The sequence below is a fragment of the Tachyglossus aculeatus genome, chromosome 17 (genome assembly GCF_015852505.1).
Source record: "Tachyglossus aculeatus isolate mTacAcu1 chromosome 17, mTacAcu1.pri, whole genome shotgun sequence".
NCBI lineage: Eukaryota > Metazoa > Chordata > Mammalia > Monotremata > Tachyglossidae > Tachyglossus > Tachyglossus aculeatus.
The window spans coordinates 50,061,143-50,203,814 of record NC_052082.1 but is presented as its reverse complement, the minus strand read 5'-3'; the positions used below and the strand labels follow the sequence as shown (position 1 = coordinate 50,203,814).

Below are 142,672 nucleotides of genomic sequence, written 5' to 3'. Positions count from 1 at the left end.
TCGGGGCCAAGTTTTCTGAGTGGACAGGCAGCACGGGATGACAAACTGAGGGTGATCTGCCCAGGAACCTGGAGAGGGTGGGATTCCTGCCCCAGGCCCCGGGGCCAGCAGAAGTGGGGTCTGAGGCTGTCAATGATGGTTACTGTTATTCAGTGGGAATGCTGTGCTGTGTTATGCTCTCAGTGAAAGCCCAAAGGGCAAGAGATCTGACTTCATTAACCTAAAAATGATGCCACAAATCACTCGATCAATAGCATTTATTGACTACATACCCTATGCGAGCACTGTACTAAGCACTTGTGAGAATACAATAGAGTTGGTACACTTGATCCCTACTCTCAATGATCTTAGAGTCTAAGTAAGAGGGATGTGAGGAAAGTCTTAATCAGAGGCATTTGCTAAAATGGGACCTCCAGACCCTCCAATCTCAGACCCTCCAAATCTCCATCCCCCATTCTTATACCACAAATGTGACCTGAGCGTTTGCAATAAACAAATGTATGGTGGTCTCAACTGCTGTAGGTGTATAATGGCTAAAGCAACTGGATTTTCTGCCCTTTCTGTTTCCTAGAAACAGGCCCTGCCAGTGGCCCAGAAGCCATAAAGCCAGGAGAAGAGTCCCGGGGGACCCGGACTTACCAAGAACAGCTGGAGAGCTGGGTCTCCGCACCCCAACCGGTTGCAGATGGACATCAGCGTCATCTCCTAACCGGCAGCATGGAGAAGAAGTCCGGTTCCGAGACCACGCCTCTGAACTCCAAGAAAGAGCCGGCGGCCTGTAAGGACAGGGAAGACTGTCGGGAAAACGGGCTCCTAGCGCAGGACCCCAGAGGGCAAGTGGGCCAGGGGGGCAAGACGGAGTCAGGCCGGATCTCCAATGGATACTCGGCCATTCAGAGCCCTGGCACCGGGGTGGGAGCCAGCGAGGACTCCCAGTGCCCGCTCCCCCCGGCTTCCACCACCACCACCACCACCACCGTCACTGCCGTCGCTTCAGGGGCCGAGGCTTACCAGGAGGAACGAGAGACCTGGGGGAAGAAAATGGACTTCCTCCTCTCGGTCATCGGCTACGCTGTGGACCTGGGCAACGTGTGGCGCTTCCCCTATATATGTTACCAGAATGGAGGAGGTCAGTACCTGGGGCTTGAACTGGCCTCTTTCCCACAGATCCTCACCTTGGAACAGTGCTTTGCACATAGTAAGCTCTTAATAAATACCATTATTATTATTATTACAGGCTGCCAGTGGGGTGGGGGCTTTTGGTTGCCCTGTGTAAGCTCCGTATGGGCAGGGAACTTGTCTGCTAATTCTGTTGTAGTGTACTCTCCCAAGCGTTTAGGTATAGTGCTCTGCATGCAGTAAAGCTCTTAATAAATACCATTAAATGACTGATTGATGTACTGATGAACTGGGAGATGTAGTGCCCTGCAGAATCGAACATTGTCGCTCCTGATTGGCCTAATTGGCCCAGAAGCCCAGGGTTGGGGAGTGTTTTCTGTGAAGACGAGGGTCAGTTCTCTCCCCCTGGTCAGAGCTGGGTGATTCCATTTGGAAATTTTCCTAGCCCTGACAGTGGCCTTCCCACCCACCGCAAGCCATTGGTGTGGCCCTCCAGCCCTACCGACCTCCACCACCACTGTGACCCCTCTACTTAGCAGAGGCTTGTTGCGGGGGTGGTCAAGAGCAGAAAAGAGCAAGGTGAGTGTTCACCCCTCACTTTTCTCCCCTGCCCTGCTTCTCATCCTCTTCCTACTTCACTTCCAATGGGGGCTTAGCTCCAGGTCTCCCTGTAAGGTGGACTTGGGAGGGGAGGCCCTCGGGGGACCCAGGGGTGTTTTCAGGGCTGGAATCCATGATGCCGCTCAAGTCCCCTAGGGCCAGACAGAATGTTGTCTGTTTTTCTTTGGGTTCAGTGACTGCTGGTAGTGGGAGAGAGGCAAGAGGCAGCTGAATTGTGGAAGGGCTCTTAGATGGCAACTCTGACAAAGATTTGGTGTGGGGCAAGAGGCAAGCCCGAGTGAAAAAGTGGTTTGGAAGGCAGAGAAGCGGCGTGGCCTAATGGATAGAGCCCAGGCCTAGGAGTCAAAAGGACCTGGGTACTAATCCTGGCTCCTCCACTTGTCTGCTGTGTGGCCTTGGGCAAGTCACTTAACTCTTCTGTGCCTGTTACCTCATCTGCAAAAACGGGGATTAAGACCGTGAAGCCCCATGTGGGACATGGACTCTGTCCAACTTGATCATTGTACATCTAAGCGCTTAGTACCATACCTGGCACATAGTAAGCGCTTAAATACTATGAAAAGAAAATTGGTGGACAGCATGCTCAGGCTGCAGGGGTGGAGTTTACTGGAACCCCCAGCTCCACCTCTAGGAGTGGAGAGTGGAGCCAGAACATGTAGAGGAACCTGGGCGTGGGATGGGAAAAAATGGCAGACTCTTCATCTCGCTCAGAAGGTAATTCACCTTTGCTCTGAATGTTCTACCGTTGGTCGGAGCAGCTGGGATTGTCCTGATGACAATCCACGTCCCTGCCATAAAGCCCTCCCAGCCCAGGATGATGGAGCCATTGAGGTCCAGACTCACCACCAGGGAGTCGCTCGGATCCGCACGATCCAGCCAGCCCCACCCGCCAGATTGGAACAGGCCGACAAAGGGACCGACCCTTAGACACCTCAGGGCACTTTATGGAAGGAATACTTTGTCAGGACAATCAAAGCTGCCCCAGCCCCGTATATAAAATGCCGAGGAAACGTGAATTTACACTGGTAGGTGCAAAAGAAGTCAGCCGGTCCCATCCAGACCGACCATGCAGCCCCTCTGTCCCCTCCTCTGCCTGGCATAGTGGCTGTTGGGGTATTTCCAACAGCAGCCCCAAATGTATCCGCTCTTTGCCTCCTGCAGTCTTTGAGGACAGGGGCAGGGGGACACACAGAGTAGCCAGAAAGGTCACTCTAACCAGATTCTGGGGCTCTGGGAGAAGGGGTTCTCAGCTCCTCCTGCTCCTGGCTTGGGTGGTCCCACCGCAGCCGGCCGCCCACCAGCCCGGAGGAGTCTCTGCGTGAACTGAGCCATCCTCTCCTTGGTTGCAGGTGCGTTCCTCATCCCGTACACCATCATGGCCATCTTTGGCGGGATCCCTCTCTTCTATATGGAGCTAGCCCTGGGCCAGTACCACCGGAATGGCTGCATTTCCATATGGAAGAAAATTTGCCCAATTTTCAAAGGTAAATGGGAAGAGCTGGGGACTGTCTGGGGTCCCGAGCCCCTCTCAGGGGGAGGAATAAATGCCAAGGATGGTCCAGGCACCAGCCCTGGCCTGAGCCTTGGGTGTGAGACCAGCCCATATAAGGGAGTGAGGAGTGAAAAGGAAACTGGTTTCCATGTTTGGCTTTAAAAAAAACCCTCCTAGAGTTTTCCGTACTGGAAAGGGGCCTTGCTGACTGCCAGACTTCCCTGTCCAAGGGTTTTCTCCCCAAGCCCGCCCAGCCCTGAGTCTCCAGAACATGAGGCCATTAACTGTTACATTTTCCTTCCTTGCCTGGTTCTGGCTAGTGCTCGCCAAAGGCGTTGGCAGAGCTCCACGTGGGCCGTGCCGGTCTGCGGGTTCCATGGGTCCTGAGCCTCCAGGTTTAATCGGACTTGAACGCCTCCAGTCGCTGGCCATCCTCTCCCCCCCTCATTCCAAGAATTTGAGCTTGGGGTTGGCGGGCACAGGAGGGTGGCGGCTCCTTGCACATGCAGTGCCCCGGGCTACTGGGACAGCAGGCCCTTAGCGGGGTGGTCCCAGGGAACGGGCCCTCAAGTGAATCCAGATCCATTTCTGGTTTTCCCCTGGTTCTCTTCAATACTGGGGCCCTTAAGCCAGACCCCGGCCTACTTTCAAGTCTCTGTTCCTATTAGGGCTCTACCGCCTTAGTTCCCATGGACCCCATTAGGCTCGATAGTGTATCTGCCCTTCCTTTCCTGGGCCAGAGGGCGGGGGGGTGGTCCACAGATTAGCGCTCACGTGCTCCTTCCCTCTTGCCCACCCAGGCATCGGCTATGCCATCTGCATCATCGCCTTCTACATCGCCTCGTACTACAACACCATCATGGCCTGGGCCCTCTACTACCTCATCTCTTCCTTCACTGATCAACTGCCGTGGACCAGCTGCAAAAATCCCTGGAACACGGGCAACTGCACCAACTACTTTGCCGATGGCAACGTGACCTGGACACCCCATTCGAAATCTCCCGCTGAAGAATTTTATACGTAAGTGCATGTAAGTGGAGACAGCCAGCCAGCCAGCGCAGGCCGGGCCCCGGCACTTCATTTCTTAAGAGGGATCCAGGGCCTGATGGGCTTCTGCCAGGGTCGCGGGATGTGTTACTGCCAGGGAGGCTCTGGGCAGTGGGGGTCTGGGGAGGAACAGGAAGATTGGGGCCAGATTCCCAACAGCCCTTCTTCCACTGGGGGTGAGAGCAGGAAGCAGGCCTGGCTTAGTGAATACAGCATGGCTCAGGGGAAAGAGCCCGGGCTTTGGAGTCAGAGGGCACGGGTTCAAATCCCGGCTCCGCCAATTGTCAGCTGTGTGACTTTGGGCAAGTCACTTCACTTCTTGGGCCCCAGTTCCCTCATCTGTAAAATGGGGATTAAGACTGTTAGCCCCCTGTGGGACAACCTCATCACCTTGTAACCTCCCCAACACTTAGAACAGTGCTTTGCACATAGTAAGCGCTTAATAAATGCCATTATTATTATTATTAGAGTATGGGACTGGGAGTCAGAAGGACCTGGGTTCTAATCCCAACTGTGCCACACGTCTGCTGTGTGACCTTCGGCAAGTCACTTTACTTCTCTGGGCCTCAGTTTCCTCATCTGTATAATGGGAATTAAGACTGAGAGTCCCATCTTGGACAGGGACTGTGTCCAACCTGATTAATTTATATCTACCCCAGGGCTTAGAACAGTGCGTGGCACATAGTAAGCGCTTAATAAGTACCATTATTATTATTATTAGCTGGTTGCCCTTCCCTCCGGATGAGTGTCAGCAAGTCCAAGTCCTCCTGTCTCCACTCCTCCCCGGGAGCTGACAATGGTCGGCTCTTCCCTTCCTGTTCCTTCCCCTGCGACCGGTCTGGGAGGCATCAGGAGTGAATCAGGAGCTCCGGGTGATTCCACCATAACAGCATCCGCCTCGATGTCCCCCTGCTTCCCCTGATGGGCTGCTCTCTTTCTTTCCAGCCGCCACGTGCTGCAGGTGCATCGGTCCGAAGGACTGCACGACCTGGGGGGCGTGAGCTGGCAGCTGACCCTCTGCTTGATGCTCATCTTCACGATTGTCTACTTCAGCATCTGGAAAGGGGTCAAAACATCTGGCAAGGTGAGAAGAGCAGCGGGGGGGAAGGTAGCAAGGCAGTCCTCCTCCTCCTTGTCAATCCGTGTTGATGGAGTGTTCGCCGGAACTCCATGCGGACGTCCAGAGGTGTTTGGGGGTGGACTTATCCCTTGCCTTCCAGAAGCTCACAGTTTGACAGGAGGCCAAACAACTGACCATAAAGTAATCATAAATGAGAAGACGCTGTGTGGGTTAATACAAACAGTTGGTGACAACAGTGAGTTGAGGGGGGTGGAATGGGCTATGGACTGTGATGAGGGTAGAGGAGCATGAAAATCCAATTGGGAAAGCTTCCTGGAGGTGGAGGCTTTAAACGTGATTTACAGAATGGGAGAGAAGGCTGGCCAGAGCAGAGAGGCCGTCCCACACGTGGGCTCAGGTTTCAAGGCTGGAAGAGAGCTAGCAGCAGGGTTGGCAAGGAGACAGAATAGGCAGATAGATGGGGCCAACTGGGGGAAGGCTTTTGATTCAAATGGGGCACTGCAGGCAGCTGTTGACAGCCCATCTTGGGTGGCTGGGCCACCTATAAGTTCAATATGGGCAGGGAAGGTGTCTGCCCACTCTTTTGTTTTCCCAAGCCCTTAGTAAGGTGCTCTGCACATAGTAAGCGTTAAATAAATTCCATTGAATGATTTCCCCCCTGCTCAAGTTGCCTTCATCAATCAGAGTTTAGTTGAGATGAGCCAACTTATCCTGTTTCCTGCACTCCCCTGACATGGTCATGGTCTCCTTCTCTGCAAGTCTCGAAAACTGGAAGAGACCCCCCCGCGGCCATCTAGTCAGGCTGGGTGGGGATTCATTCATTCGTTCAATCGTATTTATTGAGTGCTTACTGTGTGCAGGGCACTGTACTAAGCGCTTGGGAAGTACAAGTCGGCAACATATAGAGACGGTCCCTACCCAACAACAGGCTCACAGTCTATATATAGGTCGAGCTCCTGGGGACTTGATCTGGGATTTGGGATTTAAGAGAAGCAGCGTGGCTCAGTGGAAAGAGCACGGGCTTTGGAGTCAGAGGTCATGGGTTCAAACCCTGGCTCCGCCACTTGTCCGCTGTGTGACTTTGGGCAAGTCACTTAACTTCTCTGTGCCTCAGTTACCTCATCTGGAAAATGGGGATTAAGACTGTGAGCCCCCCGAGGGACAACCTGATCACCTTGTAACCTCCCCAGCACTTAGAACAGTGATTTGCACATAGTAAGAGCTTAATAAATGCCATTATTATTATTATTTGGGTCATGGACAGGTGGACTGAGCTCAGGTTCGCATCCCCTCCCAGCAGCTCAGGCCTCCGGGGGCCAAGGGGACCAGAGCAGCTGTGGCCCTGCCGCGCTGTTGCACATTCATGGGGAACTGCACGGTGCCAGCACGCAGAGGGACCGGGCAAGTGGCACGTAGAAAGAGCTCTTCCCTCCTTCTGGGGTGGACCTCACCTCGACCCATTCCTAGGGCTCGGTTTGGTTGGCTGAGGCCGGGCCCTAGATAAGTGGAGCTGCTGCCCCGGACCCAGCCTTGGGGCAGGGAAATGGCCCCATCTAGCCTAGCCCAGCACTCCTGACCTGTTTCCAAGGCAACAGCCAGGGGAGACTCAGCCAGCCGGCAGCTGCTCCGCGGGTAGAAAACTATCGCGTCGTTCAAAACAGTTCTCGTAGAGGATGCCTGGTTGATTTGACTCCGCTCTTCACCTAGAGCACGTTTCTTCTGGCAGGGTCAGAGGGGACGTCCGGGGGGACCCAGGCCTCAGAGGGACGGAACTGAAGGTGCTGGGGGTGGTTTGGCAGGTTTCCAGCGACACTGACCCACTGCGGCCCCCGCCTTTCTCTCTTCCTCAACGGGCTTTTCCCAACAGGGAATCAATCAATCAATCAATCGTATTTATTGAGCGCTTACTGTGTGCAGAGCACTGTACTAAGCGCTTGGGAAGTCCAAGTTGGCAACATATAGAGACAGTCCCTACCCAACAGTGGGCTCACAGTCTAAAAGGGGGAGACAGAGAACAAAACCAAACATACTAACAAAATAAAATAGAATAGATATGTACAGGCAAAATAAATAAATAAATAGAGTAATAAATATGTACAAACATATATACATATATACAGGTGCTGTGGCGAAGGGAAGGAGGTAAGATGGGGGAATGGAGAGGGGGATGGAGAGGGAAGCAGCGTGGTCTAGTGGATAGAGCCTGGGCCTGGGAATCAGAGGGACCTGGGTTTTAATTCTGCCACTTGTCTGCTCTGTGACCTGGGGAGGGTCCCTTCACTATTTTGTATCTACCTCAGCACTTAGAACAGAGCCTGACGCATAGTCAGCGCTTAGCAAATGCCATAATTATTACTCTATTTATTTATTTATTTATTTATTTAACTTGGACATATCTATTCTATTTATTTTATTTTGTTAGTATGTTTGGTTTTGTTCTCTGTCTCCCGCTTTTAGACTGTGAGCCCACTGTTGGGTAGGGACTGTCTCTAGATGTTGCCAACTTGTACTTCCCAAGCGCTTAGTACAGTGCTGTGCACACAGTAAGCGCTCAATAAATACGATTGATGATGATGATGATAATTATTAACTGATTATTCATCTCTATGCCCAAATTCCTTCATCTGTAAAATGGGGATTAAGACTGTGAGCCCCATGTGGGCCAGGGACTGCGTCCGACCCAATTACCTTGTATCTACTCCAGCGCTTAGTACAGTGTCTGGCACCTAGTAAGCACTTAACTAATACCACAGTTGTTATTATTTTTATTATTAGGTGGTGTGGGTGACGGCTACATTTCCGTACATCATACTATTTATCCTGCTCGTCCGAGGAGCGACCCTGCCGGGGGCCTGGAGGGGTGTCCTCTTCTACCTGAAGCCCAACTGGCAGAAACTCCTGGAGACTGGGGTAAGCTGGCAGAAGCAGCTGTGGGAGGAGGAGGAGGAGGACCACTTGGAAAGCAGGCATTTCACGCAAGCCCATCATCTTCGCTACGGACTATCCTGTCTCCCTGGGACACTGCAGCCCCCTGAAGATGGGTTGCTAAATCAGGGCTTGAGGAGGGTAAAGGAGGAAGTGATGTTCAAATTTCCACCGTTACAAGACCAAAGTATTGAGCACCTAGCACTAGATAGGAAAGCAGCATGGCCTAGTGGATAGAGCATGGGGCTGGGAGTCAGAAGGACCTGGGTTCTAATCCCAGCTTTATCATTTGTCTGCTCTGGGAACCAGGGCAAGTCCCTTCACTTCTCTGTGCCTCAGCAACCTCGTCTGTAAAATGGGGATTAAGACTGTGAAACCCATGCAGACAGGGACTCTGTCCAATCTGATTTGCTCGTATCTACCCCGACACTTAGTACAGTGCTTGGCGCACAGTAAGTGCTTAACAAATACCATCATAAACGGGCCTTATTTCCTGGGTCACTTACCCAGGATGAGGAGGAGTCTTTAGCCAGGCAAGTAGAAAAGGCAGCTGATCTTGTTCGTTTCGTGACTCACAATGCACCCATTGGAGGATTTGGACAGGCAACCGCTTAAGTAGGTGGCTCCCTTTTTCTCCTTTCCAAGTTGGCCCTGGGGCATGGCCTCTTGGAGGAAGTGTGTTCCTACCCCTGCCATAGCTCTACTTCCCAGCACAGGGACTCCAGGCACTCAGTGATAGAGCAGGAGAATGGCAGGCTGGAAGGGAGCGGCTCCTCTGCGCCAGTCACCCGCAGGCCCGCTTGGGCTCAGTCCTCTTGGATGGGCAGACGTGGGTAGGTCACGGATGACTGTGGTGTCCCCCCCCAGGCAGAGGCTCCTCTCAGCTCGGTAGGCACCAGGGCTGGGCCTTCCGCCGGTTCTCCGGTAGGGTCTGGGATAGAAAGCCGCCCCGGGAAAGGCCTGGGAAGCAGACAGAGTCCATGCCGGAATTCTGACAGGGGAAGAGAGAAAAGATGGGGCAGCAAGAACTCAGTGTCAGTGATGGGGATCTGACCCAGCACGGGGCGGGTTGGGGGGGATCCTTTGTTGTCCCTGCACAAGAAGACAGAGGCGGTTGCTGGCCACGGGGTCAGGGTCTCCTCTCCTGACTCTGATGTCTCCCTCTGCTGTGTTTCAGGTCTGGGTGGACGCTGCAGCTCAGATCTTTTTCTCCTTGGGGCCCGGCTTTGGGGTCTTATTGGCTTTTGCCAGCTACAACAAGTTCAACAACAACTGCTACCAGTGAGTGTCTCATCCACAGGTGTTCGTTGCCCAACCTCGAGTCCCCGCCGTCAGGATGTCGGCAAAGGGGGTGGCTTGGTCCTCTAGCCGGGGATGGGGCCGGGCTGACTTCCCTGTGGAGGTGCGGGGGCCTCAGGCTTCTGGCTGGGCAGTAACCGAGTCTGCCCTGGACCCCTCTGGGTGCTTGACGTGGCTGACTCTGGAGCGGGCAGGGGGAAGAGAATTGAGGACCCCGTATACTCCAGACATTGACCGGTTACCGGAACTTCATAGAATTTGCCTGGGTCCTTGCAGGGCAAACTGTAGCCAAGTGGGCTGAAAATGATATGTTGGGGTGTCCAGTTGGGGTGTTGTAGCTGAGAGAGGGGGCATCCCCATTGGTCCAGGAGTCCGTCTGACAGACTGTTGCTCTCAAGGGTATGAGAGGCCCCACAGTCCTCCACCTACCCTTCTGCCCCCAGCATCGTCCTGCCGGGGCCCGGGGATGGCCCTGGGGGCTTCCTCACCCTGTCAGTGGTGGCTGAAGTGCAGCCAGTTGATCAGGCTGACACACTGACGTCAGGGGAGGCGGGGGGGGGGGTGGGGGATCCTGCTGGGGAGCTCCACAAACATTGATCTTGTCTGTGCACCTCAGACCGGCTAATGTGGGGTTGACATGCTCTGCTGGCTTTCCGGGTGTACATTTGATACAAAATTGGATTATTCTACCAAATTGGATTGGCTAACTGCAAGCGGGGCTGCCTTAAAGGCACCTTCTCATCTGCCCCTCCTCTGCCACTTCATCATCACCATCATCAACAATGGTATTTATTGAGGGCTTACTACGTGCAGAGCACTGTACCCAGCACTTGGGAGAGTACAATACAAGAGTTGGCAGACACGATCCCTGCCCACTCTCCTTCAGGGGCTTGTGAGATTTACTCCGCACAGGTGCCTTTTAGCTGCCAGTCAGTAGTATTTATTGAGCACCTACTGTGTGCAGAGCACTATACTAAGCACTTCTGAGATGACGATAATGGACAATCCTTGAATTCTTGTGCTCAAGGAAGTTACAGGTGGAGAAAGACAAAGTAAATTACAAATAGTAAGGAGAAAAAGGGAGACAGAGCTTAATTAATAGGATATGTTCAGGTATGTGCATAAGCACTGAAGTATTCACAACTCTCAGTAATTTTAGGGGATTAAGATTGGAGTTGGAGAAGAGGCAGTGAGTGTAGATGATCTATTCATCAATCGCATTTATTGAGCACTTACTGTGTGCAGAGCACTGTACTAAGCGCTTGGGAAGTACAAGTTGGCAACAATTCTATTCTATTCAAGAAGTTTGGTTAGGATTTGGAGGAGGGAGATGGGCTGAAAGCTAGAGGGTGCCGGGAGAGAATCCTGCCCAATCCTCTCCTTTTGGGACTCAAGCCCATTGCTGGCCAGGACAGCGTGGAGGGAGTTAGCTGTCAGGGGTGGGGAGGGCGGAGGAGCTGGTCTCCACAAGCCCAGGCTGCCCTGTCCGCGCCAAGGCCGACGGGGCAGGGAGGCCCGCTGCTGACGTCCCCCGGGCCTCTCGCTCGGGCAGGGTCTTGAGCTGCCTTGGGCCTTGTCCTCCAGAGATGCCCTGGTGACCAGCTCCGTGAACTGTATGACCAGCTTCATGTCAGGATTTGTCATCTTCACGGTGCTCGGCTACATGGCCGAGATGAGGAACGAGGAAGTGTCCGAGGTGGCTAAAGACACAGGTAGGCTCTTTCTCTCGCTCCTTGCCTGTGTTCGAGGGTGGGCTTGTCATCATCACCATCATCAATCGTATTTATTGAGCGCTTACTATGTGCAGAGCACTGTACTAAGCACTTGGGAAGGACAAATTGTTGAGGGAGGTGGCTGCTGTGGAGAAATTTGAGATCATTATTTTCCAACACTTTTACAGACTTTGTGTTCTGAAAGTGAGGCGAGAACATCCCTTAGGTGACGGGAATCAGCCGGGGGAGTTAAATAAGGGTCCCACTTGGGATAGTTGGGCCTTGTCCTGTATTTTCTCCCCATCCTCCTGGCCATTGAGAAGCAGCGTGGCCTAGGTGGAAGAGCACAAGCCTGGAAGTCAGAAGGACCTGGGTTCTGATTCTTGTCTGTTGTGACCTTGGGCAAGCCATTTCTCTCTGTCTCAGCTACCTCATCTATACAATTCATTCAGTTGTATTTATTGAGCGCTTACTGTGTGCAGAGCACTGTACTAAGCACTTGGGAAGTACAAGTTGGCAAAATATAGAGACGGATTAAGACTGTGAGCCCCATGTGGGACTTAGACTGTGTCCACCCTGATTAACTGTATCTACCCCAGCGCTTAGTGCAGTGCCTGGTGCATAGTAAGCGCTTAACAAATGCCATAGAAAAGTAAAATTTTTAAAAAGGAAGGAGAACAATTGCCGGTCGCAGAGCAGAGGAATGAACTCAAAATGCAGGCACCTAGCAAACTCAAACAGCGAACAACCCCTTTACATTCAGGCGGGTGGTCAGACCCCAGCCCTAGACTCAGGCCAATTTTACATCAGGCTTTTGGAAGCAACAAGGGGGTGAGAGCCTCTCCGCAAATCTCTGGCTTCTGGCTTCATGGTCCCTCAGCCCTGCGTGGCAAGATAAGCCTCCAGCCAGTACTAGCTGGGGGAGAGTGAAAGCCCCTCCTCATGCCCCTTCCCTGGTCTGCTTCCTGGCTTGATTGACCAGGGCCTTCAGCCGGCTATCGAGACAAACACCTTGGGAAGCACCGAGGTCTAGTGGAAAGAGCTTGGTTCTGGAAGTCAGGGGACCTGGGTTCCTATGCCAGCTCTGCCTCCTGGGTGACCTTGGATAAGTCACGTAACTTCTCCAAACCTCAGTTTCCTCTTCCAAGAAATGAAAATTAAATGCTTGTTCTCCCTCCCTCCTAGGGCGAGCCCCATGTGGGACTGGTATCTATTCCAGCATTTCAAATGCTCCTAGGACAAGCCCCATGTGGGACTGGTATCTATTCCAGCATTTCAAATGCTCCTAGGACAAGCCCCATGTGGGACTGGTATCTATTCCAGCATTTCAAATAGTGCTTGGCAAATACTGGGTGCTTAACAAAATACCACGATGATTATTTTCATTCTTAGTATTAGAATCCCAGGCCAGAGCCCCAAACCGTTATCAAAAGCAAACAAGGAAACCCATTACCCTTGTCCTCCTTCTGTAAAGCAAACCCTTCAGAGGTTCTACCGAAGGAGTCTGGGCAAAGTTCTCCCAGTGGCCAGGAAGCACTGGTTGTGGTGGTACGAGAAGCTCTGTACCAAACCACCGGTCAGGTGGATAGTAATAATGATGATGGCATTTGTTAAGCGCTTACTATGTGCGAAGCACTGTTCTAAGTGGATGTAGCCCAGACCTGGGAGAACAGAGACGCTTTTTTTAAAACAGGGAGAAAAGTCTCCTCTCCACCTGGCCGCCCCAGCAACCACCAATTACCAGGGTTTTCCTGGGGAAACAGACATCCCAGGGTCCATCCCGGCATGTCTCGGAGGGAAGATGGGAGGGTGGTGCGACCCTCAGCCCTTCTCCCCTCCTCCCTGAAGGGAGTCAGAGATCCCGCAGAGCACGAGACAGCCTCTGACTCCCCTTCCTCTGCCCCAGGACCCAGCCTCCTGTTCATCACCTACGCAGAAGCCATTGCCAACATGCCGGCTTCCACCTTCTTCGCCATCATCTTCTTCCTGATGCTGATCACCCTGGGCCTGGACAGCACGGTGAGTGGGCGGGTGGCCGGCGGGACGGTGGGCTAGGGCCAGCTCTCCCCTCCCTAATGGAAGGATCCTTTCCCCCCACCATGACCCTGGGCCGGCATCTCAGTTTGCAGGTCTGGAGGGCGTGATTACAGCTGTGCTTGATGAGTTTCCACACATCTGGGCCAAGCGCCGGGAATGGTTTGTGCTCGGCCTCATCGTCACCTGCTTCCTGGGCTCGTTATCCACCCTGACCTTTGTGAGTAGCCTCCACCTCGGCCGGGGGTGTCCTCCTCGGGGCCGGGCGAGGAGGGCAGGGAGAAGGAAAGGGGTTAGGAGCTTGAAAGGACTTTGAGCCCCATGGGAGAAAATCCTCCAAAATTACCAGCAGAGAGACAAACGAATGAATGGATTAGGTAGGGGAGAGGCCGGAGACCAGAGTAATCGGCCTCGGGCACCTTCTAGCCTCAAACCTGTAGCACTTAGTAGGATGAAGGATACCAGATTAACCTGGGAAAATCAGTCAGTCCTATCAATCAATCAATCGTATTTATTGAGCGCTTACTGTGTGCAGAGCACTGTACTAAGCACTTGGGAAGTACAAGTCGGCAACACATATTAAATATCTAGTGTGTGCAAAGCGCGGTACTAAACACTTCTGAGGGTACAGTAGAATTAATAGACATTGTCTCTTCCCTCAGGGAGCTTATACTATAGCTATGAAGAGAGACAGTAAAATAAATTACAAATAGGAAGTAATAGAGCAATGTACACATATGCTACAGAGGACTTTTTATTTACTTAAATGGGGCAGAAGTACTGCAGTGGCATAATGGGACTACACGAACAGGGAGAGGAAAAAATTAAAAAGGGAAGGCTTCCTGGGGTAGAAGTCAGGGCAAAGGGACTTTGGAGAGCAGGAGGGCAATGATCTGCTGGATATGTTGGGAGAGGGAATTCCAGGAAGGAGGGAGGGCACGAACAAGAGGTCAGCAGCAGGGGACTGCTAACCTCAATACCTGGTTTCCCTCCCATTTACACTGTGAGCGACATGTGGGCTGGCTATTTTCTATCTCCCTCAGTGCTTACTGCAGTGCTTGACACATAATAAGTGTTCGGTAAATTCTGCAATTATTATAAGAATGAGGAACAGTGCATAGGTTGGCTTGAGAGGAATGAAGAGTGTGAGCTGGGGTGTAGTGGAAGAAGAGAGTGGATAAGTAGAAGGGAAAATTGCAGACAGAGTGCATTGAAATGAGGAGGAATGGGCAACCACTGAGGGATTTTGAAAAATGGGGAGGTGGGCACAGAATGATGTTTTAGAAAAATGATCCAGGCAGTGAAATGGTGTAGACCAGAGAGGGGAGAGACCTGCATGCAGGGAGTTGCAAGGAGATCATCTCCCTGCAGCTGGTGATCTTCTAAAGGCTCACTAATCCTAAACTTAAATCGCAGTTCCACTGATTTGGGGTGGGTGTGGAAGTGAGACCTAGCAGTCTCTCATTCCCAGGTCCTAATCTGAAGTCCTTTTTGAAGATGGGAGTTACCCTGGTGGGACAGATTGTGGGCGACGCAGGACCTTCCCAACCCCTGACCCGAGGGCTGAGCTCTTACAGGGGCTGGCCACTTCCCTCTGCCACCCATTGGACCTCACTGCCTACAGAAGGGAGGGAAAGGGGTTGTCAGAGACAGTTGGGAGGCCTGGCTGAAGCCAGGAGAGAGAGGAATCCCAGTGGCAGAGGCCAAGGACCTGCCCTCAGGGAGGTTTGAATTTGGGAACCCTAAGTATTCCTGAAAGGACAAGACTGGGCTTTCCTAAACCCCAAGCGGAGAGGCGGTAGCATAGCTCATCAGAAATGCCCTCTCGTTCCCAGGGAGGGGCGTATGTGGTGAAGCTGTTTGAAGAATATGCCACGGGACCAGCCGTGCTCACCATCGTGCTCCTGGAAGCCATCGCGGTGGCATGGTTCTATGGTAAGGAGCCCTCAGTCCCCAATCTTCCCCACCAACCACGATGGCTTACTAAACCAGGCCCCATTCCAGGCTGCAGAAGGGGCTGGGGCTTGTGCTGTCCATGAGAGGCAAACCAAGGCTACTTGGGTTAGTGGGGGTGAGAAAACAACCTTGGACAATCAATCTATGGCCAGGCCCTTTACCAAATCGGTCACCGGTTACGGACCAGTCAAGGATGGATCACCCACGCCCCCAGGCTTGTCTCCTTCCCGCCAGAATTTGCAGGCAGGCTGTGGCTTCTACTTGGCAGCCGTCCACGTGTGTGGAGCATTGTTGCTGTTGAAAGCTTGAGGGACCACACTGAGTGAGGCCTCCACCAGAACATTCGGGCTCAGGTGGGGATGATTTGCTTTGATCACGCTCAAGAGAACACAGCCACCTTCACCATCTGAACAGATTTCAGCAACTACAGCCTCCTCAAGCAAACCCAACAGCAAACCTCCAGCCTCAGGGATGGTGTATTTTAATTGCACAGATGCCACGGGGTGGGTGTCTGTGCTGGTGAATTCTGACATTGTTTACTGCACAGGTCACCGCAAGTGACGAATAGTCAGAGCTCATCGTGCTGACTGTAAATCACGTGCTACTGGGAGAGGGGGAAAAGGAAGGAAAATGAACTTTCTTGGGAACATTGGTTCTCCGAATTGAGTTGAAAGGGATTTGGGGGAGCTCTTGGAGCTAATAAACTGCCAGAATCCTTCTCACTAGGTGTCCCTGGTGGAGTTTTGATATCAGGGCAGATGTGCTGTGAGTCGTTGATGAATTCATGAACACAGCCTGGGGTGTAGCAGTGGTCAACCAGTGTTGACCAGCTTCCCTGGCCTCTGGGGACAGCTTCCACTGCACTGATGAGAGAAAATACTGCCCATCGGTGTTCCCCTTCCTTGCCAGTACAGTTTCCAGGCTGGCACCGAGGGCATGCAGCTGTTTTCCCTGGGATTGAGAGCACCAGCCTCAGCCTGTGGGGCTGAGGATTCAGTCAAAAGATCTGGGGATAGAGCAGTTCCAGTCCCTGGACCCATTCAACCTCTCTGGGAAGCAATACATTAGCACAGCATGGCGTGTAGTGTGCGTGGCAACGATACTGTAATTCTAGTTACAATCCTGTATGCCCTCTTTCATGGCACCACAAACTGGAGCTTCCCACCGGTTTAAGCAGAGATCCCTAAGAAAGGTCTCAGCCCAAAGCCACCCTCCTATTGAGGTCCAGAGAAAGAATCCAAACCCCTCCTGCTGCTTTGCACCCCATTACCTGGCTGCTGGGGGGGTCCCAGGCCTCCCACAGGGCCTGGAAATGGCATTGACATGGCTCCTTCCCTCTCCATTGAATATTGTAGGCATCACCCAGTTCTGCAGGGACGTGAAAGAAATGCTTGGCTTCAGCCCGGGCTGGTTTTGGAGGATCTGCTGGGTAGCCATCAGCCCCATCTTTCTCCTGGTGAGTTCTCCTTCCTCGTTCTTTCCTGCTATTTCCACTTGGGCATCTCCTCCATCCACTTGCCTGGGGCGATTCAAACTGTTGAGCCAAGTGAAGGAAAGGGATTGCCCTTTTCAGACCTCTTACCTCTGGGGGCCTCACGGGTAGGAAAGACGGTAAGAAAGGAGAGCTGAAGGAAAGGGGAGGATGACTACCCTAGGAAGATACTTTAGCAGGCCCAAGTTTTCTGAATTTATCCAGAAAACTGACTTGACCTATTCAGACAGAGGCCGGCGACTTGTGATCTCCATCACGTCCTCCTTCCTTACCCCTTTCCAAGGGAAATCATTAACAAGAGTACACATCAGCTCCTGGGCTCAGTTAACTGAGCCCTAGACAGGACCTTTTTGTGGTTTCTGAGGTAAAGTGGCAATTCCTTTCTCTGTTTTGGGAAGGTTGGAGGGGCCCCATTTCTTGCTTCCTCTCTTTATTGAAACAGAATTCCCAAGAGAAAGTGCCTGAGACAGAGTCAGCTTGCCTGGGCCCTGGGGTCAACCCAGAGTCCTGGAGCGTGAGTGACCTTTTCCCCAAACCCATGTTTCCCTGATTTGGCCAGGAGCTGTCCTTGCAGCAGCCTGAGAGAGACAGAGAGCAGAGGTGGGGGTTGTGGGGGGAGGAGGTAGGGGAAAGGAAGTCGGAGTAAATGGCGATGGGGGGTTTTGAGGATAGGACACCCACCTGAAGTCATCTTCCCTGAACTCAGGACCATACTGTTGGGAGGGACAATGCATGTGTGTGCAACAAACCCTGGTTCGTTAACTGCAGAAAGAGAATCAAGCTATAAATAGACACTTAATCACACAAATCACTTACATTACTGTCGTCTTTATAGGCTGAAATAATGAAATGAAATTAAATTAAGAGCAATAAGTTTATAGCCCAGCAGTCTCTAGGCAAAACTGATATGTATGCTCGTTCGATAAACTAAAGTAAAATGTCAGTTCATAAATGGGTGCTGGGAGCCCACTGCGGAAATAGGGTTGACCAACTATTTCACTGAATTTTCAAGTGAAAATTGAGTTAGGCTGCTTTTTCTTTCCATAATTCCTTTGGTTAGGAGGACCTGTGGCAGGCAGCCATTTATTCTGGAAATGCCTCATGGCAGAAGTGTCCTGGGTAAAATTCCAGAGAAAAGATCTTGTAGCAAAAGGTAATGCAGGGACCCTGGACTCCAGGAGACCAGGTCCTCTCCTGCCTTGCAAAGTGAAGTAGCGGGGACCCTCTGGTGATGATACTCACTTTGGTTTTGAACCAGCTGCCTGGACCGTAGCAGGGGGGGCAGGCCCGGGAATTGTGGGGTTGTCTGCCCCTTCCAAGTGGAACCTCACCGAACTTCCTGTAGAGAGATCAGGATCAGGGTTGGGCTTATATTTCAGCTTCTATTACCACCTCCCTCCCCTGCAGTGCACTGAGCTGATGTGATTTGCATCTTGGGTTGCCCCACCCAACCCTCTGCCAGGTGAACCCTCTCTGGTTCATTCATTCACTCGACTTATTGAGCACTTACTGTATGTAGAGCACTGTACTAAGTGCTTGGGAGAGTACAATATGATAGACACATTCCCTGCCCAAGAGCTTACAGTCTAAAAAGGTGGGGGGAGACAGGCATCAATGCAAATAAATAAATTTACAGATATGTGCATAAGTGCAGTGGAGTTGGGAGGGGGAAAGAGCAAAGGGAGCAAGTCAGGGTGATGCTGAAGGGAGCGGGAGAAGAGGAAAGGAGGGCTTAGTCAGGAAAGGCCTCCTGGAGGAGATGTCCCTTCAGTAAGGCCTTGAAGGGCGAGGGGAGTAATTGTAAGATTTGAGGAGGGAGGGCATTTCAGGCCAGAGGCAGGATATGGGCAAGGGGTCGGCCGTAAGATAGGTGAGATAGAGGCACAGTGAGAAGCTTAGCATTAGAGTGAAGTGTGTGGGCTGGGTTGCAGTAGGAGAGTAGCAAGATGAGGTAGGAGGGGGCAAGGTGATGAAGTGCTTCGAAGCCAAGGGTGAGGAGTTGTTGTTTGATGCAGAGGTGGATGGACAACTACTGGAGTTTTTTGAGGAGTCAGGTGACATGTCCTGAACATTTCAGTAGAAAGTGATCTGGTTCACATATACCCAACCTCACCCACCACCCTTTTAGCCAGTAACAATGGGAGCAAGAGGGGATGCAGTTGCTGAGGGTGGCAGGGCTCAGCCCTCTGATCCCCAGGAACGTCCCCCCTCTGCCCCACAGCAGCAAGGGAGAGGTATTCCGAGAGCAGGGAATTGGGTGTAGACCTCAACAGCGGCCTTGGGCCATTTTAAAATTCTCTGGAAACATGCTCACGCCATCCTTCATTCCAGTGCCCAACAACTGCCCCTGCCAGAACATTCCTTCTTTCTAATTCCCATCCCGCCTGTTGCAGCTTCAACCTGTCTCCTCTTGTTCTGCCCTCAAGGGAAACAGCTCTGCCAGCTTGTCCTAGACTCCAAGTTTCCAAGTTCTTCCTCTGCACCGGGCAGAATCAGTCCAGTCCCCTTACCTTCTCCCATGATGTCTAGGTCTGAGTTGAATCGGGAATTCGCCATTTATCGGGTGGGAGCTGGCCGACTTCTAGAATGCCGTCGGCCCCTACGGGAGATTACTGTGATTGGCCGTGCACATTTGCACTTGTTAAATTCCTATGATGTTTCTGTTCCAGATCATCATCGGCAGTTTTCTGAGCAGCCCCCCGCAGCTCCGACTTTTTGAATACACTTATCCCCCTTGGACCATCATCCTGGGTTACTGCATTGGGACTTCGTCTTTCATCTGCATTCCCATCTATGTGATCTATCGGTTGGTCATCACTCCGGGAACATTCAAAGAGGTATGAGTTAATAATAACAATAATTATGGTACTTGTTAAGCACTTCCTGTATGCCAAGCACGGGGGTGATGCTGAAAAGATCTTGTAGCAAAAGACCCTGGACTCCAGGGTCTCTGATTAACTGATACAAGTTAATCAGATTGGAAACAATCCCTGTCCTACATGAGGTTCACAGTCTTAATCCCCATTTTACAGATGAGGGAACTGAGGCCCAGAAAAGTGACTTGCCCAAGGTCACACAGCAGCTATGTGGCAGAGCTGAGATTAGAACCCAGGTCCTTCTGACTCCTGGGCTTGTGTTCTCTCTACTAAGCCACACTGTTATTCCAAGTGTCTTGTTTGTCAGGGGGAGAGGGTGAGGAAGGGCATTTTGGCCACGTCGATTCAAGGAAGAACAGGTGAATTTCCTGATGTCCCAAATCTACACCTCCAGTCTCAGGAATGCTGGATTTACAGGACATGGTTACCCAGGCCTCTCTGTGACTCTTATTAGACTAGTGAATGTGGGTTGGGGGTGGGCAAATGAGGGAGCAGGCTGGGGCAATTCACCTTTGGCCTGGATCGATTAGACTAGGGGTTTGTATTGCTCAGTTCCTCAAATTCGGCTCTGGCCTGCTCCTCTGCCTCTCCACTCGGCTTCAAACTGACCATACCTGCTCCAAGAAGCCAGGCACACAGACTGTTAGGGTTTATAGAAAAGCAGAGCCTGAACCATTCCTAGTGACCAAATGAGTATCATTTTGGAAAACTCTCTGAACAAACACTGGTAAGCGGTATTTGTTCAGTTTCTTCTCTCACTTCCAACCCCCAGCACTCAGAAGTCAAGTGAATCAACTGTCTCTTAGCACCCCCTTGTGCTCCATGTGCAACAAGTGCTGTGCACAAAGTAAGCGCTCAAATACGATTGAATGAAGTGTCTAACGCAATTTCTATCATAGCAGATGGAGTGGAGAAATTTGCCCAAGCCCCCCTAAGATACCTCCTCCTCTTTACTGACCATGTCCCCGTTCAGCTTTCCTCTCACCGTTCAGCACCTTAATGGCCAGGAAGGAAGGATTCGAAGGGGAGACTGGATCGTCCATTCTTTGTGGCCGCAGTTGTCCCTGCCGCTCCCAGGCAGCAGAGATCTGCAGGCTCAGCCCTTTCAGCCCCTGGGAACTCTCCCATCTCTGACCTGGAGAAGCTCGGTTGCAACTAAGAGGTTTAGCCCTATTTCATCCCGAGGATCGCCTCCTCTCAGCACCTTTCCCATTGAGGAAACTCAATTGGAGGGCAGTTGACTTGCTTGCGGAGGGTATTGGTCTCAGTGCCGGGGCAGAAATTCAGGAGGGGCCGATTTCTCAATTCCAGAATTCATACGGCTGATGGATGCCTCCTGCAGGAGTTTAGACCCCAGGGGGATTTTTGTTGTTTGTTTTTGGCAATGGGCCAAGGACTCTCTCTGGAGGGCAACAAAAGGTGAAGCCCGCAAGCAGTTACTTTTCTGGAATGGCAACCTGTTAGTCATGGTGATTTAGGACAGGATCAAGTGCGGGAACCCTGAATCAGGAGGGTGAGAGGCCATGGTTAACATTCTCTTGGGTTAAAAAAACTCAATGAGAGATAGGCACACAGCTCTATTGAGTCTTATGTGGTTTGAGTTCCAACTACTGGATTACTCACTCTCATCCCCAGTCCTATTCCCAGTGACCTGGAGACAGCAGGGATTTTTCCCTGGAAGGTGTTGTGGAACTGATTCCCCCTTCCTGCCTCAGTCAAATCTATCAATCAATCAATCGTATTTATTGAGCGCTTACTGTGGGCAGAGCACTGTACGAAGCGCTTGGGAAGTACAAGTCGGCAACACATAGAGACAGTCCCTACCCAACAGCGGGCTCACAGTCTAGAAGCCTTGGATAAGAATGAGCCTAGGGCAGGCCTTTTAGCTTTTTTATTCATTCTTCTCCCCAGTTTAGGCCAACCCCTGCCTCTTCTGTTGTGGTTACTTTAATGGGGTGGTTTTGGACCTGCTCTTTAAGGTGATTTACTTTGAAAATTTACTAAATAAGTCATGATAACAAACATACATTTTCTAATCCCCCCTTCCCACCTCCAGGACAACCACTCAGAAGAACAGGTTTGTAAAAATTGGACAAGGAAAAGACTATTAAAGGCTCTTGCATACAGAGGCCCTGTTAAGGATTTCACCACAGTAAGGCCAATACATAGGTAGATAGTCACAGAGGAGAAAAGGCTGTACATCTTTTGCTAGAACCATAATCCTGGCATTTTCTATTTTTCCAATCTTAAACTGAAAATAAACCTTAGCTGAGCTCACCTAAGGCTCAGCTGAGAAGTGAAGCATCTTTGCTAATTCAGTTTCTCCTCCTGTGGTCTTGGCTACAAAAGAATCAATATTTTCCCAAAAGATCTGTTAAGGCTGCTTAGAGCCCCTCTTTTTCAAGCCCATTCCAGACAGCTGGATGCTGGAATTAATCAGGGTTTCCCATTCACGAATCCACGTTTGTTTTCAATTGACCTTGAAGCCCAGTCTCCTCCTAAGACTGGGCTAGTCCCTCTTTGTAGTTGATGGTGACCACACTGGCACTCCCAGTTTATTTGTAAAATAATTTGCAGAAATGCTGTATAAATTAAGAATCAACTTATTCTCTTATTCTTTGACACCTTCTTGATTTTATTTTCCCTTTCTCTGACTCTTCCTTTTGCCCCCTCACAGTTCCTTCCAAGCACCATTGTACCACACTTCCTCCCTCTTGTTTAGTGAGGATTTATCTGATGTTATCAGTTATATATACTGATGTTATCTGTATATATGTTTGTACATATTTATTACTCTATTTTACTTGTACATATCTATTCTATTTTATTTTGTTAGTATGCTTGGTTTTGTTCTCTGTCTCCCCCTTTTAGACTGTGAGCCCACTGTTGGGCAGGGACTGTATATGTTGCCAATTTGTACTTCCCAAGTGCTTAGTACAGTGCTCTGCACACAGTAAGCACTCAATAAATACGATTGATGATGATGATGATGATCAAGCTTTGCTGGTAGCCACCAGAACAAGAATCCTTGTGCTTAGCTCAGGGCAGGGCCCTCCGCTGCTAAGGAAATTTAGTGTGCTCTAAAAGAAAAACACCTCCCCTGGGCCTTCTATGTAGATTCTAGGGACCTTCCGTCTTCACTCTGAATACCAATGATGAATGTTACTACTGTTTGTAAATAAGAGTTTTCTGTCCTTTCCTTTCATAACAGCGAATTCTTAGAAGTATCACTCCAGAGACAGCTACAGAGATTCCCTTTGGGGATGTCCGCATGAATGCCATTTAACAAGCTGCCGAGGGAATGGAAAACAGCATTCCTAAGTATATCTCTCCCTGCCCTGCCTTCCTGCCCCTCTTCCCCTGTCAAATGAACTGAGTTTCCAGCTGAGCCAAGGAATGGGAGGGCAATGCCCGGCCAGACCCTATGAGCCACGGGCCCCTGGACACGAGGATCCACATTCAGATGCCTTCAGTCTCCCTCTCCCCCAACCCACTTCTTCCCATGTCATCCACTGGACATTGCCAAGAAGCTTCTCACAGTCCTCTGAACTGGTCCACGTGGGAAGTGCGAGGGTGTGTTTGAGTGCTTGGCTGCGGGCAGCTGCTACCGTCCGGATGCGTGAAGGAGTCGGCGTGAACCACTGTTGGGAATGTCTCGGCAGCTGGGATTAGAGTCTGTGAGAGTGCTCCGATACCTTCTCCATATGAGCATTTGCATCAGACCATATTGTTTGTACTTTCTGAGGGTTCCAGTGTCAAGTGAGTGTATAACCTGGGTCAGAGAACACAGGGACATTGTTCTGATAGCCATATATTATATGACTAATACACACAGCTCTACAGCTGGAAATTTTTAACAACCCTTGTGTGGCTGTGGAGTAGGCAGAAGAAGATGTAGTAAGCTATCCTGGAAAATATCGGGGGTGGTGTTTATACGGACTGTACTACTGTTAACCATATTACATATCCTATTGGCCTCCTTTATCCCTCTTTCCTCTTATGGCTTTTGGCACTCTACAAACCATATGTACTTTCCTCATTATTTTCCTGCAGCTACGTATCTTTACACTTACATATGCCAATCTATACACACATGCGCATCACCTGAAAGCTCTACATCCCCTAAGGAATTAAGCCTCTTCTTTTGTATTTGGCCAGTGGTCTTCAGCTTTCTCCGTGTTGCCTTTACCCCGGAACCACGATGCTATTCCACAGGCAAATCTGGCTCTGTTTTTTTTCCAAATTGCAGTTTGAGATCTGTCTTGATGAGCCTGAATCTCTCATTTCTCCAGTCAGTCAGATCAGTTTTTTTCCCCTTCTGTGCTTCAGGGAGGAGCTGAAGGCAAACTTTGGGGTAAATGATCCAGTTTGACAACACAACGTTCTGCAACCCATCCCCGCATTTAACTATGTAGCAGTTTACCAGGCCATTCTACGACGGCTTTGGCCGATTGACACGGAAAGGGACAAAACCTGACAAATCTGTCACTGGGCTTTCCTTCTCCCCACTTCGCCCCTGGGATGACTGAGTCTGGCATAGGCCAGGCCTGTCTTTTCTCAGCCAGCCCATGCTTCCCAGTCTACTAGAACAAGAAAGGGACTCTGGCAAGTTGGAACGCAAGTAAAAGGAGAGACGAAACATCCTCACTGACAACCAGAAGAGACCTTAACTCTAGACACACCACTCAATCGATCCAGAAAGCATCAAGGACTCTGTACAAATGGAACTGAGTTCCCAAAGCTTCAGCGCAGGGAGAGTCCCTCATTTAGCCAAGCCCTGATTTGATCTGGACCTTAGCTTTATAACCCATGGCAGCGAATCATGGTGGGGGAGGGAAGGTCGTCTCCTAGTTTCCTTGCTCTCCTCCTCCCTTCACCTGCTTCTAGCCCCCATTTCTGCTCATCACGAGTTGGCTCAGGTCTGCACCGCAACAGGAAAAGTGGGAGGGTAATGAGTCGCGGGGACCAGGAATGGTCTTTCAGCACTGTATCGTTCTTGTCTCACCTCTTTCCTTCCCAACCTTTTTCTTGCTTGTACAGTGCCGAGGTGGGTGGCCCTAAGTAGAAGGTGGCATTGGACGATCACAAAATTCCCCTCCCCACAAAATCCTCTGGGGTTCCTTGCAAGAAAATAGCACTTACTATCTTGGGGGTTACCTGCTGTCATCAAACCACGTACAGGACCCGGTAAGCCGATGCTCTCCTGGCAATCCCTACGCAGCATCTGGAGAAAGGAAGAAAACTTTGAGGCGGCTGAGGCGAATCACTTACACCGTCTCCAGTTTATCGAACAAATGGAACCCAAGACGAGACAGCCCATGTGGTGGTAGAGCAGTAACGACTAAGGAATGTGGAGATGAGCTGAGATGGGCTGTGAGAAACCTGCAGCAGGAGCAGCTAAACCTATGTGAGGCCAGGGCATGGGGAGAAGGGCCTGCAGCATATGGAAGGATACAGGGAAAGAGAACCCTCCATCCTTGGAATATCTTCCCCAACTCACCCAGTCTGGAACCTCGAAATGAGAAGCCATCCACTAATACTCTTGGCTGGGAGAAGGCTGCAGTCTAAGAGAAGATTAGCAGAGTCCAGTGGAGTGACAGGTTAATTCTGAACATACTTCTTGACCACAGGGCAAGCAGGGTGACCGCAGGTCTGCACACTTTGCAGGGACATTTTCACTGGGTTGCGGAAAATCAGAGACAGATTTTTGTGATCTGTTCCTCATTCTTTTGCCAAACCCTTTTAACTGATCCACCAGAAAATGGCCCGGACTTTCAGAAACTCATTGTGCTTGAGAACAAAAGTAGCTTCTGGAGACGATTTCTTAAAGGGAAATGTCATGAACGCTGCCGAAAAACACCTTTTAAAAAGTCTTTCAAAAATCCTCAAGTCAAATATAATGCTAAGGTAAAAGTGAAAATTGTCCATTTAAGAATTAAAATTCAACTTTTCTGACTTTTGAAGGTTTGCCACTTTGGGAAATAGCTGTAAGTTAGCAGAGCAGAGGGTGCAAGCTGAAATTTTCAATCATGCACAAGAAATGTTGGAAAGAAAATGACTTGTGTTTGTGTCCTGCAGTCATGAGGTCTTCCCTGCTCTTCCTGTCCCAACAGCCCCCACCCTCCCCAGCCATGTCATCACCGCCTTCAAAACTTCAAGAAATCCTGATTCCAAATTTCCCTGCTTCAGTCCCTTTTTGGTGGTCAGGAAGGTAGGTGGTCTTCCACAAACGGCATTCTAATGAGTTAGAATGAAACCAGTTGGAGAGATTCCTGCTTTCTTGCCTTTAAGGAGGAGATGATTGGACCATGTAAGCTTATTGGGTCTGTCATATGTTTCTGATTTAGAGCCCACCCACTCTTGCAAAACATAAACCTGGAAAAACAAAGTAATGGATTGTTTAATTTTCGTGCAGTTACGCAAAGATCCTACGCAATGCCCAGTAACTGGCAATTCTTGTTGAAACCAAAGCTTGGCTCCTTTTCTCAGCATTTCCCTGGCATATAAATCAGCACTCGGTATTTTGAGATAAGAGCAATTACTATGGTGAGCTGGATTCTGGGGGCTCCACATGTCTCTAACAAGCATTAAATTAGTACCCACCACTCGACTGTGGGAAAGAGTACTTAGCTCTCGCGTTGCCATCTCAGACTTCATATATGTGAAGTCAAAACAAAATAGCCCTATCCTACTTAGCTAACAAGTTGCATTTTTAAGTCACCATTGCACACCCACAATGGTTTCAGGTCAAGATTACGTGAGCTAATCTTAAAATACAACATTTCTGGGCACAGATGGGAGCTCCTTACCACTGTTAGGAAATGGAGTTTACAGATTTGCTCCCTGTGCTCATTCAGAAAGCTCTAACCCAAGCTCTAGTCTTTCTTTAATGCCAAAGAAGATTCTTCAAAATTGAGATTTTTCATGTGTTTCATTATGACGCCTTTAAGACTATATGATGGATTTTTTTTAAATGACTTCTCCAAATCCCTCCCTGTCATCTTCCATTTTAACTGTGGCCTCAGCCTTTTGATTCCCTGCTAATAGGTGACCCCAAATTTCCAAGATAATGAAACAATCTCGTGCCTCTTAGGGGTTCAGTCACACTCCATTAGAGGCCATGAGTGCCTCAAGGCCTTTCAAGGTCTACTTCTCCAGTCCACCTGGGTGTTTAAAGTTCTAAAGAAGAGGGACATTTCCAGTCCTTTGGGAAAAATAACCTCTTCCCACATGGTTCAACAGACACATCTATTTTTGTGGAGAAAGTAGACATTTTAATAGTGTGTCCTTCCTTTCCAAGTACTTCCAGTTCTTTCTTTTATAATGTTGGAATTTAGTCTGCCAGTCTCCTTCTGTGATTTTGCTGGATGTGCTGATGGGTTACGGGTCTCAAGAAACTTTAAGCTTCTGACAAGGGAGTCCTTCTCTTGTGAAATGGACCACGGTAAATTCCTGTCCCACGGAAAATAGCATAGTAATGGCAGCATCAGTTGCCTCTGGTTACTTAGTGTCAATTATCGACATCCCAAGACACCCCATTATCCCATGCAAAGAGGCTCCGAGGTCACTGCAAACCATTAAAATTGATTTTCCCTGTTGGCCAACCCTCCTTTAGTGGGAGAGTGAACGTTTGCCTTATGGGTTGTCGAGAAAGTGTTGGTGCTATATTTGTCCACCTAGAGCCTGCTGCCTTCCCTAAAGTCAGGAAAGCCGAGCAGATGGCATATGAAAAATCTGGGCTAGGGACTTAAAAGTTAAAAAAGGGGTTGGTTTGTCTCAAGACAGGAAGGCGCCTAATCGCCTCGTTGGCCACTCAGGGGCCTTTTTCAGCCTTGTAAGAAGCAGGGTTCATAATGTGCCTGATATTCTACAAACCCTGCCACTCTACCCCAAGAGTCTGAGCGACTCTCTTTCCTAAAGTTCACACCAGCCTTCTAGGATAGCCAATCAACGGGGACAACAGGATTTTGAAGTCGAGACTTTTCTGTATTCCTTAATACAGAGCCAATTAAAGCGGAATTGACCGGTGACTTGGGGGCTGGGTCTCCTTTCAATCTCAGGTTGGTTAATCCTACAAGTGTCGAGGCCCCAGGTTGGCTTCTGTTCTCTGTCTCCCCCTTTTAGACTGTGAGCCCACTGTTGGGTAGGGACTGTCTCTATGTGTTGCCAATTTGTACTTCCCAAGCGCTTAGTACAGTGCTCTGCACATAGTAAGCGCTCAATAAATACGATTGATTGATTGATTGATTGATTCCATGGGAATGTCAGGGCTGACATCACCCCAGTCTAGGAACATATTACATCGTGACACAAATAAGGCCAGACACACTGCCGTCTCAATCCACCGATCCTTAAAGACATTTACGCAAGGAATTGTTCACAAATTGCCAGTCTCCACTGAGGGAACGGCATACGATTAGAAAAGACATCGTGCCTTTGCTTCCTCTCTCGTCAGGCTGATTCTAAATAGCCTAACAATTTGAAAATCCTTTCAATTTGAGATGGCCTTATGTAGGCTAATACCTTTCACCCATTCAGATCACCTGCCCTACTTACACCAAGGAAAAAGTAGTTTTTCTGTGAATCACAATAACGTGAGAACTTCCAAAGCTTTTGTTCTTTAATGAACTGGAGGCATGTTTACTTTTAAGCTTTGGTAACAGAAATAAACTGGAGTTTTATTTGTACAGAACCAAAAATCCTCCCTTCAACATGTATATGATGCACCTGTATTAATTTATGCAATTGTTTAGTTATAAATGTTCCAAGCTAGATTGTAAGTCATCAGTATGTGCCTTGTGCTGTTACTGTAATAAATTTAATATCATTATAAATGAACAGGTGTCTGTCCTCTCTCATAAGAAAGCCTTGGCTGGAATTTTCTAAAATGTGTTTTATAAACTATTCAACAGAAAGCAAAACATCTCATTCTTACTGCTGTAATGCCATCTTTTAGAATTACTTATTTCCCCTAAAATACCACAATTCATTTTCATGCTGGTAATATAAGTGAGGTAGTAGATCTACTTACCTTCTCAGTAAGCGACTCTTTACTTGGTCACTACATCTGAATATCAGATTATTGTCTTCCTTGTTGGGTGCATTTTTCAACTCAAAGTTTTAACTTCTCATCTCAATCTGTACACACATCATTTCAGAGCAGGAGAAAGGCGATGTCCGAAAGAGCAGGAAGATGAATAATGTTGGAGTTACACAGACACACTCTCACAGACTTTAAGGTCCTTGCTCCAGAAATTCAGGCTGGAAATGCAGACATACCTTAATGGGTGGAACAGGTTGCTTCCTGAAAAGTTGTCCATAAAGCAAAATTCAGCATATTTCCCCACTGATGTACACGATATAAATGGAGTTACGTTCCTAAGGAAAAAGTGTGTCCCAAAATGGAATAATATCCCACTACTTTAACCTCCCTATTCTGCTCTTCCTTCATTTCCCTGCCTCTGTCCCATGAGATATTTGGGGGCTCTCCTTCAAGACCCAAAAGCTGTGGGCAGCATTTCATTTCTGCACAGAGAAAACTCCCAAACCTGGGAATCATAGGTCTTTTTCCTTCTCTATTCAGCAAGTCACACTGCTCAAGCCAGAAACTACAAAGCCTGTAGCTTCACACTGTTACTGCTACTTCACTAGCACCTACAAAGCATCCAAATTATAGACTTGGTTTATGCTACCCCAACTTCTCTTCCTCTTTTTTTTTAAATATGGTATTTGTTCAGAGCTTACTATGTGCTAGGCACTGGACTAAGGGCTGGGGTAGATGTGAGATTTCTTATTCTACAGAAAGCACTGGTCTAGGCACTTGAAAGCATTACTGCCATAAAGAAACTTACACTCAAATGAATTTTTAAAGATTCAGAATTCCATAAATGCCAATTTAATGCAACATACTTCAAATCTGTTCCTTTATAAATTAGGATGTAGTCCTGAGTGGCCAAACAAAAAGGGCTGTGAGAATCATGCTTTGCTCTCTACACAATGGAGCACATTTATCACATTAAACCATCTCCCACCTTTTCCGTTCCTCCTTTCTTGTATCTCACAGAAGGCTGGGAAATTCTGAGTAGCTTAACTGTGTTCTGACGCGTCCCTGAACGGCAAAAGCTTTTGTTTGCTTATCTCAAGGGGTGAGGGTAGGTAGCAGAAGCTGGGCCTTGTCACGATTTTCAAACACCTGCTGTTGCTTAACAAAGACGCCAGTGCCCCCTAACAAAGCCGACAGGGTTAAAGGGCCAACTCACCCCTGGGTTTTTGCTTTCCGCCTAGTTGCTGACATTTCCTATGTCCTGTAAAAGCTAAAGGACCTCAACAGAAACCATCAATGGGTTGGCCTCAAAAGTTTACCAAGGAGCTTGAAACCTCAGGATGACCTATGGAAGTGAACAACCCTGCCTTAGGATTGTTTAGGATGCCTTTTGGGACTTGGCTGGTTTTGGGATGTGGTCTACATGCTTCTTTGGCTAATCTAACCTTCATGTGGCTTCCCTCAAACCAGTCACCAGAACTGCGAGGTCCAGAGGGGTTGGGAGCCAAACCAGTCACAGAGGGACTTTCAGAAAAAGCTTCAGGATCTCTACACATCTCCCTCCCCGCAAAGGTACTTGCGCTGCCCTTTTCCTCAGCTCTTACCAAGTACGTGTCCTCGTCTTCCCCATGTAACCCCTGACCAAAATGCCATTTCTCTTACCCGTGGCAACCTTCTTGGACAAGATTGGACCTACCCAATCTATCATCCTTCCCTTCAGAATAAAGAGCTACAGGGTTTTCAAATAAACCAAGTGATCAAATTTTTCGAGACCTTTAAGTAAAAAAGCAAGCACCATTGGATAAGACAGTTCGTAGGTTTTCTGACTTAGTAACATTTGTCAGAGGGAAACAAATTGTCTAGGTCTTGGGGAAATTCCATTTTTTCCCTGTGTTGAGGTCATTATTGTCTTTATTCACTAAAAATGAGGTGTGCAAGCTTTAGCAGCTGGTTATTTTCATGAATGCTACATTTTCCCAAGTCCACACAAAGCATTATTTAAAAATGTTCACCCTCTCGTGGAAACCAATTAGATAGTGCTATTAATCTCCAGTAAATCTATGTAGCTCCTTTTCCTCAAACACGCCTTACTCTCCAGATAAGTGTCTGGCTGGGGAAAGTTGGAGCAAGTCCAGAAGCCCTGTTCTTTGAGAATAAACACACATACGTTTTCGTGAGCATTTTTATCAAGAATGTAAGTGGTTGTCTCTCTGGGTTAAATTAGAGGCCCATTTTCCCTACCTCCCCCTTCCGACCAAAAAGCCCAGATAAAAGGGAAGCTCCTAAACCCATTTTAATTAAAAAGTACTTTGGAAAAAGGAGTTAGAAAAGAGGAAGCACACTTGTGTTTAACTGGTTTTCCTCCCACTAAAAATAACTCGGCCTCTTTTGTATCTGTAATTAGAAAAGCAATTCATTTGTCCCCTTGATGAAGGGAAGATCAGAAGGGTTATCCCCCAAAGTCTATACCACACAAAAGAAGATGCAAATGAGATTCTAAACACTAGAAAGCCTCCTAGACTTTGGCCTCTATTCCAGAGGTAAAGAAAACTATGAGTTTGTTTGTTCCCAAAGCAGCAACTTTTGGTAAGTTACATACGACTGCCAAACTCACACGCTCAATCAACTGTCCAAATATCGTGTAACTTTATCCTCCTTGAGATACTGATGCCGAGCCTTTGACACTATCTCCATGTATAAAGTCCAGTTAGCCAGAGAAGTTGGAAAAATGCAAGGCTAAGTAAAGGTGACCTGTCTCAAGCTCAGTTCTTCTGGCGGCCAATCCTAGGGATGTGGGTATGTTCTGTGTCCCAGTCTGGATCTTCCAGCCCCACTCTGGAGAAAACCAAACCATAGGCCTTGCCCAGAACCAGCTTCCTCTTAAGTCTCTTCCTGGAATTAGGGACCGTCTCTATATGTCGCTGATTTGTACTTCCCAAGCGCTTAGTACAGAGCACAGTAAGCACTCAATAAATACGATTGAATGAATGAATGAATGGAATTGAGCTGGGGCCAGGGTCAATCTGCCCAGCCAGGTCTCCTTCAGAGTGAAATTGCTTTCTGGGTGGTTCACTCCAGAACCTGGTTATGCTCACTGGGTGTCACATCATATGTACTAGTGTGCTTTTGATACAATCATTTTAGGGAATTGGAAAAGCAAATGCACTGGCTCAACTCCACAGCACTGCTGCTTTCCTACTAAGTCGTCCAAACTCATCTGCTACTTCCATTTCCTCTCCTCCACCTCCCACCTTGACTCTCTTCCCTCCTTCCCACTGAAACTGTCCTCTCTAAGGCCACCAACAATCACATCCTTGGAAAATTAAGTGGACTCTTTTCCATCCTGAACCTCCTTCGCTTTTCAGCTGCCTCTAATGCTGTGGACCATCCCTTTTCCTGGAAACACCATCTAGCCTGGGTTTCTCTGAGATAGTTCCCCAGCTCTTCCTCTACCTCCCACTAACCGTGGGAGCTCCTCAAAGCTCAGTTTTGTGTCTCCTATTCTCACCCACACCCACTCCCTTGGGAAGCTCATCCACTCTTAAGGCTTCAACTACCACCTCGAGGCAGACGACTCCCAAATCTTCCCCTCCAGTCATGACCTCTCTCCTGACTGTGATCTCAAACCTCCTCCTTACAATCAATCAATCAAGGGTATTTACTATTTACTGTGCACAAAGCACTGTACTAAGCACTTGGGAGAATACAAACGAGTTAGTAGACATGTTCTCTGCCCACATGGAGCTTACACAAAGACAGGAATGTCCTTTCCTTCAGGACATATCTTCATGACTGTCCCACTGAAACCTCACACTCAATATGCCCAAAACAAATCACCTTCTCCCCCAAGTCTTATTCACCTGACTTTCCCATCAGCGTTGACCACTGTACCATCCTGCCCAACTCTCAAGTCTGCCACCTTGTCATGATCCTACAATCCTCAGAGGTGCCTAGGAAGCAAACTGCTCCATCCTCGCTGCTTTTTATAACCCACGGAGGGTCACCTCCGTGGCAGTTATGAGCAGGCACCGTATCTTTTTGCCCCCCTTCCTAGCCTGAATAGCACAATTCAGTCGTGTACAAGAATTGAATCTCATTCCCTAAAAACATTGGCTTTCGTCTAAGTGCCAACATTCTTATCAAACCAAGTTTATCTTACTGAAAAATAAGAAAATGTGGCAAGTCTCCTCGATAAGGTAAACATTATGACAGGTATGAATTGCAACTTTTTAATGAAAAGCACTGATGAAGACTGTTTTCCCTCAAGGCACTTTCCAATCTTTATAATGGAAAGCAAGACATTTAGGAGACTCAGCAGGCCACCCTGGGCCTCCAGTTGCTTATTTTCAATAACGAGACTTTCTCCTCTTTTTCTTCTTAGGACCTACCAAAATAACACCATCTTATCTACACTTATTACTACTATTGCCTTACAGTCACTTATGGGGCTGAAAACAGGATTTCATTATTTTGCATCCTATATCCATAGGAATCTTTCATATTTATAGACAAACCTACTCAAGGTATTAACACATACGGGTGAGGATCAAAAAACTACAAAACCAACCATCCATTGCACATTAGGCCCGCAGAAAAGCCCGCCACTGCTGCCCTGATGGGTTTGCCGTATGTAGCGGCTGTCATGGTTTTGCAATCTGCCTTTTGGGCTTCTAGCTTTCCAAAACCCTGTGAGCCACGTCGTTCTGGATGGCTTCACGAAGTCTTTTAAAGTCTGTTTTAACCTTCTTGTTCATTTGGGTCCATCAACGTCCTCCCATCCAACATCACAGAGCCAAACCCCACCTCCTGCATGGGCAGAGGGTAACCAGAAGCCTGGCATCATATGGGCTGGAAGCACTCCTCCAATGGAACACTTGGGACCACCTCTCATCTTCCTGCCCAACATCAAGGGAGCCCAGTCCTGCCCTGCACAACGTTTACAGATAGGAAGGTTGTGACAAATAGGACCAGAAGCATTTTTTTAAATGGTATTTGTTAAGCATTTACTATGTGTCAGGCACTGAACTAAGCACTGAGTTAGAGACAAGCCAAACAGGTTGGATGCCGTCCATATCCCACCTGGGGTTCAGTCTTAATACCGATTTTACAGAGGAGGTAACTGAGGCACAGCAGACCAGTGGCAGTGTCTGGATTAGAACTCAGGTCCTCTGATTCCCAGGCCCTTGCTCTTTCCACTAAGCCACAGTGCTTCTGTTAAAGCAGAGAGGAAATGAAGAACGGAACTTTTCCCTCCACATCTCTCACGGGCAACTCATGAAAGGTTTCCCTGGTGCGCACTGGTACATAGCCTTGGTGTTTGTTCCTCAGGTTCACTCAACCCTAAGTGGCCTGCTGCCTCTGTGAAGATGGTTCATAATCTGTAAGCCTTTCATGTAAATGCCTCCAGGCCCCAGACATCAGCATAAATCACTTCCTGGATGACTGCCTCGAAAACTTTCACCGTTGCTCAAAGCTGGAGACGGATCAGAAGGCAAATCCTGATACTAGATCCCACGCTCCCTGTTGCATCCTAACGCATGACAGCATAGAATAGGCTGGACATTGAATCTACGACGCAGCCCCGCCATATTCAGATGTTGAGGAGGAAAAGGTCAGCTCTCCTTTCTACCCTAACCTGCCTGGTTTTGGTGAATTTTTCAGGACAACCACTACTGGTCTCATCACGATACTTGTCTCATTCCAACTTCCTTGACCTTGGCACGTAAGGAGAATGAATTAAATCAGGCTACTCAAGTAGCATTTGCGAACTTCATCACTACCCTTCAAAATCCATGCTGACTGTATAAACCAACAGAAATGATAGTGACATCAGAAGGTACAATGATAATATTCAAGGCAAAAAAAAATGTTTTCCTGGATTTATGGTCCTAGAAAGTCATAACTAAGGCTTTTGCTCACACCCAGGACGACTGTGCGAAAGTTGATCCTGCATGTTGTAGCAAATAGAGTCTGAGGAAGAAAAGAATACTGATTGCTACAGAGAGCTCTAAGTGGCATCTTTATTACAGAATTTCTGTACATTAATCACAGCCTCCAAACCACGTAGTTCAAACTGAAATTCAAAATTGACCATTTACACAACAGCATCTGCACATGCGCCCTCATACAACTGTCCTGCTAGGCTGGTGATTTATTTTCCTATAATTCTATTCTGCTTTTAGTCATTTCTCCAGACCTTGCAAGTCAAGGGCACTACAAAGCCCCGGGACTCAGGCAGATTGTGACATTGTTACTGACAACCGCTGCTGGAATGCTACGAGCTGCGGATGAGCCAAAACCACCCCCACCCCCAACCCCGGCCAAAGGAAAACCGACCATTTCGGCAAATTGGACCAAACGTAAAAGGTAGATGAGCCAACCTTTGCTTTTCCTCTCAATCCAAATTGTGACTATTTTATTGGACTACAGAGTATAAAGCTAAGTCCTGCCAGTTCACAAATAATGTATTTACATTCACCCAGATCCAGGGGGTGGCTACTTTCGCCTCAGTCACTTTCGCTCTCATTTGGCTTAGCTGAAATGACATTAATCTTCCTCTTTCTCAATGTAGGTTTTGGCACTCACACGGGCCATTTGCCTGGCCAGGTAACGGTCCCTTGCTGACATAACAGTCTCCGCACTGCTCCGTTTTGCAAACTTGCTCACCAGCTTAGGCCCTTTGTCTTTCTGCTCCTCCTCTGCGGGGCGGCCCTTGGGCCCGGGCAGCCTGCCAGAGTTGGAGCCTCCTTCTTCTCCCCTTCCTGGCTCCTTTGGGGCACTTTCCTGCCCAGGCCTCACCTTGGTTCCAGCCCTCGGACTGCTTTCCCTCCTGCCTCCGTCCCTTTCGGAAGTACTCCGATCTCTGTCTCCACATTTATCATCCTTGTTGTGTCGGTCTTTCCTTTCCTTCCAATGGTCCTCCTTTTCTTTGCATTTTTCTCTGTCCTCAATGGATCGGTATCTATCATTTTTTGGCCTGTCTCTTTCGGAACACCTGTCTTCCCAAACTTTCTCTCTTTGTTCTTTGTTGTTCCCCTCCATTTCTCTTCTATCCTTTCTCCTCGGTTTATCTTCGTGTTCGGGGCGATTCCTAGAGCTATCTTTCTTGTGCGGCTCTCCGTGCCTGGGCTGATCCTGCTTTTCTTCTCGATCCTTGGGCCTTCTCTCACAGTCCCTTTCTTGGGATGGATCACCTCTCTGCCTTTCAGGTGTCCCTCGGTCTTTTACTCTAGAGCTCTTTGTGTGGCTCTGTTTGAGGGGTCCACCCCCTTCCTCACTGGATGACCTCGAGTGTGTCTGGCTCCTCTGGTGCCTGGACAGAGTCTCCGAGCTGTCAGCACCTCCCTTTCTCTGACATCTCACTCTGCCGTTTTTCTCTTCCTCATCTTCACTGCTCTCATCAAAGTCACTGTCGGCATCTGGGTTGTCCTTTTTCATGTGCGTTTTGGGAATGGTTCTCTCCTCTGAACTTCGGTTCTCTGGGCTCATTTCATCAGCATAACCTCTTGGTTTCTCTTGCTTTATCCTAGAACTTTAAAAAACAAACACAAGAATGTTGCATCATCAACTCTAATGAGAAAACGAAGGGTCCGGGCAATTTCTTCATCTTCTGCCTGCACAGTTGTTTCTACTTCTTCACTGTCTATGAATGAGAATGCGTTGAAGGGTTTTTGACCAGTAAGCATCTGAACGACTGAATTTTCCTTCCCTCCTGTCCTCTCCTAATGTTTCTAAAGCTGAAAAGGAGGACATGGTCCTTTTCTGGCTATTGAACGACAGAAGCCTATTTTTAGTCAACACTGAAACAAGATGATAGCTTAATTGGGAAAAGGAGGACCTTGTTTTGGGAATAAAGAAGTCATGATACACATAAACAGGAATTACATTACCCCCCAAAAATGCTGGTGCAAATCTTTTATGACTGAAAGGGAGAGAACACTGTGGAGGCACTTATCAAGGTAGGATATCCTCGATTCTATGGAAGCAATTTTCAATCTGAAGGCAGCAGTGACATATTCACTAAATTATGTGCAACTTGCTAAACATGACTCTGAGGGGTAAAACAAACACCAAATGAACTCCTGTTGTACTGGAAGGTAATATTATCTATAATGAAACAATACACAGAACACACGCATGGACATTGAAGCCAAACTTGGCTAAAATCATTTCTCTCAGTTTTTAAGGGAAGAATGGTGGATTTTTATGTACATTAGCCACAAATTTATTTTTTACCAATTATTCAAAAATTGTACCAATTTTTACCCATTGCAGACAGAGTTGCCTGGATCAAAGGATCCACTGTGAGTTTGGAATGCTATTAGCCTTTGCAAAACAGCAACAAATCTAGGATTTCACTGGAACCCTCACTATTTCCAAATGAAACCGCTCAGCTAAAAAGTCAAGGAGTGACCGATTCTCCTGTTGGCCAGCACTGCAAACTCCATCCAAGAGCCTGTTTCCCAGCCCAAAAGATTATCTGTCCCCTATGAGCCAAGGCAGGAATATAAAGCATTCATAAGTGGCAACTCTAGGCTCTGCAAACCACACCAGCATGGCCTAAGAGCACCTGGCTGCTCACTGGCCACGATCTGCTGCCCAAGATAGAGAACTTGCTGTAGTCTTTCCCATATGAGAAAAAAAGAAAAATCAGCAGCAGTTCCAGAGCAGATTTCACATGTAGCGTTTACGGGTACCTTCTCTACGACTTTTAATCAAGTACATCTTTCCTCTCCAACACCAAACCAAAGGAAACACTCTGCAGGCATTACACTAGATTTCACAGCTTTTAGAGGGCAGAGTCCAGCCATAGCCTGCTGGCCTTCCCTTCATTTCTGCCCTAATGACTGTCGGGGTGCAAGAGAAAACCCAAACAGCAGTTTGTCATGGCTCACCCGGCTTCCCGGAGGCTGCAGTCAGGTACCTCTTCTTCCCCAACTGTTTGATTTAAGAGATGCCTGTAAAATCCACTTAGATCTTTCTGTTTGGTGACATCCAATCTTGCTAAGAAGGAGAAAGGAAATGGAGAATGTGACTGATCAGATTTGACCACACACAGAGGGGGTAGAGTCCCAGAATTCAGAGAGTAAAGGAACAGATGTCACCCAGATTTTAACTTTCTCTGGAGTTTATTAAAAATCATCATCATCATAATAATGGTATTTGTTAAGCACTTACTATGTGCCAAGCACTGTTCTAAGCGCTGTATTGATAACCTATAAAGGAGATGATTGGGGGTTTGGGGGGAGTGTGTGTCTACAGGCCTGCCACACAGCTCCAAGTATTTTTCAGTCCACTGTCCTTTCTCCAATAGTTGTCAATCCATTCCAGGTGCCCAAACACCTACAGTGAAGCAAAGCCTGGGAATGTTATCAATGCACATCTTTAATTCCCACAACAGTGTGTTGGCTTTCAGGAACAAGTGCAGAAGCCACTCTGGAATGAAGCATCTTCTATTTTTCATCTCAAGTTTTGGAGAAAATAAGGAAGCCTGTGTCATTTAAGGGCTTTACCTACTAATTGCGGCACTCACAGGTTCAACAATTGACAGAAGCAGCATGGCCTAGTGGATAGAGCATGGGCTAAGGAGTCAGAAGGACCTGAGTTCTACTCTTGACTCCGCCTCTTGTGTGCTGTTGTCATCTTGGGCAAGTCGCTTAACTTCTCTTTGCCTCAGTTGCCACATCTGTGAAAAGGGGATTAAGACTACGAGCTGGATGTGGGACAGGGACTGTGTCCATGTGTCTAACCTGATTAATTTGCATCTACCCTAGTGCTTACTACAGTTCCTGGCACATAACAAATACCATTTAAAATGTTGTTGTTTTTTTAATGACACTCTGTTCTTCACCCAACTTACCTTCTAGGGCAGCTTCTCTCTTTTCTCTTTCTTCCTCTTCGGCTCTCTCTTGCAGTTTCTTTTTATACGCAGATGTCACAAATGCTTCTTTATGGTCAAATTCTCCCTTTTCCATTTCTCTTTCTTTCTGTATCTTCTTTTCCATCCTTTTTTCCTGCTCCTTCTTTCTTATCTCAACTGCTTTGAGGAGGTTGTGGATATATTTGGGCTAAGAAAAAAAACATACTGGAATTGTTTAAAAAGGATTTTTTAAACTTTTTTAAACTCCCGTGTTTTTTCTAAATGGAACGTGACTTTTTTCTTGTGTCTGCTGGGGATTTACAGGGTGCATTTAGGGTAAGTTATCCTAGTAGGTCCTACTTGTTTAAATCACCAAGTGCAGATCAATGTCATCTGTATAATTCAGCCCTGAAAATACGTACATGCCCTAAAAGAAACCAGGATGGGCCAAGAATATTTAATCCATCACCCAGTTGTTTGGTTTCTAGGGTGCCTGGACAGAGGGTGTATAAAAGGGCTCTGGGTGTGTTTGCTGCAAGAAGAAGCTTGAGTTCTCTTAGCTAGTTCTATGGACACAATGGGTAGCACTGGTAATCGTGGGCAGAAAAGACAAATTATGCTCACAAAATCGAATTTCAGTGGGTATAATGACATTTTTGAAAGCAATGTACATGGCTGTAGTTTAACCACTAAGCTGCATGGATTGGAACGTCAGGGATAGCCTCAGCCTTCCCTCATCTTAGGAAACTCTAAGTTGCTTGGAGCTAAAATCAGATCTACAATTAGACACCCAAACGTCTTTAAAGCCTCAAAAGCTATTTCCTAGCATATTCTCATGATTTAAAGTCATTCTGAATGCAAAATGCGCAGGACCCAGAGAATATGAATTGGATCACTAGGACCAGATAAACAACCAATCTGATGGTACACTGTTTCACAAAAAAAACCCCAAAACCTCAAGGCACTGGAGAGTGCATACTGAATCAGCTACAAACCTTTCTATCTTTTCCTGAAAGCACTTTGGCATTAGCTTCCTCCTTCCTCTGTTGCATTTCATCATAAATGCTGTCATATTCATAGACTGTTGAATCTTCTGCCAGAGCCTTCTGGATCTCAAGTTTGGTCTTAAAAACAGCAAAGCAAACCAGAAAAACATTAACGATCACTACAGGCAGGCATATGTAAAATTTAATTTCCTGTAATTATCATGTCCTAAAGCTCAATTTGGCAATTGAATATCAGTTGTTAAAAAATGAAAACAGGATTCGCTTGGCTTTCTCTGAATTTCTGGAAGTATCCAAGCCAAAAATAGGTAAAAAATGCTTTATGGGGGCAGAATGTGGCAATATACCCATTATCACCGTTGCACCAATTCCGAACAGAATCTGTGTTTGTATAATAATATTCCCAACTAAAATGCAATAGCTATTCACTAGAGTATAAATAAAAACACCCAGCCACTTGCTTTAAGCAGAGAAGCAGCGTGGCTCAGTGGAAAAAGCCTGGGCATTGGAGTCAGAGGTCATGGGTTCGAATCCCGGCTCCTCCACATGTCTGCTGTGTGACCTTGGGCAAGTCACTTCACTTCTGTGAGCCTCAGTTACCTCATCTGTAAAATGGGGATTGACTGTGAGCCCCACGTGGGGCAACCTGATCGTGTGGTATCCAGTGCTTAGAACAGTGCTTTGCACATAGTAAGCGCTTAATAAATGCCATTATTAATTAATTAATTAATTTTAACACGTGAAAAATATGCCTATGTGGATTATGGAAGTAAATATATTTTATGAGCAAACCCATACTAATACCATAGTGGTTTTAGGGGTAATCTGTGACCTGCTGTAAATCTAAACTCTGCTGGTCTCACTCCTGGGAAACTAGACTTTGTGGTAGTTTGTGGGGCTGGTTTCCCTTGTTCTCTGGATGGCCTTGAATACTTGCTTTTCAGATTGGGCGCCTAGGAGCACCACCAGGATCCAAGTGCTCTCTTTTTACAGCCAACTTGGTCGTGTTTTTAGGGGCCTGCCCGAAGTTGCTGCCACCATCCCGTGACTCTCAAAACCTGCACTCCAAGGTTTCCGCTAGTAAATCCTAGTCCCTAAAGGCAGGTTGCTCAAGGACAATGAGTATGCAGGTAGAAGGGGTAGGGGTGCACCACACTTTGTCCATTAGCCAGCTATTGCATTTAGCAGGCACACAACAAATACCATTACTACTACTCTGGGAGAAGTTACTGAGGAGAAGCAGTTTACAATTCTCAAAATTTAAGGGCCTTTCCCCCCCCACCTTCTCCTAGGTGTAGGAGTTGGCCTAGCTTGGTGACACAGCACCCAAATTAGTGATTTAATAAAAAAATCACTTTAACAGGTTACAATTGCTCAGTAGTTTTGTTTCTTTGGGCAATATGAATGCCTTCAGAAATTCTGTGTGGTGGCTGAATGCAAAAAAGTTAGCATTTTCAGGGATATCAAAATTATTTCCAAGAACCCTCTGGGCAATCCCAGTGTTGAGGGTTTTGCACATCAATACAGTATCAACACCCATGACCTGGCATGAACTTCATGCTTTCTTTGTAAATAATGATCTTACCAGGAAAATAGCCTGCGATCTTGAAAAATGTTCACACAGCAGACTGCAAAAATGAGCTGTTTATTGTGGAATCCTAGCAAACTGTCAATACCAGGGATCACATTCAAATACCATTCAGGATCACTATGATGACTTCAAGAGGAAAGAACATAAAACCTTTAGATGGAAAAGCTAATTTTTGCAGGAATTAGCCTATTACAGAAAGACCATTCATTTTCCCCCATAATTCAAGAGTTGTAGTGAACTCAGTCAAGTACCTCTGCATTTAACATTCTGTTGAAGAGATTATAAAGATATACATATAGGTATAAATATAGCACAATCCTCTGGGCTTGATGGGGCTAATGACCGTGAGATTTGTAATCAGTATGTCTGAGAGTGGCCGATAAGGCCAATGCATAAATGACAAACAATTCCTCCTACGTAACTGATGTCTGGCTTTATGTTCTGGATTCGTGATCTTCTCAAAGCATCTGCCCTAAGAATCACCTCACCTCTAACTGCTGTTCACCAGGCTCAACCACTTCTGCTGCTGGCTCCCAATGGCAGACAAACCACATTAGTTGAGGTTTTACTTTATACGTTAAAGCCTTTTTTTATGGTATTTGTGAAGCACTTACTGTGTGCCAGGCACTGTACTAAGCGCTGGGGAAGATACAAGATAATCAGGTTGGACACAGTCCCTGTCCCACACAGGGCTCCCAGTCTCAATCCCCATTTTACTGAGGAGGGAACTGAGGCCCAAAGAAGTTAAGTGACTTGGTCAGGGTCACACAATAGTCAAGTAGCAGAGCCAGGAACAGAACCCAGGTCCTTCTGGCTCCCAGGTCTGTGCTCTATCCCTAGGCCATGCTGATTCCTGTCATCCTGACTGGCCTGTTGAACTGAAAGAGTTCCCAAGAGGATGGGAGTGAATGAAGAATGAGGTTCTTAGTTGACCAAATAACAGCTAAATCTTGGGATTAAATCTGAGAAATGCCATAACACCTGCACCGAACTCACTCTACAGTCTCTTTTCTCTCAATCAATCAATCAATCAATCGTATTTATTGAGCGCTTACTATGTGCAGAGCACTGTACTAAGCGCTTGGGAAGTACAAATTGGCATCACATAGAGACAGTCCCTACCCAACAGTGGGCTCACAGTCTAAAAGGGGGAGACAGAGAACAGAACCAAACATACCAACAAAATAAAATAAGTAGGATAGAAATGTACAAGTAAAATAAATAAATAAATAAATAAATAGAGTAATAAATATGTACAACCATATATACATATATACAGGTGCTGTGGGGAAGGGAAGGAGGTAAGACGGGGGGATGGAGAGGGGGACGAGGGGGAGAGGAAAGAAGGGGCTCAGTTTGGGAAGGCCTCCTGGAGGAGGTGAGCTCTCAGCAGGGCCTTGAAGGGAGGAAGAGAGCTAGCTTGGCGGATGGGCAGAGGGAGGGCATTCCAGGCCCGGGGGATGACGTGGGCCGGGGGTCGATGGCGGGACAGGCGAGAGCGAGGTACAGTGAGGAGATTAGTGGTGGAGGAGCGGAGGGTGTGGGCTGGGCAGTAGAAGGAGAGAAGGGAGGTGAGGTAGGAGGGGGCGAGGTGATGGAGAGCCTTGAAGCCCAGGGTGAGGAGTTTCTGCTTGATGCGCAGATTGATCGGTAGCCATTGGAGGTTTTTGAGGAGGGGAGTAATATGTCCAGAGCATTTCTGGACAAAGATAATCCGGGCAGCAGCATGAAGTATGGATTGAAGTGGAGAGAGACACGAGGATGGGAGATCAGAGAGAAGGCTAGTGCAGTAGTCCAGACGGGATAGGATGGACTTTCATCCCTTTCATTTCTAAAACACAGCTAAAAAGATCTTCCTTGGACACTGACTGGACGCTATCCCTCCCATATGAAGTCTCTCCGAATGGCTCCCAAGGCCTCCTGAGTCTAGTTCAGAAAATTAATGGCCTTCAGCACCTTCTGCCATTTAAACCCATTATACGTAGTTTCACTCTCCTCTATTATCCACTTCAGCTCACCCATCATATTTTCTTCCTATCCTAATAAGCTCTTTGAAAGCAAGAATCATAGCTTATCTAGATTGTTAGCTCGTTACGGGCAGGGAACATGTCTCCAATTCTGCTACATTGTACTCTCCCAAGCACTTAAGTATAGTGCTCTGCACACAGTAAGTGCTCCATAAATAAGATTTACTGATTGACCTAGACTCAGTAAAGTCCGATAATGCCCAGGATAAGCCTTGGACACATAAAGCACTCACAAATTTTAATAGGTCAAGACGGTGACAAGCAATTATCATATTCTAAACACCACAAAATCTCAGAAAGGTGGACAAAAAAAAATTAAATGTCAAAACATGAAATTACTTTGGCAGCAAAATGAACAACTTTCCATTTCAAGTAGTAGTCTCAGCAGTAAGAATCAAACTAAAACCCTCATTCCCTGACAATCTGAGACGAATCACCGGAAGCCAAAAGTAATATCTTTACTAGCACAACATGGAAGAGAAATGGAGAGGAAGAGCCTATTTTCTGAAATGATTTATATTACTGATTTTCCCCAAGGAAGGGGTGGAAAAAAACCCCAAAACCTGATGCTCCCTCCCCAAGGCACAAACCCTCTTAGCTCGGCTAAAGATGAAGTTTCAACTATGCATCAATCAATGGTATTTACTGAGAGCTTACTGTGTGCAGAGCACTGTACTAAGCACTTGGGAGAGTACAATATAACACAGTTGATAGACATGTTCTTTTTCCCACAGGGAGCTTGCAGTCTAGAGGAGGAGATGGACATTACATTACATATATTTACAGAAGTGCTGAAGGAGGGGTGAATAAAGGGTATAAATCCAAGTGCAAGGGCAACATAGAAGGAAGAGGGAGTAGAGGAAATGAGAGCTTATTTGGCGGCGGCCCTTGGTTAGAACGCTATCACGGAACTGGGGAGCGTTCATCCAACAATCAACAATGCAAGCCTGTTTGGTTAAAGGGCTTCACAGGGCTGGAAAAAACAGCTTGTGCGAATGCCTGTGGCATTGGAATGGACAAAAGTGTACTACATACAGTGCATGTGGTCTTAAAGTAGGCATGAAAGTCGCCTTCACAAGAAAGCTATTAGAGGAGTACCAACCTCAAAGAATGCTGGAATATTGATGATATAAGCACCCAAATTACCATCTCTCTGGAAGACACAACTTTTTCTTCCTCTTAATTGTCCCATGACCTTCAAATGGGAGATGTTGAATCTATGGCCCACTAAATTATTTCTACTCCCTTCGCTATTCAGACCAGCTTGGAAGACAAGGGAACATGGGAAATGTTTTCTTCTAATATTTGTTTTTAGCTTAATGCACTGATTTGGTAGTCTAGCTACCGAAGTAACATTGCAAATAAATCATCCTTGTTTTACTCAATATTTTAATGTCTCTTCATCTTACCTGTTTCATCACTTGCTTCTTAAATGCTTCCCTTTGAAGACTCTCACCCACAGAGGTCTGGAAGAATGGGAAAAACATAACTATTCAGTTTAAAGTAATTCAATTACAAAAGTAATCACTGCCACAACCTCCTGATGGCTAATAACTAGGCAACTTTTCCTGCCCTGTCCAATTCAAAACTTCTGAAACCTAGAAAATAGTCATCATAAATCAAAATACTCAGCTGGTTACTCCCCAAACTGGAAATCTGTTCATTTCTAATGGACAAAGACCTGCTCAGGTTCATTCATTCGATCGAATTTATTAAGTGCTTATCAAGGCTCAGGGCCAGAGTCAAAGTATCAAAGTTGATTGTAGCTGTAGGACAAGAACAAGAACAGGGGCTGCAGGGTAGACTAGTGGGGTATCGGTAGGAAGAATATAAGGAAGCTTGCTGAACACACCTTCTCTGAGACTATCTTATTTTATTGATTGCAAAAAGGGCTGGCCTCAATATAACTAATTTACAGCTTGTTCAATTTAAAACTGCAGAGAAAGCATATATCTTGACATACTATTTGAGACTGTAGATCCTTGGCTTTCTCAGGAACATACATGGCACTTCGCAATATACATAAGCCCACGGGCCTAAGGCCTTAAAATGAAAAATAGGGTGCTGACAAGTTTTAATTTGATGTGCATGGTCTTTTGATGTACCCGCATCAAAAGCTTTTGTTGAATGTCTATTTTTGCACAGTACTGTGCTACACAGGTCAAATTAAGTGGGATAGAATAGTACAAAACAAGGGAGATAATTGTTTCATCTCTCTAAGAGTTTACAAACTAACACAAAAGTGTTGTGGTTAGATGTGAAAAGGACATAGGAGGGAGTGAATACCAAACAAATATTTACACTGAATTAAATGGTGAAGTATTTTCATTATGTGGAAGCAGATGGGCAAGTGTATTTTATTTTTATGAGAAAAAGAGATCGCTGTGTGGGGGCGGGGGGGGGCTATTTTTGTGGAAAATTTATGGGTTGGATAAAATTTGGCATGAGGGAATATTTTTGTGTGCTATATTTTTAACCTAAGAAAGACTAATTACCCCTTCTAGACTGTGAGCTCGTTGTTGGGTAGGGATCGTCTCTATATGTTGCCAACTTGTACTTCCCAAGCGCTTAGTACAGTGCTCTGCACACAGTAAGCACTCAATAAATATGAATGAATGAATAATGGTGGCTGGTGTGTGTGTGTGTGTGTGTGTGTATTTCAAGGTGATAATTGTTTTGAAATGGTTAAAAAATTTACAAAGCTATAAAATGTGCAGTGTCTCAGAGCTGGACATCTAAGTGGTCAAATCAGCATGAATATCACCAGTCTTCATCATCATCATCATCAATCGTATTGAGTGCTTCCTATGTGCAGAGCACTGTACTAAGCGCTTGGGAAGTACAAATTGGCAACATATAGAGACAGTCCCTACCCAACAGTGGGCTCACAGTCTAAAAGGTGGGCTTAAAATGAACACTAATACAATACTATCAAATGGTGAAATTTTGTTAATATTTGTGATGCAAAGATAACAGTAATAACCCCACATGCAAAAAAAGTCCTTAAATAACTGCTACAGTCAAATTAAATCTCCAGCATTATTCCAAAAGGCAGTGTCTACAATCTTTTCCCCAACTGTTCCCCTAGGCCCACCAGCAAATGTAAAGTTAGTGGCAACCCAGGGAATGTAAGAACCCTGATAATTGGCAATGGTGGCACTGTCACCACCTACAGCAATGAATCCTCTGGCCACCTCAAAAGACTGAACCCAGCCTTCTTCTCTGTGCCATCCTTCCAACTATTCGGCAACGAAAGATACATTTTCTGATCATAATGTCCTGGAATTTCAATTTCCTATAGAGTCTGTTCCCATCATCTCCTGGACCAGAATGGAAAAAGCCCCTTCCAAGAAGAAATGGAAGAGTACTTCTCCAAGAGAAAAATAAATAAGTTACCGTCTGGAAGAAATGTGAAGTAAATTCAATGCAGAGACCAAGAAGATTCTGTATTTGCTAAGCAAATTATTTCCAAGTTATTACATTATTAATTGGAAACTTCATATTTTTAAGATTGAACCCTTCATTTCTTAGGGGAGAAATGAAACAAGTATCAGTGCTCCTAGCTTTCACAAATGGTGGAAGGTTAACCTCCTCCTTAGGCCTCTACATTCCCAAGTTCTTGGCTCTACTCTGAACTCATAAATCTTTTTTTTCAAGGTAAATTGAGATATTTAATAATTTCCCTAGTACAACTTTTACAGGCTTCCTTTACAGGCGTGCCATCGGTATAATTTTTAAATTTAGTCATTACACATCTCGGTACTCTTCCAACAAGAAATCCTGGATTTGAATGCTGACTGCAGAAAAATACCTAGAAGAGTTGGACCCCAGTGACTGTTATACACGAACATTAAATTGATCGCTGATAGTAACTAGATATTCTTATCTTCTTTCTTGAGTCCAAATCACCTAGTGGTGTGTGGTTGTGGAGGTGTGTGGAAGAAAAGAAATACAATTTCTTTTCTAGGAGGGCATTTATTGTAGAGTCAGGTTCTATCACAGCAGATCTTTTCCTAAGCCTGTTTCCAAACCTACAATCTCTCAAAGAAAGAGCACAGTCAGTTCTCCTTTAGGGTGGGTTGTGTTGTCCCCCGACCCCCCCAACACACACTCCCTTCCCACGTTAAGGAAAACTTGTGTAGTCGTTATTTGTGCGTCTGAAAATCAGTGCACGCGCACATCCCTCTCTCCCGCAGACACCTGTAGAAAGACCATTCTCTAGTTCTGCTATATTCTATCCAAGATATGTAGTGAAAATACCAAGTATAGGAGAATTGAATGTATTTGGCCTTGCAACAATTAGGTACTCTAGATTGTACACTCAGGTGTAAGGAATGTGTCTATTGTTGTATTCTCCCAAGCACTTAGTCCAGTGCTCTGCACACCGTAAGCGCTCAATAAATACGACTGAATGAACTACACAGATTATACCTCTTCAGAGGAAGCCCCAATCTAAGCAATGCAAATACAAAATTATATTGTTTTCATTCAAATAAATCCTTCCATTGGTAATGACAAGTATCTGGCAGTGACTATGATAAATTCACTAATGGGTTGTCATACAATTTTTTTAAAAAAAAGTCTTCCCAACAAATTATCACTCTCCAAAGCAGATGCTAACTATTGTTGCCTTGGGAGTCCTTTCCTTATAACTAACTCAAGGACAGGAATTAGGATTTGTGCTAAAATAATATCTTCCTTTAGGTAATTGGTTAGTAAATTAATTAGTAAATAATAAAGGAGTTAAAGCACATCACAAAATACAACTCATATCTTTCCAATCCCTGGCTACATAATTTTATCTTCACCTGAGCCTTCTGTCATATAGTGCTTTATCACCATTTGAATTAATTGTTCACAACCAACCTGCAAGGGACACTCCAGTCAGAGACACTGTCTGGTATTTATATTATACTACGTTATCACCACTTCCCCAAAGAACAAGAAGGTGGCTAACAATTTTAAGCACTAGCAGGAAGACAAACGTCTTAAATCTACTTTACTTTCAGTCTACTTTTAGACTATAATCACATCAGATTCATTCAATCTGCCCTTTTGTACTTTTTGGTAAAAAACAACAACGTGGTGTCCTGACTTCAGATGTAAAAAAAAACCCAACCTAAGAGAACTAGATTTTTTTTTAAAATTTGACTTGAAATTGTCTAAGAAGAGCCATTAACTCGATGAAGGCAGTTCTGGCAAGGAAAATAGGGAAAGCAAAACCCTTAAGATTGTGCGCCACTTCCCTGTTACCCCCTAGTCTAAACAGCTGGATAGGAATGCCTCACATCTCAGGGTCCTTGCAAGAGAATAAATATCCTACATGGGACTTACTGGCCATTTTTTCCCTCTGGAACATGGCCAAGGGATCCTGAACAATACACTGAAGGTTCATTTTGATGCCTCCATACTTTCAATTACTGAATTTTCTTCCTTGTATCAAAAAAAAAGTCAGAAATTGACCAAAATTCCCCTAAGGTAGATTTTTACATTATCTAACCTTGAAGAACCAACCTATGTAGGACATCTCAGAAGTTGGATGCCCACACTGAAAAATACTCCATGATGACATATTTCAATGATTTAATGATCAAATTCAAGAGGTTCACCTGTCATTCACTTGTCCAAATTGTTTGGCAAACTAAAAGAAAACAGCTCTAGGACCAATCCCTCTTTAAATGGTTTATGGCAACAATTTCCTGCTATGCCCTGACACCTGACAGATGAGATCTTCCTGTTCTTTTGTATTGTTTTTACTTATCAACAGTCCATTATTAAAAGGATTTGCAACTCTGCAAGCTGTTTCATAGTCTCTGCTTGCATTCAAGCTACTCTTTGAGCTACAACCCCTACACTGAGAGATTAGAAAGTGAGAATCCTTTAATCCTACAGTGTGAACTAAAGATTAACCAACTTTTTAATCCCACACTAAAATAGCCAAAGCCTTGGCAATATCAGCTAATTTACAACTGACCTTCAGTATCTAGAAAATTAGGAAGTATTAAACTATGATACAAATGTCTGTGGGAGTGACTTGATTCCAAATTTTTACAAAAGTTTGAAATGTAACAGTTACCACAAGGCACAGGAAGATTTCAGCCTACCTATTAGGATCTCAGTGTGCATTAAAAAAATCCATTTTTCACAATTCTACTAACAGGGTGAGTTCAAATATTTTAAATGTACATGCTTTTAAACTACAAATTACACAGACCCATGTATGCCGAAAGATATCATTAATGGATGACATTTTGTCTAGCACAAACCCCCTTTTTTAGGAACAAGGAGTGAGCAGCATCTGTAATTGCCCCAAAACCTAAGCTCAATTTACATGCTAGCCACTATATTCTACGCTCACGTTTTTGAAAAACATCCCGTATAATCAGTCCCTCTGATCTGCCCCTTTATTTTTCTCTGACAAACCAACTTCTCTAGGCTTTAGAGACCCATCCTTTAAGGGTAGTCACCATCTTTCCTTTGGAGGTTATTCATGTCAAAGGAACACAATTCAATTGGTTTCAAAAGTGAACAACTTTTGATTTTCACCTCCTGATAATGCTAGTCTTAATTATCCCTTCTCCCAACTGGCTCTAACGCTGAACAATTTCCAGCTGAGAAGGAACTACTGTGATGTTCTAAATGATGATGATGATAAGGGTATTAAAACTTACTACGAGATGGGCACCTTGCTAAGATGATGGGGAACAGTCCCTGTTCCACATGGGGCTTACAACCTAGGAGGGAGGGAGAGCACAGAAGTTAAGTGAGTTGCCCCAGACCACACAGAGAACAGGGGTAAAGCCAAGAACAGAACCTGGGTTTCCTTACTTCCAGTCCTAAGCTCTTGCAGCGAGACCACAGTACCTCTCTTGAAAAGTGACTGCACCCAAGTTGGTTAATAACTATAATTTAAGGGTCAAAATATCTGGGCTACTCTCAAAATCCTAGGCTTCACAATCACGTAAGTAGATGTCTACACATGTATCTTTTTTGGTGTAATTACTGAGTTCTGATTTCTAGAATCCAAATACTATTCATTTATTCCAGTTCAAAATACAAGCAAATTAAAAAATGAAATTGTTTTCATTGATTTTAGACATACATTTGGCTAGAATTTAAATTATGCACAGGTCCATTAATGCAATTAAAGGGAAAGTTCTCCCACTTTGTTCCACTGGAAAAATAGCACATCTTTCAAAGGACCTTCACCCACTGGCCAGACTAACAACAGTATCCTTTAAAAGTAAGAGCTATAGGTTTCGTAAATCCTTTCTACGACCTGAAGTTCCGACATAGGGAAAAAAATTAATGAAATATGCATAGTTGGTAGTTGGGGGTGGGGAGTGAGGATTTCATTAAAAGAACAATAGTTTGGAGCCCAATATATAATCACAATGACCAAGTCAGGTGTGCAGATTCTCCAGTATGGACTTTATTAGAGTTCAGTTATAAATACACAATCTGCAGACATTCGAGATGTAGTTTGAGCAGATAAACCCAAAAGCAGGAAATGAATCCCCTCCCCAATGCTGCTCCTTATCTTGAAAGTAACCTGAAATTATTACTGAACTAATAAAGTAATTTTGTTTCAGAAAGTGATTCAATCTTTTTTTTTTGATAAAGGCAATCATGAGATGTGGGATTATTGCTTTTTGGCAGGCAGTATTACCATGTTATTTCATCTTAGTACACAGGAAAAACCTTTTTTTTTATTCCTATATGAGAGACCAGGAGGCTGGTATATCAGAACACCCAATAAAAAAGCAAGTTTGCAAGGTTTTTGGAGAAGGAAAAGTTATTTTAGTCACATGGTCTTAAGACTTCACTATGTGTAGCATCAAAAATTCTCATTGTATTACAATTAACCTGACCCTGAAAGAATCCCTTTCCTCGAATTTCAATGAGATTTTGCACATGAAAAGGGAATCAAGTAAAAAATCCATAGTGGAAAAAACCCACACATCTGAGATAAATAACTTTTAGATGTTATAGCTTTTATGGAGTTTCACTAAGATGAGCAATCCCTTTTTAAAAACTTCAGGACTCTCAAACAGATTCAGTGTCTGTATAATTTTCTTGTAGTCAACTTTTTGCAGTACACTCAAAATGGTATTAATTTACAACAGTTAGAATTATTTCCATCCTATTTGCTTTTATTTTTAAATATTGTGTAGCCTTCTTTTTGTGTGACTTGTTTGGTTCCTCACATATGAGATTTAACAAAGCACTTGTGTACATATCTAATATATCTAATCTAATATATAATATAGATATATAAATATCTATAATTTATATTAATGTCTGCCTCCCTTTCTAGACTGTAAGCTTGTTGTGGGCAAGGAATACGTCTATTATATTGTACTCCCTCAAGCACTAAGTGCCGTGCTCTGCACACAGTAAGCACTCAATAAATATGACTGACTGACTGATTGACTAATGGGTTCATAATGGACAATGATAACAAGACTCCCTGCAGGAACAATGACTGAACCTCAGTCTTAGCACTTCAGGACTGAGAGCCTAGGCAGAGGAACTGATACTAGTGCTAGCGGCTTGCCCAGTGCCTCTCACGCTCTCGTCCCTGCCAGTTGTGTGCCCGCTGCGGCATGAAGTGCAATGAATAAGTAGCAGGCAGGGGAGTGGCACCTTGCCAAGTGTCTTTGCCCTCATTAGCTAGCCAAAGGCAGAACTGGAACGCAGATTTCCTGACCTCCCCAGAGCAGTCAGTACTTTATCCACCGGACCACCAGCCTCTGAGGCCCTGGGCAGTTAACCTTAGGACTACTGATTAGACTGAACTGTTCTGGCTGGCCTGATAGTCTCTGTAATTTTAATTTTAGATTTTTTTCTCTGTTATAATTTCTTTCCATTCCCATTTTTCCCATAAAGTCCTCGGAGTCAGGGTCTGTGGACTATAAGCTCCCTGTGGGCAGGGAATGTGTCTGTTTACTGTTGTATTGTACTCTCCCAATCACAGAGTACAGCGCAGTAAGCGCTCAGTAAGTACAATTGATTGAATAAAACTTTAGGGACTATTTATATTTATGGGGATGGTGATGGTGGCCCCAAAAAACAGTTAGTATTTCAAATTTTGGAATGTCAATAGATTGGAAATTTTAATCAGACCTATCATGGGCTCTTTCAAAGCTCTTTTCAAAGCTCTTTCTTTTGAGACGGTATTTCCTAAACCCATTTCCTTGCGCTGTGCCTTCCCAGATACTGGTCTAAGAATTATATTACAAATCTATGTCATACCAGTGTCTCGACATCTGAAATAGGCAGATCAACTGCCTGTGTCAGAAATCATTCTGGTGTTAGAGATAAGCCTGGCAATTATCATTCAGAAACATCTAAGAGGAAGTGTAGTTTCTCATCTAACAGAACCTTGGCCTAGTAGATATAGCACGGGTTTGGGAGTCAGAAGGAAACAGGTTCTAACCTTAAGCTCTGCCACTTGGCTGTGGGACCTTGGGCAAGTCTATTAACTTCTCTATGCCTCAGTTACCTCATCAGTAAAATGGGGATTAAGCCCCTATGATGTCATCCCAGCAGCCACCCTTAGCACTTGAGTATATCATTAATTCTATTTTGACATTTTTATTTTAATCAGGTGAATCTAAATTTCTACTCTTCTGTTACTCGACGTATTTAATTTGTGCCTGCCTGGCTCCCCCAGTATGTGGAAAGTTCTTCAATGGCAGAGACCCTGCCTTCTATTTCTTCAGACGCTTCTGATGCCAAGAACAGTTCTCTGCACGGGACAGGTAACTCGATATTGATAGAAATGTTATTATTAGTGGACTGGGGTGATCTTCGTGCCACTTTCCTCAAATACCCCAATCTAGACAACTTGCTCTAAGTATATGTCTCCTGATGTACCAATTCAGTGCACCAAATTAGAGAATAGTGTTCCGTGTACCTCATCATCAGATTCTTCAGCAAACACTGAAGGTCTCTGCAAAACAGGCTGCAACTGCTGTGTTTTCTTTGGCAAAATAAGTCCATACCTGCAGGAGCAGATTTGCAAACACGTAACTAGTCATCTTATTCAATGATAACCAAAGTATTAAAAAGAATGCATTTAACATATCCGAGACTGCCCCTCGGAGGAGAGACCATCCCCTTGGAGGAGAGACTGTCCTTTGGAGGAGAGGCTGTCCACTTGGAGCAGAGACTGTCACCTCGCAGGAGAGACTCCCCCTCGGAGGAGAGACTCCCCTCGGAAGAGAGGCTGTCCCCATTAGGAGGAGAGACTGTCCTTTGGAGGAGAGACTGTCCCTTGGAGATGCTGCCCTTGGAGGAGAGACTGTCTCTTCGTGGGAGAGACTGCCCCCTCAGAGAAGGGACTGTCACCTCGGAGGAGAGACTGCTGTTCGGTGGAGAGACTGTCCCTTGGAGGAGAGGCTGATCCTTTGGAAGAGAGGCTGTCCTTTGGAGGAGACAATGTGCCCTTTGGAGGAGATGCTGCCCCTCGGAGCAGAGACTGTCCCCATTCGGAGGAGAGACTGTCACCTTGGAGGAGAGCCTGTCCCTTGTAGGAGATGCTGCCCTTGGAGGAGAAACTGTCCCCATTCAGAGAAGAGACTGTCCTGTGGGAGAGAAGCCACCCCTCGGAGGAGAGACTGTCACCTCGGAAGAGAGACTGCCCGCTTGGAGGAGAGACCCCCTTGAAGAAGAGACTGTCACCTCAGAGAGACTGTCCCCATTCAGAGGAGAGACTGCCTGTCAACCTATGAATCAAGCAAAAACTCCTCACTCTTGGCTTCAAGGCTCTCCTTCACCTCGCCCCCTCCTACCTCATCTCCTTTCTCTCCTTCTACAGCCCAGCCCACACCCTCCACTCCTCTGCCGCTAACCTCCTCATTGTGACTCGTTCTCACCTGTTGACCCCTGGCCCATGTCCTTCCCCTGGCCTGGAATGCCAACCCTCCACACATCCGCCAAACTAGCTCTCCTCCTCCCTTCAAAGCCTTACTGAGAGCTCACCTCCTCCAGGAGGCCTTCCCACACTGAGCCTCCTTTTTCCTCTCCTCCTCCCCTCCCTCTTCCCTACCTCCTTTCCCTCCCCACAGCACTTGTATGTATTTGAACATATTTATTACTCTATCTATTTTCCCTATACATATTTACTACTGTACTTATTTTATTAATGATGTGCATATAGCTATAATTCTGACACCTGTCTACTTGTTTTGTTGTCTGTCTCCCCCTTCTAAACTGTGATCTCGTTGTTGGGTAAGGACCGTCTCTGTTGCCGACTTGTACTTCCCAAGCACTTAGTACAGCGCTCTGAACATAGTAAGCGCTCAATAAATACAATTGAATAAATGAATGAATGTCCCCTGGGAGGAGAGGCTGTTCCCATTAGGGGAGAAACAGACTGTCCCCGTTGGGAGGGGCGCCCACCAAGGCTGCGGTTCCTCAAGGCTGGGTCTGGTGTGGGCAAGGTCTCAAATGCCACCTCTGCCCCCCGACAGGCCACTCCCCACAGGGATGCCCAGCCCTCAATGCCAAGAGCCCGAGCGTCACAGGTCGTGGGTTCTAATCCCGGCTCTGCCCCTTATCAGTTGGGTCTCTTTGAATCAGTCACGTCACTTCTCTGGGCCTCAGTTCCCTCATTCTTTCAATCATATTTATTGAGCGCTTACTGTGTGCAGAGCACTGTACTAAGCACTTGGGAAGTACAAATTGGTAACTTATAGAGATGGTCCCTACCCAATAACGGGCTCACAGTCTAGAACGGGTAGACAGACAACAAAACATGTAGACAGGTGTCAAAGTCGTCAAAATAAATAGAATTAAAGCTATCTGCACATCATTAACAAAACAGACTAGTAAATCCGTACAAGTAAAATAGAGTAATAAATCTGTACAAATATATATACAAGTGCTGCGGGGAGGGGAAGGAGATAGGGCGGGGGGATGGGGAGGAGGAGAGAAAAAGGGGGACTCAGTCTGGGAAGGCCTTTTGGAGGAGGTGAGCTCTCAGTAGGGCTCTGAAGGGAGGAAGAGAGCTAGCTTGGTGGATGTGTGGAGGGAGGGCATTCCAGCAGCGTGGCTCAGTGGAAAAGAGCCCGGGCTTTGGAGCCAGAGGTCATGGGTTCAAATCCCGGCTCCGCCACTTGTGAGCTGTGTGACTTTGGGCAAGTCACTTCACTTCTCTGGGCCTCATCTGTAAAATGGGGATGAAGACTGTGAGCCCCCTCCCGTGGGACAACCTGATCACCCTGTAACCTCCCCAGCGCTTAGAACAGTGCTTTGCACATAGTAAGCGCTTAATAAACGCCATCATTATTATTATTATTCCAGGCCGGGGGTGCGGGACAGGTGAGAACGAGGCCCGGTGAGGAGGTTGGCGGTGGCAGAGGAGTGCGGGCTGGGCTGGGGAAGGAGGGGAGGGAGGGGAGGTAGGAGGGGGCGAGGGGATGGATGGATGGATGGATGGATGGATGGACAGCCTGGAAGCCCAGGGTGAGGAGTTTCTGGCCCAAGGAGCCAGAATTCCCCTCACCTTTCCAAAGGTGCCAAGCCCTCCCCGCCCGCCCAAAGCGCGCGACCGTCGCCATCAGGGCCTCCTCACTCACTGCCTGGCCGGGGCCGCCATCTTCACTCCTCCTCCTCCTCCTCCTCCTCCTCCTTCGTCAGCGAGTAAACCTAAGCCCGCCTTCGTCCCCGCTGATTCTACACGCCGGCTTGCTTGCTTTTTCTTTTTCTTTTCTTTCTTTCTTTCTTTCTTTCTTTCTTTCTTTCTTTCTTTCTTTCTTTCTTTCTCTCTCTTTCTCTTTCTTTTTCTTTCCTTCTTTCTTTCTTTCTTTCTTTTTCTTTCTTTCTTCTTTCTTTCTTCCTCCTTCCTTCCTTCCTTCTTCCTTCCTTCCTTCTTCCTTTCTTCTTTCTTTCTTCCTTCTTTCCTTCTTTTTCTTCATTCCTTCTTTCCTTCTTTCTTTCTTTCTTTCTTTCTTCTTCCTTCCTCCTTTCTTTCTTTCTTTCTTTCTTTCTTTCTTTTTCTTTCTTTCTTTCTTTCTTTCTTTCTTTCTTTCTTTCTTTCTTTCTTTTTCTTTCTTTCTTTCTTTCTTTCTTTCTTTCTTTCTTTCTTCCTTCTTTCTCTCTCTCTCTCTTTCTCTCTCCCTTTCTCTCTTCCTTTCTCTCTTCCTTTCTTTCTCTCTTCCTTCCTTCCTTTCTTTCTCTCTTCCTTCCTTCCTTTCTTTCTTTCTTCGTGGAAAGAGCGCGGGCTTGGGAGGCAGAGGTCATGGGTTCGAATCCCACCTCCCCCACCTGTCTGCTGTGTGACCTTGGGCAAGTCACTTCACTTCTCTGTGCCTCAGTTCCCTCATCTGTAAAATGGGGATTAAGACTGTGAGCCCCACACGGGACAACCTCATCTCCTTGTGTTCCACCCAGCGCTTAGAACAGTGCTTTGCACATAGTAAGCGCTTAACAAATACCATTATTATTATTATTATTCCTTTCTTTCTTCCTTTCTTTCTTCCTTTCTTCCTTCCTTTCTTTCTTTCTTTCTTTCTTCCTTCTTTCTTTCCTTCTTTCTCTCTCTCTCTTTCTCTCTTCCTTTCTTTCTTTCTCTCTTCCTTTCTTTCTTTCTCTCTTCCTTTCTTTCTCTCTTCCTTCCTTCCTTTCTTTCTCTCTTCCTTCCTTCCTTCCTTTCTTTCTTCGTGGAAAGAGCGCGGGCTTGGGAGGCAGAGGTCATGGGTTCGAATCCCACCTCCCCCACCTGTCTGCTGTGTGACCTTGGGCAAGTCACTTCACTTCTCTGTGCCTCAGTTCCCTCATCTGTAAAATGGGGATTAAGACTGTGAGCCCCACACGGGACAACCTCATCTCCTTGTGTTCCACCCAGCGCTTAGAACAGTGCTTTGCACATAGTAAGCGCTTAACAAATACCAACATTATTATTATTATTCCTTTCTTTCTTCCTTTCTTTCTTTCTTCCTTTCTTCCTTCCTTCCTTCCTTTCTTTCTTTCTTCCTTCTTTCTTTCCTTCTTTCTCTCTCTCTCTCTTTCTCTCTCTCTCTCTTCCTTTCTTTCTTTCTCCCTTCCTTTCTTTCTCTCTTCCTTCCTTCCTTTCCTTCCTTTCTTCCTTTCTTTCTTCCTTTCTTTCTCAGTGGAAAGAGCGCGGGCTTGGGAGGCAGAGGTCATGGGTTCGAATCCCACCTCCCCCACGTCTGCTGTGTGACCTTGGGCAAGTCACTTCACTTCTCTGTGCCTCAGTTCCCTCATCTGTAAAATGGGGATTAAGACTGTGAGCCCCACACGGGACAACCTCATCTCCTTGTGTTCCCCCCAGCGCTTAGAACAGTGCTTTGCACATAGTAAGTGCTTAACAAATACCAACATTATTATTATTATTATTCCTTTCTTTCTTCCTTTCTTCCCTTCTTTCTTCCTTTCTTCCTTTCTTTCTTTCTTTCTTCCTTTCTTCCTTTCTTCCTTTCTTCCTTCCTTCCTTCTCTCTCTCTCTCTCTTTCTTATCGTATTTATTGAGCGCTTCCTGTGTGCAGAGCACTGGACTAAGCGCTTGGGAAGTCCAAGTGGGCGACATAGATGGTCCCTACCCAACAGCGGGCTCACAGTCTACGACGTGGCTCAGTGGAAAGAGCACCGGCGTTGGAGTCAGAGGCCATGGGTTCCAATCCCGGCTCCGCCACTTAGCAGCTGTGTGACTTTGGGCAAGTCACTTCACTTCTCTGGGCCTCAGTTCCCTCATCTGGAAAATGGGGGTGAAGACTGTGAGCCCCCCCCCGTGGGACAACCTGATTACCTTGTATCTACCCCAGCGCTTAGAACAGGGCTTTGCATGTAGTAGGCGCTTAACAAATACCAACATTGTTATTATTATTCTTACAAGGGGAGACAGACGACAAAGCAAAATGTATTAACAAAATAAAATAGAATAGATGTGTACAAGTGAAATAGAGTAATAAATACGTACAAACATATATACATATATTGGGAGACCCCGGCCCACCTGCCCCATCTGGGCAAAAAGTCCATCCTCATTCATTCAATCGTATTTATTGAGCACTTACTGTGTGCAGAGCACTGGACTAAGCGATTGGGAAGTACATACATATTCACATATTTACTATTCAGTTTATTTTGTTAAATCAATCAATCGTATTTATTGAGTGCTTACTGTGTGCAGAGCACTGGACTAAGCGCTTGGGAAGTGCATACATATTCACATATTTACTATTCAGTTTATTTTATTTTGTTAATTCAATCAATCAATCAATCGTATTTATTGAGCGCTTACTGTGTGCAGAGCACTGGACTAAGCGCTTGGGAAGTGCATGCATATTCACATATTTACTATTCAGTTTATTTTATTTTGTTGATTCAATCAATCAATCGTATTTATTGAGCGCCTACTGTGTGCAGAGCACTGGACTAAGCGCTTGGGAAGTACAAGTTGGCAACATATAGAGACAGTCCCTACCCAACAGTGGGCTCACAGTCTAGAAGGGGGAGACAGACAACAAAACCAAACATATTAACAAAATAAAATAATTAGATATGTACAAGTAAAATAAATAAATAGAGTAATAAATTTTTTCTCCCTCTTCCTCAGGAAGCCCTCCTGACGCTTTGAACACTTTCTAACTTAGACCTAAAACTCTGCAGGTTTCAACCTTGAAAACGACCCTGTTGTGGGAATAAAATAAGAAATTGGCGAAAGTGCCGATGAGGCTGAGGTGAGGGCGCATGCGCATTGCGCCTGGAGAAAAATAAGAAATTGGCGAAAGTGCCGATGAGCCTGAGGTGTGGGCGCATGCGCACAGCGCCTGGAGGCTGCTGCTGCCGCCGGCCGGGCGATGCGTTGCCTTGGTTACGGTCAGTGATGTTCGTTGAGCGCTAGTAATAATAATAATAATAATAATAATAATAATAATAATAATCGTACTTAATAATAATAATAATAACGGCATTTAAGCGCTTACTACGTGCAAAGCACGGTTCTAAGCGCTGAGGAGGTTACAAGGTGATCAGGTTTTCCCACGTGGGGCTCACAGTATTAACCCCCATTTTACAGATGAGGTAACTGAGGCACAGAGAATAATAATAATAATGGTATTTCTTAAGCGCTTACCATGTGCAAAGCACCGTTCTAAGCGCTGGGGAGGCTACAAGGTGATCAGGTTGTCCCACATGGGGCTCAGAGTATTAACCCCCATTTTACAGATGAGGGAACTGAGGCACAGAGAACAATAATAATAATGGCATTTACTAAGCGCTTACTATGTGCAAAGCACTGTTCTAGGCGCCGGGGCATTTACAGGGTGATCAGGTTGTCCCACGTGGGGCTCACAGTCTTAATCCCCATTGTACAGATGAGGTAACTGAGGCCCAGAGAAGTTCAGTGACTTGCCCAAAGTCACACAGCTGACAAGTGGTGGAGTGGGGATTTGAACCCATGACCTCTGACTCCAAAGCACGGGCTCTTTCCACTGAGCCACGCTGCTTCAGTGGCTTGCCCCAAGTCACATAGCTGACAGTTGGTGGAGTCGGGATTTGAACCCATGACCTCTGACTCCAAAGCCCGTGCTCTTTGTTAAGTGCTTACAGAGAAGCGGTGTGGCTTGGTGGAAAGAGCCCGGACTTGGGAGTCAGAGGTCGTGGGTTCTAATCCCGGCCCTGCCACTTATCAGCTGTGTGACTTTGGGCAAGTCAACTTCTCTGTGCTTCAGTTCCCGCCTCCGTAAAATGGGATTAAGACTGTGAGCCCCACGTGGGACAACCTGATTACCTTGTATCTACCCCAGAGCTTAAAACAGTGCTTGGCACATAGTAAGTGCTTAATAAATGTCATAATTATCGTTTATCATTATTATGTGCCAAGCACTGTTGTAAGGGCTGGAGAAGGTAAAAATTAAACAGATTGGACACAGTCCCTGTCCCACATGGGACTCACAGACCCAATCCCTATTTTACTGATGAGGTAATTGAGGCCCAAATAAATTGTGAGTTGTCCTAGGTCATACAGAAGAGATGTGTTGGAGATGGAATTAGAACCCAGTTCCTCCTGACTCCCAGGTTCATTTTCTGTCTACTAAGCCATACTGCACTGTTCTAAGCTAGTTGCCTGCTGTGTGACTTTTGAAAAGTCACTTAACTTTGCTGTGTAACAGAGATTAGGCTGTGTGCTCATTGTGAGCGGGGAATGCTGTATTGTTATTGTTGTACTGTACTTTCCCCAAGTGCTTAGTACAATACTCTGCACACAGTAAGCACTTAAATGCAATTGAATGAATAAATACCTGTTCTTCCTCCCCCTTATATTGGAAGCCCTGTTTGGGACAGGTACCGTGTCCAACCTGAGTACTCTGTATTTAGCAGAGTGCTTGGCACCTAGTTAAAGCACTTAACAAGTACCAAAATTATCCTATTATGACCACATCTGGGGGAGTTTAAAGTAGTCCAGGGGGTTGGACCATAAAGACGGAAAGAAAGAAAACAGATGGATAGAAATAGAGAAATAAGAAGTGAAAGAAATAGGAAGGGGCAAACAAGGAGAAAGCGACAGGGATGGAGAAAGGTAGGGACAAAGAGAGTTAATGGGCAGTAATAACAATGGTGGTATTTGTTAAGTATTTACTATGTGCCAGCACTGTCCTAAGCACGTAGATGCAAGCTAATGAGGTTCCACATGGGGTTCACAGTCTACGTAACAAGGAGAACAGGTATTGAATCCCCATTTTGCAGATGAGGGAACTGAGGACAGAAGTTAAGTGATTTACCCAAGGTCACAGCTGGAAAGTGGCAGAGCTGGGATCAGAACCCAGGTCCTTCTGACTCTCAGGCCTGTGCTCTATCCACTAAGCCATGCTGCTGCTTGTTCTTGCGATTGTGTCTTTGTGGATGGCTCCTAATTGGCTTGCTGTCTATTGGCTGCTGCTTAGGTTTGCTAGTTCTGGTGGAGCAAAAGGGTTGGGAGGATTGTGATAGCTCATGGCAGGCTAGAAACTCGTGCCAGGCATTGTAAAAAGCCAGTGCAGCGTTTCAGCAAAGGACTGTTCGGGTGGAAAGACACCGAAGGGTCTTCAGTTGTGCATTTCTTATCCCGCAGCTGGCTAAAATCTCAGTGCCAGAAGCAAGATCTTCAACCACGGGGGCAGGTATAACATTATTAAAATAATTAACGTGGGCCTGGTTGTCCCCTTCTCTTCTCCAAAGGCAGGGAATTTTGTCATAACTTCTCTGTAAGCACCACCATACCAAGTATAATACACTGCCTGACTTGATCACTAATAAACGTGGTAGGGGTGATCTAGCCAATAAATTAAGTTATTCATTAGCAGTGATAAACCATTCCCAAATAAATGCCCAATCATACTCATTCCATTTGGTTTTTCGCTTTTTTTACTTCCAAGCAAATTAAATGAGTAATGATGTGATTTCCACTAACATGGAGTTGGCCCAGTCTTGTGAGAAATATCGGAAGTATTAAACTGGATCGGGTCCTATGGAGAGTTCTGTGACTTTCCCAAGGGAATGGTAGAAAAGAGCCCTCTGCTATACCCTAATTTTACCACACAAGTAATAATAATAGTAATGGGATCTGTTAAGTGCTTACTACATGTCAAGCACTGTAGTAAGTGCTGGGGTAGATACAAGATAAATCGGGTCCCACATGGGGCTCACATCCTCGGGAGGAGAACAGGTACCGAATCACCATTGTGCTGATGAGGGAATTGAGGCACAGAGAAGTTAAGTGACTTGCCCAAGGTCACACAGCAGACAAGTGGTGGAGTCAGGATTAGAACCCGGGTCCTCCAACTCCCAGGCCTGTGCTCCTTCTAAGCCATGCTGCTCCATTAAAAGTTATTTGTATTCACAGTGGACTGCTTTGGGAACATGCTCCCAAGTGACCCGAGTTTGTGGTTATCAGTTTAATATCGTTAAGAACATTATTCCTAGAAACGTTGCCGCAAATGACCTGAAGAGGCTGCTCCCAAATATGAAACAGACTTGCAGGTTAGAACCAGGCATCAGATAACCAGAGAGCTCAGGGCTGGTAATAACATTGCCGTCTTATCAGGCAAGGTTAAAAAGGAACCTCCAATCTCAAATTATAAAATATTTGGCAGACATCACATTTTGTCAACTAAATAAAGAAAAAGAAGTTTAATTTCCCAAAATTTTATTAAAGAATAAACCCTGCCATCAGATACATTATTGCAAAGATGGAATCGCTGAAAAGAGCAGTAAAGTTTGTTGTGATCACAAGCTTTAAGCAAATAAAGAGTCTGTGCCATCTTTGAACTTGAGAGGTTTTCCCCACAGTAAAGGTGTTTTGTTTTCATCATATGTCAGGGGCACCACATTTTTCAACAAGGCTTTCAGTGAAAAATGGTTTGAAAAATGGTTTCAGAGAAGTGGATTTTCCCAAAATTAGAAGTTTTTCAACATGTTTTCTTGCGGCCATCTACCACCTGTTATATTTTAGAGGTAGAAATTTCAGGGTTTTTTTGTTTTGTTTTTTTTCCTGAAAATCCCAAGCTCTGTCTTTTCCCTTTTTACCACTTTCAGAAAGAAATCAATTCTCCCCAGCAATCAGGGTCACTAGACTCACGGAACCCAGAAAGGTTCAGATAAAGAAGTTACTTTTTATTGAAATTAGAAATTCTTAAGACTCGATCCTTTCCTTACTTGCACAGTTGTTTTAAAAAGGTGCTGAAAGTGTGTGTTTGGGGCTAGAAAAGGGCTCTTAAGGAACCCTCCGCTCCGGTTAGGAGCAAATATCAATAACAAATGTAAAACTGAATACGGTCCGGAAAAAAATCCTACATACAGTGACATTAAAATCTGTTTAGCAAACCTTCTCCTAACTTTTTGGCACTCAGAGAGGGAGTCTGGGTGGCAAAGGTGACCTGGACATGGATTAAAGCTTCTTCTTAAGCGCTAATAGAGCCAGACAAGTAAGTGTCCAGTTGTACAGGTACTCGATCAGGATGGAACCACATCTCCGTACCGATCTTCTGGGAATTCCTGCACAAAAATACTACAGTTCAGAGCTGGCCACTTACCTTTTTATTATAGTTCAATAAATCATACTTACTGAGTGCACAGCTTCGGAGAGTACAGTATAACAGAGTTGGCAGACATGTTCCCGCCCAAGAGGAGCTTACCCTCTAGAGGGGGAGACACAAATTAATATAAATTATGAACGTGTACATAAGTGCTGTGGGGCCGAGGGTGAGGACAATAAGGGGTGCAAATCCAAGTGTGAGGGCCCCACAGAAGGGAGTGGGAGAAGAGGAAGTGAGGGCTTAGTCGGGGAAACGTGCTGAGTTTCCATAGACTGGTGAAAAAAGTGTGACTTTGTGAATTAAAATTTCAGCAAAAAGTCTTCATTTTTAGAAAAGAATTGCTCTGTCAATATCATTTTATTCATTATTAATCTTCCCCAATCGCCCTTTGGAAAAAGTAATTTTCTAATTTCCCTAAGCGACCGAGAACTGAAAGATGATCAAAGCTTCATCACCATCCGCTGCTTTTATTCGGTGCCGACTGTGTGCAGAGTACTAGTTTCAGTTCTCCTAAACTACATTTTCAGTATGCGTTTGGCTAGAACACAAGGGCAGAATTAGGGAGTGTTCTTGATGAGCCCGTCTCGACAAATCAAGCTGCAGTGTTGGAAGAAACAACTGTAGGCAGGCTAGAATACAATGAGTACAACAACAAAAATCTTTCTTAAAGCAGGTTAAGTGAGAACCCACCTGTGGCAGAACTGGGCTTACCAAGTACTTGGGGAATAGGCAAAAATTGTAGGCCCAGGTTGCCAAATATTCAGGCAGTGAATAGAAAATGAACAGTGAGAGGAAAATGAGCAATTCATTAAAAAGCAAGCCCATACTTAGGAGTCCTTAAGATGGCTTACAAGGTACTGTGACAAGGAAGGTGGAGGATTAGTAGAGTTAATTAGTAGAGCTAAAAAAGTCCTAGGTGACTTTAAGAGGGCTTTGAAGGGGGAAAGGGATATGGTTTGGTGGAGCGGAGGGCAATGGTGGGGGAAGGGAAGGGTACTCCAGGAAAGAGGAAAGGTGTGAACAGTACATCCAAGACAGAATTGTGCAGGACTTTAAAGCCCAGCCTGCACCCTCTGCTCGTCTGCTGCTAACCTCCTCACTGTGTCTCGTTCTCGCCTGTCCTGCTGTCGACCCCCGGCCCACGTCCTCCCCCTGGCCTGGAATGCCCTCCCTCCGCACATCCGCCAAGCTAGCTCTCTTCTTCCCTTCAGAGCTCTACTGAGAGCTCACCTCCTCCAGGAGGCCTTCCCACACTGAGCCCCCTATTTCCTCTCCCCCACCTCCCCATCCTCCCCCGCTTACCTCCTTCCCCTCCCCACAGCACCTGTATATATGTATATTGGTATATATGTTTGTACATATTTATTACTCTATTTTGCTTGTTCATATTTATTCTATTTATTTTATTTTGTTAATATGTTTTGTTTTGTTGTCTGTCTCCCCCTTCTAGACTGTGAGCCTGCTGTTGGGTAGGGACCGTCTCTATATGTTGCTAACTTGTACTTCCCAAGCGCTTAGTACAATGCCCTGCACACAGTAAGCACTCAATAAATACAATTGAATGAATGAATAAAAGGGGCAGACTTACCGAGGCAACGCCTGCCACTTTTCCTCGCTTGAGGGGTAACTGGGGGCACTGATCAAGAGAACTCTTATTTTTACTAATGTCTATCTCCCCCTCTAGACTGCAACCTCACTGTGGGCAGGGAATGTGTCTACCATCTCTGTTATATTGTACTCTCCCAAGTACTTAGTACAGTGCTCTGCACTCAGTAAGCACTCCATAAATACAGTTGATTGCTCAGGAATCCTTTCTTCCCTTCCCATCTTCATTCACATCATCACTGCCTTCTGGTAAAGCCATAGTTCTTAGCTAAGCAGAGGCAAAGGAGAAAAGGATCTGTGCCCTTATCATTTGACTTATATCAGCTCCTTTCATTCTCAAATGAGCATTTTTTTTCCCCCTCACAGGACAGTCAGAGGCCCTAGGTTTACATTTTTAACACATCTCATCTAGGAGCCTTTGAGCACAGCTATAGCAGCAGTGATTTCCAAATCTTTCTTCCTAGACTCTCTAAATGATGGTACACGGGCTGGAGTTGAGGGATAGAGTTGATGGCCTGGGAGTTACTTAATTTAAACCATGGATTTCTCTCAGATGAAAAGCATTCCAATCCAGTGTTGCTTGGTCAACTATCTGCGTATAGAATTGAGCTTTGTAATCTCTATCACCTTTCTAAATCTTGCTCAACTTTTTTATCCCCTCCCATGCTGAATGCAGTCAACGAGTTATACCAAAAACTCCCCCTACCCACCCCTTTTTAACTTATCCTTCCTGAATCCCCATTGGTAGCCAGGCTGTGTTCAAGCCTGACACAGGATCCTAATCAGCTCATCCAAATGAACGCCCTATTTGCTGCTATTATTACACTCCTCAGCTGTCTCAGAGGTGATGGAGGAAAGCTCTTTCACTACCAGTGTGGTGAAACCGTGTGGCCTAGTGGAGCGATCAAGAGAGTCAGAGAACCTGGGTTCTAATTCCAGTTCTGCCACTTGTCTGCTGTGTGATTTTAGGTAAGTCACAACTTCTCTGTGCCTTAGTTTCCTCATCTGAAAAATGGGGATTCAATCCCACTTACACTGTGAATCCATGTGGACGGGGATTGTGTTGAACCTGATTATCTTGAACCTACCCCAGTGTTTAGTACATAGTGCTTGGCACATTGTAGGGGCTTAAGTACGGTTAATAATAATAATAGTTGTTATTATTATCCCCTGTTGCTGATTTCCTGGGTTATTTTTCCTGGGAACAGTAGTCCCTACCTAGTTACCCTCATCTACTTCTGAAGGCAACTTCAGAGGCAGATTGATGTGCTGGCAACCGTCACTAATGACTCCCATAATGAAGCAGCTGGTGGCCTTTATTTGTGCTCTGGGGAGCATTATTGAGCATTAGTGGCACCTTGCAGTGGAGAGATGACAGATCCTGGGTATTTTTCATGTTGCTTCTGGCTACAGTGGCAGCAAGCAGATGGCAGTCTCATTTTCCAGTGACTTGTTTGCATTTCATCCCTTAGTAACTCATTTCCAAACAGATAAAAACACCCTCTTTTAGTTGCCTTTTCTACTGCCTGTTACAGAGTTGATTGTATTTCTGTTTGAATATGTAAAGAAATCAAAATAATTGGAGAGGACTTTTATAGACCAATACCTCCTGGGGCATTTTTACAACCTAGTTTATATGTTTCAGTTTAATCAAAATTTCAATTACTCCAGGCAACCGTTATCCTGGGGTAGGGTTTGTTTGAGCAGGAGTTTTTGAATTAAAAATGCAGTCTGTGGCAGATTCCAGTTCTTCCAGCAGATGAACCACTTCCAATTATTTGGGAATCAAAGGTGATATTGGGAACATTGGGCTAATCAGAAAGGACTGAAAGTTTGATCCTTCTTTCTGGCCAAGCTAAGTTCAGTGGTATTTGTCCTCTGCTCTCAGGCAACTTCTGGATATAACAGCCAAGGAGTTCCTGTTGTACTTATGGTGTGAAAAATGGGGCTTTATCCAGTTCATATAGTATGCTGATTCTAAAAGGGGTCACACTAACACCCCTGAGTTTTTCCAACAACAGTTGGGCAACAGATGCTGCTGGGGAACTATGAAAAGGAATGAAAGCCTTCTCTAAAATAATAATGATGATGGCATTTATTAAGCACTTACTATGTGCAAAGCACTGTTCTAAGCGCTGGGGTAGATACAGGGTAACCAAGTTGTCCCACGTGGGGCTCACAGACTTAGTCCCCATTTTCCAGATGAGGTAACTGAGGCACAGAGAAGTGACTTGCCCAAAGTCATGCAGCTGATAAATGGCGGAGCTGGGATTTGAACCCATGACCTCTGACTCCAAAGGCCGGGCTCTTTCCACTGAGCCACGCTGCTTCTCTAAAAAGAGTTTTGCTTCTGGAAAAGCATTTTCCCTGCTTTTCTGTAGCCTGGGGCACACATCCCTATCATGACTGCTTGAAATGTAATTTATTGGCATTAATTTAGCCCTCCCTCAGTGCAACCACAGTGTAAGAAAGCTGCCCCGTGTCCACGTGCCTGCTGGCAGCCAAAAAGAGGAGAAGGGCAAATTCGCATAGGGACAGTGAAGCAGCCCAGAAACTCCAGACACTCCTTCAAGTCTCTGACAGTGGCCACAGGCAGAGAGATTGTAGGCAAGCTGCCTGCTGCTTGGTGGTACCCCCCACTAGCAAGCAGATGCCTCCATCTACAGGGCTGCCTTAATGTTTAGAATGTGTGGGATTAAATTCACATTATTTAGCTTCACCCAAAATATATCATGGCTGCCATTCAGCCAGTACTTGGTTGTCTTCGGTTTATTCGTTATTGATTTCTCTATTCACTTGTGTTTTTTTTTCCTAGTCTCTCATACATTTTTTAGCTATTGTATTTTTATCCTTCCTTGTCTTACTGCCTGCCCTCCATTAGATTATGGGCAGGGATCATGTCTTTTACTTCTCGTGTATGTATCCTGAGTGTCTAGTTCAGTGCTCTATATCCAGCAGGGGAGTAATAAATATTGCTGATGATAATGACATAAAGCCCTTCATCTCCTAATAAGGAAAACGTGCTAAGGAAATAAATGCAGCCCTTAGTACTTGCCAGGCCTCCAGTTTTGTACATTATCTCCTTACAAATGAAACAATTAATGGGAACATGTGTACAGCCATCAGACTAATAATAATAATAATGGCATTTATTAAGCGCTTACTATGTGCTAAGCACTGTTCTACTATTGAGCATTGTGGTCTAGTGGAAAGGGCATGGGCCTGGGAATCAGAAGACCAGGGTTCTAATTCTTATTCTGCCACTTGCCTGCTGTGTGACCCTAGGCAAGTCACTTAACTTCACTGAGACTCAGTTTCTTCTTCTGTAAAATGGGGATTCAGTACCTGTTCTCCCTCCCCCTTAGACTGTGAGCCCCAAATGGGACAGTGACCCTGTCTTATCTGATTGTCTTGTACCTGCCCCAGGGCTTAGTTCAGTGCTGGTAACGTAGAAAGGACTTAACAATTCCAAAATTATTATTACTCTCATTAGCCAGACCCCAGAGATGCGTGCCCTTGGGTCCCAATCCCAAACTCCTGGGTTGCGCGGGGCAGAGCTAGGACAAGAACTCTCTTTCTCCCAGAGGCTTCTGGTGTCTGAAAACTTTTAACCAACATTTCCCTAAATTTCTGGAGCCTGAATGGACACTGTCTCACCCTAAACACCTTTGGGAATGGGGTGGGGGTGGGGGTCTACTGGATGCTCCAAGCTGAACTATTAATAACAACAACAATAAAAATAATCACAATAATAATTATTATTGTACTTGTTAAGCACTTACTATGTGCTAAGCACTGTTCTTAGCACTGGGGTAGATATGTTAGCAGGGTTGGACACAGTCCCTGTCCCACATGGGGCTCATCTTAACCCCCATTTTACAGATGAGGTAACTGAGGCACAGAGAAGTGAAGTGACTTGCCCAAGGTCACACAGCAGCAGCTATTGAAAATTTGGTTCCAAGAAATAATTTAGTCATCAGGGGACAGTTTTGGGTGCTTAAATTACAAATGACTTGAAGTCAGTAGAGTTTGTCTTAGCCCAATAAATTCAATCATTTTCATGAATGACAGACTAGATGAGATGGATGACTCATATTAATGGAGATTATTCTGGCTCCACAGAGCTAGAAAATGTGTATATGAGCCCAAATCACCTTAATAAAAGAGTTAAGCTTAGAAGAATCCATTCACTCAACTGATATTAACAGGTCTCAATCAAGTCTGGAATTAGGACAACAAAGATGCCTGTCCATACACTACCAAAACCTAATTTGGTTAATTTTTCTAATTCACTAGGTCGCTGATGGCCTAAAGCTCATAGGCAAATCCAACTGAAGGAAACATTTGGCTAGTTGTGAATGAATTCAGAAACATCCCCAGTAGTTTCCTTGTTCACTGGCAAGTTTATTCTCTTCATAAATGATAGTGATGATAATGATGGTATTTGTTAAACACTTACTATGTGCCAGGCGCTGTTCTAAGCGCTGATGAGGGAGAAGTTGAAAAGGGAAAGAAAGAAGGTAGAGCAGAAGGTGAGTTAGGTTAAGAGTGTGATCATGTCATTATTTCCCAGACTCTCCAATGCTCCCAAAGCACAAGCCTCTGACGGCAGGTTTGCAAGCACTGGGAAAGACTGAGCTCTGAGGTGGCTTGGAGGTATCCTGGGACTGGACTGGCTTCTGGATGCTTAACCCTCCAAGGATTTGGACTGAATGTGGACATAGTCTGGGGCAGGCTTGGGTTCTTGGGACCCCATCTGCTCCAGATCACTACGGGTCTCCCTCAAGCCCATCAGAAACCCAAAGAAGAGTACCAGAAGTGCCTCAGCCTCCGGTGAGAGTCCCTGAACCAGGTCCAGTATAAAAATTCCCCCAGGGTATCTCAGCTCCATGCAAGTCCCTTGAGAATACTCCGTGCTGTTCCAAACCCCCGAAGTAGTTCAAAGGGGCCCTGACGGACCACAGGATTCATTGGTGCCAATCTGGGAGAACCTGGGCTGGCAGAATAGGTTGTCTGTTTGCTGAGATTTTACCACGTGGCTACCGAATTTACCTTGGACTGTGAAAAATATATAGAGCTGGGAAGGGATTCATATGGTAGCCGGGGGAGCCTGGGGTCTAATCCCAGCTCTGACGTGTGCCTCCTGTTTAATCCTGGGTAAATCAATTAACTTCTCTGTACCTCGGGTTCCTGCCCATGTACTGGGGATTAAATATTCTGTTCTACCTCCCCCTAGACAGTCCCATGTGGGCCAGGGACTGTATCCAACCTGATTATCTTGTATCTGCCCCCGTGCTTTGATGTTTGACCCAGAGTAACCGCTTAATAAATACCATTATTATGATATCCCCCTGGCTATATTGACTGTGCAATTATATCTTACCTTGGACATATTCAGCGATGAGATCAGGTTGAACTTGCACGCTGCTATCCGTTGGATCAAAACTGCAAACCATTCTGATCAAATCACCATCGACTTTCTATCAGTGGAGAGCAAAACGATGATTATGGGGGCATCTGGCCCTGGCTAATACACTCAACCAATCGATCGATAGTATTTACTGAGTGCTTACCCCGGGCAGCACCTCTGCTCCCAGGTCTCCAGCTCACCTGTCTACACTGATCCCAGCTCTTGAGTTCCTCTGACTCGGCCCACTCCGGATGGATGAGCAGCAGGACTCCCCTTAAGATGTCATGCATCCTGTGGGGAGGGGTTTCGTAGGTTTGCAACTGCGCAGAGGCCTGGGGGTCAAGTTTCTGGATACCCGCCTGAAGTTCCAGCAGTATGAAGCGGTAGAAGAGGATCCCTGCCCGCTTGACTTCCCCTGCATGTTCGATCTCTGGAACCACAGCAAGGCATCACCGTCATCGATCAATCGTATTTCTTGAATGCTTACTGTGTACAGGGCACTGTACTAAGCGCTTGGGAGAGTACACTATAACAGCGTTGGTAGGCACGTTCCCTGCCCACAACAAGCCTATGTATTCATTCAATCGTATATACTGAGTGCTTACTTTGTGCAGGGCACTGTACTAAGTGCTTGGAAGAGTACAATATAACAGGATTGGTAGACACGTTCCCTGCCCACAACAAGCCTATTTATTCATTCAATCATATACATTGAGTGCTTACTGTGTGCAGGGCACTGTACTAAGCGCTTGGGAGAGTATAATGTCACAGAGTTGGTAGATACACTCCCTTCCCTCCCTGCCCACAACGAGTTTACAATCTAGAGGGGCAGACAGACATTAACATAAATAAACAAGGAGCTTACAATCTAGAGGGGGAGACAGACATTAACATAAATTAAGTATATGTACATAAGTGCTGTGGGGCTGAGGGGGGGTGAATAAAGGGTGCAAATCCAAGTGCAACAGCAGCATCTACTAAGCAGCTCTTATTTGCACAGCACTGCACAAGATGCTTGGGAACATATAAAGCCCTCAAAGAGCTTACAATCTAATGAGGGAGAAGAGTGGACAGAAACTGCCAAATATACAATAGTAAAAGAGAAAGAGCAAAAATACAGATGATAAAAACAAAAGTAAGTGGATAATGATGGAGAGTCATGCCCTGGATGGCGGGTATTAGTCACAGGCATCTCAGAGGACTGCTTGCGCCCCTTCCATGATCTCGAGCTTGAGTCATCCACCATATCGGGCCTGGCCTTCTAGGAACGATACCTAAAATGTAGTTTTTGTCAGATTCCCCTGAGAACTCCTTCAGGATCTCATAACTGGCAGCTTGGACGATCTTCAGCATTTTCTGTAGATCTCTTAACTCCTGAGATGGTAGTAAACTCCTGTGGCCGGTGTTGATGTCGAATGCCCATAGCGCCCGTCCAGATGTCTCCCGAAGGGGAAAGGCTATGTGGTGCTCCCCGAAGGCAAGGGTGACAGTGGCCTCTGAAGAGTCTACGCACTTAAAGAGGTAATCCCTGAAACAACACAGGACGGTGCAACTGTGAAAGCCACGAGCCTTTATGAACCATTCCACATAGCTGGCAATGGGAAGGCTAGTATCCTTAAGGGAATACACGAATTGCTTCCTTCTTTCTCTAGACTACAATTTCACTGTGGGCAGGGGATGTGTCTACCAAACCTGTTGTACTGTGCTCTCCCAAGAGCTTAGTACAGTGTTCTGCACCCAGTAAGCACTCAATAAATACCATTGATTGATTTCTCGATTTAAACACATGCAAACACACCCATAGACTCTCTTGCTCTCTCTCTCTCTCTCTCTCTCTCTCTCTCTCTCTCTCTCTCTCTCTCTCACACACACACACACACACACACATTCCTTCCAGAGAGAGGGAAATTTGTTTATTTGTGAGATTTGTTGTCAAGAGTCAGTCATTAATAGAACCTTGGTGGATATGTCCTCCCCAGCAAATCTCTCTTCTGTGAGTCTTAAGCTATGAAGGAATGGCCGTTCAGTGGTATTTATAATAATAATAATAATTTTGGTATTTAAGTGCTTACTATGTGCAAAGCACTGTTCTAAACGCTGGGGAGGATGCAAGGTGATCAGGTTGTCCCATGCGGGGCTCACAATCTTAACCCCCATTTTACAGATGAGGTAACTGAGGCACAGAGAAGTTAAGTGACTTGCCCAAAGTCACACAGCTGACAAGTGGCAGAGCCGGCATTTGAACCCCCTTCTTGCTAAGCTAAATGATATTACAGTATCTTGCATTACATTATGCTATGTGCCAGGCTTTGTACTAAATGCAGGATTGGAACCCAGGTCCTTCTGACTTCCAGGCGTGTGCTTTAAGCTCTGTTTGCTTAAGGTTCAGAAGAGGTGAAAGGAAGACAGGCCTTTAGGTTTAGGAACTATTGCTGACCACGCACCTGCTTCCCGACTCTCACTACAAGTAGAGTTTCAACAAGGAACTGGAAAACTGGACCGATTGGAATCGCTCCTTCAGCAAAAACTATGCCACGGGTATTAAACGATCCTTGAATGTTTCCCTAATTTAGTGGCAGCCTTTGGGTTCCACAGATAACAGCTCTACAAAGTAGTCAAAGGCTGTACCTGAACTTAGGCTTTATCTGTATCGGAACTGCATCTGAAGTAAGTCCCAAGTCCCTTGTTCATTCATTCAATCGTATTTATTGAGCACTTACTGTGTGCAGAGCACTGAACTAAGCGCTTGGGAAGTACAAGCTGGCAACATATAGAGACGGTCCCCACCCAACAGTGGGCTCACAGTCTAGCTTGTTATTAGCAGCCAGGAGGGAAACACAATAGAGAAGCAGAATGGCCTAGTGGATAGAGCACAGGCCTGGGAGTTAGAAGGACCTGGGTTCTAATTCCAACCCCGCCCCTTGTCTGCTGTGACCTTGGGCAAGTCATTTAACTCCTTTGTGCCTCAGTTACCTCATCTGTAAAATGGGATTAAGTGTGTGAGCCCCATGTGGGACATGGACTGTTATCTAACCTGATTATCTTGTATCTACCGCTGCGCTTAGTACAGTGCCTGGCACATGGTAAGTACTTAACAAGTACCATTAAAAAAAAAGAAATTCATGTTGTGAGGAGTGAGTTATGGAGGCCGTGCTGCCACATGTAGCTGCTTTCAGATGTTGCAAGCCCATATGGGGAAAAGAGATATCAATGCTCCAGTGGTGCTCCAGTGGGGTGAGGGAGGAGTCTGTCACATACCTGAAGAAGTTTTCCTTTCTGCAGAGGACAGCATGAGAGGTGTGGATTTCTGTTTGTCCCGTGGAATCTGTCGTCATTATCTTGCGTAAAATGTAGTCTGACGTCTGGAAATAGGGGAGAAAGATTTCACTGCAGTGAGGAAGTACTGGTCCTTCAAAATTCTTCAGAGTTTTGAGGAGAGGGGCAGGGAACCTCTCAGAGGTAAGGGAAACATGCTAAACATTAGACATAGGCCCTATTGATTTATGCACTGTGATTTAGGATTGACTTCTAATCTCTTTGTTTTCATTCTGTGTCTACCCTCAGAGATGTAGACAGTCCACTGACTTGATCACTCGGTTAAACAAATTTACTTTGCTTAGCCATGTAACACTGCAGTAAAATATATGTATATGTATGTACATATATATGTATATGTATAATAATGGCATTTATTAATACATATACATATATTTTAAAACATACTTCAGGTTATTTCCATGAGCTAATTTTCCTCTCCAAAAAACATGTGTATTTTTGACCTGGGATCATAGGGTCCGTTTTTGTGAAATTCCAATTAAAGTGAGCAGGAGGAATGCATCCAAGGCCAGAAGGACCAAGTTATATAGCAAAAACAATTAGAACATAAGCAGACTCATATAACTGGTGATTTTCAACCGTCTATCCAGCCCAGTATTATGTCTCTGTTAGTGACATTGAGGGTAGCAGCGGCAGTGGTGGCAGGAATAGTATATTAATGGTAGTAGGTACCCTCAAGGTGCAAAGCACTGTTGTAAATACGAAATACACAGAGAGAATTAGACACGTTTCTGGCCCATAAGCGCTCACAGTCTAAGAATAATGAGAAGTCGAAAAGGTTGAGTGGGAAAGAGGATCAGCAGGGATTTTTCTGTGCAGCCGCCCAGGCTGCTTGACTAAAATTTGCGTCACTTGCTGCCGCTGCTAGAGTCCCTTACAGCCCTGCTGGTGCAGGGAAGATTAGAAGTACAGACCCAGAATGGCACTCAATAAATATGAATGAATAAATGAATACACAGTAAGGCTTAATAAATACGATTGACTAATACACTGTGCTCCCGGAGAGCACGGGAAAGAGAAAGATCTGGTCCCTTAGATTAACCTGGCCACATGCAAAAGCTCCCAGGCACCATACATCTACAAAAAGCAACGCTCTGTGGAGGGCGAAAACAGCTGGATGCTTGCCTACCTCACCAAAGGCGGGCTCCATCAGGTAGGTGGTTATGCTCTTGATAGAGGGGACTCGGTTACGGAGCCAGTCAAGGGCCGTGACAGCAACATGCAGGATGTGTTCCCGAGCGTGGATGTGGTGGTAGGTGATGCTGAATGCCCTGGAAACACCCTGTGGAGACAGAGGCAAAAATTGACATTTTGCAGAACAATATTTCCTCTCCCCCTCGTCCCCCTCTCCATCCCCCCGCCTTACCGCCTTCCCCTCCCCACAGCACCTGTATATATGTATATATGGTTGTACATATTTATTACTCTGTTTATTTATTTATTTATTTATTTATTTTACTTGTACATTTCTATCCTACTTATTTTATTTTGTTGGTATGTTTGGTTCTGTTCTCTGTCTCCCCCTTTTGGACTGTGAGCCCACTATCGGGTAGGGACTGTCTCTATGTGATGCCAATTTGTACTTCCCAAGCGCTTAGTACAGTGCTCTGCACATAGTAAGCGCTCAATAAATACGATTGATTGATTGATTGATTGATTGATTGAACAATACCTCCTTCCCTTCCCCACAGCACCTGTATATATGTATATATGTTTGTACATATTTATTACTCTATTGTACTTGTACATATCGATTATATTCTATTTTGTTTTGTTAGTATGTTTGGTTTTGTTCTCTGTTCCCTTTTAGACTGTGAGCCCACTGTTGGGTAGGGACTGTCTCTATATGGTGCCAACTTGTACTTCCCAAGCGCTTAGTCCAGTGCTCTGCACACAGTAAGCGCTCAATAAATACAATTGATTGATTGGTGCCCACTTGATGGGGGCAATGAGAGTGATTGTTCCCACAGCTTTTAAGCCAGTCTTCAAGAATTGTTCATTCCAGGTCTCTGACAAGACTTGGAAATTTCCAATCAGGGCTGAAAGGACCCCCAAATGGTGTCTTAATAGACTACTAGCGCTTTGAAGCCCGTCTCCTCCGGGTCTTCAATCCCACCTCCCCAGATCTCTCCCCCCCGTTTCTGCTCCCATGTGCACAGTGGAAATTTGGCCCCTATGAGCAATGCACTGGTTGAAACAGCGTGCTTTCAAAGAAAAAGCAGAAGACCTGCTTTTCCACTCCCCAGATCTCTCCTCCATTTCTGCTCCCATGTGCACAGTGGAAATTTGGCCCCTGTGAGCAACGCACTGGTTGAAACAGCGTGCTTTCAGAGAAAAAGCAGAAGATCTGCTTTTCTCTACCGGGGTTCAAAGATTGGTCCCAAAATTAGAGGTTGAGGAAGGGAGGGTGATGATGTCTCACAGAGCTAGCTAATTGCGCCCCCTGCTGGTTATAGAGCAGAACCGCACCCAGGTAATAATAATAATAATAATAATAATAATTAATAATAATAATAATAACCAATCAATCGTATTTATTGAGCGCTTACTGTGTGCAGAGCACTGTACTAAACGCTTGGGAAGTACAAGTTGGCAACATATAGAGACAGTCCCTACCCAACAGCGGGCTCACAGTCTAAAAGGGGGAGACAGAGAGCAAAACCAAACATACTAACAAAATAAAATAAATAGAATAGATATGTACAAGTAAAATAAATAAATAAATAGAGTAATAAATATGTACAAACATATATACAGGTATAATAATAATAATAATGGCATTTATTAAGCGCTTACTATGTGCAAAGCACTGTTCTAAGCGCTGCGGAGGTTACAAGGTGATCAGATTGTCCCACAGGGGGCTCACAGTCTTAAACCCCATTTTACAGATGAGGTAACTGAGGCCCACAGAAGTTAAGTGACTTGCCCAAAGTCACACAGCTGACAACTGGCAGAGCCGGGGTTTGAACCCATGACCTCTGACTCCAAAGCCCGGGCTCTTTCCACTGAGCCACGCTGCTTCCCTATTAACCATTTTTCAGAGTGGGCCTTTGAGAGACCAGTGCCACTAGCTTGGTGAGTTGGCAAGTATGCTGGCCCTCCAGCTAAGGGATAACAATAATAATAATAATAACAACAATAATAATAATAATGGCATTTGTTAAGCACCTACTATGTGCAAAGCACTGCTCTAAGTGCTGGGGGGGATACAGGGTAATCAGGTTGTCCCACGTGAGGCTCACAGTCGTAATCCCCATTTTACAGATGAGGTAACTGAGGCACAGAGAAGTTAAGTGACTTGCCCAAGGTCACACAGCAGACATGTGGCGGCTCCAGGATTAGAACCCATGACCTCGGACTCCCAAGCCCGTGCTCTTTCCACTGAGCCACGCTGTAATGACCTAGGGATGCAGGTTTTGAAGTCAGCAAATATCCTGGGCTGGCCCTGCACCAGGAGCTATGGTGAGGATTGCCATTCCACCCACCTGGTAGAAGCTGATCTCGTGAGTTTGGAAGATACTCTGCTTCTGGGTATCTCGCAGTGTGTCGACTCCCAGGACCCCAAAAATCCTTTGGTTGGAATCCTGCAGCGGTACCACCAGCAGTGAGCCATTTTGTTCCTCCTTTGGGCGGCTGTGACGCCAGAAGTGGACATTCCCATGGTACTGAACTTCGGGTACATGGATTGGTTTCCCCTGGTCTACTACTGCAAAGCTGGGCAAAAAAAACCCGGTGGAGACAAAGAGCGCACAGGAAGGGGATGTTAGGTGAAACCAAGGAAGGGAACTTTGTGTGAAATCATACTCTAAATACATAATCAATGTAATTGGACTGCAGAGAAAAGAATGTATATAAAAGAACTTCTCCGTGCCTCAGGTTTCTCAACTGTAAAATGGGGATTAATACTATGAACCCCATGTGGGTCATGGACTGTGTCCAACTTATATCTACCTCAGGGCTTAGTTCAGTGCCTAGCACAAGTGCTTAACAAACGCCATGGAAAACCCCCCAAAAAACGGAAATAATTAAGGGTTGAAAAAGTTTGATTTAGGAGAAGAGATTGAAAAAGTGAAACCTGGATAGCTCAATGACTGGAAAAGTTTGGTAAATGGCATCAACTGATTTTCATGTCTAAGGTTTGACAGTTATGATGCCAGTAGCCGTCAACTTGGACACTCAGCTACATAGTTCTGTTAAATGGTCACACGTTACCCCTAGATTTCTGCCCCAGAGTCTAGGCATTGGAGGGTATTTCCCAAAGAAAGACTAGGAGTTTGCGGTACCATCTCCTGAAGATGTGGAATCCCATCACGAAAATGGGTAACCAGGCAACCTGCGATGAACCGATCCAGGAAACGGTCAGGGGCCAGAGGTGACGAATGAGGTTTTCCTCTCACTTAAACATCTAGGATTTGGTGGAACATCTCAGCGTGGGAATTATTTAAGCAGAGAGGAGAGGTCGTCTTGGGGTCTCTCACCTGATTCCTTTCATGTCTCGGTATAGCACCTGGTTCAAGACGAATGGGGCATCATCTAGAGTGCAAGCCACGTTCCTCAGAAGGACGTCCCCTCGCTCAGGGAGCAGCACGTTCTGTTCCAGGAGAGCGATGTAGGCACTGATGGTCTTATTTCCATGGATGTCCGCATCCTACAGGCAGATGTTTCCCTTTATGCCCCAGGCACTAGCTTCTCGGTCATGTGACCCTTCCCAACCAAGAGGCAGGTTTTGGTCCCCTGGCATTTCTGAATTTCTGGGTTCCCAGTGATGCCTTTCTAGGCTGTCCTTGAAATATTCTAAGAGGTAAGTATGGGAAAGGGTTTGGGTCAAGGCCTCTCTCCACTAACTCAGAAGCTTCAGAAGGGGTTCTGATCGGCCACGAAACTCTCCGTACTGACTGGTCACCATACTCTCCTGAAAGTTGTCACTGCAAGGAGGTGGGGACAGAGAGGGGTTATCATATCAGGGCATCAACCACTAATATCCCCTGAGCATGGACAGGGATCAGGACTCTGATCAAGGTACCCGATTACGTGGATATGATGTTCAAGATATGATGTTCAATATCTTTTCTCCCTCCTACTTAGACTGTGAGCCCCATGTGGGACCTGATTATTCATTCATGCATTCAGTCGTATTTATGGAGCGCTCACTGTGTGCAGAACACTGTACTAAGCGCTTGGGAAGTACAAATTGGCAATATATAGAGACGGTCCCTACCCAACAACGGGCTCACAGTCTAGAAATCTTGTATCTACTCCGGTACTTAGTAAGTGCTTAACAAAAATCACAATCATTTATCATTATTATTATTATTAATGACAACAGTGGTATTTGTTAAGCACTTACTATGTGCTAAGCACTGGGGTAGATGCAAGGTAATCAGTTTGTCCCACGTGGGGCTCACAGCCTTAATCCCCATTTACAGATGAAGTAACTGAAGCACAGAGAAGTTAAATAACTTGTCCAAAGCCACACAGCTGATAAGTGGCAGGGCTGGGATTAGAACCCATGACCTCTGACTCCCAAGCCCGTGCTCTTTCCACTAAGCCACGCATTACAGTATGGTGTAGTGGATAGAGCACGGTCTTGGGAATCAGAAGGTCATGGGTTCTAATCCCAACTCCGCCACTTGTCTGCTGTGTAACCTTGGGCAAGTCACTTCACTTCTCTGTGCCTCAGTTGCCTCATCTGTAAAATGGGGATTGAGACTGTGAGCCCCACGTGAGACAGGGACTGTCTCCAACACGATTTGCTTGTATCCACCCCAGTGCTTAGTATGGTGCCTGGAACATAGTAAACACTTAAGTACCACAATTATTATTATTATTTGCAGCAGTGACAGATAACTTTTCAACAAACGAATATTGTTGCCTATGCCTAAGAGGGTTGGACCCACACACACACCTAAAATGAGGTCCCACTCCCTCCCTCAGGCCTCAGTGGAGCACAAACCTGGGTAAGCGCTTTAAAGACTGCTTTGTACACCGGTTCGAGGTTCATGCCACTGGTCTCAGCTGCATGCCGGACCTGGTGGAGCCATTTGCGCCTGGCTGATCCCCGCAGTTGCTCCCTGCGGCTCTTCTCCAAGCTGGCTGACAGAAACTCCACCATGTTGTCCATAACTTCATCTTCGTTGCCAGGGAGCTCGTCCACGATCAGTTCGATGTAGTTCTGAAACTGCTTCTGAGAGAGCCTGATTTCTTGGCCAGGGTGTGGCTTCGGTAATAAAATGTGGAGCTTGGCTAAGTGATGGCAGAGAAAGAAAATCAAGTGTGTGCAATCACGCGGAGGAGGGTCCAATCTTTCCCCAAGTGGGACCTTCCAGTAAGGTTTTCTCGATTATTTTTCCAAATCCTGAGCCACATCCACTCAATGGCAGCCAGTAGCACTTACGTGTATATATATTTCATTTCATTCTATTTCAACGTATTTCTTCCAATTCCACAGCAATTATGTTCATCTCTCCCCCAAAACAAGCATGGTCTGACCACTTCTTCAGCCTCATTGCTGATCTCCCTACCTCAGTTTCTCCCCTCTCCAATTCCTACTTCACTCTGTACACTTTCTGCACACCTATCTCCACTCCTCAAAAACCTCCATTGGTTGTTCACTCCTAACCCCATCAAGCAGGTCCTGCCGGCCATTGACTTTGAAACACTCAGTCCACTCTTCTCCCACAAGACTCCAGCTCCCACTGTTTGTTCCTCTCAAGCCGACCCACTCTCTCTGCCTCATTCTCCTCACTCCCACCTCTGACTTCCAGCTCATACCCTCCCTACTCCTGGTTCCTCCTCCTCTTTTATATCCCTTAGACCACAGCTCTCCCCATCTTCAAAGCCCTTCTGGGGCTGTATGTCCTAAGAGGCCTTCTGCATTTGGATCTGTTCCCTTTAAGCAGTTGATATTTACCCCATCCTCAGCTTCACGGCACTTATGTACATATCCATAATTTATTTATTTATATTAATGTCTATTTCCCCTTCTAAACTGTGGGCAGGGAACATGTCTATCACCTCTTGTAGTGTACTCTTCCAAGTGCTTAGTACAGTACTCTACATACAGTAAATGCTCAATAAATACCATTGATTGATTATACTGGGCAGGTCACCTTGGGCAAGTCACTTCATTTCTCTGGGCCTCAGTTACCTCATCTGTAAAATGGGGATTAAGACTGTGAGCCCCACGTGGGACAACCTGATCACCTTGTATCCCCCCGGAGCGGTTAGAACAGTGCTTCGCACAATCAGTCAATCAATCGTATTTATTGAGCGCTCACTGTGTGCAGAGCACTGTACTAAGCACTTGGGAAGTACAAGATGGCAACATATAGAGACAGTCCCTACCCAACAGTGGGCTCACAGTCTAAAAATAGCACATAGTAAGCGCTTAACAAATGCCACCATTATTATTATCTTCCAACTCTCATTTCAGCCCCTCAGTGCTCACAAGCACTTAAATGACCACAACCATCTGTAGCACTTATGTACATACCTTGTATACTGTATTTTTGTACTGTATTTGTTATACACCCACTATGTGCCAGGCACTGTACTAAATTTTAGGGTAGACATAAGATAATTGGGTTGGACACAGCTCTTATTCCTCCTAGGGCTCATGGTATTAGCCCCCATTTTACAGATGAGGTAACTGAGGCAAAGAGAAATTAAGTGGCTTGCTCAAAGTCACATAGCAGACAAGGGGCACAGCTGGGATTAGGACCCTGGTCCTCTGACTCACAGGACCATGCTCTTTCCATTAGAACCTGCTGCTTCTCTTTCTTCCTCTATTTGTTTTTTGAATATCTGTCTCCCATTCTATACACTCTTTGAGGGCAGGGACTGTTTCTTCTAACTCTTGTGTACTCTCCCAAGTTGCTTAGAATAGGAAGTGCTCAAAGAATGCTAATGATTGATTAGTTAGTATGAATTCTTTGTGGGCAGGGAATGTGGCTTATGCTTCGGTTGAACTTTCCCAAGACCTTAGTACAGTGCATTACATTCAGCAGGTAAGTAGTGAAGCTGGGATTAGAACCCCACGCCCATGCTCTATCCTTTGGGCCACAATGCTTCTCAATTCCAGCTCCCTGAATTTGGCTAGGCCTCCTGTGGGTTCCAGCTAAAGCACAACCAGATTTAACGTCTTGCCAAAACTGGCACAAAGGATAAGCACCGCTCATCAGTCCTCACATCCCTGAGAATCGGGAAGTTGACAGTCAGGACACAGTGTCATGGTAACCAGTTGTCCTATCTCTAGATTCCCTCCTTTATAGACTCTTGTTCTCTTTGTCTTTCAAAGTAGTTGAGGTTCTTAATGTTTGAGATTCCTGGAATTGACTGGTGAGCTAAGCCAGCAAGATAACTTTTTCAGGGGAGTTAAATTTTGGAAAGTGACTCTTATAATGCTTTGTCCTCTGGGGAATAGTATTAATTCATTCGTTCCTTCAGTCGTATTTATTGAGCACTTACAATGGGCTGAGCACTTGCAATGGGAGGAGCACTGTTCTAAGCACTTGGGAGAGTACAATACAACAATAAACAGACATATTCCCTGCTCACAATGAGCTTATAGTAGTAAATTGTATCTGCATAGCTGCTAGGATGAAGCTGCAGTTTTAGAAATTCACCAGGAGATTAGGCAGTCTAGAATTGAATTGTCCCCAGGTTTTGTATACTGCATGTAGGTCCCCCCTTTTACCTGCTCATTTCAGTTTGAGGATTAGGTGTTTTTTGTTTTTTTAATGGAATTTGTTAAGTGCTTACTATGTTCCAGGGACTGGGCTAAGTGCTGGGGTAGATACAAGATAATCAGGTTGGACATAGTTCGTGTCTCACATGGGGACTATGTAAGTTGTATCTGCATAGCTGCTAGGATGAAGCTGCAGTTTTAGAAATTCACCAGGAGATTAGGCAGTCTAGAATTGAATTGTCCCCAGGTTTTGTATACTGCATGTAGGTCCCCCCTTTTACCTGCTCATTTCAGTTTGAGGATTAGGTGTTTTTTGTTTTTTTAATGGAATTTGTGAAGTGCTTACTATGTTCCAGGGACTGGGCTAAGTGCTGGGGTAGATACAAGATAATCAGGTTGGACATAGTTCGTGTCTCACATGGGGCTCACAGTCTCAGTCCCCATTTTACAAAAGAGGTAACTGAGGCACAGAGAAATGAAGTGACTTGCCCGAAGAATGCAGCAGACAAGTGGAGAAGCTGGGATTAGAATTCAGGCCCCCCTGACTTCCGGGCCATGCTCTTTCCACTAGGCCCTGCTGCTTTTGTATTAGGTTTATGTAGGTTGATTTATTTGGGGAAATAGAGAAAGGAAAGAAATCCTGAGGGCACAGGATGCTTCCCTGCTTTTGGAAATTTCCTGAAAAAAATGTCTCTGGGACTTTCCCCACCACTTGCTGAGTTTTGTCGCCATGATGTTGCAAGTCAGACTTCAGCTTCCCTTTTGCCAGGGGACAGGTCTGGGGGAGGGATGCTTGAAGATTTTCTGGGCTGTCACCTCATAGTACAGTGCTCTTCACATAGGAAACACTCAAGAAATACCCCTGATTGATTGACTGATTGATCATTATAAGACCTGTCCTTTTCACTGTCTTCTTTGGACATCTGTGAACAGCTCAGTCATGCTTCCCTTAGGTTACAGTTAGCTGCCACATCTCCAAAATCTCTTCCACAGCCTAAGCACCTAAACCATAAACTCACAAGAGGGTGCCCTAGCACAAGTTTTGATTTTGTTTTCCGCTTTCTGTCCACAGTGTGGATAATTTATTCTCACACGTCTCTTCTCCTTCCTAATTTTCCACCTTCCTCATTTTCCACCTTTCTTCCGCTACTCCTTTCCTCCCCTCACCTGAATTTTCTCCTGACCCCGTTTTGAAATCTACTGCTAAGCCATAATGTGGTTAAAGGATGCATGCAAGATGCTTTGACATCACACCTATCCAGTGACCTGGTTTCTATTTTCCCAAGACAGACATGACTAAGGAAAGAATGGCAGCTGTTAAAATTGACTTCTGGTACATGGGGAAGTGGATGGACTGGTGTCAGGAGCCTCGATTTGGGGGTCAATCTGAATGATATTTGCAAGGAGTGCAAGTGGAACCGAACCCCATCCACCTGCTCCTCTCGCCGGGGCTGCATTTCTGAAATGCAAAAGTTGCAGTCTCTAGAGCCATTAGAAACATTTCATTAGATGATTCAAGGGGACGCAGTTCTGGTGACAGAAGTCATCAGGGTAAATCAGAACAAATTCAAGGAGGCTTGAGCCTCAGAGAAAATAGGTACAAATTCCAGCTCCCTCCGAGTTACTGACCTACCCTTTCTGTGCCTGCTTCTTCCTCTGTAAAATCAATCGATCATATTTATTGAGTGCTTACTATATGTAGAGCACTGTACTAAGTGCTTGGGAGAGTACGAAACAACAAAATTAGCACATACATTCCCTGTCCATAACGAGTCTCCCCCTCTAGACTGTAGCTAAAATTACTTATTTACTCAAATTAATGTCTGCCTCCCCCTCCAGACTGTAAGTTCGATGTGGGCAGGGAATGCGTCTGCTAGTTCTGTTGTATAATACTGTCCCAAGCACTTAGTACAATGCTCTGCACATAGTAAGTGCTCAGCAAATATGATTGATTGATTGAATGAGCTTACAGTCTGGATGGGAAGACAGACATTGATATTAATAAGTAATTTATAATATATCATTTTTAGATGTATACATAAGTGCTGTGGGTTTGGGGGGGGTGAAATGGGAATAGGGGGCCTGACCTATCACACATAGTTAGGTATGAGGCACTACTATGGAAATGACCAGAGATGTCTCTGCATGTAAAAAAGGGGTCTGGATATAATACACTCCAGATCACCGGACCTGTCCTGGAACCTATGGAAGCCTGGATGTAACAGGTTTTTCAGTTTCTTTGTTGTTTGAGGTTCTGGATCTTTGGGAAGTGGCACACCTGACAGCCTTCTCAATCAGACTGGTGGCATGATGGTTAATTCCCGAAGGACTGTGTCTCCCTGCCATATCACTTAACTTCCCAGGGCCTCACTTTCTTCATCTGTAAAAAAGGTATTAAGTCTGTGAGCCCTATGTGGAAGGGGGACATTGTCCAACCCGATTATCTTGTAGCAACCCCAGTGCTTAATACAGTGCCAGGCATATACTAAGCGCTTAACAAACACCACAGTTATTACTATGATTTTTAGGAGACAACAGCAATAGTGGGATGGGGGCCGGCAGTGGGTGCTTAAGACACACCAGTGGGTGCTTAAGACACACACCCTGTTGACACCCAGGGAGCTGTGGTAACTCCCCTATGGCAGGGGAAGACTGTAAACGTGTTGTGGGAAGGGATCAGATTACCTTATACCTAACCCAGCGCTCACCCGATGTTTTGGCCTACACGTAATAAATACCATAATCATGATCAAAATAACCCATTTTCTGCCTAAGGGAAAGAGGATGACACAGCTGTCTCCGGGTCCCTGCACAATCCAGACTCTGTCTCCCTCCCTAGAACCCAGACCTCGTTTTTTTGGCTTGGAGTCCTCTGTGTGAAGTTTCTTCCAGTTGCAATGGCTCATGCCATCTGGGTTCTGAAAATGGGTTCTTTTAGCTCCTTACTCTACCTCTGGCAGAAAGCATTTCTCCGGAGGAGCCAGGCTGAACATTTTCTCAGTGATTCACAAGGCAGAGTTGTCCCCGGATCACTCTTTTTGATAAGGACTGGCAGGGAGTCCATGCTGTCCTGCTGGGGCTGGTTTAATGCTGAGGGGTTGGCAGAAGCAGGAAATTATTTGTGGCTGGCAAGTGAGCTGATCAGGTTCAGAGCTTCATCAGGGTGTCAGAAGGAATCTTTGGAACAGTCTGTTTTTCTGGACATGATGGGTCATTAATAAGCTGAAGAAGCTTCTTGAACTCATTCAAGTTTTTTTGTTTTGTTTTTTAAGACATTTGATAAGTGTTTATTATGGGCTCACAGTTTGAAATCTCCATTTTACAGAGGAGGTAACTGAGGCCCAGAGAACTGAAGTGACTTGCCCAAGGTCACACAGCAGACAGTGGCAGAGTCGGAATTAGAACCCAGATCCTTCTGACTTCCAGGCCCGTGGTTTTATCCACTAGGCCATCGGGCCTTCATTCTTGCCCCAGGGTTATCCATCTGTGCAACTGCACTTCCTTTCTGGGAGTCCAACTCACAGCCCCAGCTTGTTTTACACCAGGGCCACCACACTGGGTGGCTCACTGGCCGGCAACGCTGTCGGTCTTGCTGCCCTGCAGAGGAGACCTTCATTTCTTACCTTTTTTCAGAGCTGCTTTCTCCATCCCTTCCTTGAAAGTGGCCAGAACGGCATCCACTTCCCGCAGGTCCAGGAAGCCAGAGCTTTCGTTGTCCCATTTATCAAAGAGGGCCCTGAGGAGTAGTCTGCGGCGAGCCAGGAAGGCCTCACGGTGAGCCTAGGATAGGGAAAGGAAAGCAAGAACAAAAAGAAATGATGTTCCATTGGGCTCACTGCTGGGGGGTTTTTTTGTTGTTGTTGTTAGGTCCCATTTATGACAGCAACAGGGAAAGGCGAGGGAAAATCCTGAATCTCTGAATTGACAAAGAGCCACAGTGAAAGCCAGAAGTCTTCACCTTGAGGGGCAATTTCAACAACATGGGGAAAAAATCGGTGTGACCAAAGCCGGGTTAGGGCGTTCTAATGCCTGTGGCCCAATGTTAACCCTGCAGTTTCCCCTCAGCCTCCAGCCCTGCAGGTTTTATCTGCTGCTCCGGTATCTAGACAGCAGATAGGACCAGTCACTCACGCCCTCTCTCTCCCCAGTTGGTCCCAACCGCATGCTTCTAAATCCTGGGCTCCCACCGTGCTTCCTGCCTGAGAAGTGGCATTGGCAGAGAAGCAGCGTGGTTCAGTGGAAAGAACCCGGGCTTGGGAGTCAGAGGTCATGGATTCTAATCCCAGCTCTGCTGCTTGTCAGCTGTGTGACTTTGGGCAAGTCACTTAACTTCTCTGGGCCTCAGTTCCCTCATCTGGAAAATGGGGATTAAGACTGTGAGCCCCATGTGGGACAACTTAATGACCTTGTATTCTCCCCAGCGCTTAGAACAGTGCTTTGCACATAGTAAGCGCTTAACAAATGCTATAATTATCATTATAATTATTATTACTCTACCCGCCCCCACCCCCAACCTGTTCCCCTTCTTTTGCTGCTGCACAGCAGGAGAGCGTGGGGATGGGGCTGCTGGGGCTGCTGTAGGCACCTGCGTTCCTCACCCGCTCAAATAAATGAGCCTTTAGACTCTAAACTCATCTCTGGACTCATCCCGGCTCCGCCACTTGTCAGCTGTGTGACTTTGGGCAAGTCACTTTACTTCTCTGTGCCTCAGTTCCCTCATCTGTAAAATGGGTATCAAGTCGGTGAGCCCCACGTGGGACAACCTTGTATCTACCCTAGTGCTTAGAACTTGGATTTAACCCAAGCCCCTTTCACCCCCTTCACTGAGCACCCCCAACACCCAATTCCCCAACGGGGCCAGTCCAGGGCACTGGGGCTATGGAGGGAACAGGGAGGGATGCCCCACTGGACCAGGGACAAGGTGATGGGAAGTCACGCTTCCCCTCCACCCCAGGACTTGGCTACTGTTCAGCTGAGTCACTGAGATGAGGCCCTGGGGGTGGACTGGGTGGAAATAATAATAATAATGGTATTTGTTAAGCACTTACTAGTGCAAAGCACTGTTCTAAACGCTGGGGGATACAAGGTGATTAGATTGTCCCACGTGGGGCTCACAGTCTTAATCCCCATTTTACAGATGAGGTAACTGAGGCACAGAGAAGTGAAGTGACTTGCCCAAAGGCACACAGCCGATTACTATGTGCTTGGCACATAGTAAGCGGTTAACAAATGCCAACATTATTATTATTATTAGACTGTAAGCTCATTGTAGGCAGGGAACTCTGTTGTATTTTATGCATTGTATGTAATAATAATGATGGCATTTGTTAAGCGCTTACTATGTGCAAAGCACTGTTCTAAGCGCTGGGGGGATACAATGTGATCAGGTTGTCCCACGTGGGGCTCACAGTCTTAATCCCCATTTTTACAGATGAGGCAACTGAGGCTCAGAGAAGTTAAGTGACTTGCCCAAGGTCACACAGCAGACTTGTGGTGGAGCCGGGATTCAAACCCATGACCTCTGACTCCAAAGCCCGTGCTCTTTCCACTGAGCCACGCTGCTTCTCTACTCTTACAAGCACTTAGTACAGTGTTCTGCACCTAGTAAGCTCTCAATAAACCCCCCTGGTAATGATTATCCTCCCTTTCTGCAGCAGTGGGATTGCACCTGGTGAGGGTGTGTGTGCCCGGGGCAAGTGTCATCCTTACCACCCCTCATCCTGGGGGAAGGTGATCACTTCAGAAGGGGCCTGCTTTCTCTCCATCACAAGGGGTCCTGGATGACACCAGGCAGATGCTTATACAAGCTGTGCACGGAAATGTTGCTATTTCTATCCACTAAGGACTTGCAGCTGCTGAAAGACAACGGGCTGGGGCTTCAGGAAACAGATAAATAGCCGGGGTGATGGTAGTGGTCGGGTGCAGTTTGCAGCAGAGGAGTCGGGTGGCTGTAGCCAACAGACCCTCAAGCTGGTCGGGAGCCTTGGGCTAGAGGCACTGGCTCCTTGCTCATCGGATGGCGGACGCTGGACGCCGAAAGAGCTGACCTTGGAGGGACTGAACTATGAAGAGAATGACACTGAATTATGCATTTGGCATGGGGAAAGGCATTGGGGGAAAAGAGCAGAGGGGGCTGAAGGAACTGTAATTTCTGAAGTAAATAAGACACATGAAGGACATACCAGCTCCAGGGTCAGGGCACCTCATAAAAAATGAAGGATTTAGGATATGCGTGTGGATGGCTGATATAGTTTCTGAACCCTCAGATTAAATCATGAGAACACACTTATAATAAGTCACTCTCACAAACCAACACCCAGGCACACCGGCATGCATTCCATTCCATTGCATCTGTGTATACTTAGTTAATACCCCTCAACACAGCCTTAGGGCATAGCGACTACATGAGCGCACATGCACACAATTCCACAATCACGCTCTATCCAGAGTGACCGGGTCGGTTTTGAAGAAAGCTGAAATGCTGAAGGCCTTGACTACATATTTAGAGCACGGGGGCAAGTGGCAGGCTGGGATCGGGAGGAAGGTAGTGGTGTGGAGAATCCACCAGCAATGCTCCCCCTTCAGCCAACCATTTGTCCCCAGGCTCAAAATGGCACCGGGAAGCACAGTAAACCATCTCGGCCTTCCCCACGCCGCTACTCTCAGCCAGATGCCTCTCTTGTTCATAACCTCAACTCCCTCCACCCCCGCAACATACACATTTCCTGTAACATTTCCGAGGAATTCTACCCACCATCCACCATTTTTGGCAGGGCAAGCATGCAGTAAAGATGGAAGATTCAGGGAGGGAAGACTGTAAGCTTTTTGTGAGCAGGGAATGTGTCTGTTTACTGTTATTTTGTACTCTCCCAAGCACTTAGTACAGTGCTCTGCACACAGTAAGCAGTCAATAAATAAGACTGAAATGCAATTCAATGAAGAGGCACCTTACCCTCTGAGATATTCAAACTGGAACATCTGGGGTGTCCTGAGAACTTTTCTCAAGGAATTGGGACAAATTACCATGGAAGAAGAGGATGCCTAGGCAAAACTAGGGTGTCTGTTCACCTTCGTTCGCAATTAATAAAATGCGCACCTTATATTTGTAATGAGTCACAAACATCCCCGAGTCTGTATGTCTATGCTCCCTTCTGACCCACCTCCCAATCCATTGTTCTTCAGACTATCCCTAAATCTGACCAGCGTTAATGGGAAGCAGGCTGCCCGGACGCCCTGGCTTAGGAAGAAATAGTTGCCCTGCTGCCTGATGTTGGAACAATTTTACCTCAAAATACGGGGGCAACATCCAAAATGATAAGGGGAAAGATCAAAGAAAGGGAAAAAAGGGTTTGAGAAAGGGGGGAATTACCCCACCCCCTCCCAGCACATTTCAGTGCTCACCTTCTCTAGCTGTTCTATCTTCTCCTCTTCAGTCTCCACATAGCCTGCCTTAAAAAACTCGGTGAGCTTCTTGAAGGTGGCCAGGGAAGTTTCTTCCCCGACAAACGTCTCCAGGAGCTGTACAAACTGTGGCAGTTTGAGGGATTTTTCACTGAAGGGACTGCGAAGCCTTGTTTCTCCCCAGGCCTGAACGTCAGCCATGAGCAAGCGCAAGTCTAGCGAACAGGAAAAATGCAACTGAGTTAGAAGTACATCGCCCAGGGGTGCAGGGGAACTGTTGGCCTGTGCCTAGCTGGGAGTCTAAACTTCAATGAAATCTCCAGGACACAAGTTCCAACTTCTCCAGCCTTTTTTACAGAGCAGGATCTGGGGTCTTAAAATGTTTTGGGCTCAATTCTTCCTTCATGATGACCCACCTTGAAAGAGCCTTGGGTGCACCAACAAGCTGCTTGCCCAGTGGCCCACAGTAAGTAACAGGCTATGGCAGGCCAGCAGTAAAGAACGAGGGCCAGAGGGCAAGGGAACCTTCATGAAATTAGGGCTGTGTGTGTGTTGGTGAATCAATCAATGTCAATCTTACTTGGAGCACTTACTGGATGCAGAACACTAGTAAATGTTTGTGAGGGTACAATAGAACAAGTAGGTGTGATCCCTGCTGTCAAAGGGTGAAACCAACAGTTCTGTCCCATGGTTTTTGTTCAGGGCAAGCCACCAGAGCAGGTCTTTTCCAGACCTTGGAGTAGGATGGGGCCAAGTGGAAACTGGGCTCAGAAAGAGCCCTCTGGAACTCAGCCTCAGTCAGAAATGAAGCTTTTAGGGCAGGAATGAGAAGCCGGGCACCGCTTGGGTCTGGTCTGACTCAGCAACAGAAACAGCAGTGCAGGAACTCAGCCAATACCCTCATTCAACCGACTCACCCTCCCGTCCAGTGAGCTTGCAACCACACCTGAACAGGCCCCTCATACCTGAAAATCGGGGATCATCATAGGGCAAGGCATCCTGTGTGTGGTCGCCATAATTGATATACTTGAGGCTTAGATCAGAGGTCAGAAGGTCACCTGTAATACCCAGAGATCATTCCATGTACAGATTGTGATTTTCTTTCAAACTGCTTGTCACGAAATTCCAAGTGAATGAAAGAGCCAAGAAATGCAGTCACCTGACCACAGGTCCTCATCTATCAACTGGGGTGTGGCCTCAAAGGATTTTGCTGTGTGAACCTGTCCTTCAAAGGAATTCGCTGCAGAAATCTGTCCTGGTGAAGACAGGAAAGGGGACACCCATGAACTGAGTTACAACATTATTAATCCTTGAGAAGCCCAATGAAGGAAATTCCCCGCAACTCCCTGCTTCCCAAACCCACAGTTCTCTTTCAAAGCACAGGGGTCACCTTCCCATGGATGTCCTGGGGTCAACTCGAACTACAGTGGGTGCCACTTCTAATGATCACCAGTATTAATCCAAGCTCCGTCTTTCTACAGAGGAGTTCACGTCATCTCTGTGAGGGAGGGAGCCCATTCTACAGATGGGGAAACTAAAGCACAGGGCAGAGAAGGACATGGAGGTAAGCAAAGAGATAGTTCAGCACAGAACAAGATCTCTTAATTAATGATGGCATTTATTAAGCGCTTACTATGTGCAAAGCACTGTTCTAAGCGCTGGGGAGGTTACAAGGTGATCAGGTTGTCCCACAGGGGGCTCACAGTCTTAATCCCCATTTTACAGATGAGGTAACTGAGGCCCAGAGAAGTTAAGTGACTTGCCCGAAGTCACACAGCTGACAATTGGCAGAGCTGGGATTTGAACCCCTGACCTCTGACTCCAAAGCCCATGCTCTTTCCACTGGGCCACGCTGCTTCTCTAGCTCTTGTCTCTATCTCTTGACAAGATCTCTTGTCATGCCATTTTGACTAGTCTTCTTTTCTTAGAATGGGGGTAGTAATAATAATGATGATAACTGTGGTATTTGTTAAGTGCTTACTATAAGCACTTAGTACAGTGCTCTGCACACGGTAAGCGCTCAATAAATACAATTGAGTGAATGAATATGCCAAACACTGTACTGAGCACGGGGGTAGATACAAAGCAATTAGGTCCCACATGGGGCTCACAGTTTTAATCCCCATTTTGCAGATGAGGGAACTGAGGCACAGAGAAGTGAAGTGACTTGCCCAAGGTCACCCAGCAGGCAAGTGATGGAGCTGGAACTAGAACTCAGGTCCTCTGACTTCCAGGCTTGGGCTCTTTCCACTGGGCCATGTAGCTTCCTGCTGCAGTGAGGGGTTCTCCCATTTAATATTTACACTTTTGACCTGCCCCTTGAGGCGTGATGAGGGATGGGGTGGGGCACACCACCCCTAAAGGGAAGAATATACTCAGAATTGATTGATTGATCTTGAGGAGTTAAGGAGAAAAGTCTGATTCCATGTCGGTATTGAATGAACCATAGAACGCTTTCTGTGGGCCCTGGAGCTGTCCGTGTGAAGCTCTGTAGGACACCTGGTGCCTTATACATAATTGAAATGAACAAGATCTCTTTTGGAAATGGAATAAAAGAGATTAAAAAAAAATAACCAAGTTTCTGGTCCCAAACATCCAAAATTCCCCTGCCTAAGGGCTATCATTACTTTTTCATAATCCTAATTAAAACACGCTTGTACATTTAATGTTACTAGATTGTCTCTTCAAAATGGAATTCCAGAGCAAAAGGACCTTTCTGGCAAGTGACAGTCCTGAGAGGAGGTGCCTAGGGAAGCGTGGCTTCACATTTGAGTGAGGGTTTAGGGTCTGGAATCCATCTTGGGTATCGGGATGGTGCCTGATATGTGGGATAGAACAGCTAATTGAGAGAAGTCTTTAGTCACACTGAGAAAAGACAACCTGGGATGTTTGACAGACTGCAGTCCTACCTGTAGTCTCATCTTCCTGCTCTAACATTGAGACCTCCTGATGTGGGTCAGGGCTCCTCCTTTGGTCTCCCTGTTCAGCCTGCCCTTCAGGAGCATCCTCTCTTCCAGGGGCATCTTCCTCTCCAGGAGAATCCTCTCCTCCAGGGGCATCCTCCTCTCCAGGGGCATCTTCCTCTCCACGAGCATCCTCTCCTCCAAAGGCATCTTCTTCTCCAGGGGCATCTTCACCTCCAGGGACATCTTCCTCTCCAAGGGCATCCTCCCCTCCAAAGGCATCCTCTCCAGCGGCCTCCTCCCCTTCACAACTCGTCCTTCGGAATTCTGCCCTTCCTCCCACCGGATCAGCCTGGCTCTGCTCAGCAGCTGGTTTGCTCTTCTCTTGGCTGGCCTTCAGTCCAGTCTCAGATCCTGACATTGAGCTGTCCGAGCGGCCTGTAGGTTCAAGCAGCTTCTCTGAAGATCTTATCTTAATAGGAGTGGCCACTTCCTCCAGAGAGACTTCTTCCTGTTGGCCGTGTGAAGTTTTAGGGGTCAGAGAGGCTTCGGAAATGCTCAAGCTCTTTTGGTCAGGCCTCCCTTGCTCAGCTCCGGATCCCTGGAGGTCCTCCAGGGCAACATCAGGCTGCCCGACGGGAAGAGCCACCTGTGTCTGGCTGACAGAGAATTCTCCTCTGGGTTCCTCTGACAAGCTGTCTTCATCCTCAGAGTCTTCCCAGAGCTCGGCCAGTTCTATCTCTTCAATCTCAACCACTGGCCCTGATGCGGAAAGCAAACATTTAGCTGACAAGCCCTAATTTTGTTTTTCTAACATCTAATGAGTGTTATGACACAATGTGAATGATGGAGGGGGAAAAAACCCCAACAAAATAAAACTGGTATTCCAGTAAACAATACCCTCTTGAGGGCAGCTTTCCTGGGAGACGTTCACCTCCTTGAGTTCCCCTGGAGTCAGGGTTTGGGGAAATGGAGAGTTTTTCTAATTTCTCATCCTTCCAAGGGCCCACCCAAAACTTTCTCTTCACCGTACCAGTGGGCATGCCAACCCCACCCCCATGGAGTGCCCTCCCCGATCCTCTCTGCCAAATTGGGTGCTTCCCTTTTACTCCAAATTCACCTTCATGAAACCTACCCAAGTCAATTCCACCAAACTCTAATCACTCCAATAACACCTTAATAACTACATATAGCTTGGGAAATTATGTTTTTGTTAACTGCATCTGAAAGTATGTTTCATGTGCTTTTATAATTCAACCACTTCTTTTTATGTTTACATGCAGATTTGTGTCTTGCTTCCCTCATTTAAACTGTAAATCTGAAGGTAGGGACTGAGACTTCTTCCTTTGTGGCTGCCACAGCACCTAATTCAGAGCCGTAGGCACTGAACCTGACTGTCTGATTGTCTGACTCTTCTTGAGCTGCACTTACATTTTCTTGGGTCTCTGAATCTGTTCCTGGCCTTGGTTGGGCTGCTGTCGTAGAAGTTTTCCAACAACGACAATGTCCTCTGCCGGTCCAAAATCCCAATCTAGGGAGAATGTTTGCAGTCAAATTTATTTTCAAAGACCCCTCTCCTTTGGCTCCTTACAGTAATAATAATTATGGTATTGTTTATAAGTGTGGAAGAGAAGCAGCGTGGCTCAGTGGAAAGAGCACAGGCTTTGGAGTCAGAGGTCATGGACTCGAATCCTGACTCTGCCAATTGTCAGCTGTGTGACTTTGGGCAAGTCACTTAACTTCTCTGTGCCTCAGTTACCTCAGCTGTAAAATGGGGATGAAGACTCTGAGCCCCCCGTGGGACAACCTGGTCACCTTGTAACCTCCCCAGTGCTTAGAACAGTGCCTTGCACATAGTAAGTGCTTAATAAATGCCATTATTATTATTATTATTATTTGCTATACGCTTACTACCATTCATTCAATCATATTTCATTCGATCGTATTTATTGAGCGCTTACTGTGTGCAGAGCAATGTACTAAGCACTGGGGTAGATACAAGGTAATCAGTTTGGATACAGTCCCTGTCCCACAGAGGGCTCACGGTCCTAATCCCCATTTTATAGATGAGGTATCTGAGGCATAGAAAAATTAAGTAACTTGCCCAAGGTCACATAGCAGACAAGTGGTAGAGCCGGGATTAGAACTCAGGTCCTTCTGACTCCCAGGACCATTCTCTATCCATGCTGCTTCTCTCATTCATTCAATCGTATTTATTGAGCACTTACTGTGTTCAGAGCACTGTACTAAGCACTTGATATCCCTTGCTATGTGCCAAACACTGTACTAAACACTGGGTAGATACAAGATAATCAGATCAGACATAGTCCCTGTCTCCCTTGGGGCTCACTTACGTTGACTGCATCCCATCCCAGTGGAAATTTTAAGAAAAAATGGGGACCAATGCATCTGAACACCCTCTTTGGGCCAGATATTGCCTTCCTTCCATTTCATTGCCTAAACCAGTGTTACAGGGTCGGGCTACCTGCAACTGGAACCAGGGTCAAGACTAGCCATTCTGGTTCCTTGACATCAACTCAGGCGTCGATTTGGGCCCAGGTTAAGCCGAGTCAGGAGCTGCACCAGGAATGAGAATACAGAAAGTGTCTGTAGGCTGTGTGGCCTGCTGCGGGGAGAAGCCCCTCAATCTGGACCCTCATGTCCTCCTTCCCCTACCCTTTAAACCTAAAGCTAGAGAACTGGGATCATGGGAAAGCTTGAGATGGTTTAGGAGAGGGGAAAAAGATTCTATAGCCCAGCACCTTCATGCTGGTATAGTGACAGGCTTAATTGCCCTCATCATCAATCACTTACTAAGTGCACCATGACCTGCGGAGTACTGGACAAAATAAAATAAATGCTGAAATAAGCCCCATCCCTGCTCTCAAGGAGTTTACAATCTAAGGGAGGCAGGTCGCAACACCCTCAGAAAAATATAACAATAAATACACTGAAAAGATGCTAAAAATAGTACATCAAATAGCAGGTGAAACAAGGAGATGGGGGGAAATGGCCCCTTAGCCAATTAGCTGTGAGGGGAGATGCCATTATTTTTGCCTCCACATAATCTGCCATGAGCAAGAAGCAAGGGGAATACTATTTGCCTTGGTCTGAATCTGTCTCTCTCGTCTCTCTTCTCCCTCTCTCTCTTTACTTCCTCACAGTCTCTGTTTCTATCTTTGTCTCTGTTTTTCTCTCCCTTCCTTTTCCGTCCAGTACTGGTGCTAGAGTGGCAAGCCAGAGTCTGAACCCACTGTGGGTATGATAATGGGACAGGCCCAGGCTCTCACTTTGGAGCAAACCCAGATCAGGACTTAGAGTTCAGGAGGTGGGACAAACCTATTCTGGAGCCGCTGCTGGGACGGTGATCCTGGTTTAGGGCTTTTTGGTGGGGAGGGGAAGGGGGAAGTGGTAAACTGACTCCAGGCTGCCAATGTATTCCTGGACAAGTCCATCCTGGGAGGGGGTCTGAATCAGGATCTGAATCGGGGGCTGAATCAGGGTTGGGAAATAGCAGGCCCAGGATGCGGCCTCTTTTGGAGAGGAAAACCAATTCAAGACAGGGACCACCACAAGGGCGACTTGCCGCCTCTCATTTTAGGAAGGAAAAGGGTTCCAGGGCATCCAACCCCACATCAGCATGGCTTAGTGGAGCCTGGGCCTGGGAATCAGAAGGACCTGGGTTCTAATCACGCCTCTGCCACATGTCTGCTGGGTGACCTTGGGCAAGTCACTTCACATCTCATTTTGCACACAGTAAGCATTCAATAAATATGATTGAATTGCACTGAAGTCTCTGGGCCTCAGTTCCCTCATCGGTAAAATGGGGATGAAGCCTGTGAGCCCCATGTGGGACAGCGACTGTGTCCAATCTGATTAACTTGGATCTACTCCAGTGCTTAGAACAGTGCTTAGCATATAGTAAGGACTTTACAAATGCCATAATTATTATTACTTTTATTACCTGCACCAAGAGAGACTGAAAGTACAGGCAGGTGCACACTTTATGAGCCAAAATTGCTGCTACTCTCAGTTGCCCAGGACTGACTCTATGGGGATGAAACAATACCTAACTGGTCTTGGGAATCATCATCCCGCTTGAGAGAGGACACCTTTGCTGTGCATTCCAGATAAATGGAGCCAGTCAGACATGGCGAGATCACAATTTGACCTTGTAGTGACAGATCAATACTGGGAGTACTGGATTGAACGGTGACCTCCAAGGGAAACACATTCTGGAAACAATGACAGAAGACTCGCTGTTCTGAGACACACTGGAAGGTGCCAGCATCCTTTTTGCTGAGATGGGGAAAAGGAGGTTGAAAGGAACAGGAAGGAACTGCAAAGGGAAAGAGGGAAAAGTCAAGAGAAGAGAGAAATAAGTACTGCTGATTGCAGCTCTGAATCCTGTAATAATTTAACGGTGCCATTATATTAGAAAATAACTGCCGCTTAATCTCCCTCCCACTAGGAAAAAAATAGAACTTGGTTTGAAACATAAATTCAGCTAAAGCCATTATTTGCGGCAGCTAGCTTCGAATGTGAATTATTGAGTCTTCTTTGGACTTGGTCCGAGAGCAAAGGCTGCCAAGTGTGAAACAGCGGTAGTTCTCGGCCAATGCGTTTGAGCGGCAGATGTTTGCTGTGGAGGTTAAAAATAGGTACAAAGGAGGGGGAAGGGGCCGGGAACACACCATCTCCAAACTGTGGGATGGTGAGACCTGGGTTGGGAAATACGATGACAAGGGAGGGAGGGAGGCAGAGTTGGGGTTCTGTTTCAAGGGACGGTTTTAGATTCTCGGAAAAGCTGGGGCCTTTGAGGATGACTTTGCAACCACTGGCCCACATACCTGAGGGAGGATGCCAAGGGGAGGTTGTTCGCCCCTTGAGAAGCAGTGGGACCCAGTGGAAAGGGAACGGGTTTGGAAGTCAGAGGACGTGGGTTCTAATCTAATTCTAGCCTACTTGGCTGCTGTGTGACCTTGGGCCAGTCACTGAATTTTCCTGTGCCTCAGTTTCTTCATCTGTAAAATGAGGACTGTATACCATTCTCCCTCCCCCTTAAACTATGAGCCCCATAATAATAATAATAATAATGGCATTTATTAAGCACTTACTATGTGCAAAGCACTGTTCTAAGTGCTGGGGAGGTTACAAGGTGATCAGGTTGTCCCACGGGGTGCTCACAATCTTAATCCCCATTTTACAGATGAGGTACTGAGGCACAGAGAAGTGAAGTGACTTGCCCAAAGTCACACAGCTGATAATTGACGGAGCCGGGGTTTGAACCCATGACCTCTGACTCCAAAGCCCAGGCTCTTTCCACTAAGCCACACTGCTTCTCTGTGGGACAGGGACTATGTCCAACCTGATTGTCTTGAATCTACCCCAGGGCTTAGTACAGTGCTTGGCATATATAGTAAGTGCTTTACAAATACCATATTTATTACTGTATTATTACTACTACGGCTAGAGTTGCCACGCCTCTCTCTCTAGTCTACCCATGCCTTGTCTTGGCTGGCTGGGGCACAATGGCAGGCATGGACAGGGAGAGAGCTGGGAGGTTGAGTAGTGATCTACCAGTCAATTAATCAATCATATTTATTGAGTGCTTATTGTGTGCAGAGCACTGTACTAGGTGCTTGGGAGAGTACAATATAACAGACACATTCCCTGCCCACAAAGAGCTTATAGTCTAGAGAATCAAAAGTTACTATTCCAAAGGAAGCAGTCAATCCACCTGGAAACAGTATGGCAAGGGGAAAAATAATTCTTCGTTTCTGCTTAGAGTCTTCTAAGGAGGAACAAGGGAGGAGTTAGACACAGGATGAGATACAATACTAAACATTTGGAAAGGAGTGAAACCACCACCTGTAACAGTCTTCTTGCTAGTTAAAAAAAGTGAAAAACCCAGGTCACATTCAAAGTCGTAGAATCATGGCAATCTCAGAATTCTGCCTTTTGAAACTATCAAAAGGGAACAACAATCATTGCAGTCAATTGAATTCCATGAGATCAGGTATCTGCTAGACACAGGAGATACAGGGGAGTAACTAGATCTGGAATTTCCCCTGTAAAAGTCTGCTGATATTTTTTTCCCCATCTCATAGAGATTCCAAATCTCCGCCTGGATCTTTGGAAAATGAAACAAAAGTGTGGGTCTGAGGATGCTGGCTCTCTGCTGGCATGGCATGTGGAGAAAGCTCCCTCAGCTTCGTTTGTGTCACACTGGTTTCCTGGCATTCTCAGCTGCTTCCCAACTCTGCCAGCTAAAATTTGCTAGGAATGGGGGGTCAGCATAGTCCAAAACTTTTGTTGTGAAAAACAAGTAAATAAAACAGATGAAGCATATTTTTCCGATGGCCAAGAAGCCAAAGCAGAAAAGAGGGTTGCTTATTCCAGCTGGTGTTTTCCAAATGTAAAAAAGCTCATCCAGAAACTCATTATTTTATAATGTTTTCAAGTAGGGATTAGGCTGGACAGGTGTGAGTTACAGATTTTAGGGGAAAAATTCTGCTTTTACCTTTTGTGCAGTCCCCTTGGGACCTAATAGTTGGCTTCCAATTTATATTTCAGTCTCTTGCAAAGAGAACAATATATTGAAAAGGGAATCTAAGAGGAAGATAGAAAAGAAAGATCCTACCCTTCTGCTGCTTTAATAGAGTTAGTGATTAGCCAGTTTCTCTAACTGAATGTTAGCAATAGTATTTTTCAACACTGTGCTACATACTTTGATAATAACAGAAGAAATAAAACACTTCGTCACTGCCCTTGAGGAGCTTCCAATAATGGGGAAGACAATCACCCATAAGATGGAGAATATGGAATATTCAAAGACTAAGAGGATGTGAGAATATGTAATAATAGTACCCCCAGTGAATAGCAAACACAATTTTCTCAACTGATTGACTTTGGGGTAAGTCTCCCTCAAGATTCTGGCAAAGGATCAGGAGGCAGGGGAGAGTGGTGGATTTGTTAAGATCCAAGTTCAGCATGATTGCACACACCAAACAAAGGAAAATGAGATTAATGCATAAAACAGCATTGGCAAGGTTGTTTGGAAACTAATCATTTAAGATGAATGATGACTTTGTGGAGTTTGTGGCACTTGATATTCACCACAGTCTCAGCCCCACACCTCTTATGTACATATCCGTAATTCAATTATTTATGATGATGTCAGTCTCCCCTTCTAGACTGCAAGCTCTGGTGGACAGGGAATGAGTCTATCAACTCTGATGTACTCTCCCAAGCACTTAGTACAGTGCTCGGCACACAAGAAGTGCTCAATAAATATCACTGATTGACTGATTGATTGGTGCAGCTTCTGCTTTCTTTCAGTGAGCCAGGATCAACACAACACTAAATCTCATCTGATCATCATCACATGTCATGGGAGTAGGAAGAAAATGAATGCCAGGGGACAACAAGATTCAATCAGTCAATCCATTAATTTATTGAGCATTTACTGTGTCCAGAGCACTGTACTAAGTGCATGGGAGAGTACAATATAACAACTTTGGAAGATATGTACCCTGTCAATAAGGAACTTTTCAGTCTAGAGGGAACTTGGAGTGTAGAATAATGTCACAATCTCTGGGACATTGTTCTGCAGGAAAATGAACCCAATTACTTCCTGTAATTCAGTTTAACCATAATTTAACAGTAGTGACTTAGAAAATAACAAGAGCATCAGCCCTCACATGGATCAAGTTATGGGCTACATCCTCCAGGAGATCTGACAAGGATAATGGGGTTAGGGGCAAATCCCCACTCTGCGGTGGGTTAGTGTTCTCTTTCTAGCCTACCCTCTGGGGGAGTGGAATTAATGAGGCAGAGGCTCCCAATTCTTCCTTGTTGTCCTTGCACTTTATGAAAATCACTAATAGTGCAGTGCAAGGGATCCCTGCCATCCGACAGTTGCCTTAAATGCAGATTTCTGGGTTTCTCTGCTTTGAAACTCTTTCAGACAACAAGTGCAAATCACAGAGAGACGGCCCTGCTCTGGACTGCCAGCAGAAATAATTGCCTACCACAAAGCAAATGTTAATCAGGCAACAAAGCATCCAGCTCACTGGATTTAACCCAACAGGGCCCACAGGTACAATCGCTCTCAAGCTGCTGCAGCCTTTGTGGATTAATTCGGCCTCCTTGCCCTCCCAGTGATTGCAGGGCAGCGGGAGTCCGCTGTACAAACAAAGAGCCCGAGAAGACCTAGGGCTGCACCAGAAAAACTACATTAACAGGGGTCTGTACTTTCCAGAAATAATTGTGCTACCCAGTTTGCTTGTCCATTGCTAGTGGGCTTAAACTGGGATATCTGTTTGGTTGAAGCTCCTCCTGGTTTTTGGGTTCTAATTCATTCATTCATTCAATCGTATTTATTGAGCGCTGTGTGCAGAGCATTCATTCATTCAGTCAGTCGTATTTATTGAGCACTTACTGTGTGCAGACCACTATACTAAGCACTTGGAAAGTACAATTCGGCAACAGATATAGTACCTACCCAACAATGGGCTCAGCTCAGCCACTTATTTGTATGATGTGTGACCTTGGGCGAGTCACTTAACTTCCCTGGGCTTTCATAATAATAATTGTAGTATTTGTTAAGCACTTACTATGTGCCAAGCACTGCACTAAGCCCTGGGGTAGATTCAAGCAAATTGGGTTGGACACAGTCCCTGTCCCAAATAGGGCTCACAGTCTCAATCCCCATTTTACAGATGAGGTAACTGAGGCACAGAGAAGTTAAGTGACTTGCCTAAGGTAACACAACAGTCAAGTGGTGGAGCCGGGATTAGAACCCACGACCTTCAGACTCCCAGCCCTGTGCTCCATCCATTACACCACACTTTAGTTACCTCATCTGCAAACTGGAGATAAAATACTTGTTCTCCCTCACTCTAAGGCCGTGAGCCCCATGTGGGATAGAGACTGTACTTGACCTGCTGATACTGGATTTACTCCAGCACTTTTGTTTTATGGTATTTGTTAAGCGCCTCATGTGTGCCAGACACTGTCCTAAGGAGTGGAGTAGATGCAAGATAATCAGGTTGGACATAGTCCATGTCACACCTGGGGCTCACAGTCTTAATCCCTATTTTACAGATGAGGGAACTGAAGCACAGAGAAATCATACAGCAGACAAGTGGCAGAGCTGGGATTAGAACCCAGGTCCTTCTGACTCTCAGGCCTGCGCTCTATCCACTAGACCATACTACTTCCCCACAGAACTTACTACAGTGCTTTAATAATAATGATAATAATAATAATAATGGCATTTGTTAAGCGAGCACTGTTCTAAGCGCTGGGGGCGGGGGGGGATACAAGGTGATCAAGTTGTCCCACACTGGGCTCACAGTGCACTTCCTCTCCTTTCTTCTCAGTGAAGATGCCCTGTGGGACAAAGAGGGGCTGACTACTGATAAAAGAATGAAATTTCTGGGAACTGGAGCCTGGTCTCTAACATTTAAATACTATTGGGAATGCCTAAGGTGCGCTCAGCAGTCAATCAATCATATTTATTGGCACTTACTGTGTGCAGAGCACTGTGCTAAGCACTTGGGAGAGCACAGTGTAACAATACTAGGTGACCCCCCCACCAAAAGCAATTTCTAGCCTCGGGAACCCACGATTCAGTGAATGTTGGAGTCAAGAGGGGTGTGGGAGTTTCCCAAGATCTCTATAACTTTAGCTTATATCCTCCGGGGTGCAAAATATCTCCTGGGGTACCAAAAGTTGTAGAGCTTGTACTCTGCCCGCCAATATATCATGTGCTCATTTCTCACTAATCTTAATTTTGAGGAGAATCAAGTCCCATGTGTTTGAGAGAGCTGTGCAACCCTTTTTAGGGCCCAATGCATTACAACGACAGGGTAACTGTCCCTCTCTAACTCATGCTGAAGTGCTAAGAACAAGCCAGTGAATCACAATTTTTCTGTTCTCCTACAGGTAGCAAAAAAGAGGGAATATGATCTTGTGAAAACAACATACAGCGAGAATCAGGAAACCTGGGTCCTGATCCTAGCCTAGTTACTGACTTACAATGCCACCTTGGGCAGGTCATTTAACCACTCTGTGGCCAGTATTTCCCTCTGTAAAATGGGAATAATAGTCCCTGGCCTCCTCTATCCCCTAGAGACATTTGGAGAACAAATCCAGTTAGATACATTTTGGAAAATAGAAGTGTTACATCAAGTCTCAGTGCTATTTAAAAAGCAGAAGGTTTGGTGGGACAACTGTTCTGTGAGGAGAGAGCTGTTTTAAACTCCCTGAATTGCGATATAAAGAAAATCCATCTCAAAATTTACACCATTCATGCCCCAATCCATTATAGAGACAAAGTAACTGCCCTTCTTGGACTCACACTAGCTCTTCTATGTAAATAAATCAGCTGTTCAGGGAGTTCCTTGGTTATGGATAGGCATAGATCAGCCTGGAAAGGAGCTGGTAATGAAATTTCCCTGGGAGAATTGAAATTCTTTCTGGAAATACGTTGGCTAGTGGAAAGACTATCATCGACCTGCTGCCTGACCTAGAGAAAGTCACTTTAACTCTGTATGTTTCAGTTCCTCCCCTGTCAAGTGTTGTTTATACTACCAGCCTCTCCCTATCTAACTGGGATGCTGTGTGTATAAAATGATATAATTGATGAAAAAGCAGCATTGCCTATAGGAAAGAACTCGAGCCTGAGAGTCGGAGGACCCAGGTTCTAATCCAGGCTCTGTCAGTTACTTGCTGTGTAAAGTTGGGCAAGTCCCTTAACTTCTCTGTGCCTCAGTTTCCTCATCTGTAAATTGGGGATTCAAAACCTGTTCCCTCTCCTACTTAGACTGTGAGCCCTATGTGGGACCTGATTCACTCGTACCCACCCCAGTGCTTAATACAGTGCTTGACACATAGTAAGTGTTTAATAAATATAATAATAATGGGCTTTGGAAAAACAAAATCACCCTTCAATGTGTCTACAAACTCTGATACATTGTGCTCTCCCAAGGGCTTAATACAGGTCTCTGCATACAGTAAGGGCTCAATAAATATGATTAATTGATCTACAAACACAAAGTATTATTAGTAATATTAGTAGTAGTAGTAGTAGCATTAGTATTGTTAAATCAACCATCTTTAACAAGCAATGGAATTCCAAATCCACGAAGTTATTTTCTCACCATCAGGATTCCCAGATGTTCCTTTAAAGCATTAGGTGAAATCAACGCCATTCCAAAGCCATTTGGGACATCAACTAGTGCCTCCCTCCCCTTCCTACCTCGAAACCCTGCCCTTTCTCCACACTTATTTCTGACCTGACCACATTCATCTTCCATACAGTCCCTACAGAGTAGAATGAGAAGTCGCGTGCTTTCGATTACCCGGCAGCCCCTTTCCACAGGAAAGCTGCTTTGTACGATTCACTTCCGGCTCGCGGAGGAAAAAAGAAAGCAGTGCAAGCTCCAAAGTCAAGTCCGTGGTATAAGGAAGGGAAAGAGCTGGAGCTAGAGGTAAAAGCAGTGTCCTGGACTCTTCACCTACCTTCCCAGGGTCGCAGGCCTGGAAGAGGTCAGAAAACATCTGCCTCCACGTGTCATGTCTTATTACATTGCGGAAGTCATTAGCACATTGGCAGAGGTGCTTCAGAAGTTCCGTGAACTGGTCACTTGACAAGTTTTTGATATGTGAATGAACGCACTGTAAAGAAAAAAATGATTCGAGATTTAAAGCAGTGAGCTCTCCAAAAGCCACCATGAGGGGATGATGAAGCACAAGTGTACTAATTTAATGTTTGCATCCATAATGAACATGCATCTCTATTGCCCATGCTGTGAATTATGACTCTCTTGGTAATAATAACAATAACTGTGGTATTTGCTAAGCACTTAACTATGTGCCAGGCACTGTACTAAGCTCTGGTGTGGAAACAAGGAAGTGCAGTCCCTGACCCACATGGGGCCCACGGTCTCAATCCCCATTTTATAGACGAGGTAACTGAGGCACAGAGAAGTGAAGTGATTTGCCCAAGGTCACACTGCAGACAAGTGGCAGAACTGGGATTAGAATAATAATAATAATAATGGCATTTATTAAGCACTTACTATGTGCAAAGCACTGTTCTAAGCTCTGGGGGGATACAAAGTCATGAGGTTGTCCCACATGGGACTCACAGTCTTCATCCCCATTTTACAGATGAGGGAACTGAGGCCCAGAGAAGTGAAGTCACTTGCCCAAAGTCACACAGCTGACAAGTGGCGGAGCCGGGACTTGAACCCACGACCTCTGACTTCAAAGCCCGTGCTCTTTTCCATTGAGCCACGCTGCTTCTACTGGTACATGCTAGTACAGGGGCTTCAGGAAGAACACAATATTAAGAGGTAAATTTGAAGCCATTGCCAGGCACTGAGTGTAGCACCTGCAGCAGCATAATGAGAGAGCCTTTCCATGGGCACAGTGAGGAAGATTTAGTCTTTTCAGCCTCATTTGCTGACTGGAAAAAACGTCAATACTGTCATTCTCCAAAGCCTAATGAATATCTAGCAATTTATTCTCAAGTACTTTTCAAGGCCCATTACTCTCCCTCAAAGAGCTACTCCAACAAATAACCAACAATGTCCGGTGCATTGGCCAACAGTATGCCAATGATTTCAGCATCAACGTCTCCAATAATTAAATACTATATCTTTGACATGCCAAGAGATTTATTTTGCTGTTCAAGAAATAGTCTGGTTGATGTTTGGACACTAGTTTGATTTTTGATGATCTGTCATTCAGTATCTAAGGTTGACATTTTCTGATTTTCCCTTTTTCTTTTTCTTCTCACATTACTCTCACCCACCTTTACCATTGACCCAAACTTCCTTCATCAAAAGTGAATGAGAGAGCACGGGGTAACCTTAGGGAAGGGCAAGAGGAGGGCATAGATAGACCAGAAATCTTTGCCAAACCCCAGTTTGGATAATCCTGGACTTTACACGTTCATTTCTTTTTAAACTAGCATGCGGTGACAGTAAGGACCGTGAAGTATTCAAATCGTATCTCCCGTAGAACCAGATGCCTCTCATTTTTAATCCAAAACTGTCCACCTGGAAGCAGAGGAATAGACCCATGATTTCCTGATGTTTCTTCCATTCCTATTAGTTTATGAGGTTATGGAACAGTCAAGCTGCAATAGGGAGGCCGGGAGAAGTAGGGTATTGGAGATACAGAAGGAGTCGGTTTATAAGTATATGCTTTACTAACCTCTTTCAGTCACAAATGTTATATTAAAGATGAAGGATCTGCTCAATACCCAAACTGCTCAAAAGGGAAAAGATATTATCCAAAACTGGTATTGTGCAAGGGAAACAGGTATTGTGCAAGGGATATTGTGCAAGGGATACTGTTGGATTGAAATATATTGTTGGGCCTATATCCAGAACTATGGGTCGCAAAACATGACTCAATGCTACAAATGTTACAATGGAGAATATTTCAGCTGAGCAAAATGTAAATTTGGCATTTTCCATTCTCTTGGCAGATGGAACCAGGAAGTAACTGCTACTGCAGACTTTCGGTACAGAATTACAATGAAACTTAATTACCCACTATGAACCCCACAGGTGAGGAGCCCAATTCTGCCCTTATCTCCTCAAAAGCAGACTTCATGGAACAGTTAGATTTCTCAATAGTCCAGTAATGGACGTCTTGGGATAGGAAGAACCCCCTTCCATTTGGGATAGGTCAAAGGCAGTGCCACTCAAAGGCAGGACCAGACTTGAGATGACACTCTGAGATGCCTCCCAGCCTTAAGATCTTAAGCCCTTGATTTGGCCCTAACCAGTTTTGGCTCCAGGACTACATTCCTAACATCGTAGCTGAGCTGGCATCATTGAGCAATTGGTACTTGCAAGGCCCTGAGATGATTCAGCACTGCTGAAATATCACCGTTGGTGGAAATCAACCCATTTCATCTCTCATCTTTTGGGAAGTGACCCCACAGCCATCCGAGCCTCTCGACAGAATCAAATTTATTTTTAAACCCTCCTCTCAGAGGCACGTTAACATTTTGGATTTATAGCCACTGGGTTTTATGAGGTAGAGCAGCAGTATTCTAAAAGTGTGGGCTGCGTGACGTAAATAATTCTGCTTGCCAGAATCAACCACAGTCTCAAAGCCTAAGCAGAATGATTCCAGCAGTTTACCGGAGTCTGTCAGAAGGAAGGAAAACGGAAGATATTCAGGGAACTTTGTGCTTTTCATATCCTTCCAAAAAGCCAGACAACTGCAACCCTGAAATTCTAATGTGAAGCTTTGGATTAATTGGACCGCATGGTTTAGTTTAAAGATATGCCTCTGTATTGATAGCCAGGGAGCTATCGGACACATGAACCTCAACGAATGAAAGAAAACTACCCCTCTGATTTTGGTGAAGGCTTGCATCACTTAGGGGCTAACAGTCTTGAAGACCTGATGCCCTGCAAGTGTGATAAATGTTTTAAGTAATTTAACAGATTGGTAGTCACAGTTGGCTTCTCCTGTTTGCTGTTCTGTAGGGTTCACACTTACTTAACTGCAAATAAAGGCAGTCAGAGTGGGTGAAATAAAGGTGTTAAAGGGGAAATACATTTGGAAAATTTCCACCCTGGGTGCTGACTCCCAGATGACATGTGATACCTGGGGTGGCAAGTGATATAATTCAGAGGTGACCAAAAAGGGGGAATAACAATAGGCTATTGAATGACATGGTAAAGCTTTACAGGATACCTGTCTTTTGGGAGGCCAAGTGTGGACAAGGCAGCTGACTAGAAACTCAGCTTTCCCAGGCTTCTCTGTCTCAAACAGGGAGGTTTTTATTAGTTGTAAGATGGCAGTAATATACTCCATAAAGCTGTAGAGCATTTGAATTGTTCTATCTGAAAAACTCTCTTAGTGATAAACACATCATTAATTGAACAATGGCTCTATTATCCAGCAATAATAAAACTGACAAAGGCTAGTAAATATAATGATTTTATTCTTGCTGGAGAAGAAAAGCATTGAGCAATGAGTTAGGAATGGCAGGGCTGTCTGTCCATGTTCTTAATTCCCCGCAGTCAGGCAACTTCAGGGGCCCTGCGTTTTTAAGAGGGTGACGAGTTCAGACAAGCTTATCTCTTTGAGAGGGATGGTGCCTTTATGATGCTGGCTGTTTGCCCAAACAGAGGGGAAACCAAGGCGAGCAGAAGGTCAAGAAGGAAAGGAGGAAGGGAAGGCAAAGAAGTTTGCCAAGTTTGCTTTAGTCCTCTGTGTCACAGTGCAGGTAAAGCAGGTGGATCGGAATGGCTTTCCTATTATTGTAAAATACATAATCAACCCCAGAGAATAAAATAAATGGAGCGTCCTTTGAAGACTGACCTACTTCTTAGACTGTGAGCCCCGTGTGGGCCAGCAACTGTGTCTCATTTGATCTTAAGCTTGTACCTACCCCAGTGTTTAGCACAGTGCTTTGGCACATAGGCAGCGCTTAATAAATACCATAATTATTATGATTATATATAATCATCATCATTGTACAAAGTCCGAGGTCAATAATCTACTCAGTCATAGCCCAACCTCATCTTGGAACATAAGACCCTGCTTTTTAAAGAAAGAGCGGCTGGGCCTGGAACCTTTTCTCTTTCAAAAATTTCTGGGGTGTTCCGCCTCTACCTCTCCCAGTCTAACACGATTAGCAAAGCAAAAGAGTTTGAGCTTAGCAAACCACTCAACAGTTTTGCAGGGAATTGAAATAAGCCTGGGAAACCCCCAAGTTCAAATGCCACCCCTTAAGACTGAAATTCCACTCAGTCAAATAGCTACCCTCTTCTTCTGGAACTATTTCTGCGAATTTTAGACTAGTTTGCTTCTGGTTTAGGGAGATAAGGCTAAGGAGGCCACAAGACACAGTCTATCTATCCAAACCTCTGAAAAGAAAGGGATTTATCATCACCCTCAATGGGGGATCTGCTCATTTACCAAGGAAAAGAGGAATCCCCCAAGCAAGAGAATTAGCAGGTGAAAGAAACTGGAAGGATTGATTCTCTTCATTCTCTTCCTTGCTCCAAAAGTGAAATGTTATTTTAGTGGCTCCTCACTCAGTTACTCTTTTACAAAGCCAGCACCTCTCCCCTTCCTCCCTCGCTCCTCCCGAGAGACACTTTGCCTGTTTATCTCTCATGCTCTCTCCAGTAGGTGGCTAGTGATGATGATGATGATGGTATTTGTTAAGCGCTTACTATGTGCAAAGCACTGTTCTAAGCGCTGGGGAGGTTACAAGGTGATCAGGTTGTCCCACGGGGGGCTCACAGTTTTTATCCCCATTTTCCAGATGAGGGAACTGAGGCTCAGAGAAGTGAAGTGATTTGCCCAAAGTCACACAGCTGACAGTTGGCAGAGCCGGGATTTGAACCCATGACCTCTGACTCCAAAGCCCTGGCTGTTTCCAGTGAGCCACGCTGCTTCTCCTAAAGCTTCTCCAGTGCAGTTCAGAGTCTCTCCATCTAAAGTCCATCATTCAAAATTGACCTTTCTGCCTGCTTCAAGGAAGAAAGTCACTCAAGGAATGTTTTATTTGTGTCAGAAAAACTCCCGGCTAACCACATTTACTTCTCCCAACTTCTTAGCTGGTAAGCGCTAATAATAATAATAATAATTGCGGTATTCATTAAGCGCATAGTATGTGCCAAGCACTATACCAAAAGCTGGGGTAGATACAAGATAATCAGGTCCTACATGGAGCTCACAGTCTAAGTAGGAGGTATTGAATCCCCGTTTTGCAAATGAGGGGGATTGAGGCACAAAAGAAGTTAAGTGATTTGCCCAAGGTCACCCAGCAGGCACATGGCAGAGCAGGAATTAGAACCCAAGTCCCCTGACTCCCGGGCCTGAGCTCTTTCCACTAGGTTACACAGCTTCCCTAGAGAGGTCATGGGTTCAAATCCTGGCTCTGCCAGTTGTCAGCTGTGTGACTTTGGGCAAGTTGCTTAACTTCTCTGTGCCTCAGTTACCTCATTTGTAAAATGGGGATGAAGACTGTGAGCCCCCCGTGGTACAACCTGATCACCTTGTAACCTCCCCAGCGCTTAGAACAGTGCTTTGCACATAGTAAGTGCTTAATAAATGCCATTATTATTATTATTATTATTAGAAGAGAAGATAATTTATGTCTTTATAGGTTCTGCTTGTGCCTAATAGCCTTCAGGCACTTTCCAAGCTAATAATAATGGTAATGATAAACTGGGTGGGAAAGATACTTGAGGATTTAATATTTCTCTTTTAATGTCTCATTTATGTGGTTCACTTGAGCAGGAAAAGGAGAAATCTCTTACAGTCTTCTGGGGCCCCACTACTCTGGTAAAGAAACAAAAGAAGCTGGTCCTTCATGTAACACAGATAATAAATTGAAATTTTAGAATTTGGAAGAATGACTTCTATCTGTGGTCGCAGGAGTTGTGTGAGCAGTTCCTTAATTAGATGCAACCACTTTGAGGCTAAGCCTAAAAACATTTCATTTTAACAATTATGGCAATTATTAAGTGCTTGCTATTTGCTAAGAACTGGGGTACATACAAGGTTATGAGACTGGGAGATAATATAATCCCCAAACTAAAAAAATATTATCAGTTCCAAACATGATTTTGTACAAAAATCTCTCTCTCAGGAGTTCCAGGGGAGGCCAGGTGACAACCAGATCCAATGATCATTTGATAATGGAGGTCTCTACTGTAACTCTGTTGTGTTATTTTCCACCATACCAGCGCTAATACCACAAATATGAAGGGGATGTCCATATGTGCCTACTCCATACCTCTGTGGGTTTATAATTTATCTGTACTAACTCTGGCAGGGGAGAAAGAAGAGGATTGACTAAAGAAGCTTTAACCCAGTGAGTTCTGATTTTTTAAATCATCTTTTAGATTGAAATGGTTTCATAGTTTCGTCTGGGTCTGGGACTCCCTCCCCCTTCATATTTGACTCTCCCCAACTTCAAAGCCCTATTAAAATCCCATCTCTTCCAAGAGGCCTTCCCTGATTAAGCACTCTTTTCCCCTACTTCCTCTCCCTTCTGCACTGCCTATGCACTTGGATCCATATCTATCAAGCACTTGATATTCAGCCCACCCTGAGTCCCACTGCACTTATCTACATACCCATTGCTTATTTATTTATTTTGTCTATTTCCCTCTCTAGACTGTATGCTCACTGTGAGCAGGGAACATGTCTACCAACTCTGCTGCAATGTATTCTCTCAAGTGCTTAATATAATGCTCCGCACACAGGAAATGCTCAATAAATTCCATCGATTGACTGATTCCCAAGATGTCATTGAGCAAAGAGGCGGAGTAAAGCCACCAACGGTATAGAAGAAACTCTTCATTTACCAAGTACTCTTAGGCAAAGCCAGGGCTAAATACCTTGCCTTCGTCCTACATCCCCTCCTACATCACATATCTCAGTGTGCATTGGCCTCTGTGACATTGCTTATTACTTAGAAACAGTTTGGCCTACAAGATAGAGCTCAGGCCTTGGAGTCAGAAGGACCGTGGTTCTAATCTCAGCTCTGCCAGTTGTCTGTTGTGTGACCTTGGGCAAGTCACTTCACGTCTCGGTTAAATTACCTCAGTTACCTCATCTGTAAAATGGGAAATAAGACTGTGAGCCCCGTGTGGGACAGAGACTGTACCCAACCCAATTTGCTTGTACCTACCCCAGTGCTTGGTACAGTGCTGGACACATAGTAAGCGCTTAACAAATACCATGATTATTATTATTACCTAAGCAAATTATAGAGAAGAGGAGTAAGGGACTTTGAAAACAAGCTCAGTCACAAGAAGTCACACTGGTGCTTTGTCTTTATGTTCGAGCCTGGCAGATTAAATTGCTTTTCCCAGGAAACATGAGAGCACTGTGGGAGGGTGACAGCTTTTGTCCACTGCCAGCAGGGTTAAGAGGGTGCCCGGGAGAAGGGGATTTCCCTTTATTCTCCCTTCCCTGTATTCTCCTCTCCTTTTCCCTAGTTAAGCAGTTCTGTTGGATGGGGTACTGGAGAGGAATAGGAGGGTTTTTAATAGATGCTGTATTGTCTTTCCTGAGTAAATACATCATCATCAATGATATTTATTGAGTGCTTACTATGTACAGTCACCAGAGTTATAGGTTTGCATCACAAACAGCTGAGCTAGTGGAGAGAGCAGCATGGGCCTGATGTGTCCTGTATCTACAGGGAAGGGTCCCTTTCCTTGAACTTCCCAGCTTCCTGAGAGGCTTCAGTTCCACAGAATGACTTTCAATCCTGCCAAAGAGGATGGTCATGGAGATGTACGAAGTTTACCGTTGCCATATTTTGGTACTGTAAAAAGTCTCTTCTGTTTTCATCTTCTTTGGGGAAGATGGAAAAAGAAAGTGTGGGGTATGTTTGATTTGGGAAAGCTGTGTTTCAGGAATGCTTGTGGAGGGGCAAGTGTCTGGGGAAATGCAAAGCAAAATGGCTGCAATCCTGTTACAGTGCTTAAACCTATTCTTATGGTGAAGCCTCTTAGCATCACAGCCCGTTTATCTGTATATTGCTCTTTAACTGGCTGAATCAAACTCTTGCCAGCTGGTTCCCTGGCTCAGCTCCTGGTTATATAGCTATTAACTGGTATTGAACATACAGACACAGTCTTGCATAGTCCTAAGCAGGGAATGATTTTGAGCTCTCAGGGGCTGAGGGCGAAAGAGGGCAAAGGGAGAAATGCACCTGTTCTTTAGAGGCAGATATATACCTGTAAGACTGTGCTGTATTACTGTCAGTCTTTGATAACTACTATATATGTTTAAAACATTCCAAAGGTCCTGTTGAAAGGAATGAATTGCAGAGAAGGGAAAGAGAAACTACATTTCCCAGAAACCAAAGGGGCTGATTCGTTTTTCTCTTGGCTCCACAGTTCGCTCATTCGTTCATTTATTCAGTCGTATTTATTTAGCGCTTACTGTATGCAGAGCACTGTACTGAGCACTTGGGAGAGTACAATGCAACAATAAACAGACACATTCCCTGCCCACAACGAGCTTACAGTCTAGAGGGGGAGACAGACATTAATATAAATAAATGTATTACAGATATGTACATAAGAGCTGTGGGGCTGGGATGGGGGATGAATAAAGGGAGCAAGTCAGGGCAGCACAGAAGGGAGAAGGGGAAAGGACGGCTTAGTAAGGGAAGGTCTCTTGGAGGAGATGTGCCTCAATAAGGCTTTGAAGCGAGGAGAGTAATTGTCTAGAGTGGAAGACAGATATTAATAAATGTAAATAAATTACAGATATCTACATAAGTATTGTGGGGCTGTGGGTAGGGTGATTATCAAGTGCATAAAGGGGACCGATCCAAGTGTATAAATGATGCAGAAAGGAGAGGCAGTCAGGGGAAAGAGGCCTTAATCGGGGAAGGCCCCTTGGAGATCTGCCTGACCTTAATAAGTCACTGAAGGTGGAGAGAGTGGTGGTCTGGCATATATAACTGGGGAGGAGGCTCCAATGTGGAAAAGGGGTCATCAGCGAGATAGACGAGATGGAGGCTGGCACTAGAGAAGCAAAGTGTGTAGGTTTCGGTTGTAATAGGAAATCAGTGAAGTGAGGTAGGAGGGGGTGAGCTGATTGAGTGTTTTAAAGCCAATGGTAAGGAGTTTCTCTTTGCTGTGGAAGTGGATGGACAACCACCGGAGGATGCTGAGGAGTAGGGAGACATGGAATTAATGTTTTTCTTAGAAAAAATGATCCGGGAAGCAGAATGAAGTAAGTACTGGAGTGGGGAGAGACGGGAGTCAGGGAAGTCAGGGAGGAGGCTGATGCAGTAGTCAAGGAGGGATAGGATAAGTGTTTGGATCAGCAGAATAGCAGTTAGGATGGAGAGAAAAGGGTGGCTTTTAGTAATTTTTAGTGATGATTTTAGTGACAGGATTTGGTGACAGGTTGACCATGTGGGTGGAATGAAAGAGATGAGTCGAAAATAATGCCAAGGTTAACAGGTTTGTGAGATAGGGAAGACAGTGGTAACCACACAGTCAACCCTCTGTCCCTTCAATGCATTCACCCAAATGCACTGTTCGGAAATTTAGTGTTCTCACCTCCAAAAATTCTTTTTCATTCAACCTCTGTTCTAGTGTCTCCACAATTTCCAGTGCCGTGGCAAATGATCCTGCATTGGGAAAAGTGAAAACATTAACCAAAGATTTGTGCTGAAGTACATTTTAAGATATCTTTAATCTCTATCTTTTTTGCTTTATGTGACACTTTCTCCTTTTCTTGGCTGATTGTTCACTACTGCTTCAAATCCATGATGTCTGAGGAGGCAGGAAGATTTAGAAACATTCACTTCTGTTCCCAAATTAGTGCTGGATTTCCTGTTTTCATCCAGACAGAATGGGCTTGATTCTTCTATTCCCCTGTGCTGAAACCCACCATTCTCTTTTCACATCCTTTTACGCTGCCAATTTCCGAGCCTCTGAAATACTGTTTTGTTCCTGGTATTGGATCATTTTTGCCCTAAAGCTGATGCGGCAGGTGGCACCATGTCAGCTGGACGTATTCTCTAGCTTTGGCTAGTCAGCACACTGGCAATGTCCCTGCATTCCCAGCTGTTCCACTGGGAAGCCTTTTAAAATCATGTGCTTTTACTCACCCAACCTCCGCTCACACCCCTCCCCAGTCACCTCACCTTTTTATAAACTTGTGATTCTGTTCCCATACCCATGACTCCCCTGAGTCCCCCTTCTCCCCTATACTGGTTTCCCACTCTGAAACCCTGGATCTGCCTCCATGCTTCCATTCGATTCATCTCCTGCCTCCCACCCCTGTCCCCAACTCTGCCCTTGTGAAGCTTGTTCCTTTCCAGCCCTACCCAGGGCCTCCAAATGGGAGGGTCCATGGAGATGAGAACAGAGTCGGGAAGCAGGACGGTAAAGACGGTGAGCCCCGTGGGAGACAAAGACTGTGTCTGATTTGATTGTATTTACTCCAGCATTTAGCACAATGCTTGGCACAGAATAAATGCTGGATAAATGCCACAGTTATCATTATTACTGTCAATTAAGTAACCGAAGCAGAGATAGGGAACAGGGTGTAAAAGCCTAGGAGGGGATCAAAAGCAATGGTAATAATAATAATAATTATGGTACTTGTTAAATGCTATGTGCCAAGCACTGTCATAGGGGCTGTGGCTGCTTGAAGTACTTCTCTGGCTAACAGGTGTATAAACTGTTTGTCAAAAAATGTTGGGAACCCACTTCCATGCCACAACAGCTTTCTGAATGCAAGAAAAGAGTTGGGAAGTCAGTCAACTGTATTTAGCGAGCGCTTACTGTGTGCAGGGCACTGTACTAAGCGCTTGGGAGAGTACAATATAACATTAAAATGACACAGTCTCTGCCCACCAGGAGCTTACAGTCTAGAGGGGGAGACAGACATTAATATAAATAAGTGCAAGGCAGCCACAGTAAGAGTAAGTGGAAAGAGCAGGGACTTGGGAGTCCAAGGATCTGCCACTGACCTGTTGTGTGATCTTGGCCAAACCACTTAACTTCTCTGGGCCTCAGTCATCCCATCTGTAAAATGGGGATAATTACACCTGCCTTTCCCTACCCTACAGGGATGTACTGAGAGCAAATTCAGTTAAGTAAGGTGAAAGCCCTTTGGAAAAATCAAACAAAAGCTCTACTAATTCAAGGAATTATTAATCCTAAAAAGACCACATTGTGCTGTTTACTGTGGGTGTTTAGCAATATTTCATTAGAAATATGATCTCAGGAGCACAGTTGAAAAGAGATGTCGGGTGTCTAGTTAAACACTGAATTGAGTTATACAGAATATTGATTTATGCATCTCATTATTTTGTTCAGCTTTCCATTCAGACATTATTATGAATCAATCAATAGCATTTACTAAGCACCTACAGTGTGATGCAGAGCACTGCACTAACTGGTTGGGAGAGTATTAGAAGGCATGACCCTTTCTCTCAAAGAACTTAAAGTCTAGCAGGGGAGAAACACTGAAATAAAAAAAAATACCAGTGAGATGGTGTTTTTCTTCCTTCTCCTACTTTATTTTTGACAATTTATGTCTGCCTGTCTTCTCTGTTATTCTGGAAGCTTCTCAAGGGCAGAGACTGTGTCTCTTCCTTTTATTGTACTCTCCCAAGTGTCCTGTACAGTGGTCTGCACAGAGTACGCACTCAATAACTATGACGGAATGAATGACCGTAGCTGGCCTTGTGATGTTCTCCAGAGAAGAATTGGTGTTTATAGTGGGTTTGCTTGGAGAGGCGCGTTCAATGAAATAAACTGTTATTACTTCTTTACCGGAATGAGTGAAAGGCTGGAAATTCCAGTGAGACGGAATCCTTGGTGGAACTAAAATTTCTTTCTCAAAAGGCGATTGTAGAGTATAAATTATCTTTATGAAACTATAAAACACGGCTTAGTGGATTTGGCTCAGTTAAATGAACTGGAAGTAGAGGAGGGCTGCGGGCGGAGGCTGTGACCTGCTAGTTGCAAGATCTGCAGAGCCCACATCTGGGCCAGAAGCTAGTTCCCTGGAGTTTTCCCCGTGTCCAGAAGAATCTATCAGCAATAACACAGCCGAACTACAGTGCAGAAATATTTTAAATAAAAATTAACTACGAGGACTCATCCACTCCAGGGAGTGGTAGTATTCCCAAATGAATTTTCCTCTAAGAATTTCCATTTTAGTTACAGTTTGAAAGAGGGCAAGCTTAACAGCTCGTGCCAATCCCATGCTGGAAATCTTTGTGTCTTTGTATACTCTCTGTGACAGTGCCCTGCTCCTGGCACCCTGATATCAGCATTATCACCCTACATGTCAAAGTGTCTTGCTTCTACTCAAGGACTCATTATTGTTGTCATAAGAGAGATTGGACAACCATAAACTAGGACAAGATCACTTGTTGAAATAGTGGGCTTTTTTTTTTTTGAGGCAGAGAACATTTGGGAAATATTAGCTTTTCTAGCCCTATCATTTCAATTTATACAGTCCCCCATAAAACCAACCCACAAACTAGATGGGAACTGTGCAAACTCTCTAACATTACTGAAAACTATGATTCCAGGATCTCCTCTTTTGTAGTGTCTCACAAAATTCAGCACTACCATGTGCCCTGAAGGAGCAGTGTTGTCTAGTGGAAAAAACATAGGCTGGCGAGTCCGAGGACCTGGGTTCTAATCCAGGCCAGTTTTTTTTTAATGGCATTTATTAAGCGCTTACTATGTGCAAAGCACTGCCTGCTCTGTGACACTGGGCAAGTTACTTAACTTCTCTGGGCCACAGTTTCTTCTTCTGTAAAATGGGAATTCAATGCATCTTCTCCCTCCTACTCAGAATGTGAACCCCAAGTAGGACAGGGACTGTGTCCGACCTGATTAACTTGTATCTACCCCAGGGTTTAGAACAGTGCTTGACTCATCGTCAGTGCTTTACAAATGCCATAATAATAATAAGACTCTGATATCTAACTCCTTGCCAAGCCTTAAAAGAGCAATCATGTTCTTTTCAGTATTCTCTCCTCTGAAAACTTTCCACTTCCTCTTTCAGCTGATTTGTGGCACATATTGGGAATCTCCTGCTCAGACCCCATAACGGCCCTTACCTGTGAGAGATTATTTCCCAGTCCTGGAGATTCCAAATTGAAATTTAAAGAAGCAATGTGCCAAGTGGAAAGAGCATGAGCCTGGGATCCAGAGGACCTAAGTTATAATCCCAGCTCCTCCACTTGTCCGCTGTGTGACCTTGGACAAGTCACTTAACTTACTTGTGTCTCAGTTACTTCACCCACACAATTCATTCATTCAGTCATATTTATTGAGCACTTACTGCATGCAGAGCACTGTACAAAGCGCTTGGGAAGTACAAGTAGGGGATTCAACATCTTTTCTCCCTCTTACTTACACTGTGAGACCTGTGTAGGAAAGGGACTGTGTCCAATCTATCTTGTATACCTGATTATCTTGTAAATACCCCAGCACTTAGGACAGTGTTTGGCACATAGTAAGCATTTAACATGTACCAGAGTTATAGCTGAACAAATTCACCACAAAAAAAGGAGAACTCACCTGCTTCATTTCCCACTGGTGTATCCAGAAATGAGTGGAGTGCATTCTGGACCTAGAGATCAGAGAGAGGGGAGAAGGATCAGTCATACATTAGGCAGTTTATACACCATGAGTTTCTGTCAGCAGATAATCAACAGAATTTTCAGAGAGCCCAGGAAGAACAGTACCTTGTATTCGGCAAAAGATAAAAAATTAAATACAACCACAAAAACATAATTAGGGCTAAATATAAAATGAAGATATAAACAACACGCAAGTCAACAGGAGATCCATATGATGATCTTGGTTGTCGGGATGATAGGAGTGGTTGGACTCTTGTGAGATTAATCTGAGAAGCCTTCATGGAGGAAGTGGAGTTTTAGCAGGGATTTAAGGCAAGAAAAGAACATGGACTGGCAAAAACGAAAAGCACTTTAAGATCATAATGATTTTCAATCCCAGTCTTGGGAATTGCCTTTTGTGCTGTCTCTCTCTAACTCTGCAGACTCCTGATCATTCCCCTAATTTTTCAGGGTTCTTTTTTCATTCACTTCCAAAGATGTTTCTTCCCCCTAAATTGCTCTTGGCATCTCTGATGTTCTGAAATGCAGTTTGGTGGATCTCAGACCTAGTGGATAGAGCATGGGCCTGGGAATCAGAAGGATCTGGGGTCTAATTCCGGCTCTACCATTATCTGCTGTGTGACCTTGGGCAAGTAACTGAACTTCTCTGTACCTCAGCTCCTTCATCTGTAAAATGGGGATTAAGACTGCGAGCCCCGTGTGGGACAGGGACTGTGTCCAACCTGATTTACTTGTATATACCCCAGTGTTTAGAAAGGTGCTTGGCACATAGTAAATACCTAACCAGTACCATTATTATTATTATTATTGTTATTACAGTGCCTGGAACATAGTAAGCCCTTTATAAATGCCACAATTATTATTATTTAACCAAAAGAGGCCCAGTATGTCCCAAACCATCTTCCTGGCCCACCCCCTGCTCCTGCCTTAGGTGGCTGCTCCCACCAAAGGGGGCAACTCTTCTCCACCAGGACTCACCCTTGTGTGTTTTAAGGACATCAGGACAAAACCTCAGTCCTGCAACTATTATAAGACTATAACCACCGCCCTCTTCCTCCCCTTCCCACCACCCCCGGTAGTGGTGGAACCGTATAATCGTGGAGAGGCAGTATGGTGTAGCAGATAGAGCACGGGCTTGGGAGTCAGAAGGTCATGGGTTCTAATCCTGCCTCAGCCACTTGTCTGAGGTAAGACCTTGGGCAAGGCACTTTACTTCTCTATGCCTCAATTTCCTCATCTGTAAAATGGGGATTGAGGATGGGAGCCCCATGTGGAACAGGAACTGTGTCCAACCCAATTTGTTTGTATGCACTCCAGCGCTTAGTACAGTGCCTAGCAACATAGTAGGTGCTTAATATCATTATTATAATAATAATGATAATTATATAATAATAATGATGATATTTGTTAAGCACCTACTATGTGCAAAGCACTGTTCTAAGCGCTGGGGGGATATAAGGTGATCAGGTTGTCCCATGTGGGGCTCACAGTCTTAGTCCCCATTTTACAGAAGAGGTAACTGAGGCACAGAGAAGTTAAGTGGCTTGTCCAAGGTTACACAGCTGACAAGTGGTGGAGCAGGGATTCGAACCCATGACCTCTGACTCCCAAGCCCACGCTCTTTCCACTGAGCCATGCTGCTTCTCTATTATTGCTAGTATATAACCAGGGAAAACACACAGAGGATGCAGAAGTCAAAGTTTAGAAGTCCAGGCCATTCCCCACCACTGCCCAACCCTCTGACCCCTACAGCTTCTTCCCCACACCCCCCTTACTATTGCAAGTGGGATCTTTCCATTGGCATCCAAAATCCACTCTTGGAACTGCACTGCCAGGGCCTCCTTCCGCTTCTCCATCACCTTACTCTTGATCTCTTCCACCAGGTCTCTCCATTTCCTCTTCTTTCTTACCTCCTTCTCCATCAGGGCTATTCTGTAGGGCAGAGGCACAGCTGATTCAGAAACATCCTAAGGGAAGGCCTTGTCCCCAAAAGCACAGCACATGCAATAAAAACCTAGGGTCTGCTATAAAGTGGGGGTGTGGGCCCCAAAACATCAACATGGTAAGGGCAGACTGAGTTAAGATGCTGAAAGGGCTATCAGGTGTAACAAAGAGTCAAAATAACACTAAATTGTATTGTGACAGTTTGTAGAACCCAAACTTGGCAATGATTGCCGTATGTGCTAAGTGTTTAGTATGGGCCAAGCATTGTGCCTGAGCTCTGTTGTGTTGTACCCTCCCAAGCGCTTAATACAGTGCTCTCCACAAAGTAAGTACCCCCCAAATACCATTGATTGACTGATTCATGGCCATTTCTATATAACCTACTCTGTAAAAATCTTGCCCCTTGTGTAACAATTAAGAAGCAAGTGAGAATTGCTGAACAATGACATTGTAATGGTTAAATCATTAGGCCTATTTGGCATGTTTGGAGTGCTGAAGACCATTTATCATAGGGTTATCACTAAATCATGACCATTTGCTCTGGAGTCTTCTTAATTAGTCACTCAGTTACCACCCTTGGTGAAAAACTGGTGTAACAGCATGGGCTAGTGGAAAGAGCCCGGGCCTGGGTGTTAGAAAGACCTGGGTTCTAATCCCAGCTCTGTCACTTCTCTCCTATGTGACCTTGAACAAATCACTTAACTTCTCTGGACCTCAGTTACCTCATCTATAAAAAGGGGATTAAGACTGTGGGCCCCTTGTGGGACACAGACTATGTCCAACCTGATTAGCATGTGTCTACACCAACAATTAGTACAGTGCTTGGCACGTAGTAAGCGCTTAGCAAATACCATTAAAAAAAAACCCCAAACTGGCCCACAGTCCTTTGAGAAGCCAATTCTCAACCCCAAAGTGGAAAATCCTTTAGTTGCTCTAAGATGATGCCTTTTGACATCCTTTTGATCTAGTCTACACAGCCCAAGCCCAGGGGGTGGTGTTCCATTTTCCAGAGAATGTGAAAATCAGGCCAGCCAACGCAAGTTGGAGGCAGTGTGAGGACAGTCCAGCAGTACATTTGGCAAAGAGAAAAAGGCTCTATTTCTAGTTATACTGTGTCTTTCAAAATGAATCATGGGCAGGTCATTTCCCATTCTCCTCAGCCTTAAAATTATAAAAATAATTAACTATGAACATCAGCAGTATTTATTAACTACTTACTCCATGCAAAGTACTGAACAGTCAGCTTGGGAACACACTGTAGTAGACAAAACCATGGTCCCTGCCCTCACTGCAGACAGCACCACCATCCATCCTGTCTCACAATCCTGTAAACTTGGAGTTATCCTTGCCTCTCTCTCTCTCTCACTCAACCCACACACTCATTCCTCACTAAATCCTGACAGTTTGACCTTCTCAACATCACTAAAATCTGCCCTTTTCTCCCCATTCAAACCGCTACCACCCTAGTCCAATCACTCATCCTATCCTGTCTTGATTACTGTACCAGCCTCCTTGCTGACCTCCCTGCCTCCTTCTGCTACCCGGATCATTTTTCTACAGAAACACTCAGGACATGTTTTTCCACTCCTCATGAACCTCCAGTGGTTGCCCATCCATTTCCACATCAAAAAGAAACTCCTCACCATTGGCTTTAAATCACCCGATCATCTTGCCCCTTCCTACCTCACCTGGCTATTCTTCTATCAGAATCCAGCCCACACACTTCACTCCTCTATTAATAATAATAATAATAATGGCATTTCTTCAGCGCTTACTATGTGCAGAGCACTGTTCTAAGCACTGGGAGGGATACAAGGTGATCAAGTTGTCCCACGTGGGGCTCACAGTCTTAATCCCCATTTTACAGATGAGGGAACTGAGGCTCAGAGAAGTTAAGTGACTTGCCCAAGGTCACACAGCAGACATGTGGTGGAGCCGGAATTCAAACCCATGACCTCTGACTCCAAAGCCCGTGCTCTTTCCAATGAGCCACGCTGCTTCTCCTATTGCTAACCTTCTCACTGTTCTCTCATCTATCTCACTACCAACCTTTTGCCCACATCCTGCCTCTGGCCTGGAACGCCCTCCCACCTCATATCCGACAGAAAATTACTCTCCCCTTCTTCAAAGCCTTATTGAAGGTACATCTCCTCCAAGAGGCCTTCCCTGACTAAGCCCTACTTTCCTCTTCTCCCACTCCCTTCTGCATCACCCTGACTTGTTCCTTTTTTATTCATCCCCCTCCCAGCCCCACAACACTTATGTACCTATCTGTAATTTATTTGTTTATATTAATGTCTGTCTCCCCCTGTAGAATGTAAGCTCCTTGTGGGAAGGGAATGTGTTTGTTTATTGTTACATTGTACTCTCCCAAGAGCTTAGTTCAGTATTCTGCACACAGCACTCAATAAATACGATTGACTGACTCTAGGAGCTTACAATCGTGAGGAAATGAAGCAATTAGTGCTGTGCCTCCTCTTCCCCCTCCCCTCATTCTCACAGAGCCTAATTTGGAGATTAAATCTATAACGTCAGGGCCTAGGGCTTGGCTCTCTAGAAAAAGCTCCAATTTAAACTGTGAGCCCCATGTGGGACAGGGACTGTGTCCAACCTGATAAATTTTATGTACCTCAGCACCTAGAACAGTGCTTGACTCATAGAAAGCGCTTAACAATTACCATAAAAAAAATGAGTCCGAGGTTTTGCATTGTCATTAATCTGGTGTTCTCATCTGAAAACTGGAAAATTGAAGGGAGCTTCCTTCTTTAGTTCTCAGAAAGAGTGTGAAATGTGGATCAAATATCCTTTTGCCAAAACAAGCAGAGAGCTTGGAAAGCAGAGTGTCCCCTAACTGGCATTCATTCTTAAGAGTTCGTGGGTCTGGGAACCAGAACTGATATTGGGCACCATCTCAGTTGTGTTGTCCTTGATTTGGAGGGTATAGAAAGGAAGGACACTCAATGGGGAGAACTGTTTTTCACCGTTAAGATCCAGATGGGAATCAACCCCTTTCCTACCAAGTCACACAGGACATGCTGCTGGACTCTTCCAAATACATGCTCAATTCTGCCATAAAATGGCTTTTGACTATGTATTCTGGATGGAACACAATTGGAGAATTCAAGAATATTCTTCTGACAATGTGGAATTGTCTGGATAGAGCCCGATGTGACATCAGAAGAACCAGTCGTCAAGAATACACTGTAGAAGAACTGCTTGTATTCTCTGGTAAAAGATTGCAGTTAAGGGGGAATAGACGATCTCATTTTCCTAACCTCTACACTAATTTCTACAGAACCAGTCTTTATCCCCTATTTTCCTGAAGATTACCTGATGGCTTTTGACAAAATTAACTCGTTTACTGGTATCTTAATATATTTTGTCTTGTCTTCGGGGAAGGAGAAGCAGCATGGCCTAGTCGAAAGAGCACAGTCCTGGAAGTCAGAGGACCTGAGTTCTAATTCCGGCTCTGCCAATTCCTTGCTATGTGACCTTGGGGCAGTAACGTAACTTCTCTGTGCCACAGTTCTCCTGTTCTCCCTCCTACTTAGACTGTGATCCCCATGAGGGGCAGGGACTATGTCCAACTTAATTAACTCATACCTACCCTAGAGATTAGAACAGTGTTTGACAGATAGTAAGCGCCTAACAAATACAATAAAAAAGGAGAGCTTCCTGACAGCAGAGACGAGGATTCCTTGGGGCTCTAAACAGTGCTGAGCACATCTGTATTGGAAATAAATGCAAATGAGGTCAAACTAGATCCCATATATAATCCCAGACATAGTATCGGGCAGGACTCCAGTCTCTGGGGTGGACTCTAAGACAGGATCACTGGTACATGGCTACAAAACTTTGGCTAGCCAATTCTGGCTAGTGTAAAATTGGCACTAAGTGTAAAGGTTCCTCAGTGCCGATTTGGGCCCCAAATAAATTTCCTGCTGAAATATTCTCTACTAAAAATACAACTGCTTTTGTATTCCAGCTGAGGGGAATGCATTCTTAGTAGGAAAGAAATGAGGCATTCAAAAGCTCTGAAATATCCGATCATTTGCATTTCCTGCTTAGCTACTGGGGCATTCTGGAAATCTTCAACTGCTTTAGGAACCAGGGTAATCCAAATTCATTTCAATCTAAGAAAAAATGCTGGCTTCAAATTAGGAACGAGCACAGGTTCTGAGTGATTTTTCCTCATCGTTGTTATCATCGACATCATAATAGTCAGCGCGACACCAAGTACGGGCTAATGCAGGCAGCCATATGGAAGTAATGTGGGACTTTCTGTGGCACCTGAACAGGCTTTGGGCTTCTGTCACGAGACGAAACAGAGAAATTCTTCTTGGACTGAGTCCATTGCATGGCCATATGTGTCATCAGCATCTCTGGGGTGGAAAAAAATGCATTTCTCCCACCCACCCACTCCTTGAACTGGCCTCTGGAACGAATGTTATTCCGAACAGATTGGAGAGCCGATTGGCACCCAATGAAATTACCAGGAGAAGCATGGACGGGGGTTTCCCAACACAGGCAATCTAGGGTTTGGCTCAGGGAAAGGGGTGCAGCTGGTGTACAGTGTGAGCAGACATGGACCTGTCTGGGAGTCACCCTGTCTCCCAGTTATCAAGGAAGCTCCTCACCGCAAATGTGACTTTGCCTTTGCCATGCCAAGTCTTCCTGCTGGCATCTTCCAGGGACTAATTAATCAGACACACCAAGATGTTCAGAGATGCAAGCTTGACGAGGCTGATTTAGCACGGGGGGAGGGCTAGGCTCCTCCAAGGGCCCTTTAAATCCTGTCTCCCACAACTACTCCTGGCCTCACTGGCCACCATGAGAATAGGCAGAATTCCTAGCGGCAGGTGTTCTGTGGCCAGACACTATGGCTGCCTGAGTCAGTCGCATCAACATCCCAGCTTCGCCACATGTCTGCTGTGTGACCTTGGGCAAGTCACTTAACTTCTCGGAGCCTCAGTTACCTCATCTGTAAAATGGGGATGATGACTGTGAGTCCCACGCGGGACAACCTGATCACCTTGTGTCCCCCCCAGTGCTTAGAACAGTGCTTTGCACATATAAGCGCTTAACAAATACCATTATTATTATTATTATTGCATAAGGAAAGAGAAGGTGTGACAGAGAACCTGCGGGCCACCAAGGTACTAAGATAATAATAATAATTATGATGGCATTTGTTAAGTGCCTACTATATGCAAAGCACTGTTCTAAGCGCTGGGGAGGATACAAGGTGACCAAGTTGTCCCATGTGGGGCTCACCATCTTCATCCACATTTTGCAGATGAGGTAACTGAGGCCCAGAGAAGTTAAGTGACTTGCCCAAAGTCACACAGTTGACAATTGGCGGAGCAGGGATTTGAACCCATGACCTTTGATTCCCAAGCCCAGGTTTTTTCCATTGAGCTATGCTGCTTCCCTCCTTTCAAAGGGAAGTGGCATCAGGAAGCAGCATGGCCGAGTGGGTAGAGCCTGGAATTCAGAAGGGCCTGGGTTCTAAATCCGGCTCCACCACTTGTCTGCTGTGTGACTTTGGGCAAGTCACTTAACTTCTCTTCAGTTACCTCATCTGTAAAATAGGGATTGAGACTGGGAGCCCCATGTGGACACAGTCCAACCTGATTAGTTTGTACCTACCCCAGTGCTTGACACATAGTAACTGCTTAATAAATACCATCATTAGTATTACACAAGTTGGGTCCTAACTTACTGAAGCTTAAAATGCAGCCAGGAGAGCTAACTTAGCTTACTATATATCGTGCATAAAGGCAGGAACTCTTTTAAAGACTACCTTGCCACCTTTCTTCCTATTTAACCTTCTCATGTGTTATATATTCCTTAAATGTCATTCTTCAGGGCTAATCAACGCTAGTCACAAGGGGAAAACCTCATGACCCAAGCTGAAGTGCAGAGTTTCTCTCTGCTATAACCTGCTTTGAATGGAGCTCAAAAAGTCAGGAGGAGCTGGGTTCTAAGCCCGGCTCCACCACTTGTCTGCTGTTCCTTGAGCAAGGCACTTCATTTCTCTGTGCCTCAGTTACCTCATAAGTAAAATGGGAATTAAGACCGTGAGCCCCTTGTATCTACCCCAACTCATAGTACAGTGCCTGGCCCACAGTAAGTACCTAACAAATACCATCCACCCCAGCAAAGAACAAAACCAAACCAAAAAACAACAGAAAAACAAAAAAGAAGCATTTTGGGGGGGTTATTTTCACTACAAGGACATCTTCCAGGTTCCAGAGTGAGTGGGGAAACAGTGTTGCCTTAACTGCATACTAAGGTTTGATAATGACTTGAGAGATTCCAACATCAAGCCCCCTTCTGCAATCATTTAGCCTTAAAAAAGGAAGGAAGCATGCAAGCATCCAAGGAAGCACCCCAAATGTTTGGCTGTGGGTGTGAAGGAACTCTGGAACAATTACAGTCTATGGGCCCCTGCTTTCTCTCCAGGGCCAAACACAGCTGCTATCCAAGGAGCATTTCTAGGTTTCAACCAAGGATACTATCCTGACATCATAGACCCCTGGGGACAACTGTCAAAGCAGGGTGGGGGACAAGTTAAGAAGGGCTCCAACTCTGTAAGCCCTTGGCTCCATCTAGGCAGATCTGAGGCCAAAATCAGGACCACAGATGATTGCCAGACTTGCATCAGACCTCCCTGACCACCTCTGGCTCCTCTGAGCTCTGGGCCCCACACACTTGCATGATCCCCACCTGCTGCAAGCCTACACGCCAATTTCTAAAAAATGTACAAATTGGGTTGCTATTTGTCTTCCTAGACTCATTGATTATTGCCCCGGAAATGGTTCCAAATACAAAAGGCGGTGTGTTTTCTGTCTGTTGCATAGTACCGATTTTTCATTTTGAGTTTGGAGGTCAAAGGGGAGGTGGGAGAAAAAAAACTAACAAGAAAGAGATGTAGTAGAGAGCATCAGAGAATCATCCAGAGCTGGACCCAAAGATAGTAGCAAGAGAGCCCCAGGGACACACCTAGAGCTGCTCTAAAAGAACTTCTGAAAGTACCACCAGAAAGTCCTGGAGGTACAACTGAAGAGACTCGTAGATAAAAGACAGAGACAGAAAAGGGGAGAGAGAGTGAAAACATATAAGAGGGCAAGGGAGAGAAAGAAGAGAGAATGAGAGGGAGACCTGAATTGGGATACATGCAAACCCTCAATACATTTCCTGTAATTACTACAGTTATTATAGTAACTATAGTTACCCATATTGATTGATTTTCTGTCCCGACTCCCAATTTAGACTGAAAACTCCCAGAGGGCCATTTTCTACCAGGCACCCCTAGTGTCTGGCAAACAACAGATAGATTATGAATGTGATGATTACAGTGATAAGCACAATGAGGTAAAAAATCAGTCAGAACCTAAACTTATTCCTTCATTTAAACCCAACTTTCTTTCTCAGATCCAGACTAATCTGGATCACCCTGGTTTCTAAGCTAAGGGGGAAACTCAAATGCTTGGATATTTCAGGTGGGCTTTAAAGCACTCAATCACCATGCCCCCTCCTATCCTACCTCGCTGCTCTCCTATTACAACCCGGCCCGCACACTTTACTCCTCTAGTGCCAAACTACTCACTGTAACTCAATCTCATCCATCCCGCCACCAACCTCTTTGCCCACATCCTGCCTCTGGCCTGGAATGCCCTCCCTCTTCATATCCAAGAGACAATTATTCTTTCCATCTTCAAAGCCTTGTTGAAGGCATATCTTCTCCAAGAAGCCTTCCTTGACAAAGCCCTCATTTCCTCTATTCCCACTCCGTTCTGGGTCACCCTGAATTGCTTCCTTTATTCACTGCCCCTTCAGCCCCACAACATTCTGTATATATCCATAATTTATTTATTTTTATGAATGTCTGTCTGCCCTGCTAGACCGAGAGCTCATTATGGGCAGGGAATATGCCCACCAGCTCTGTTCTGTTATACTCTCACAAGTGCTTAGTGCAGTGCTCTGCACACAGTAAGCACTCAATAAATATGATTTATTTATTGGTTTATTGATTGATAACATCTGAATGCCTCATTACTGTCCTACTAAAATAGCCGGTGACCTGTGAGCTGGGCTTCAAGTGCCTGGGCCCTGGCAGCCAAAAGCCCTGCTGTGAACATCCTCTTGGTTTCCGACCGCATTACAAATTGCCTGACATGGCCATCTGTGGCTTTGGAAATTTTGGAACTTTGCCGTGGAATGAGGAAGGCCTGATCTTGCCAACCCTTGCTGGGAAAAGCACGCCCTGGTGTCTCTAACACTTTCTATCGACTTCTAGAAGAGAAAGGTATCCTAAGTGGAAAACCTGAGCCCTCGGTGGCTGAGGGGAGACCCAGAATCTAAAGGCTCTCCATTGGCATGGTCTTTCTGAAGCAAATACTTCAGTGACCCTGGCATTGCTTAACAAAGAATCCAGAGCAGAACTCTAATGTGATAATTGCTACTCTTAAGACAATGCATTTGAAATTGAAGATGCCTGGAGTTCATTTTAGTGCGCAGTGTTTACTTATTTTATTTTTTTACTGCATTTGTTAAGCGCTTACTATGTGCCAGGTGCTGTACTAAGCACTGGGGTAGATACAAGCTAATAAGCTTGGACACAGCTCGTATCCCACATGGGTCTCACAGTCATAATCCCCATTTTACAGATGAGGTAACTGAGGCACAGAAAATTTCAGTGACTTGCCGGAGGGCAAACAGCAGATAAGTGGCAGAGCTGGGATTAGAACCCGGGTCCTTCTGGCTCCCAGCCTCATGCTCTTTCCATTAGGCCACAATGCTTCTCTATTGTCCCCAGACTTGCATATGAGATTGACTATGCTGCCACTCAACTATATTCCTATGAGCACTTGGTCCCTTTATAGGCTATATTTTAGCACTTAGTTGGGCCATGTTTGTCAACATATTGATTTAAATTCCTGAAACTTGTTCCTAAATCAGAGGTGTTATTTATGCCAATAGACCCAAGAACAAATCTAACTCATTACTTGGTAAGAACAGATGGTGAGAGAAAATGTCCTGGAAGTTATTTATTAAATTTGACGACATGGCTCTCTGCATGCTGCTGGCACTCATCACTAAAACTCCCTTGATTTGGTCACTGACTGAAAAATTAAAACAAATAAACTGGTTTGCAAATTAATCTCCCAGTCTGTTCATCAGCAGAGAGCCATGGGGTGTACCCCCGCCCCTTGTCTCTCGAGAGGGATTTGCCCGAAGGGGCATGGGAGGTATGACTGACAGGTTATGTTTTTCCTGCAGAAGAAGGGAGGGCCAACTAGAACAGGGATTTGGGAAAAGATGGAGCCCTGGTTGGGGGTGGGGGGGAACTGTGAGAAACAGAACTGCACTGCAGTAATTCCCCGCCTCTTTCCACTCTGTGCCTCGTAAGGGTAGCTAAGTCAGTGGGGTGGCACTCACTGGCAATATGTGCCAATCCCTACTCATTTTCTTCATTGATAGGGCCTGCTGCCTTGATTTCTCTATTTCTACTATAATGCCTTCCACCTCATAGGCATCTTGTAAGGAGAGATGGCTAACACATGTCATTTGTTTTGAGACTTTTCAAAGAAAAGAAACGATGCTATGTGCATGCTGCAGCCTTGCATCTAATTTCATCATCATCATCAATCGTATTTATTGAGCGCTTACTATGTGCAGAGCACTGTACTAAGCGCTTGGGAAGTACAAATTGGCAACATATAGAGACAGTCCCTACCCAACAGTGGGCTCACAGTCTAAAAGGGGGAGAAAGAGAACAAAACCAAACATACTAACAAAATAAAATAAATAGAATAGATATGTACAAATAAATTAAATAAATAAATAGAGTAAAAAAAATATGTACAAACATATATACATATATACAGGTGCTGTGGGGAAGGGAGGGAGGTAAGATGGGGGGATGGAGAGGGGGACGAGGGGGAGAGGAAGGAAGGGGCTATTAATTTAAACAAAACTTCGGACTGGCAGAAATAATTATTCACCTGGAAGTAGTCTGCAGTCCCTCCCTGGCCTCCCAGGGGCATAGAACTATTTCTTCTAATATAGGCTGATGAAAGTCCTGACAGACAATGCCAGGATGGCATCCTTCAGGCCAGGAAGAGCCATCTGCTGCCCGGCATCTCACCGATCAGGTGCCCACTAAACATCCAGGTTAGTTCTGTGATAAGAGCAGACCTCTTTAAAGGGTCTGTAAAGTTCAGTCAATCAATCAATGGCATTTATTGAGCACTTACGGTGAGCAGGTCTGGAAGGCCTATGGAAATCCAGGTCAATTAGACTTGTTCAGGCTGGGGAGTTGTTGGAAGCTTCTGGGTCCTGGGTTTGTAGGCTAGTTCTAACTGCATGGCTGACTTAACCACTATCACTCTGGCTATTGGGGGCAGGGAGGCAAAAGGTTAATTACAAAGCTATAAAAACTTACTTGTTAAGTGGAGTGTCTGGCACTTGTGTTTTCATCGCCTCCATGGCTTCTTTCATCCCCCTCTGATAGCCAGACACCTCTGAAACCTTGTGAAATTCAGGATTGTGTCTCATTAAATATTCTCCTAGGAAATTCACTGAGTCGAACTTGGGTGGAATTTTATCAGTTTCTAGCACCTTCCTTTTTTCCACTTCCATTAGCAATTTTTCCATTCCGGGGACTAATGTGGGTAACAGTTTGTCAAGAAGATATGCCCGAGTATCAAGAGTCATTTTCTCATCACTGAACCACTCCTTGGTCAAGGCATCTACGGGAACTTTCTTCTTCATCTTTTCTTCTCTTGCCTTCTGCAGGTTCCTCTTTTGCACTTCTTTCTGCTGCAATGCCAGCGATCTCTCCTCTACTTTCTCTGTGAAGATTTCCTTCCATGGAAAGTCTTTTCCCATTGTCTCCTGAGGTTTCTCCCCACTGAAAGGCACATTTTTGGCCTTCCCAAATATGGGAAGGGTCAGCTCTTCGGCTTGGCTTTCTTGTTCTGAATTGCTGGCCATGCTTCTCTGTAATAAGTGGAAAGGAACCACTTTAGATTGGTAATTCTGAAATCAGTGAATTAGCAGAAAAGGTCAGTAGAGGAATCAGTCAATCAATCAAGAGTATTTATTGAGCGCTTACTGTGTGCAGAGCACTGTACTAAGTGCTTGGGAGAGTCTGATACAACAGAATTAGTGGTCACATTCCCAGCCCAGAATGATCTTACAGTCTAGAGGGACTGAAATGTATTCATTCATTCATTCAATCATATTTATTGAGCGCTTACTGTGCGCAGAGCACTGTACTAAGCACTTGGGAAGTATAAGTTGGCAACATATACAAGTGTACGTGATCTGAAAGGAAAATTGAGGAAAAAAAAGGAACATTTCTTTACCATTTTAATCATCTCTATCTCAATATACTTCCTCCCTCTATTTCCTCTTTCTATGCTCATTCATTATTCAATCGTATTTATTGAATGCTTACTGTGTGCAGAGCACTGTACTAAGCACCTCTTTCATATTTCTAACAAAACTTGGCATGGTTATTGCTAAGTTATTGCTACACTCTAGTCTTTGGTCAACAGTGAAGATGTGCCCTCAGACTGTAAGCTTGTTGTGGGCAGAGAGTGAGTCTGCTAATTCTGCTTTATTATACTCTCCCAAGCACTTAGTAAAGTGTTCTTCCAAAAGTAAGCACTCAGCAAATACCATTGATTGACTGAAGCAAATACATATGTAACTAAATACAACAAATGGAATTCCTAGCACCAGTACTATAGTCCTCAAAGTTATGGACACTTAGTATCAACTATATACATCAATTTCAACAGTATTTATTGAGCATCTCCTGGACCCAGAGCACCGAACTAGACACTCGATAAACACCTATAAGTGAAAGATGAGATCTCAGCCTTTGAAGACTAATGGAATGTATAACCTAATCTCACTGCTAACTGGGGTACCAACACTGTGATACTGACAACTTGTGTCAGAATGGAGAAAGTTGAGGATGCTAACAGATTTACTGAACCTACCTGCAAGGCTGCATAATTTCTCCTTGTAAGTCTGCATAGAAACAGATGTCAATAAAGGCCAAAAGCCAAAACAAAAAAACAAAAAAAGTGGAGTCAGTGCATTTGACCTGCATGGGTGAAAAAATGGAAGGAATATGAAAAGCCTCTGAACAACTCTTTAGTGGAGGTGGAAGGATTGATCAATAGGTGCTAAAGAGAAACCGAAAAGCAAGTGTAGCTGCGCTATCTGATCTTTGGGCCATTTTCTGAAAAATGAGAAAGTAAGGATTCACTTCTTTCAAAATGTCAATGGTGTTCAATGAAAGATAAAGTTAGATAATGATAATCCAGTATTTTTTGAATGCCAGCAGTCACCACCCTCGCAGGAAGAGGGAGAGCAGACTTTGATCAATTGTGAGATCCTATTTTCACCATCTCCTCTTTCCTTGATTAATTTTCAATCTTCCCAATGTATATCCCCCAATGACCACTTCAGCCTTCCACACCACTTAAGCACTTAAGTATTCACAACTCCCATAGCTCTTATGTACATATTTTATATGTTCCATTATTTTCCCCATCTCTATCATACCCTCTGTATTTAAGCTGCTGTCTTCCCTGTCAGATTGTACATTTCATGAGGACAAGAGTGTCTACTAATCACATTGTATTCCCCCAAGAATTTAGTACGTTGCTCTGCACAGAGTAGGTGCTCGATAAATACTATTGTTTGGTTGATACGCAAACATAAGCAAACTAGCTTCAGAAATGAGATATCTTGGGAAAGTAATTGGAATAACTAAAGATATCTACCCCTGTCTTAGTACAGTGCTCGGCACATAGTAAGCACTTAGCTAATATCGCAATTATTATTATTATTATTACTATCTAAACAAATTAAGAATGATAAAATGAGGGATAGCTTGGGAAATAATTGAAGAAAAACAACCAAAATAGTAAAAACTACCAATAGAATAGGGAAGAAAGAAAAACTAGTACACAACTATGCCAGAAGGAAAAAGACCCAGTAAAGAAGGAGGAGAAGATGACAGGAGGAGGAGAAGAATGAGGAGGAAGAGGTGGAGGGAGAGGAGGAGGAAGAAGTGGAAAAGAGGAGGAGGAGGAAAGGGAAGAAGAGAAGGAGGAAGATGAGAAGGAAGAAGAGCAGAAGAAGTAGGAGAGGAAGATAAGGAGGAAGAGGAGGAAGATGATGAGGAGGAATATTTACTGAGCACCCACTGGGTGCTTGGGAAGTACAGAATAGTGGAGTAATGTTCTCTGCTCATAAGGAGCACCCAGAGGAAGCCAATATATACACTTAAAGATCAGGTAGAAAGATTTGGATTGATATGAAAAGGAGGAAAAGATAAAAAGAATGTCTAGATATAGAAAGGTTAAGTCATGAGGCATGGTGAGAAAAAGTGGAAAAAGGAAATGGTGGAGACAGCAGCAGCATCAGAGCATAATACCTAACACATAATAATATTGCCTTGGATTTCTATATCATTTTTCTCCTAAGAACTCAAAGTATTCTCACATCTACTATCCAACTTGATTTTTCCACATTATTATAAGAAGGGAGGTAGGCATTAATAACACTATTTTACAGAGCGATTGAGTGACTTCTAACCCTCAGCTCCAGATTCTTTCCACCAGGTCCCACTACAATAGCATTACCCAAACCTACTAATAAAGAAAGAGAGGAAGCGAAAAGAAACTTGTGCCAGATGATATAACAAATCAATGACAAAGTTTAGAACTGGCAAAAGGGACTAGTGTTGTCGGTGCCAAGGGCTCCCAAGACGAGTAATAGCAAATACTGAAGTGGTGCAATACCTTCGTTTCTTCATCCTAATGGTATTTATTAAGCACTTTCTACGTGCTAGGTACTGTATGTACTAAGGAGTGGGGTAGATACAAGATAACCAGGTTGGACACAGTCCCTGTCCCACCTGGGGCTCACAGTCTTAATCCCCACTTTCACAGATGAGGTAACTGAGGCCCAGAAAACTTAAGTGACTTGTCCAAGGTCACACAGCAGTTAAGTGGCAGAGCCGGGATTAGAACCCTGGTCCTTCTGACCCCGAGGCCTGTGCTCTGTCCACTAGACCATGATGCAATCTGGTCCCTTCTGTATTCTCTGCTCAGACATTTGTGTCTGCAGAATGATAACTGAAGGAAGACTTGAATTGTTAAAAAGAAAAGACTTAAGGAAGCTGGGGAGAGAAACTTGAAACTAGAATAAAGATTTCCTATTCCATCTCTCCAACTCCCTTTCCCCAAGGACTCAGCCCGTTTCAAGTCTTTCCCACATTTAAGCCCTTTGTCTCTGTAACTTGATGGCTGTTCAGGAACAGAAACAACACCTTTGGGGGAAGACTTTTATTAGCAGGTTCCCCTGTGAAAGCCAATTTCCCAAATTTGATTTGGAAATAATAATCCGGGAATGCTTCTCCAAAAGCAGTCTGGAAGGGGATGGGGGTCAAAGGGCCCAGGGCTTCTTTTCAGTTTGGTTCTGCACCCCTGTGTAGGTGCTATTTGTTCTTTCGCTGGGCAGAGGTCTTTAACCCAGGCTCCTGGAGACACTCTTAAATGAACATGACTCCTGCAAAACTCTCCAAATCAGTTAGCCTTATTTCAGGCTTTGTTCTCCCTTGTGGAGCTTTCTGCCCAGACCTTCAGGGGCTGATCCCTTAGGAGAATTTTTTTACAATCTCCCCGGAAGTCCAAATTAGTTTTGCATTCCCATTTGTTGACATACTCCGTTTGGCTGAGCATTCACCTTTTGTATTTTCACAATGCACCATAGCCATGTGGGGTCTCTTAATTTTTATTTTAAACAAATGTTCCCAGAATGTATTCATGTCGGATCCGCCAGCTCTGAAGGATGGCCTTTTCTCTTACCCTTCCAGTTTCCGTCAGGACAGATATTCTTCTCCCGCTTTCGGGGCAGCATTGACAATGAATGGCAATTTAATATACAACCATCTGGCCCTGGCTCATTAGAAAACTCACATGCAAATTAAGCGTTCGTCAATCATGTTGTGGAGTTGGGCTGCCGGGCCTACTCCAGTGTGCTTGGCCACTCACGTGTCTAAACAGTCATCAAAGCCCTGGCTTTGTATGCTCTGCCACTCAGAATGGCAGGAGACCTGTGGGACACCACAGCTCCAATTCAACTCTCCTCTTAGAACTTTCATTGAGTTGCGGCAATTTGAAGGAGAAATGACAACAACAACAAAAAAACTCACAACAAACAGGAGGAGCCATCTTCAACTTGTATATTGGGATCCTGAATTTGAAGGAGAAATGACAACAACAACAAAAAAACTCACAACAAACAGGAGGAGCCATCTTCAACTTGTATATTGGGATCCTGACATAGGCATCTCATGACTCCCTAAAGCTTATTATTATTATTAATAATGCTAATATTTGTTAAATGCTTACTATGTGTCAGGCACTGTACTAAGTGCTGGGGTGGGTACAAGCAAATTGGGTTGGGCCCAGTCCCTGGCCCACGTGGGACTCACAGTCTCAATCCCCATTTTACAAATGAGGTAACGGAGGCACAGAGAAGTGAAGTGACTTGCCCAAGGTCACACAGCAGACAAGTGGCAGAGCCAGAATTAGAACCCGTGACCTTCTGACCCCCAGGCCCATGCTCTATCCACTATGTCATGCTTCTTCCTGACTTCTGGATTGCCAACTCACAAATTCCAACACTCTCTCAAGTGTTAGTGATGGTATTGACTCATTGCTTCAAGCAGATGATGAGTTTATGATCATCTATATCATCATCTATATATATGTATATATATGTATCTATGTATATATGTTTGTACATATTTATTACTCTATTTATTTATTTATTTATTTTACCTGTACATATCTATTCTATTTATTTTATTTTGTTAGTATGTTTGGTTTTGTTCTCTGTCTCCCCCTTTTAGACTGTGAGCCCACTGTTGGGTAGGGACTGTCGCTATATGTTGCCAACTTGTACTTCCCAAGCGCTTAGTACAGTGCTCTGTGCACGGTAAGTGCTCAATAAATACGATTGATTGATTGATTGATTTGGAGGGCATAAAGTGGAATTTATTATTAAAAATATTAGCTCATGGGCTTGGGAGTCAGAAGGACCTGGTTTCTAATTCTGGCTCCACTACATGTCTGTTGTGTGACCTTGGGCAAGTCACTTTATTCTTCTTTGCCGCAAACCTCATCTGTAAAATGGGAATTTAGACAGTGAGCCCAATGTGGGTCGGGGATTGCATCCAACCCAATTACCTTGTATCTACTCCAGGGCTTAGTACAGTGCCTGGCACATAGTAACCACTTAACAAATACCACAGTTATTATTAGTAGTTATTATTAGTATTACTATTCCCTCTAGACGGCAAACTCACTGTGGATAGGGAATGTATCTACCAATTCTATACTACACTTTTCTAAGTGTTTAGTAGAGTGCTCTGCAAACAGTAAATACTCAGTACATACAATTGATCAATTGAAATAGTTCTCCATGGGCTTTTCCTACTGTAAGGATGTGGGGTAACTTTGGAGTGAGCGACATCAATTTGAGAGGAATTCTTCTAACAGCTCAGACTGTCCCACCTAAATTAAGCTCTGTGGACAACACCCAACTGGCATGACTCTGCTACCGGAATTTTCTCAACTGAGTGTAAAATGTAGAACTATATAAAGGAGAAAAAGTGGAAGAGAGAAAATATTCCAGAAACATATGAAATTGGAATTTGATGGCTTTGGAAATGGGATGCTTCTCCATAAAATGTGGCAACCTAGGGATTGCATGGTGGGAAGACTAGAGGGTGGGGAAACGAAGGGGAGGGGAATTTCTCCAAATTTTGTGATACAAGCACAAGGAACATAAATGGAACGTCTTTCTTTTACCAAACAAGGTGGTCCTCAATAAAGTTGGTAAGAGGATAGTTCCATAACGTTTAATTCCTTGTCTCCTTAAGGTTGGACATTTTGCTGATAGGTTGAGAATGAATCCTTTTTATGCCTTTGTTCTAAATTGACTGGAAAACATACTCATCTATCTCTGGACTACAGGAATACTCCTCGCTATCTGTTGAGCCAAAAAATGCCTCTGAGCTGAATTAAATTTCTCAGCTCTGGTCTGCAACTGGAGCTGAAATTTTCCTAGCACTATCTATCCTCCCTCTTAATTCCCCCTTCCTGGAAGGGCCCTATCAGCCGAACCCCCTTAGGCCATGCCAAACCAAACTCCCTTTCTTGGTTGAAGAATGACTGGAATTAAATATTTTCTTTTGCCTGCTCCCGCCATAATCTCCCTAGAACTCTGGTATGTCCCTCCCATCTACTCATTCTCTCCTCATCCTCTGCTTTTTTTTATAGCATTTGTTAAGCACTTACTATGAGTCAAGCATTGTACTAAGCCCTGGGGTAGGTACAAGCTAATTAGGTTGGACACAGTCCATGTCCAACGTTCACAGTCTTAATCTCCACTTTACAGATGAGGTAATTGAGGCACAGAGACTATGAGTGACTTGCACAAGGTCACACAACAGACAAGTGGCAGATCCAGAATTAGAACCCAGGTCCTTCTGACTCTCAGGCTGGTGCTCTTTCCACTAAGCCACACTGCTTCTCTAACTTATCTGCCTCTAGGCATCTCTCCTCCAGCCAAGAAATTTTAAAACCACACAATGAGCACAGCAGGGTAGGTTTGGGCTGAAGATGGGTGTGGAGCCTGGGTTTAAAATGATACTTAAATGGACAGGTAACAAGGCAATGAGCCCATTGTTAGGGATTGTCTCCATTTGTTGCCGAATTGTGTTTTCATTCATTCATTCATTCATTCAATCGTATTTGTTGAGCGCTTACTGTGTGCACAGCACTGTACTAAGCGCTTGGGAAGTACAAGTTGAAAACATATAGAGACGGTCCCTACCCAACAACGGGCTCACAGTCTAGAAGGGGGAGACAAACAAAACAAAACATGTGGACAGGTGTCAAGTCATCAGAACAAATAGAATTACAGCTGAATGCACATCATTAACAAAATACATAGAATAATAAATATGTACCAAGCGCTTAATACAGTGATCTGCACACAGTAAACGCTCAGTAAATACAACTGAATGAGAAAATGGTGAACCCTGGTCCAAACATTCAGAAATGTAGAAATTAAAAAAAAATTAAAAACATTATTTACCCAATGAGCCATATGAACAGAATAAAATTTCAGATGCATAATACAGATAAACGGTGGGGGAAATATATTCTGATTGGCATCAATTTGACAGTGAACCACTGAACCTGGAGATGTCCTCTGGACATTACAGTCTAGACTGTCTTCTGGACTGTAAAATTGTCCTCTAGACTGTAATGAAGTTATGGGCAGGGAATGTATGTACCAACTCTGTCATAGTGTACTCTCCCAAGTGCTTAGTACAGTGCTTGTTTATATGCCATTCAGTTCCCTACTTTAAACTTTTATTCATGTGCTTATGCAAAATGTGTGGTAGTGTCAGCGCTTAGAACAGTGCTTTGCACATAGTAAGCACTTAATAAATGCCATTATTATTATTATTATTGTAGATGTTTGGAGGATCTATTGAACTTAGCGCAATATGAACATATTTATTAAACCGTACTTATTAAGGTTTAAGGCCCACAGAAAAAAATACAGTCCACTCTCTGTGGTCAGTTTTCTATACTGTTAAAGGAGAGAATTTGTGCTGCACATAGTAAGCACTTAATAAATGCCATTATTATTATTATTATTGTAGATGTTTGGAGGATCTATTGAACTTAGCGCAATATGAACATATTTATTAAACCGTACTTATTAAGGTTTAAGGCCCACAGAAAAAAATACAGTCCACTCTCTGTGGTCAGTTTTCTATACTGTTAAAGGAGAGAATTTGTGCTGCACATAGTAAGCACTTAATAAATGCCATTATTATTATTATTATTATTGTAGATGTTTGGAGGATCTATTGAACTTAGCGCAATATGAACATATTTATTAAACCGTACTTATTTAGGTTTAAGGCCCACAGAAAAAAATACAGTCCACTCTCTATGGTCAGTTTTCTATACTGTTAAAGGAGAGAATTTGTGCAGATAAACAGGTCTCCCAACTCTAACAGTACTCTCCCAAGTGTTTGGTACAGTGCTCTGCACATAGTTAGTGCTCAATAAATACCATTAGTGATGAAGAAAACTTGGGGAAAGAAACTGGGCTCAGCTGACTAATGAAGGGGACATGGTCCTCGGGTAAAATGGAATCTGGATGGGTGTCACTGCAGGAGAGACAGCTGGGCAGAAGAAAAGTCTTGCAATGGTGAGTGTCAAAAAAAATAAAGAAAATGCCATGGAACAACCCACAACACTGGATAATTCATTTGGGGATGATCAAAAGTTAAGCATAATTGTTCAGACATGTTTCTCAAATGGTATTAGAGTGACTCCTTGGCTTTACCAAGAAATACAACAAAAATTCCAGGGTTGCACTCTTCATACAGATCTAAAAACTGTTTTTTTAGTCGGGAATTATAATCCAAAACACAAATCAGAGACTGCTTCCCTACCTCTTGTGTCTGCTGTCAGGTGATGCTGCTGCAGTGGTATACAATCTGTAAATCTTGTAAAAACAAGGCAAGAAGTGTCAGTTTTGAAAATGTGTGGCTCTCTCTCAAAGCCACCGTTAAACCAACAAATAAGAGAGTCCAAGTAAATTCCTTGCACTTGTTATCAAATATCTCTATTCTCATTTCTCTGGAATTTATTTTGCTGTTACATTTAATTGGTCACCAAGGAAAATGCATTGATGCATCATGTCATCAAATCATCATTTTATTGATAAAATAATATGTTATGGGCATTTTCTAGATGTTGCTTAACTTTCTAATATATGCTCTTTTTCCCAGAAGCTCTATCAGAGGGAATTTTGAAAAAGTCAATGATATCTGACCATTAGAAGATTTTGGTTACATTAAACCATCTTCAATATTTGTATTGGAAAGGAAATTGTTTTCAGTTTTATTGAGGAACTGGAAGGCCAGACTTGGGTACTGTTGGCAAAATAGCTCATTTGTGTATAGTTTTGAATGTGTGATTTATAAATTTGTAGGTCTCCTCTATTCTTTACTTCTAGCCACCACAACTGACAAAAGCACCTGGTGAATTTTAATCACAGTGCCCCATTCCTTGAAGTTTCCTTTCATTAATGTCTCCTCCACCTCATTAAAATATAGTTACTAAAATTATTCCTTATTTAAATTACAGTTAATAGCCTCCTCAGGCAACAGGTGGTTGATCTGAACTTTACCTAGTTTTAGCAAGTCAATTATTTCCTTAGACTTGTTAACTTCATAAATTTAACCACCCGTGGACACTTTCTACAACAGTTTGAAACTAGATGGCTACTGGTTTAAAAATAAAACACATTTTTTTCCTTTCATCAACCCACATCCGTATGCTTCCTTTCCCCAAGAAGACGGATTAACTATTACACTACCTATTTGTACAAGGGACTGGAAAGGCAATGCTTTGAGTCCCTCTGCAACTCCACTTTATAAGCGAAATGGTTTACAGTAAGTTTACCCGGTGACCAGGGGTGGATTTCAAAATTTTCCACCCCCATGCCACCAATGACTCACTTCTCTTCAACATCCGTCAGTCCCTGGAATAATGTGCTAACTAGAAACTACAGTTCCCAGCAACCTTAGGACACTGCATTTTATTCTCAACTCCCTCAGCAGTGCCCACCAGTGTTGCTGGGGCATGTAGTTCTATTTCAGTGTGGCAATTTGAGGAAGGAGATGGGTGGTGGCACAAACACTTAGAATTTGCTGCCCTGGATCCTGGTCTAATTCCCTTATACATAAATAATAATAATAATACTGGTATTTGCTAAGTGCTTACTTTTTGCCAAGCACTATTCCAGGCACTGGGGTGGATATAAGCAAATTGGGTTGGACACAGTCCCTGTCCCACATGGAGCTCACGGTCTTAACCTACCTACCTACTAACCTACCAACTCTCTCATTTTTTTGTTCATGGAATTACTCAGAAATTCTCTTCTGACCAGTCAATCAGTTATCACTACCAATCCAATACCTCTCTCTTCACTCTCTTGTCCCCCAACCTGCCCACATAGACCACTTCAAAGCCCTTCCAAATTCATGATCTCCTCCGGGTCTGTCTCCACCGAGAGGCCTTCCAATCAATCAGTCAAGGGCATTTATTGAGTGCTTATTACATGCAGAGCTCTGAAATAGTACTTGGGAGAGCACCGTACAATTGAGTAAGTAGACAGGATCCCTCTCCTCCAGGACCTTATAGACCAGAGGGGAATACAGACTTTAGAATAAATTAACTTCCCCAATTCACTTCCAATTTTCCCACTTTATTTTTCCCCATCTACCCTTCTGCAGCACATAAGTACTCCCAACCACTCACAGCACTTATGTACCTAGTTTATATGCTCTATTATGTCTTCAATTTATGTTAGTGTCTGTTTCCCCTACTAGATTGTAAACCTGCGGGCAGAGATAATGTCTACTAATCCTACTGTGTTCTCTCAAGCACTGGGCACAGGACTCTGTGTACAACAGGTGCTCAATAATTACAATTGATTGACTGAAATAAGATATTCTGTGTTGATGCATTTTTAGATTCTATATAAAAATATAATATTTCAAGGCCAGGCCTTGTTACCCTTTAAAGGTAACCCATAAAAAGCCTCTTTTAGATAGTCATATAGAAACTGTAATGTAAACAGATTAATTCCCTTGGCTCTACATTTCAGAAGAGGCTGTAGGTCAGAATTATACAACTAGGATGAAAAATCAGCACAAATCATCAGAAAGCTTCACGGATCAGTCTTGGGTCTGAACTTCTTAGGTCCTGTGGTCCAGGTCACATCCTGTCTTCATTCTCTGCCCCCATTTTCTCCACATCTCTAAATTGGGGATAAAAATAGCATCCAACATCCAAAAGGGGCCGTGAGAGTCCACATTTCATTTGTAGAACATGGAAAGCTGATGGTATTTTTATAAATTAATTATTTATTAATAAGCAACATCATGGGAGGGTAAAGCTAGCAAAACTCCAGGAAGGCACCAGTGCCGCCAAACTTAAATATCAGCTGTGTAAGAAAAAAAGGAAGAAAATATCAGCCAGTATTTCTGTAACCAGACATCAAAGTTGAACTGTGGTTTTCTGAACCTCTAAGAAGCTCAGAGCAGAAGGCTCCAGTGAATGAAGGCAGTCAATCAATGAGGGCTTACTGGGAGAATAAAATGTAATTATTATTATGGAATACTATAGAACATTATTATTAAAAATAATATAACAGAGTTGGTAGACACATTCCCTGCCCAGCACAAACTTACAGTCTAGAGGAGGAGACAGACATGAATATAAATAAATAAATTACTATGTTCATAAATGCTTTGAGTCTCAGGGAGGGGTGAATAAAGGGAAGCCTTTCAAGCGACAGAATATAACACTATTCTGAGTTTCAAATCCCTTAAGTGAAGAAACTCATTTAGGACATTAACCTGAGTTAACTCTGGGGACTCTGACTCACCTTTACCAGCGGCTGCTTCAATCCTGCGTTTGGGTTTGGGGAAGGGTGGAGTTTTCAAATGAAGTCAAATGGTTTTTAGCCAGTAGGCATACTAAAGTGGTGTGGGGAGGGGAAGGGGGAAGAAGAGAAAGTTAACTTGATGAATAAAAAGCAAACAATGTCCTCAAATATTAGATTTCCTCAGTTTCTCTTAGTCCTCTCCTTCCTGTATTTCCCCAGTCACCTCCCTACCGGCTGCATTTTCTCAGGAATTCTACTGATCGTTTGCAACCGCTAAACACTTCAAAAGATGGCAGTTATTACTGTTAGTACTGCCAAGAAACTCAGGTCCAAGTAAGGGAAAACGGCACAGGGCAATGAATGCACCTGAATGTGCCTTTTGTTTCTTAAAGAGCAACAATTTCCTCTTCTATTTGCCACGATTTTGCCA

At 45.0% G+C, this 142,672-nt stretch overlaps 3 protein-coding genes across 4 annotated transcripts; 1 reads left to right on the top strand and 2 right to left on the bottom strand.

The window, feature by feature from the left end:
* The first annotated feature begins 638 nt into the window (after window positions 1–638).
* SLC6A4 (solute carrier family 6 member 4) lies at window positions 639–23,638 on the top strand. Its single transcript, XM_038759326.1, has 13 exons — window positions 639–1,129; window positions 3,090–3,224; window positions 4,033–4,252; window positions 5,225–5,363; window positions 8,136–8,270; window positions 9,463–9,566; window positions 11,169–11,296; window positions 13,203–13,315; window positions 13,419–13,550; window positions 15,166–15,265; window positions 16,642–16,742; window positions 19,448–19,615; window positions 22,866–23,638. Exons 1-13 carry the CDS (start codon window positions 718–720, stop codon window positions 22,938–22,940), a joined length of 1,962 nt encoding a protein of 653 aa, XP_038615254.1. The 5' UTR covers window positions 639–717; the 3' UTR covers window positions 22,941–23,638.
* An 11,061-nt stretch (window positions 23,639–34,699) lies between these two features.
* Window positions 34,700–55,808, bottom strand: NSRP1 (nuclear speckle splicing regulatory protein 1). The gene is made up of 7 exons (XM_038759775.1): window positions 55,763–55,808; window positions 53,098–53,185; window positions 44,588–44,644; window positions 39,552–39,680; window positions 38,557–38,764; window positions 37,592–37,700; window positions 34,700–36,228 (listed from the first exon to the last, which is right to left on the bottom strand). Exons 1-7 carry the CDS (start codon window positions 55,780–55,782, stop codon window positions 35,244–35,246), a joined length of 1,596 nt encoding a protein of 531 aa, XP_038615703.1. The 5' UTR covers window positions 55,783–55,808; the 3' UTR covers window positions 34,700–35,243.
* A 6,522-nt stretch (window positions 55,809–62,330) lies between these two features.
* Window positions 62,331–142,440, bottom strand: EFCAB5 (EF-hand calcium binding domain 5). Of its 2 annotated transcripts, XM_038759379.1 has the most exons (22): window positions 142,243–142,440; window positions 139,238–139,290; window positions 130,106–130,662; window positions 119,487–119,643; window positions 117,650–117,701; window positions 113,654–113,724; window positions 104,091–104,246; window positions 93,993–94,092; window positions 92,568–93,323; window positions 90,818–90,913; window positions 90,624–90,716; window positions 89,659–89,873; window positions 85,881–86,037; window positions 79,525–79,814; window positions 78,050–78,219; window positions 77,057–77,285; window positions 74,701–74,853; window positions 73,494–73,597; window positions 71,510–71,763; window positions 70,436–70,665; window positions 70,209–70,305; window positions 62,331–63,179 (listed from the first exon to the last, which is right to left on the bottom strand). In XM_038759379.1, the coding sequence occupies exons 3-22, from the start codon at window positions 130,654–130,656 to the stop codon at window positions 63,073–63,075; spliced, it is 4,038 nt and encodes a 1,345-aa protein (XP_038615307.1). In that variant the 5' UTR covers window positions 130,657–130,662; window positions 139,238–139,290; window positions 142,243–142,440; the 3' UTR covers window positions 62,331–63,072. The 2 variants fall into 2 exon arrangements, with proteins under 2 accessions (XP_038615307.1, XP_038615309.1); XM_038759381.1 differs by lacking the exon at window positions 139,238–139,290.
* Window positions 142,441–142,672: the final 232 nt, after the last annotated feature.

Coding starts and splice junctions, on each gene's coding strand:
- NSRP1 (XM_038759775.1), bottom strand. CDS start 55,782: ATGGCGGCCCCGGCCAGGCA. Junction 39,681..44,587: donor AGAAGCAAGTGATGAAACAG/GTAAGATGAAGA, acceptor GCTGTTTTTAAG/ACCAAACTTGAGATCCAGAA. Junction 38,765..39,551: donor TTTCAGGAAAAGATAGAAAG/GTTTGTAGCTGA, acceptor TTTTTTTCTTAG/CCCAAATATATCCACAACCT.
- SLC6A4 (XM_038759326.1), top strand. CDS start 718: ATGGAGAAGAAGTCCGGTTCCGAGACCACGCCTCTGAACTCCAAGAAA. Junction 8,271..9,462: donor AGAAACTCCTGGAGACTGGG/GTAAGCTGGCAG, acceptor GCTGTGTTTCAG/GTCTGGGTGGACGCTGCAGC. Junction 16,743..19,447: donor TCAGCCCCATCTTTCTCCTG/GTGAGTTCTCCT, acceptor TTTCTGTTCCAG/ATCATCATCGGCAGTTTTCT.
- EFCAB5 (XM_038759379.1), bottom strand. CDS start 130,656: ATGGCCAGCAATTCAGAACAAGAAAGCCAAGCCGAAGAGCTGACCCTT. Junction 117,702..119,486: donor GAAAGATCCCACTTGCAATA/GTAAGGGGGGTG, acceptor TCTGATCTCTAG/GTCCAGAATGCACTCCACTC. Junction 89,874..90,623: donor TGATGATCCCCGATTTTCAG/GTATGAGGGGCC, acceptor CCTGTTCGCTAG/ACTTGCGCTTGCTCATGGCT.